The sequence below is a fragment of the Hypanus sabinus genome, unplaced genomic scaffold (assembly GCF_030144855.1).
Source record: "Hypanus sabinus isolate sHypSab1 unplaced genomic scaffold, sHypSab1.hap1 scaffold_117, whole genome shotgun sequence".
In the NCBI taxonomy this organism is placed as follows: domain Eukaryota; kingdom Metazoa; phylum Chordata; class Chondrichthyes; order Myliobatiformes; family Dasyatidae; genus Hypanus; species Hypanus sabinus.
The window spans coordinates 946,769-1,054,565 of NW_026779229.1; the positions used below are offsets into that span (position 1 = coordinate 946,769).

The 107,797-nt window shown below is 45.9% G+C and overlaps 1 protein-coding gene across 1 annotated transcript; it reads left to right on the forward strand.

Annotated features, from left to right (window-relative positions):
- The first annotated feature begins 10,999 nt into the window (after window positions 1–10,999).
- LOC132386457 (NACHT, LRR and PYD domains-containing protein 3-like) lies at window positions 11,000–105,552 on the forward strand. Its single transcript, XM_059958748.1, has 14 exons — window positions 11,000–11,182; window positions 18,086–18,182; window positions 21,107–21,194; window positions 23,481–23,543; window positions 41,581–41,720; window positions 43,604–43,755; window positions 78,648–78,755; window positions 84,441–84,612; window positions 84,711–84,776; window positions 89,011–89,226; window positions 89,314–90,760; window positions 96,082–96,168; window positions 99,705–99,872; window positions 100,037–105,552. Exons 1-14 carry the CDS (start codon window positions 11,000–11,002, stop codon window positions 100,122–100,124), a joined length of 3,075 nt encoding a protein of 1,024 aa, XP_059814731.1. The 3' UTR covers window positions 100,125–105,552.
- Window positions 105,553–107,797: the final 2,245 nt, after the last annotated feature.

A 107,797-nucleotide genomic window follows, 5' to 3' on the forward strand; every position in this document is an offset into this window, starting at 1 on the left:
CTATCCCTCTCCCTCAGTCTTCCCAACTAGCACCTCACTATTCGCTACCCGTCAACCTCACACTCCTTTCTCATCATCACCCCAGTCCTCACCCTCCTACCCCACACCTTCATTCCTTCTGCCTGAATCCTATTTCTCTCACTGCTCTGCCACTGATGTCATTCTCACTCGCCCATCATTCTTCACCACCCAACTCAGTCTCTCTTCCTCCTCACTGTACATCACACCCCTCCCTCCTCACCACCCATCTCTTATCCTGCTCTCCTTGCTAATCTACTTGCCCCTCTTGCTCACCCATTTTTCGCCGCATCCTGCACACCCCTCCTTCGACATCCCACTCAATCAACCCCTCCTCGACACTATTTATTCCACCTTCCACTCCTAGTCTCCCTTACCCTATCTCCTACTCCCTGTCACTCCCTCACTCTCCCCACCATTTATCCTTCGGCACTTTTGCTCCCCTCTTTCTCTGCCTCTTTCCTTCACCCTCTCTCCTATTCCCACTCCTCACTCTCTCTGCCTCCCATTAGCCTCTCACAATCCATCCATCCCTCTCACTCCCTTTCTCTGAGCCTCTCAGTCACTCTCCCCACACTTTCCCCTCTTTATTCCTCCCGCTCTGTGACTTCTTTCTCTATCTGACCCTCTCCCCATCTGTCCCCCTCTCCTCTTTCTAAACCTCTCTCACCCTGCTTTACCTGTCCCCACCTTATTCCCCTTCTTTGTCCCTTTCCCTTGTCTTTCCCTCCCCACGTAACACTCTCTTACTCCCCTCTCTCTGACCCTCCCTCTCCCTCCCCTCACTCTTGCCCTCTCCCCTCATTCCCCATCTCTCACTTCCACACTCTCCACACTCTCCCCACTCTCTCTACTTCCGCTACTTCCCCCTCTGCACCTTCCACACGCTCACCCTGCCCTTCCCCTGACCCTGCTCACCCCATCACTCCCCTCCTTACCCTCAAAGTCACTCACCCTGATATCAACAGCAGTTAAAAGTTTAGTGGGTTCCATACCGTAGGATAATATTCCGTAATTTATATATCGTCACAGTTGGAAATGGCATTAACTGGTTTATTTGAAGGATTCTTAAAAAAAATCTGTAGATGATGAGGGTTGAAGGAAAAATAACAAATTGTAAACTCACAGCAAACAGGGCAGCAGATGAAACTGGTAACGATATGGGTTCGAGACCCTAAGTCATGTTCTTTCTGTCATGTTAAATGCTCTATCACTACACTGCAGCAGAAATGGTTAAATAAAACACCCGAATTAGAGTGATTTGTCGAACCGGTTCCAATTGATTTCAGCAGGAGTGAGGAAAGTTGCTGTGGCAATTTACACTGACATCAAAACGCTGTGGGACTATTCTTGCGGAATTACTGTGTGAATCATTCAACTTTTGATATTTACCAGAAGTTCCTTAAAAGAAAGGACGGATGAAAAGACACGAGGATGTTGGATGGCCAGGGAGGAGATAAATTTGATCAAGAAGGAAATGGAAACGTATGTAAAGCTTCAGAAGGTAGAAACAAACAAAACTCATGAGGAGGACAAAGAGACCAGAAAATAACTAAAAAAGGGAATTACAAAAGGCAAGAGGGTCATGAAAAATTCTTGGCAAGTCGGATTAAGGTGAATCCTAAGGCATTCAATGCATTCATCAAGAGCAGGAGGATAACTAAGAAGAGGACTCTAATGCGTTCTCTTCAGTAATCAGCTAGAACCACATCAGGCTGGCACCATCCCCAGCACTCACAAAACTGCATGTTATATTATATCAAAGAACAGCTCACAAATATCTTCTTTGGAAAGGATCTCTCGTTTAGTAAATGAACTGAAACACCACTGTGTCTATTTTAAAACACAAAAAGTAAAGCAACTTTGTCTCACAAAATGGAGGCTGTAAAACAGTTCCACAAAATGGCAGTTTCCATCTCCAAGCACGTGGCAGGAGCAAAGACATTTGATCTGGGTGACTCCACTGTCCTTGACCCATTCGACTTTGACATTTTCTTCCAGACTTTAAATCCACCTTCATTAACAAATTAACAACAATGAGTTAAACTGTCCACAATTATCACCGTCATTCTGCATTGATATAAAACTACAGTGCAGCAGCGTGTCCAAGCATGTCTAGAGATCCAGAGTCAACTGCTGAGATATTTATCAAATGAACATTCTACAAGCAGGCTGCAACAGAGGCAGGAGTAAACAGTCCAGCTGCACCGACCTCATAACACAGCCAAATGGGTTTTCCCCCATATAACCTAACCTCTGAGATAATGAATCTGATTACTGGGGTCCCATTCTGCGCCCTATCCTTGGATACTGATGGCATTACTGGTGTCTGAGACCGAGCCCCACTTGGGTCTTTGTATAGCATGATGGTGTACCATTCTGCACCCCATTTTGGGACGCTGATGGCATTAATAGAGATCCTTACTGAGACTAATCCTGGGGCATTGTGGGAAAATGATTGTGTTTGCATCGATTTCAGGAGAGTGAGGAAGTGGTGGGTGCTGTCGTCACACAGATTTGCAAGGGATTTCAGCCACCCCAGAAAAACAGTATTTGTATTCAGTGAATGCTTCAGAGATGGGGTCATTTTTGCTGCAGTTGGAAGTTTCCACATCCCTTAAAAGGCTAAAAATTATACCAGTGCCCAATAAGAGTAGTGTGAGTTGCATTAATGACTATCACCCATAGCAACTACAGTTACTGTGATGAAATGCTCTGAGAGGTTTGCGATGGCTAGAATGAGCTCTTCTCTCAGCAAGGACCTGGGCCCACTGTAATTTTCCTGTATCCACAATAGGTCACAATGCAATCTCATCGGCTCCTCACGCGGCTTTGGATTACCTTGACAATAAGAATACTTACATCAGATTGCAGTTTCTCAACCGGAGCTCAGCGTGTAATGCAATTATTCCTACAGTTCTGATCAAAAGGCTCGAACCGCTGGCCTTTCTACCCCCATCTGCAACTGGATCCTTGATTTCCTCACCGGAAAACCGCAATTGGTGCTGATTGGATATAACGCCTGAACATCACCAGTGACATGGCTATTGTTGGCAGATTATCAGATGGTGAGGAGAAGGCAAACAGGAGCGAGATATTCTCCAATAACAAACTGTGCAGACTGATGGACAAATAACAGATCCCCATCCCTGGGACTCAATCACAGCTGCTGTGGGGCAGAAATGTCACTACTTCACTCGTCAGTATGGAAGCCTTCTTTTGTTTCACTTTCCAGAGAGCCAGACTGTGGGCGTTGCTGTATTCACAGGGCTATCCGAGGCTTTTTGAAGCAGACTAACTCCACTGCCCTGAGAGGACATTTGCAGTGTGGACGGTCCTGCAGCAGCCCCGGGGTCATCAGCTCCTGGACTCAGACACTGGGCATTGGGCAACAGCAGAGCTCTGCAGAGTCTCCCCCATAACTTTCATGGTTAGTTTCTCCCCAGTGCAGTGAATGTACGATGTACAAGAATGTTGTTGGACAGTTATCAGACTGGAACAAAGTGACACTTACTGCTCTGGGAGAGAGAACAGTAAATTTACTGAATTAAAAATATATAGTGCAGTACAATGTCGCAGAGTCCCATGTGGGAGATTAGTCAAGAAGGTTCAAGGGTTTGGCATTCAGAATGAGGTGGTAAACTGGCTTCGACATTGGTTTTGTGGCAGAAGCCAGTAAGTGGTGGCAGATGGTTTGACTCTCTGACTGGAGACCAGTGACTTGTGGGGTGCAGTGGGGGTCGGTGCTGGGTTCATTGTTGCTTATCATCTCGCTCAACGTTCTGGATGATTTAATTACTGCAATAGTTGTTTTTTTTTTGTTCAACAATAGGTTATTTGGCGTGGTCCGTACTCATTAACTTAGTTTGCAGCAACTCTGTAGTCAGAGCTTTCCTAGCCAGGCAGAGATTGGCCACTCAGCCCATCGAGCCTCCTGCCCCACAGAGTGAAATCATGGTGTTCGCTCCGCAATGCCACCTGTCGCTTTCTGTAACTGGTCCCCACCCCACCCCCTACTGTTGCTAAGTATCGTGACCTTGAACAGCATCAACGCCTTTGCCTCTAAAGGACGTCGAGGAAATCAGCTCGAAACACCAACAATAAACACAGTCACGATGAGAAAAACGACATGCATTTATCTGAAATGGCAAGGTTTGGGAACAGAAGCCATGTTGGCTAAACAGCTTTTCTCACGCTTGCTTTGGAATCGTAACCCCCGATTCGGGAACTGTTTTTAACCTTGACATGTACTGTGGGGAATCTGAACCGTGCAGACAGGATAATGCACGAAGACAAATACCACGACCGCCAGAAGAGACAAAGTAGGGCAAATAACTTCTTCCAATACACACAAAATACCGGAGTAGCTCAGCAGGCTAGGCAGCATCGGGGAAAGGAGTCCTGCTGAAGGTTTTCGGCCCGAAACGTCGACTGTTCACTCTTTTCCTAGATGCTGTCCGGCCTGCTGAGTTTCTCCAACATTTTGTATGTGTTGCTCCAGCATCTGCAAATTTTCTGGTTTGCAAGTAACTTCTTGATCACTGATCCAAAACACAGGTAGCGTGTCGATTGGAAATAAAGGTCAGAAATAAACATCAGAAGCTGAATTATTCTCACCTTAATTCAGTAAGAATGTTAAGACTCCCTGTGGGTATATTTTCAAGTCGTTTTCTTCCAACTTTACACCAGACCCTCAGACGAGGGTCATTTAGTACCTATGGGGGAGGGGCCGAAGTTGCAGTTCTGTGAGACTCACAGCGCGAATTTTCTGTGTGCAAGCTGCTGCCGGTTTGCAAGGCAAATTCCAACACGCATTCTTCAGAGCAGGGAACGGCTGCAACCAAACAAACCAGTTCGACTTTCCGCGCTCACCCTCAACTGTGAACAAAGCTAATTTAACACTGCATTTAAATATTTCTGCTACAGGAAGAACAATGAAACACCGATGATTTGGAAAAGAAAGTTCACCAGTGTCTGCAATCTGAATGTCTACTTATTACAATTGCTATCAGACTTTGAGAGTCTCCAGTAGTTTATTTTACTTCAAATACTCAACATCTGTAGTTTCAATACATAGATATTAAATAAATAAATATATATATTTAAAAAAAATTCCTGCGATTTAATTAAATAAATCGACCTCTGGCATTGTCCACTGCGACGTTCCGAACGGCAAAATCTTACAGTAGCTCTGTATTCCGAATAGTTTTTCCTGTGTACGTGAGTGAGAGTGTTATGGAGGGAGTAGAGGGAGAGACTCTTTCGCTGCCTCGTGGGGATATCTCGCATATCACTGCAAAAAGGTTGCAGCGTCTCAGTAGAAACCAACTGGAGAATGTTTGTAGTTGAAAGTAATCGTTTCTTTTAATCCATTTGGTCAATAACAATTTGTTAATTTGAAGATTTCAGAGTTCCCTTCTCCCACTGAATTCCCGATCCCGACAGAAGCCGAACCCCGTTGTGAACATTCCCTGATTCTGTAGAATCGGAGACAACACTTACTCTGATGTTGAAACGGGACGAAGTTCAGCGCGGTCCCGGGTGAACGGTGCTCACTGTGCACGGAGATTCCAGTCTGAGCCGCACCACCCGAGATCATTTGGTTATATAGTGTCTGTCGCTCATTACAAAAACACTTGTTCTCCTCCCACCCGCCCCGTTCCCGCTGCGCTCTTCTCCCACCCCCCGGCCACTTTTCCTCCCACCTTCTCCTTCGCCACCTACCCCCAGCTCTCCCCTTCCCCTCCCGCGCTCGCCTCATGCCATGCGCGACTCTCCTTCCCCTTTCTTTATTCTCTCCCCTTCCTTCTTTCCCCAAACCCTTCCGCATGCTCTCGTGCCTACATCCCTCTCCATCTCTCTCCTTCTCTTTCCTGCCCAGCTACCACCTGTCTGATAATGTAGACTGTCATCTAAATGGGAGAATGTTCAAACATCAGAGTTTCAGAGGGAATCAGGTACTCGGGGCTGACTCCCAGAAGGATAATTTACAGGTTGAGTTCGTGTTATAGCAGGCAAATGTAATGTTGTCATTTAATTCAAGGGGAATAGAATATGAGAGCAACGAGAAAATTCTGAGTCTTTATGAGACGTTAATCAGGGCATATTTCGTGTCATCAGCAGTTTTGGGCCCAATATCTCAGAAAGCATGTACTGTCATTGTTGACTGACCGCAGGAGGTTCATGAGGATGATTCCAGGAATGAAAGGGTTCACACCTGAACAGCATTTGGCAGCTTTGGGTCTGTACTCACTGGAATTTAGAAAATGCTGAGGAATCTCATTGAAGTTTACTGAATGTTGACAGGACCGGCTAGGGTGGATGTAGAGAGGATAGGTCCTGTGGTGTATGTCTGTTCTTTGGTCTTGTAACCCGTGTTAGTGTGGGGAGTGAGATTTTACACCACATTCCAGGTGCAATCTCAACAAAGCCCAAATAATTGTCACTTTGCCTGGACCATTGGCCCCGCTTGCAGGGCAACAGTCTGCCGGTGTTTGCCCCCAATGTGGTGAATCCCTCTGCTCGGCACCACCGTGGGCTCACACATTTCCCCAGATGAGCCCCTCCTGTCCCCACCGATATAAACATCCTGTCCGCCCCCTCTCACACCATCTTCATCCTTTCAATAAAATCACCCCTCTCCCTCCCCTGTTATGTGTCCGGCTGTGCTGTGTTGTTGGTGGAGTGGCAGCATGGTGTTTGTCTCGATTCGGGTCACAACACCAGAATTGCCAGCGGGGTCCACACACAGTGCATTAGTCAACAGAAAACCTCTTGTCCCTGCAGTCTTTGTCTCCTGGTAAACTCAACACCCTGACAGTGTGGACCATAGATGCCCCTTCCTCTCAGAGTCAGGGGATCATTCAGACAGCTGATCGCTGAGAGGAATTATATTTATTGGTCATTTAAGTTCACCCAGATTCATTTGGACGGATTTGATGTGGAGTTCGGGGTGTCACAGTGAAAGGGCCGGAGGGCCGAACTCTCTCCATTGTCCAAACATCCTTCCAGGTGAGGCGACACTTCACCTGTGAATCTTCCGGGGTCGCCTGTTGTGTCCGCTGCTCCCGATGCGGCCGCCTCCACACTGGTGACACCGGCTCCTCCGCAGTTGTGCGGGGTAGGGTTGTTTCTTTTATATATCGTGGGTCAATATTATTGTTCCCTTTTGTGCGGACGGCTGGCTTTTGTGGGTTGATGATCGGGAAGCCGTTCTTTTTTATGCGGGGGGTGGGCTGGGGTTTGATTTTTTTCTCTCTGAACGACTTTCATGCTCTTTCTTTGTTTCTTGGTTCTCTGGAGAAGAAAAAAAACATCATTATTTATGGATACCTGCTTTGATAATAAATCAACTTCTGAACTACCTGCTCCGAGCGGGACTTCCCCGTGTCCAAACATTTTCATTCTGATTCCCATTCCCGTTCCGACATGTCAGCCCATCTTGTACCAAGAGGAGGCCATCCTCAGGGCCCAGCATCAGCACTTGATATTCTGTCTGGGTACCCCACCCCCAAGCTGATGGCATAAATATCTATTTCTCCTTCCGCTAAACAAATTTCCCTCCCACACCCTCTCTCCCTCTCTGACTTTTCACGTCCTCTCACCTGCTTATCACTTCTCTCTGGGTCCATTGCTCCATCCCTTTCTCCGATTCTCCACTCTCCTCTCCTATTAGACTCTATTTTCTTCTGCTCTTGAGCTTTCCCACCGACCTGGCTTCACCTGTCACCTTCCAGCGGGACATTTCCTCGCCCGCCCCGATTTTATTCAGATATTTCCCCCATTCCATCTCAGTCCTGAAGGAGGGTCAACTGGAAACGTCGACTGTTGAATCTTTACGATAGATGCTGCCCGGCCTACCGAGTTCCGCCAGCATTTTCTTTGTGTTGCTCTGAATTTGCAGCATCTGCAGACTTGTCGCGTTTGTGATTTACCTCTCCGTTTTCCCTTTGGTCTCCGACCACTGGTGGCGCTGCGTGGACCTCCGGCACCCGCGGCGATGTGCTGACCTCCGGCCGCGGGTGTTGCTGCCGCGAACCTCCTGCGAATCACAGGCGCTGTACCGACCACGGCGATCGCCGGCGGTTCTCCCATTCGGGCGGCGGTACGGGGAGGCTGATCCTGGGGTTGTGTAAATCGGTGGCTTGCTACAGTGGGAAAGGGCCGGGGCCGAGATCTGCCGGACGTCTGGAGGGTCAGGGCACACCGGTCCCGCAGCCCTTGTTTTACATTTGCGCTCGAGCCCGGGCTGTGGAATCAGTTAATTGTGGTTCCCAAGCTGTGGGGGGGGGGGGGGGGGTGGGTGGCGGGTGAAGGGGATCTGTACTGCTTGCATACTCTCCATCTCCCACTGGTACTCCTCTCCCCCTTTCATTCTTCCAAGGCCTTCCGTCCTATGATACTCCCGCTTCTCCAGCCTTGTATCCCTTTTGCCAATCAACTTCCCAGCTCTTCGTTTCATCCCTCCCCCTCCTGTCTTCTCCTATCATTTCGGGACTCCACATCCCCCTCCCACATTCAAATCTCTTACTATCTCTTTTTTCAGTCCTGACGAAGGTGCTTCTCCCCATAGAGGCTGCCTGGCCTGCTGCGTTCCACCAGCGTTGTGAGTGTGTGAGTGTGTGCTGTTGCTTGAATTTCCAGCATCTGCAGATTTCCTCGTGTTTGCGAATAGTGAACTATTATCTGATTGGGGAGAAGGTTCAAACAGGAGTACAGAAGGAAATATGAGTCCTCGGGCAAGACACCCAGAAAGTTAATTTACAGGCTGAGTCTGTGGTAAAGAAGGCAAATGCAATGCTGGCATTTATTTAAAGTGAAGTAGAATCTATAAGCAGGGAGATAGATAATGCCGGTACTTTATAAGACACTACTCAAGTTGCACTGAGAGTATTTGGGACCCATATCTCAGAAAACGTGTGTTGTCATTAGAGAGAGTCCAGAGGGTGTTCAAGAAGATGATTCCGGGAACGAAGGGGTTAAGGTATGAGGTGTATTTTCCAGCCTTGGGCCTGTACTCCTGCACTGACATATGTTTAATAAATGATGATGGGTGGGGGTGTTAAATCTCACTGAAACCGACCGAATGTGGATAGGGTGGATGAGGAGAAGACTTTTAGCACGGTAGCGGTTGCCATAACAGTGGGCACAGCCTCAAAACCGAGGAGCGACCTTTTAGAATAGTTATGGAGGATTTTATTTAGTTCGAGAGCAGTGAATCTGTGGAATTCTCTGACACAGATGGCGGTGGTGGCCAAGTCTCTGGGTACATTTAAGGCAGAAGCTAATAGTTTGCTGATCAGTCAGGGCATTACAGGATATGCCAAGCAGGAAGGTGCATGGGGTTGAGTGAGAACCGGGATCAGTCATGATAGAATGGCGGAGCAGGCTTGATGGGCTGAATGGCCTAATTCTATTCCTATGTCTTATGGTCTTATAATGCAGGTGTCTTACACAGTGAAGATTGACACAAAATACTACATTCGGCCACTATTTCTTTGCTCTATTACTAACTCGCCAACATCATCTTCCAATGGTACAATATTAACTCTTGCCTCTCTTTTACTCTTTATGTATCTGAACAACTTTTGATACTTGATATTATTGGCACCTTTACCTTAATTTTTCATCTTGTCTCCCCTGTGTTTTATTTTTGGTTGTCTCCTGTTGGTTATGAAAAAGCTTTCCAATCATCTAACTTCCCACTGTTTTCTTGCTATATAGTATGAATGACCTATAGTTATTTATATGTATATATAAAAAATGAGTGATGCAGCTGCATCACTGCCTGGTTCAGAAATTGCACCGTCTCAAATCGCAAGACCCTGCAGCGTATAGTGAGGTCAGCTGAGAAGATCATTGTGGTTTCTCTTCCCGCCATCACGGACATTTACACCATAGACTGCATCCGAAAAGGAAACAGAATTATGAAGTACCCTGCTTGTCTGAAGGAACGATTATGAACAATCTTAACAGATTATGAAGGAACCTTCTAACCAGGAAGGTTAAAGACAACAGGAGGTTGCCGAAGGAGACAATCTGAACTAGAATCCAAAGAGGATTCTACAGAAAAGGAAAGAGCAGAAGAATTGTGAGGGACAGAATTGGAATCCAGAATGGTCATCAGTGCATGATGCCGATGGTTATAGGGGCTGTGGGTGTTATCAGTCTTATTCGGAGGCAGAATCTTCACAGAATATATAGAAGTGAGGCGAAGCAGCTCATTGACCATATACTTATTACAGAGGCGGACATGTTGCTGCCTGGAGGCAAATTCGGTTGACAAACTCTCAGGTCCTGCCAAGGTGTTCCTTCCGAACTTGTGGAGACAAATGCAGAAACTGCTCGGGCTCCAGGAGAAATGTTTGAATCACCATTAGCGATCGGTGAGACAACGGGAAATTTGAGAACAGTGAATCAGGTGGTACGATATAGGGGCAGATTTGGGGAATTTGGCCCATCGAGTCAGCACTGCCATTTCATCCTGGCCGATTTAATTACCCTCTCTGACTCAAAAACACGACGATACTATAAATGATCAGAATTCGGTCACTTGCTGCATCGTGTCGATGGGTAATGTGTAATGTTGCCCCACTGTTCATGAAAGACTCTCTCCTGATGTGAGCTCGACATTAGTAGTGGGAAAGATGTTGGACGGTATTCTAAGGGGTCGGGTATATGAGTATTTGGATGGACAAGGGTTGATTACGGAGAGTTTGCACAGTTTTATAACCTTTATGTCTTGTCTAATACATATGATAGCTTTTTAAGGGTAATTTAAGGTGGATAAAGGCGGGGATGTGAATGTTGCATGCATGGACTTTATCAAGATATTTGACAAGGTCCCGCATAGGATGCTGGTCAATAAAGCTCAGTGTCTTGGCATTCAATGAGAGGTAGTAAATTGTATTCAGTATTAGCTTTGCAGGAGAAGCGAGAGAGTGACTGCCTCTCTGACTGAAGGCCTGTGACTAGCGGATCGATGCCGGGCCCGCTGTTGTTTGACATCTATGTCACTGATCTAGATGATAATGTGGCGAACCGGATCCGCACATTTATGGATAATTCCAGTAGTAGGGATGCAGTGGACAACAAGGAAGACTGTTGGAATCCAGCGGGATCTGGACCAGCTGTACAACTGGTGGATGGATTTTACTGCAGACAAGTGCGAGGTGCTGTATCCACACAGAACGCATCACTAGTCCTGTTTGCAGTCTGTCCTGACGGAGCACTGCCGTGACATTTTCTCTGACTGTTGCTTCCACTCCTCCTACGTTAATCCTCCCGCTCCGACACATCTTAAAGAATGCAACCCCGAAATAGCTGTGAAGGGTGTGGAGTGTTTCACCTGAAACCGGACAGTCCCGTTCACACACAGGGTGGAGCCTCAACCCGGCCGGATCAAATTGGCAGCCTGGGACTGGCTGAATAAAACGGAGAATCTCCGCCCCGCTGGTTACGTCAGAGGAATAAGGAGGAAAAGTGAGGTCTGCACGGAAATCCAGACAGAAACTACTTGCAGGTTCACAAAGCCTCTGTAGTTCTGTCTGTGTTTGCTGCATTTGTCCTGGTCCCCTCTCCTCCCGCTGATCGACCTGTACCAGACCGGCGAGGAGGTGAGGGATCAGAACGGCGCCCTGCCGCATTAACCCCGGCTCATCCAGATCTGTAATCAGCGACTGTCACTGTATAACCGAACAGCATCGGCAGCAGCAGTACAGACTGAATCCTCGGTGCATGGTCGGCATGTTTGTCATCTGGGATCGCCCGTCCGTCCGGTATCGACATCAGAGGTAAATCTTGTCTCCGATTCTGCAAATCAGTGAGCGTTTACAGCGGGGCTCGGCTGTTATCGGGGTCGGGAGGGAATACAAGAGGAGAAGGGACACGGTCAATGTCAGAAACACACTGAGTCTCAGCAATTTGCAGAACGGTAAACTTTATTTTTCGAGTCTGCAGAGTCGGACCCAACCAGCTCCTGCTAGATTGAGTGCCGAATTACACTTCGCACAGTTTTTTATACCCTACATTCTTCTTTAATCTCATTACAAAATTACAAATGTGATTACCCCTTTGGCCCACTTATCAGCCTCAGCGCATTAACACCGTTATTGTTCAACCGTTAAGCATGTCTTCCCGTTACCCGTATCGCTTCTTTAATCAGCAAGCTATTGTTTCATCCTGATTTTGCAAATTGGTTTATACGTTGCCCTGCAAGTTGCTTTGCACGTTCTTTCTGTGTCAGCACATTCTAAATGGACTCCTTAAGAATCATTTCTCTCAATCCACCCTTTTTCTTTTTAGAATGTGCTATCAGTTGGGCTTTTGCCACGGGTTTACATAGGCTTCTTCCTCTAGCTCTATTTCCCTTTGTAGGAGTACCTGAACAGGATCAGCTGGGGCCCCTGGTTGCATGACTTGTCTTGCCACCCTAGCTACTAGCTCCCGCAAGCAGGGGATCAGACATGGTAGTAGAAGGAGGACCATCAATCCCCCTCCTATAACCCCTAAAGCGGTTCGCCACCAGCCTCCTTTCAACCATCCGTCCAGCCAGTCCCAATACCCCAGCGGCTTCCAGGTCTGTACCGGCACGTGGGCCAGTTTCCTTATTTTATCTGATATTTTTTTTGAACCACCTTTCCGATGTCATCTATCTTTAAGCAGCAGTTGGTTAGATTAAACTTTCCACATACTCCTCCTTTTTGTTGTAGTCATAACATTTCTCGTTTACATGCGAGTGTGATACAAAGGACCCTGGAAAAACCGTCATGCCCACCCTTACCGTCGTCCTGCGCTTATCACATCCCCCTTCAGCGCTTCTCAACAATAGCAGTATATACATTACAGTCCCAAAGTTCATGCTGTCCGTCTTTTGAGCTTTAGCACCATCGGGTCTTCTCCCTGGACGCAAGTCCATTCTGCACCTTCTTCGGGCTTTACGGGTCCCTTGATTCTCGCGGCGTGGGTCCACCCTTTTTCTTTTGTCCTTACTGCGGCTTCGGTGGTCAGTAGCACCTGGAATGGGCCTTCCCACTGCGGCTGTAACTTCTCTGGCTTCCAAGTCTTAATCAGGACCCAGTCACCGGGCTGAGTTCGGTGGAGTGCGAAGTCCAGAGGTGGGGTTTGTGCGAGTAACCCCTTCCTGCGCAATTCTGCAAAAGAACGAGACAGTGCCTGTAAATAGTCCCTTACAAAGACATCTCCCCCTTGCAGGGAAGGATAGCCCTCCACCTTGTTCCAATATGGAAGGCCAAACAACATTTCATAAGGGGATACTCCTATATCTTTTCGAGGAGCCGTGCGGATTCTTAGTAGGGCCAGGGGTAGACACTTGGTCCAGGGTAGCTTGGTTTCCATCATTAGTTTTGTCAATTGCGTCTTCAAAGTACTGTTCATCCTCTCAACTCTTCCTGAGCTCTGAGGGTGCCAGGGGGTGTGCAGCTTCCACTGGATTCCCAAGGCGTCACAGATTAGCTGGTGTGTTTTTGAGGCAAAGTGTGTTTCCCTATCTGAATCAATAGACCCCATTATTCCATATCTCGGGACTATATTTTCTAATAGGATCCGTGCCACTGTAGGGGCGTCCGCTTTAGTGGTTGGGAATGCTTCCACCCACCTAGTGAAGTGATCCACAATTACTAACAGGTACTTCCATCTCTGAACTTGTGGTAGTTCCGTAAAGTCTATTTGGATCCGATGGAATGGTCGGACGGCTAGTGTTTGTCCCCCTTTATGGGTGGCACGCATCATTTTCTTGTTTACCTTTTGGCAGGTGTAACAGCCCCACACCTCCTGTTGAGCTAGTGTGAATATCCCTTTACAAACATAGTCCCTTAGGATAGTGTCGCACATAGCTTGCACTCCCCAATGGCTTTGTTGGTGTAGTTGTTGCAGTATATGACGAGTTACTTCCTTATTCAGTACTTGCCGTCCGTCGGGGGTCTTCCACTCGCCTTCTGATGTTTGTCGGGCTCCCCTGTTGATTCCCCGTATAAGAACTGTGCCGGGTTACAACTATTGTTCCTTTCAAAGCTTACATCATCCCCGACCATCAGAATGGTTTCGTATTTCAGTATGCGAGAGTCCGTCAACCACCGCTGAGCTTTTTGGGCTAAGAGGGTGCTAACCGTCATTCTTCCCCCAAAGGTTAATTTCCGTGCTTCTTCTACTAGTACGGCTGCTGCCGCTACGGCTTGTATGCACGTCGGCCATCCCCGGGATACCGGGTCTAACATTTTTGATAAAAAGGCCACAGGTTGCCGCTTTCCTCCTTTTTCTTGGGTTAGTACTCCTAACGCAGTTCCTTCATTGTTTGTTGCATACAGCTGAAAGGGCTTTTCCAGTGCTGGCAGTGTTAATACTGGGGCCCGAATTAGTTGCCCTTTTATTTTCCTGAACTTCTGTTCTTCTTCTTCGGTCCAGCTGATTATTCCCCGGTCTTCCTTTGCCAATTTGTCGTACATAAACTTCACCAGGGGGGTATAATTCTCTATCCAAATCCGGCAATAGCCCACTAAGCCCAGAAATTGTCTTATTTCCTTCTTTGTCCTGGGAAGCGGTATTTTTAGTTATTCCCGCTATTCTTTCTGGGGTTATTTGGCGGTGCCCTTTACTGACTCTGTGTCCGAGATATGTTATTTCCTTCTCGACAAATTGCAGTTTCTTCTTGGACACCCGCAATCCTTTTTCTCCTCGGTAATTCAGGAGTCTTATAGTATCGTCTCGCACTACCTCCTCTGCTGGTCCCGATAGTAGTAGGTCATCGACATACTGTAATAGTTGGTTCTTTTCGGTACAATGGAATCCAGCCAATACTTGCTCCAGTACCTGTTCGAATAGGTTTGGGGACTCCGTGAACCCTTGGGGCAAGACGGTCCACCGGAGTTGCTTCTTCCGCCCAGTGAAGGGATTTTCCCATTCAAATGCGAACATATCTCGGCTACCTTCCTCCAACGGGCAACTCCAAAAGGCATCTTTTAGATCTATCACACTGAACCATTCATGTTCAGGAGGTATTTTGCTCATTAATGTATAGGAGTTAGGCACTACCGGGTATCGTGTTTGGACTACCGCATTTAAGCCTCTCAGATCTTGAACCATTCGATACGTGCCGTCGGGCTTTCGGACCGGTAGGATGGGGGTATTAAAGGGTGACATACATTCTTCCAGGAGTCCATCTGATACTAATGTCTCAATTACAGGTTGTAATCCCCTCCTCCCTTCCATGGCAATGGGATATTGCCGTCTTCTCTCTTCTGCTTGTTTGTCCCACTGTGGGTCGTTTACTGGAAATTTCCGGTCCCCCGGTAACTCATTCGGCTGTTCCCTTCCCCAAATTGATATTGCAGCTTGTCGTATCATTTGCCTCTCTTGTGCAGAAAATAGCGTTCCCATAATCGCATGCATTTCTTCCCAAGTGTAAACATTAGGTCCTAAGAATTGATCCAACTGTTCTGCCAGTCCCATTGGATCTTCTAATAAAGTTTTCATATCTTTCTTAAATCCTCGTACTTCGGTACTTGTCAGAGGGACGTTTACAAATCCTGTTCCTCCCCGTTCTCCTCCCATTGGAACCTCTCGAAGGGGACACAGCTGTACCTCTTCCTTTTTTAATTCGTCTTTCTTTTTCTTATCTGCTCCTGTCACACTCCTTGTTTCGATCCTTGCTTTTGCTTTTTCCCTAACATCCCTCTCTTCCCTCTTCGGGTCTATTTCTTCTGTTTTTTCACTTTCTTCACGTTCTCCCTCTGCTCCCGCAAGGGGCGCAGAAGGCTGGACATAGGGAGGGGGTAAATGATCGAGTGGGTCCCACTTCCGCTCCCCTTTAATGCCCAATTTAAAACTCTTTGTTGTTACTCCTGGCCAGGGAGCCCAACAAAAAGCATAAGCAATTTCTTCCGGTTTTACATTTGGTTTTGAATTAACGTAAATGTTTAAGGCTTGTCGTACCCAATCCTCCTCAGACCCAAGCCGCGGCCACCAGACCGCAGGTTTTTCTATCGGCTGTTTCGACCAAATTAAACAGTACTGTATCATTTTTTTCTTTTGTTTCCCTTTTAGTCTTCCACATCCCCAATTCTCAAACATTCTACCGAGGGGGCTATCAGGAGGAACCCCCGGGTATGGTCCCGGTCTTCTCCGTCTCCTCTTTCTTTTTAGAGCCACCCCCTCCCATCTTATTCCGCTCTTACTTAATCAGGAGGACCCCCGGGTAGCGATCCCGGTCTTCTCCGTCCTTACTTATTCCCGCACCGTTCTACTATAATAGTAGGCACTTACCCGGTGCGTCCTGGGGACTTCCAGTACCAGGTACTGTCCCCTTCTCCCCGTTTACCGCTCTGCGCTGTCCGGATATCACTCGCTCAAGCCGCGCTGGAGCGACGAGCAAGGAGTCAGGGACCGCCAAACTCGGCGGGGTGCACCGTCTCCGATGTCCTTCCTCGTGTCCACCGCGGCCGGAGTGTGGATCCCGGACGAGCCCCCACGTTGTCAGAAACACACTGAGTCTCAGCAATTTGCAGAACGGTAAACTTTATTTTTCGAGTCTGCAGAGTCGGACCCAACCAGCTCCTGCTAGATTGAGTGCCGAATTACACTTTGCACAGTTTTTTATACCCTACATTCTTCTTTAATCTCATTACAAAATTACAAATGTGATTACCCCTTTGGCCCACTTATCAGCCTCAGCGCATTAACACCGTTATTGTTCAACCGTTAAGCATGTCTTCCCGTTACCCGTATCGCTTCTTTAATCAGCAAGCTATTGTTTCATCCTGATTTTGCAAATTGGTTTATACGTTGCCCTGCAAGTTGCTTTGCACGTTCTTTCTGTGTCAGCACATTCTAAATGGACTCCTTAAGAATCATTTCTCTCAGTCAAGTTAGCAAATTAATTGTTGACCAAATACGTTACAAGAAACGACGACGTTCCCTTCTGTCATACACATTTTCTACTGTGGTTTGTACTGAGTCAGTGCTGATGAATCTCTCTCTCTCTCTCCACCTCCCCCTCTCTCTCTCTCTCCCCCCCTCCCCCTCTCTCCTCCCCTCTCACCCCCTCTCTCACTCTCTCTCACACTCTCCCCCTCTCTCCCTCCCCCTCTCTCTCTCCCTCTCCCTCTCCCTGTCACCCTCTTTCTCTCTCAGTCACGCACAGAGACACAAACGCACTCACACAAAATACAAACTAACTACTCAGAATAGCAGAGTGACCGTGAGATTTTGCTGTTTTACTACTCGGACAGTCGCAGTGGAGAAGGCCAAAGATCAATTTATTTAAATGGAAAAAAAATGATATTAAAACTATAAATGTTGAGAGCTTGGAGTAAAATTAAATATTGGAATCTCACAAAGTCTGGTAGCAACTATAACCAGTAGTCATTCAGATTGCAGACACTGGGGAACTTCCTTTTATATATCAACGGGTGTTTATTGTTTTATTTTCCTGTAACAGAAATACTTAAATACAACATTAATCCACCTTTGTGCACAGTTGAAGTGGAGTGTCGAACTGGTCTGTGTGGTTTCAGCAGAGAATCCGCCCTGCGGACAGGCAGCAGCTTGGACACCGAAAATCGCGCTGTGAGTCTCCCAGAACAACAACCCGGCCCCTCCCCCGCTGCTTCTAAATATCTGTCGCTGGTCTGGTTGGAATGAAATTAGCAGCAAACGACTTGAAAATATACCGACACGGAGACAGAACATTCTTGGTGAATTGAGGTGAGACTAACTCAGCTTCTGCTTTTTTTTTCCGGATCTTTATTCCCAATCAGCCCGTTGTCTGTGTTTCGGATCGCTGATCAAGAAGTCACCATTTCTATTGTAACCCTCCTCTGGCGGTGGTGGTGTCAGTGATCCCGCAGTTTACCGTCTGCACGGGTGAGATTTTACATAGTTTATGCCCAGGTTAAAAACACTTCTCGAACCAGAGGTTACGATTTCAAAACCAGCGTGTGAAAAGCTTTTTTGCCAACTCGGGTTCCGTTTCCAAACTTGTCATTTCAGATGAATGCGTGTTCTTTCCTGTTTGTGACTGTTTATTCTGGGTGTTTTGAGCTGATCTCCTCAGCGTCATGCAGAAGCAAAGACTTTGATTTTGCTTAAGGCCTCGATACATCGAGAACGGTTCGGGGTGGGGGTGGTGAAACAGTTACAGAAAGCGGCAGGTAAGTATTACAAAACGAAAACCATCATTTCACTGTGTGCGCAGAATGACCGATGGGCTGAGTGGTCAATTTCTGCGTGGTATGTTCACAACAAAAGCTCTGACTACAGTCATTGTAAATCAATTTAATGCAAACGTAAATGCACATGTAAATTACCTGTCGCCGAACCAAAGCCAAACATTGCCGGAATTAAATCATCCAGGCGTTGACATAGATGATAAGCAACAATAGATCCAGCACCGGTCCCTGGGGCATCCCGCTATCCACTGGTCTCCAGTCAGAGGGTTAAACCATCTTTCAGTATTTGCTGGCTTCTCCCGCGAAGCAGATGGCCAAACCAATTTATCAACACATCCAGCATTTCCAAGCCCCTCAACCTCAGACCATAAGACAGAGGAGCTGGATCAGGCCATTCAGCCCATCGAGTCCGCTCCGCTAGTCCATCATGGCTGATCCCGGATTCCATTTAACCCCATACACCTGCCTTCTCGCCATATCCTTAAAAGCCCAGACGGAACAGCAAAACGATCAACTTATTCCTTAAACATACGCACGGACTTGGCCTCCTCTGCAGTCCGTGGCAGAGTTTTCCACAGACTTACTACTCTCTGGCTATTAAAAAAAACTCTTCCTTACTTCTGTTCTAAAGTGTTGCCCCTCAATATTGAGGCTGTGCCCTCTAGTTCAGGATATCGTCACCATCGGAAACATCCCCTCAGCAGCCATCCTATCTAATCCTTCCAGTAGATTTCAATCGGATCCCCACGCATTCTTCTAAATTACAGTGAGTACAGGCCCAAAGTTGCCAAATGATCCTCGTATGTTAACCCCTTCATTCCCGAAATGATGCTCGTGAACTTCCTCTGGACTCTCCAAAAACAACACATCTATACTGAAAACTGTTTCCAAAACTGTTGGAAATGCGCCAAGTGTGGCTGACTAGTCTCTTATAAAGGCTCAGCATTACCTCCTTGCTTTTATATTCTATTCCTATTTAAATAAATGCCAACATTGCATTTGCTTTTTCCCTGAGATACAACCTGTAAATTAACCTACTGGGAGCCTTGCACGAGGACTCCTAAGTCCCTCTATACCTCTGATGTTTGAAACTTCTCCCCATTTATATAATATTCTACGCTATTGTTCTTTTACCAAAAATGCATTATCATACATTCCCCAACATTTTGTTCCATCTGCCACTTTTTTGCCCATCCTTCCAATTGATGGCTTTGAGGCAATGTTTGTAGATGGAATAAAGAGTAGCGATTAACGGGTCCCTTTCAGAATGGCATGCTGTGACCAGTGTGGTACCGCAAGGTTTGGTGCTGGGACCACAGCTGTTTACAATATACATTAATGATTTAAATGAAGGGATTAAATGTAACATTAGCAAATTTGCTGATAACACAAAGCTGGGTGGCAGTGTGAAATGTCAGGAAGATGTTATGAGAATGCAGGGTGACTTGGACAGGTTGGGTGAGTGGGCAAATGTATGGCAGATTCAGTTTAATGTGGATAAATGTGAGGTTATCCACTTTGGTGGCAAGTACAGGATGGCAGATTACTATCTAAATGGAGTCAAGTTAGGAAAAGAGGAAGTACAATGAGATCTAGGTGTTCTTGTACATCAGTCAATGAAAGCAAGCATGCAGGTACAGCAGGCAGTGAAGAAAGCTAATGGCATGCTGGTCTTTATAACAAGAGGAATTGAGTATAGGAGTAAAGAGGTCCTTCTGCAGCTTTATAGGGCCCTGGTGAAACCCCACCTGGAGTATTGTGTGCAGTTTTGGTCTCCAAATTTGAGGAAGGACATTCTTGCTATTGAGGGAGTGCAACGTTGGTTCACAAGGTTAATTCCTGGAATGGCAGAACTGTCATATGTTGAAAGATTGGAGCAACTGGGCTTGTATACACTGGAATTTAGAAGGATGAGAGGGGATCTGATTGGGACACATAAGATTATTAAGGGATAGGACACGCTGGAGGCAGGAAGCATGTTCCCGCTGATGGGTGAGTCCAGAACTAGAGGCCACAGAATAAGGGGTAGGCCATTTAGAACTGAGATGCTGAAAAACATTTTCACCCAGAGTGTAGTGGATATGTGGAAATGCCCCAGAAGGCAGTGGAGGCCAAGTCTCTGGATGCATTCAAGAGAGAGTTAGATATAGATAGTGGGGTCATGGGATATGGGGAGAGGGCAAGAACGGGGTACTGATTGTGTATGATCAGCCATGATCACAGTGAATGGCGGTGCTGGCTAGAAGGGCCGAATGGCTTACTCCTGCACCTATTGTCTATTGTCTTTTATTGTGAGTGGATCAATGCCATTGGACGGGGGATCAGGCTCCGCCGAATGGGGCTGAGTCACGGGGCCTCCGGTTATCTCCAGCCCGATCATGTCATTAGGTAGCACTGGAAACACAGCACGTTTGTCAGGATTTACGGTGATGCTATGGCCCGACTACTGCCGTGCTGCTTATTAAGTCCCCCGGTTTGATCCTAGTCTTGTCACAGGAAAATTTACAATGGCCAAATAACCTGACGGAGGCATCCGGATCACCCGGAGGAAACCCATGCGATCACAGTGAGAACCTGCAAATTCTTACTGGCAGTGGTGGGAATTGCAACCGGGTCGTTCGAACTGTAAAGGCTTGGGCCATTGTATAAGTCATTGGTGAGACTGTGTTTGGAGTACAAACTATGGTTCTGGCCGCTATATGTTTGAAAAGGCTTGGTTAAAGTGGAAAGAGTGCAGGGATTTGCGAGTCTGTTGTCAGGGCCAGAGATCTCCGTTCTGGGGAGAGAATGTCCGCTCTATGTCTTTACTCCCAGGAATGTCAGAGTCTGAGCAGCAATCTTACAGAAGTGTTTTAAATTATGAAGGGCAGGGTAACTGACACGCTCTGTTTTATTGTGTAATTCAGGTCATCGCCAGCAGATGGTGCTTTCTTCTACCCGGACGGCAGACAAGCAGATGACAATCAACCAAGGACAGAGTCATAATGGACACAGGTATGTTCACTGGGCTCTTTCTCACTAAAACTCTGTCATCACAGTACACGTGTACATAGAACAGCACATTACAGGCCCTTTGACCCACAATGTTGAGCTGACCCTCAAACCCAGCTTCCTATATAACCAACCACCTTAAATTCCTCCATATACCTGTCTAGTAGTCTCTTAAACTTCACCAGTGTATCTGCCTCCACCACTGACTCAGGTGGTACATTCCACGCAAAAACCACTCTCTTGAGTTAAAAACCTTCCTCTAATATCCCCCTTGATCTTCCCTCCCCTTACCTTAAAGCCATGTCCTCTTGTACTGAGCAGTGGTGCCCTGGGGAAGAGGCGCTGGCTGTCCACTCTGCCTATTCCTCTTAATATCTTGTACACCTCTATCATGTCTCCTCTCATCCTCCTTCTCTCCAAAGAGTAAAGCCCTAGCTCCCTTAATCTCTGATCATAACCCATACTATCTAAATCAGGCAGCATCCTGGTAAATCTCCTCTGTACCCTTTCCAATGCTTCCACATCCTTCGTATAGTGAGGCGACCAGAACTGGACACAGTACTCCAAGTGTGGCCTAACTAGAGATTTATAGAGCTGCATCATTATATCGCGACTCTTAAAATCTATCCCTCAATTTATGAAACCTAACACCCCATAAGCTGTCTTAACTACCTTATCTGCCTGTGAGGCAACTTTCAGGGATCCGTGGACATGTACCCCCAGATCCCTCTGCTCCCCCACACTACCATGTATCCTGCCATTTACTATGAACTCTGCCTTGGAGTTTGTCCTTCCAAAGTGTACCACCTCACACTTCTCCGGGTTGAACTCCATCTGCCGGTTCTCAGCCCAGTTCTGCAATCATTCAATGTCTCTCTGCAATCTTCAACATTCCTCTGCACCACCAACCTTTGCGTCGTCTGCAAGTTTGCCAGCCAACCCTTCTACCCCCACATCCAGGTTATTAATAAAAATCATGAAAAGTAGAGGTCCCAGAACCAATCCTTGTTGGACACCACTCGTCACAACCCTCCAATCCAAATGTACTCCATCCACCTTGACCCTCTGCTTTCTGCGGGCAAGCCAATTCTGAATCAGTTAATGTAATCAACTAATTTCCCAATATGGGCTGCACACTTAATAATCGTCAAAACTCGAGGTAGCTGTCGAGTGGTGAGTAAGCTGTTTACAAAGGTGGCATTACTAATGGGGTGGCCAGAGGAAGTCAGGAATCCCCATGTTCCCAGAGAGCCCTGTAGTCATGTACAATCCCAAATGCATAACGGGAGTGTGTGTAAACATTTGCACTTTAGTCTGTTGCTGGGATACAGGCACGAGTCAGAGCAAACAGCTCAGCCTTCTGGGCAGAGACAGCTGCTTCAAAAGAGGCCTGTTCAATTACTTCACTGTCCGTCACTATCGCATCGTTTCCCTGCTGGATCCACAAAAGAGCTTCCATCCTCATAAAAAGTTTCCTCAGGCTAGAGGGGGTATTGCAGAATGGATGGGAGAGTCTGTCCTTTCCCAGTGCTCCGGATGGGCTAGAGGGGGTATTGCAGAATGGATCGGAGAGTCTGTCCTTCTTTCACAGTGATCCGGACGGGCTAGAGGGGGTATTGCAGAATGGATGGGAGAGTCTGTCCTTCCTTCACAGTGATCCGGACGGGCTAGAGGGGATATTGCAGAATGGATGGGAGAGTCTGTCTTTCTTTCACAGTGATCCAGACGGGCTAGAGGGGGTATTGCAGAATGGATGGGAGAGTCTGTCTTTCTTTCACTGTGATCCAGACGGGCTAGAGGTGGTATTGCAGAATGGATGGGAGAGTCTGTCCTTCTTTCATTGTGATCCGGACGGTTCTCATGAGGTAATCTCCCATGTTACCACCCCACCCCTCCGCCACCAGTGGCCACAGTTTGTTCCCCAATTTCCTATTCAGCGCTGCACTCAACATTCACAAATCTTTTTCCTTGTCTGAAAAACTCTTAGACATTGTGCAGGGCTGCTCCAGGCCCACTTGTATCAATTGACTGCAATTGACCCATGTTCTCTAAGTAATTTACCTGGGATGAAGCTTCCTGCTCAATTAAAAATTGTCCCGGCTGGCATCTCCTGCCCATTTGATAAATTTACCAGGCACGTCTGCCTCCTGCCCATTTGGTAAATTTACCAGGCTCGTCTGCCTCCTGCCCACTTAGTAAAATTTACTGGGAGCCGCCTCCTGCCCACTTAGTAAAATTTTGACTACCTTAAACGAGTCTCCCAACAGATTCTTTCTGGTTCCCCTCAAGGTATGCAATCAGCCTTGGGAGAGGGACCCCACCTCCGAAGGAACTAACGGAGAGCGACAAAAGGTAAAATAACTATTGGGCATAGAGTCGGTCTCCGCAGTCCCCAGAGTGGTCCAGCCGCTTACTCAGCCCATCTGCTTGGCACTCCCTGTATTGGGATCGTGTTCGTGACTCCAAATGTTAAAGTTGAATAAAACTCGGGAGACCAGCTTCTTATCGTCACCACAGTTTATCGCACATTTTCCTGCAGGAGTTTGAGACCCTATTGTCAAAGGGAGGGCACATAAGCACTGCCACCATCTGACAAGTGGACTGACTTACTCAGGTTACAGTTGTATATTTATACATAGTAAGAGCCATACATTACTATTGCAAAATGTCCTTTGAACTGGTACGCCCACCAAGTCTGTTGTCTCCAAACTTAATTAGATAAGAGAGTTTGCTAAATGAAGGTTTTAATTACAGATGGATGTACTGTCCAGTCCTTATCAGTTATTCCCTTTGCAAGGCCCTGACTTAATTACAGACAGATGCTTACTCCTGTCCTTATCAGGAAGTGTCGGGGTCCGGTCCGGTCCGTAATTCGCATTCCGAGACTCGATCCGGTCCGAGGGCTCCGGACTCCGGGTCCTGCAGTAGTCCCTCTCGTCACCTGTCAACTAGTTAGGACCCTTTTGGCGCAAGGAGTCACACCTGTAACTCATTGAGCTGCAGGTGCTTATAAGGGGTCTTGGGTCTGGGATCAGGTGGGTGGTTGTTTTGTTCTGTTTCCTGTTCTCTGCTGGTTCTGAACTCTTCTCTGCATTCTGTTACCCTGCCCGGGCTCAGATCTTCTCTTCATCATGCTTCTCTGCCCGTACCAGTACGGCCAGGTTGGTCCTCTCCCCCACCTTTCTTCCCATGCGCTGGTCCCCCTTCTCTGCTCGTTTGTTTTGTTCGTGCGGTCGCGCTGTCTGCTGGTCGTTCCCGATTTTCCTGCTATCATGGCTGTTGTGTTGGTCACCCTGGACCTATGCCCGTTCCTACCCCTTGCCTCCGTCGCGCAGGTCCAGCCGACCTGCTGCTGCCCGGCAGTAGTTCTGCCCGTTACTATCCCTTGCCTCCGTCGGGCAGGCCTGGCCGGTGTTCCGCTGCCTGGCGGGGGTTCTGCCCCGTCCTCCTCTTCCGCCCGAAACCTGGGATTGTGCCCCACACCTGCCTAGTGGTCTGCATTGTGCCCAGGCCTCTGGTGTTTCTGCCTGGGAGGTGGCCCTACCCGGGATATATGTGGCCCGCCCAGAGAGGGCTCCCCGCCAGCCTATCTAGCTACCTGGACCTGCCTGCCTGCCTGAGCACCAGGGACGTGCCTGCCTGCCGGCCTGAACCCTGGGGACCCGCCTGCCTGCCTGCCTGAATCCCGGAAGCCCACTCCGCTCTGCCTCCCTGCCTGAACCCCGGGACCCTGCTTCACTCTGCCTGCCTGCCTGCCTGCCTGAACTCCGGGAGCCCGCTCCGCTCTGCCTGCCTGACACTCTATATACCTGAACCCCAGCTCTACCCTTAAATGCCATGGTATCCCCATCCTGTCCTCCCCCCTAGTCTACTTCCTGTGTTTGGGTCCATCTAGCCGCATTCCTGACAGTGAGTCCTCCTCCCTTTACTCAAAAGAGGGGACAATGTATAATGTTATCAACTAACGAGGGTGCAGTGTATAATGTTATCATCTCTCAGTGTGTCACTCTGCAAGCCACAGAGAACTGGTAATGAGCATGCCTTAGATAACCACTGAAGACAGTGTTTACTTCGGTTCAAATATTCCTATTCAGTCCCAATTATTCTTTTAGCCAGAAGTTACATAGGTTCAAAATGATTTTTTTAATATATATCCTTAATTCCTCAAGAGGGTTCGGGGGAAATGTTTATACCCAATATAGAAACTGGTGATACCTGTGTGTATTGTGGCGATGCAAAAGTTGCTGTAGAACTTACAAGTGGGAAGAAGTGGAGTGATATTTGGAAATCTGACTTTTTAAAGCATAGTTTAGCAAGCAAACCACATATAGACAATGTGCAAAAGCTCTGGTAAGAAAATCCTTCATTACCCGTTACACTCCCGCTACATAGTTTGTGTGAGAGTGCAGATGAACCTGAACAAACCCAGAGGACATCAAAGTTCTTATCGACAGTGATTTGCTAGCTGTTAAAATGAATAGCTCACTATATAAAAATCACTGTGTACATGTTGTCACTGGGTAAAAATATGCACAGTACATGATTTATGTGCACACTGGTCATTAGAAATTAGAGGGGGTATTGGAGGGAAGGTGCAGAGACCTTTAGTGTCCTTGATGCCCTCACCTACAAGATGTGCATCCAGCTGCAGCTTGTAGCCCTGAACTTGAAGGAGCTGGGACTTGAAATTGATGAATTCTGGATCAGCTGGGAATCAGAGGGGGTGATGCATGTGACATGAAGAGAGGTGAGTTACACCCAAGGTGCAGGACACAGGAAACTGGGTGAGAGTCAGGCAGGTGAATGAAGTTAAACAGCCATGGAAGAGTACTCTTGCGGACATCCCACACAACAGCAGGTGGACCACTTTAGAAACTGTTGGGGGGATTACCTGGCAGAGGAAAGTCAAATAAGTGATAGGGGATTCATTAGTTACGGGAATGGAACAAGAAGGGGACTAATATCCTGGTATTAAGGCTTGCTGGAGCTAGTGTGGTGGGAGGGTGATATGCTTAAAATAAGTTGTAGGGGAAATGGGTGCCAGAGTGACAGAACAGATAGTGGAGAGGGAGTATTGAGTCGAATTGAATTGACTTTATTACATACATCCTTCATATACATGAGGAGTAGAAATCTTTATGTTACTCTCCGTCTAAATGAGCAATGCGTAATTTATAGTAATTTATAATATATTGTTTATACATAGAACGGTCAAAATAACATCGAAATTCAATTGTATCGGCATGAATTAATCATTCTGATGGCCTGGTAGAAAATGACGTCCCAAAGCCTATTAGTCCTTTTGTTGTGGTATTGTTTCCTGGATGGTGGCAGTAGGAACAGTTAGTGGTTGTGGTGAATTGTGACCCCAATATCCTTTGGGCACTCTTTACACACCTGTCTCTGTAAATCTCTTGAATTGTGGAAAGTTCACATCTACAGATGCACTGGGCTGTCTGCACCACTCTCTGCAGGGTCTTGCGATTGAGGGAAGTATAGTTCCCATACCAGGCAGTGCTGCATCCACTCAGGATGCTCTCTATTGTCTCTCTGTAGAAAGTTCTTAGGATTTGGGGCCCATACCAAGCAACGTCAACCATCTGAGGAGAAAGCGGTGCTACTGTGCTCTTTTTGCAACACAGCCAGTACTTACAGAGCATTTGAGATCCTTGGTGATGTTTATGCTGAGGATCACCCTCTCAGCCCCAGATCCATTGATGTCAATAGGGGTTAGCCTGTCTCCATTCCTTCTGTAGTCCACAACCAGTTCCCTTATTTTTGTGACAATGAGGGCGAGTTTGTTTTCTTGACACCAGTCAGATGTTGTTCAGACCTCACATATCGATCACTCAGCTTCTGAATTGCTCCCAGAAGCACCAGGCATTGCTGCTCCATTGTGGCTCCTACCTTTTCGTTCCAAACAAGTTTGGCCAGCTTCTCTGTCACAGAAACATGGAAGAGTTCAGTACAGAAACAGGCTATGTCGCCCATCCAGTCAATGCTAAAAAAAACATTTACGGTATCTTATGCAACTACCTCTACCGGGACCATCGCCCGCCATACCCCTACCATCCAGGCTCCCATCCAAACTTTTTTTCAAATGGTGAAACTGAGCACACATGCTCCCCTTGTGCTGACATCTCATGCCACGCTCTCACGACCATTTCAGTGAAGAGCTTTTCCACATGTTCCCATTAAATTTTCACATTCCCTGCATACCCATGCACTCTAGTTGTCATCCCACCCAAACTCAGTGGAAAAAGCTGCTTGCATTTACCCTATCTGTACCCTCATAATTCTGTATACTTCCAACAAGTCCTCAAAGCAATGTTTAATTACCTTGTCTATGTTTAGAGCATTTTTTAGGTGTATAAGATGATGAGAGGCATTGATCGTGTGGATAGCCAGAGGTTTTATTCCCAGGACTGAAATGGCTAACACGAGGGGTCATAGTTTTAAGGTGCTTGGAAATAGATACCGAGCAGATGCCAGTGGTAAGTTTTTTACACAGAGAGTGGTGGGTGCGTGGAATACACTGCCGTCTATTTGCATGAGAGTGTTTCAGTTACTGTGGGGCCAGCTACCCATGCAGCTCAGTAGAAACAGAATAATACCCATGTAGAGAGTCAAACTGAGCCAAGTCACAGATTGGAGATGGCAGAAATGCCCCATTCTTATAGAGTCAGGAGGAGCTTCAGTGAGTTTGATGGTCATTCCAGATACCACCACAGTGCCCAGTTAGAAGATGATTTCTATCTCCAACTTGGGTTGAACTTCACTGTAACTGTGTGATTCCAGATCACACCTTGACAACTCAAGTGATCTCTTCTGAAATGCTGTTCTACACCCATTTATGGATTTTGTGAATCTTTTTACAGGTTAAAAATGACAAGGAATTTGTCTACAGGAATCTCAAACAGAACACACCAGCTTTGCTGTCTCTATCAAGATATTTAATAATTGGAGCAAGGGACTCACTCGATCAGCCTTCTTGCTCAGACTGTGGGATTCACTTGGTCATTTCGACTAAAGATACATCAGCAAGTTCATACTAGGACAATCCATTCACCTGTTCTGTGCGTGAGAATGGATTTAGTCAGTCTTCCCACCTGTGGACACACCAGTCAGTTCACATTGGGCAAAAGTTGCTCAACTGCTGAATTTGTGGGGAAAGATTCACTCGGTCATCTGACCTAATGGCTCACCAGCGAGTTCACATTGGGGAACGGCCATTCACCTGCTCGGACTGTGGGAAAGGATTCACTCGGTCATCTTATCTGAAGGTACACCAGCGAGTTCACACTGGGGAGAGGCTGTTCACCTGCTCAGACTGTGGAAAGGGATTCACTCGGTCATTCGAGCTGACGATACATCAGCGAGTTCACACTGGGGAGAGGCCATTCACCTGCTCAGAATGTGGGAAGGGATTCACATGCTCATCTAAACTGAAGGTACATTGGCGAGTTCACACTGAAGAGAGGCCGATCACCTGTTCAGAATGTGGGAAGGGTTTCACTCAATCATCCACCCTAATGGCACACCAGTCAGTTCACACTAGGGAGTGGCCATTCACCTGCTCGGACTGTGGGAAAGGATTCACTCGGTTATCTAAACCACAGAGACACCAGCGAGTTCACACTGGGTAGAGGCCGTACACCTGTTCAGAATGCGTGAAGGGATTCACTCAATCATCCACCCTAATGGCACACCAATCAGTTCACACTAGGGAGTGGCCATTCACCTGCTCGGACTGTGGGAAAGGATTCACTCGGTTATCTAAACCACAGAGACACCAACGAGTTCACACTGGGTAGAGGCCGTACACCTGTTCAGAATGCGTGAAGGGATTCACTCAATCATCCACCCTAATGGCACACCAATCAGTTCACACTAGGGAGTGGCCGTTCACGTGCTCAGACTGTGGGAAGGGATTCACTCGATAATCTAAACTACAGAGACACCAATGAGTTCACACTGGGTAGAGGCCGAACTCCTGCTCAGACATTGGGAAGAGATTCTCTCAGCCAAATCAACCAAATGTGCATCATTGAGTTCACACTGGGGAGAGGCTGTTCACCTGCTGTGAATGTGGGAAGCGATTCACTCAGCCAGCTAACCTTATGTATCTCTCACTTTGGCTGGCAGCTTAATTTCGGAGTTGTTAGCCCCCTAGCCTGGCCAAACTTAAGAAATCTCGTTTGGGTGGATGCTCTGTGATGTGTCCCCTGATACAAATCAGTACCCCGAAATAACAAACAGTACACAATATGTGATTAAACGATTGAGCTTTATAATTCTTACTTTGACTAGTCGGTAGGTAAAGATAACAAAAAACAAAAGAAAAAGGGCCCACTCTCTCCATTCACATCTCATCTCTCCCCAGCAAAAGACCATGAAAATCTATCTTCCTGACTCACAAGAAAGAAGATGTCACTCATCGGATAGCTCTGCACTCCAAAACCCTGTTTTCTCTGGTCTTAACCTAAACATTGTTGCTTACAGAGAAACCATTGCCTCAGCAGTGTAACATTACAGAATGTCATTACATCAGCAGCGAAACCTTACAGCATGTTATACTTATGACCCACTGCCATGGTCACACTGGAGAGGAAGTTTCAATGAGCTGCATGCTGATATTTGTCCATCACCGTTACTGAATGCTATTTCGAGAGTGATTGTCGGAGCTGATCTTTGCAATTATTATTGCTGCTGATATTGGAGTATAAAAATATTATGGAGTATAAAAGTTGTATTATTTGCTGATTAACCAAAACTATGTAGTCAGCTTGCTATTCATGTATCCAAAATGAAATCCTAGGAATGTAAAAGACAATGGTGCGTTAATGAGAGGTAGCTAAGAGATGTAGATTAGAACATGATTAAGTCAATGGGACGTGTGAAACTGGACCAGGAGATTGATATAAAAAATGCTGTGTCCAGGGATCGGTGGGCAATCAGCGACTAGCTCAATGACTGTCTGAGCTTTGATTTGCAAATTAAAGTTTAACCCTTCTTGAAGAATCTTCTGCGTCTCCTGGTCATTTGTGAGGCATGAAAAACCACGACAAAATTGGCGACCGCGACAGGACCGGAAAGAGATCCGCGGAAAGGAAACGGCAGATTGCGGACACTTCCCAGTCCTCTAGGGACTCCCACAAGGCTAACAGAATAAAGGGTGCACCCAAACAAAAGGTAAGTGCTTTTTGCGAAAATTTGGATGAAGAATTCTGTTGGCTTTGGGGAGGTCTTAGGGTGTCTGAAGTGTGGAACCACTGCCGAAGGGTCTCTCCGGTCCAAAGGATCTGGCAGAGTTGGGGGTTAACAGAGGAGGCTCAGAGGATTGATCAAGAACACTGCAGTGAGGGTAAGTACAAATAAGTTAATAAGAAGTTAAGTTAAGAAAAAGTCCACGTGGTGTTGGTAAATCCCTGTGGGTACCACTTCGTATGAAACGAAGGGCTGAACGGGCAGGGAAAGGAAAATAGAATAGAATTAGAGGAGAAAATCCTCGTGGATACCGCCTTAAGAGATAAGGGTCTGAATAGACGAGGTGCAAAGAGCAAATTCTGTGGGTACCACTCTGAATAGAGGTCTGCACGGGCAGAACAGAATAGGAAACAAGAACAGTCCAATATACAGTTTAAAGCGCTGGTAGATAGACAATAGACTAGGCTTAGAATTAGAGTAAATAATATTATCCAGTAAACGAACTGTGAATCTCTGAAATTCCTTAAAAAGAGAGAATAATATGACAGGTAAAGGAACGGCAGTAGAGATTCTGAGCAAAAAATTCCCGTTAATTAAATATGAGATCACAAAAACTTCAGAAAAATGGGAAAAGATAACCAATAACCTGGTCACAAAGTGGCTAAGAGAAGGAATGCTTGATGTAAGTTTGTGCGAAGAAATGGAGGGACTAATTAAAAATTACAAACCAAAGGATAAATCTAAGAAAAGAGGGCAAAAAAGAGAACAAGAAATGGAAGTGTTAAAACTTCGGAACGGAAGGATAAAGGCTGAGGAGGACAGGTAGAATATTGGTTACATACGAGGAACCCATTGTTCAGGTTATGTTAGAAGGGCAACTGACACCAATGATGATAGATACAGGAGCCACGTACACTTGTGTACAGCCACAGTCTGCCCTTCACCTTCCCATGTCAGGAAAGTTTATTAAGACGGTAGGGTTCTCGGGGAAAACACAGTTGACACAGTGCACAGCTCCAGTGCGGTTGAGAATGGGAAATAAAGGAATTGTTTTGCTGGTGCTAGTATTTAAAGGAACTCCGATTACTTTCTATTCTGCACCCTGGTCACTGGGCATGGGAGGAGTTTCTTTTGCTGCACATTCACCTTTAACGGGACTGGAGTTTAATATTCTGGATCTGAGACAAATAAATCAGTTTAGTTTAAACTCTGTCTTTGGTACTTAAGTGAATTTGTAACACACCTAGTGTACAGTAGAGAGTCGACCCTGGCCAGCTGGACCCTGCCAGTGATTCTGTTCCATTAGATTATGAGGACACTCAGTCCTCGTTTATTGTCATTTAGAAATGCATGCGGGCATTATGAAATAATACAATGTTCCTCCAGAGTGATATCACACAAAAAACAGGACAAACCAAAGAGTCACATTGACAAAAAAAAGCACATAATCATAGCATATAGTTACAGCAGTGCAAAGCAATACCATCATTTGATAAAAGTAGAGCATGGGCAAGGTTTAAGAGAAAGTCTCAAGTCCCGATCGACTCCAATAGTCCCGATATCAGGCAGAAGAAGTGAGAAACTCTCCCTGCCATAAACTCTCAGGCACCGACAAACTGATGCCTTGGAAGCACCCGAACACAGCAGACTCTGAGTCCGTCCGAAAACCTCGAGCCTGCTATACAGTCTGCCGAGCGCCTTCGTCCTCGTCCCGGCCACCGAAACAAGCAAAGCCGAGGTCTCGGAGGCCTTCTCCTCCGGAGATTCCGGACCGCACCGCACAGTAGCAGCGGCAGCGAAGCGGGCAGTTCAGAAGTTTCTCCCGAAGTTCCTCCGCGCACTCACGTCTATCTCCATCAAATCAGGATACTTATTATACAATAATATCATACTTAATATACAGATACAAATCTGTACTTAACAAGTAACAGATAACATTCTCCAGAGAGGCCGTGTGCGCTGCGTTGTGCCGCCATGTTATTCTCCTCCTCAATAACAGTTCTTTTGAATCTTCCCCTGTACGGCCAAAGTCGGCATGGTTTTCCTCAGTAGAAATCTTCCCAGACAAATCTGTTGGAATCCTTTGGTGAAATAAGAAAGGCGGTGGGTGTTGTTTGTTTGGGTTTTCAGATGGTCTTGAACCAGGTGCTGCAGCTGAAGCTGCTTAACAAGACCACAGCTCATGGTATTTGATGTCTCTGTGCCTGTTCCCGCTGGAGTTTAGAATTATGGGGGGGGGGGGGGGGATGTGTTGGTGTTGCGGGGTGAGGTTCCTGAATACTGAAAAGCGGAGGTATGGAGGTTATGGAGAGGATGTTTCCCATAATGCGGAGCTCAGGACCGGTGATATACCCTCAAGACTACAGGGAAATCAATTCAGGAGAGAGATGAGGAGGCTTATGATATTATGTTTATTCAACACGGCCGTATCTGATCTATGCTTTTGTTCCCATCCCCGTCTATCTCCTCCTCAAATGTGCCCACCCACCCGCCTACACTCAGATAGATAGATGGACACTTCACTGATCCTGAAGGAATTTACATGGAAGATTTAGAATTTTAGAGACTTCTATATGTCTCCATTTAAAATGAGTGGCCCTTTTTGATCCTTGTCCGTTTCTCTCTCACTGATCAACAGAGATATCAAAGAGCCCGTCACTTTCCCTCGTATATCTCCCCCGTCTCGATCCCTGGTTTCTATCCCAGTTTAACTCCCCATCTCTCTTCCCTCCCCATTCGATCCAATCTCTCTCCTCCGTTATTCTCTCCCACGCCTCTTTCTGCCCCCTCACTCGCTCCCCGTTTATTTCTCACCCACGTCCATCCCACTTTCCGCCATCCCTTACTGATTGTCGCATCCTGTCTCTCCCCTCTGTTTCTTACCTCCGCCACTTCCCTCCTATCCCTCCTCAGTCTGTCTCACTATCACTCCAGCAGCCTCTTGTTGCTCTCTCTAACTCAGTTTGTCTCTCTCAATACCACTACAAAGCCTGTTCTCTCTCAGTCTCTCTCTCTCTCCCACCCCCTCTGTCTCCCACTTCCCTTCTCTCCTTCTCCCTCTTCCTCTATGTTTCTGTTTCTTTCCCTCCTCTGCTTCCTCCAACTCTAAATGCCAGCAAGTTCCGATGTGCAAACTAAACTCCAAGGCTACTTGTTGATGTCACCGTCGCACATTGAAAGGGACGGGATGCTATCCTGGAGTGAACACGGGCTGAGATTCAGTGTCGGGGTGGGGGTGTGGTTTGTAGACAGAAAGGGGAGAAGATTGGTGAGAGTGAGAGAAAGTTGGGTTGAGCAGAGTAAGAGAGGGAGGCGAGGAAGTGGGAGAGGGTGTATTAGGATAAGAGGGGAGAGGAGGAAAGGGAGAGTGAGAAGATGGAGGAAAGAGAAGCAGTGTTTTGAGGAGTGAGGAGGGTGAAGGGTGGGGAGAAAGAGAGTGACAGATCATGTGAGCGCACTGTGGAGAGAGGAGGGTGCAGGATTTTGAGGGAGCTGCACACACTCAGTGTTGAGGGACTTCCATTCCCTGTGTCCCACTCACAGAAACTCTTCTAAGGATTTACTTTATACTTTATTTTACTTTTTTTTAAATTTACTTTTGACGTTGATGTATTTGCATCAACGAAAACCGGATTCAACACGCTGCGAGCATGTGCTATTCTGAACTGAAATGAAAGCCTAACCCAGAAAGATGAAGAAAATATCGCAATGGAACAGAGATGCCCTCTGGGGGCAGTGACGTGTCCTCAGATGGCTTTAGAAACAACAACACTCGCCGGGGGTGGGGGGGGGGGCGTTCAGTATTCTTGGTGGGGCGGTAAGCTGCCTCTAACTTGGGGCACCAGACCTGACCGACCGTTAGTAGAGCAGGTACTTCCAAAGAAGGACGTGGCACTGGGGCGCGGAAAGAAGCCAAGCACTGCAGCCTTGGACATTCGTCATCACAACGCGTCTGACACTCGGCAATCTTACTAACCTAACAGACGTTGTTGGGGATGCATAAATTAGCAACCAGGGTGTTCGACATTTCCACTTGTTTCTCAGCCCAAAAAGGGCTAGAATAGGTTGGGTAACACTGCTGTAGAAGAAAGAGTTAACCGGGATGAGCATAATTGTCCAGTGATGAGATCCCCACCACCTGAGCAGACCAAATGTCAACTAGAAGCGTCTGACGCCAGGCTAAAAGTTGGAGATCTCTTGTCGGAAACTGAGTTGTTCCTTGTGGCAATACAGGACCAGGTGGCTGAAAAGAAAAGGTAACAGAAATGCTCATAAAAAAAAAAGCCTAACAAATTCAAGACAAAGTGTATTTTCCTGTGTTGTGCCTCTCTCGGTCTGTAAAGCAGAATACAGTATGTTGTTTCAAACTATCCAACGCATTACATGATGCAAGAACGATTTACTTCAATCTGTTTCCTTACACACTGGGAAGCATCATTCACCAGAATCTTGTTTGAAGATGCAGATTTTGGCAAGATTCTATAGATTACTATAAATATGCGCCTAATCCCGTTTTAAGGCCGAGTCTGACGATTATATTATGATCGATCCACTATTGGGCAACGCAGTACATGATGCCCCGTCCGGATGTAATATCACAGGACAAACATGCAAAGACAACTTACTTGATTGGGATAGTCATTCCGACACGTACAACACACAAACATCAGTAAGTGAATAACAACTGAAATATGCCGAATTGAAAAGGAAAATGAAAGTCTGCGATATTGTCCCAATTGTAATATATACGACAGGTATAATCCCAAAGTCAGTACACTGAAACATTAAACAATTAGAGCTGCAGGACAATAATAAACACCGCTAGAACAGGCCGAAAATCCGTCGCAATTGTGAAATGAGATTTTTGTCTATGTCCAGACCACACGTTTTACCAGTTTTAACTGAGGAGAAAAAATAAAAATATCGTTAAACATGCGATTGTCCTGCGGTGAATACAGAGGAGATTCCACACGGAGCTCGGACAGATGGAAATTTATGAAAAAGTCAGGAAGCGAGGTGACAATGTTCCTTGAGGCAAAGTAGGCGTTTGGTTACTCCATGGAAATTCGCACAATTATGGACCAAATCCAGGAGCTCTGCAGTGTTAATCATTTCTCCATGACAGGTTTATCTAATATGAAGGACAAGTGCGAGGTTTACTGTGAGTTCATGCAGACTGTTGACTCGCTTTCTCATTTCATTCTGATGCAAAAGGCTAACGTAACAAATGAGATGCAATTTTGCCGATTAGGACTTGAATGCCCCCGGATCCTCCCCCGCTTTATCATTACCGAAAGGGTTGTGGCGGTGACAGGAGCCGGAATATGGTGGGGAAATAAACATAAAAGATAGGGTGAGTTCAGTAATTGACAGGAGGTGGACGTCGCGGGCTGAAGCTGTGAATGTGTATTTTCCCGTGTTGTGCCTCTCTCGGCTCGAGACCAGTTTTATTCTCCCCGCTGCCGTGTTCTCCGATGTTAGTTCTGCAGTGTTAACCACAACCCCCTCTGAGAAGAGCTCACATATTTTGTTTATTGATTAGTTGAATAACTGACGTGAGCGGGTATTTCGCTGCGCTGATGAACTGCTCTCTGAACTTGGACTGAGTTACCCCATAAATAAGTGCGCTTGTGCAGCAACTTAATATCATCAGCATGTATCCGGTTTGTTGAAATATGTATTCCGACTCATTGTAATTATTTCTATCAAATCCGGAAAGGAATTCAGAAACTTTTACCGACCACAGGATGATGAAGCTTCCGGAGATGGAGAGAAGTAAGATCACAGACCTCCTCCTGCTCTCCATCTCCGGGTCACTGCGGTTCTCCGCCTTGCTCTGACCCCTCAGCCCCTTACGGACGCGACTGGTCACGACAATGTGTCTGACTGTCAGAGCGTTGAGCAAAAGTATTAACACGAACGGGAGTAATGGCGATAGAGCAGTAGTAAAACAGTCATATCCCAACCACCCGGCATCCGTATAGTAGCTCGGCTTTGGAATGCAGTCCCAGGGTATATTGTCAATCACTTTCACAGGTTGCAATATGAAGAAGTAGGGGACATTATTCAAACACAACACAACACCGGTTGTTGTCAGAACCACAGCCGCAGTTTTCCCGGTGCAATACTTTGCTCTCCATTTCTGACAACAGATGGCGACAAACCGATCAAACGTAAAGCTGACGGTGAACCAGACAGAACAGTCTGTGGCTGCCTCTCCAAGGACAGCGATCACACTGCATACGGGGGTGATGTCCAGGAAAGTCCCGGGGAAGTAATAATAACTGACCCGCCACAATATCACCGCAAACACAGTGGTCAGTAGATCCGCCGTTGCCATGGCCACCAGGTAGCGAGTGGTGCAGGTGGATAGGCCGCACTTTCTCCGGGACAGAATCGCTATCGCCACTAAATTCACTGGGGGGAGGGAGGTGGGGGAGAAGGAAAGCAGAAAGATTGAATGAATTACTCTCTCTGGGTCTTTGTGCCGAGATAAGGTGAAAAGAGAGAAAAATCAAACTTTGCGGGCGCTCATTATTGGGGTTTAAAAAGGTGTAAATCGGATTTTGCAGTCGCCTCAAGCAGGGAGAAAGGTCACGGCACTCGGTACCGAAAGAGAAGCAGGATTTGGGAAGGAGGCATTGCCAATTAATCGCAAACGGCTCTTTTCGGCCGATATGTAAAGTTTGAATACCTTGGCAACTTTCACGGCCATTGTGATTCCCGCGATCCCATCATCTATCTTTTGTCTGGCTTGGCATATCACCCAGCCCCACTGTCTGACTTTGTCCATTTACAATGTTAAAAGTTCGAAGCAGATTTACTTCCTCTGTTCGCAGGCATTCATCTCCTCCTCGACTTTCAGTTTGCCACCCGTCCGTAGGGGCCCAGCCTGGCTCGCTGTTGTTAAATTCCGCAACTACCATTGGCCGCAGTTACTTTACACTATCTGATAGGATCGGATCTGGAAGTTCCCATTTTCTTTTTTTGTTTTGCATATTCTTCCTGACCTGCTCCAAATTACAGAAGCATTATTCCAAATGGATCGATGTCCATTGTTCCAGAGCGGAGTATCCCATGTATCCCACCGTCAGCCATCTAACAGACACCCCTGGGTTGGCTAACCCCCACTTCACTGATAATATGGCTTGGAGACAAACCCTTGTAAACAGAAACGCACACTGACACTATTTGAATTTTCGAAACTCACGATGTTCCGAGATCGAACACACAAGTGAATCTCACCTGGGTTTCGCTTACCGCGTTCCCTTCAAACTCGCAGTATTTTTTTCAAACAAATCCCTTAAATTTTAAATTAAAGCATCTTGAACTATTAATGCTGAAAAAAAAACAAGTAGTCCTTAAAGGTGCCGAGCGCGCTGGACTTTCGGAGTTTACTTCGACAGCGTGTTTCTAATGATAAATCAAAACAGCTTGCCATGGACCCACGATATATATCCATCGCCCCGATCTTACACTCTACATCTGTTTCAATCTTTTTTTTTGTTTTTTTTTCCCGCGCGCAATGAACAGCAAATGTTCGTTCGCGTCTGTTCTTACCAGGGGCACCAATAACGGCAACAATCAAGTAATATATCTTCCTCACGCGGTAAATAATTTCAAGCATGTTGAGTGAGACTCAGCCTGTATTCCAGCTGCCCGCGATCACGCTTCAGATACTCTGAGCTAATGAATCTCCACTGCCATTCATTTATACCCGCTCCAGAACGCTAAATATACTAGGCTGACGTGTTTTCCAACAGCTGGTGTAGAAAAAAGCAAGATTTTATTCAAATAAAATCCCAAATGTGATGAGGTATGGAGAGCTTCACAGGAAATTGCAAAATCTTACAGATGAAGAAATGACGATTGCAGAGGTGAGTGAATGTTGTTGTGAGACACTCTCAGGCTCGCCTCTCTGCTTCATGATTCTCATTGTTGATCTTGTCCATTCCCAGACTCCATAGACTTTGTCATCATAGACCAATTCGATACTGACACTGGGTTGCTCTGTTCCACTCTGGAAGTTGTCTCCGTTATAGATGTTACAATGAAAATATACAAAAGAATATGTTGTCTGTCCGTTCCTGTCATATAGTGAACAGCTATAAGCTGATATCGCATCCAGGCTTACGAGGCAGGGAACGCACGCAAACTGTTAATCACAATAATCATAACACGTACAAAAACTGGAAGAACTCAACAGATAAGGCAGCATCTATGGAGATGAATAAAAGGTCGAAGTTTCATGCAGTGACGCCTTCTTGAAATTAATTAACTCTTCGTCGAGCACCTCAGCTCCAACAACAAAAAGCCAAATTTCCCATTGGCCAACCATTTCAATTCTAATACCCATTCCCAGTCCGAAATGTCGGCCCATGCCACACGAGCCCACCCTCAGGTTATAGGAGTAACCTGCAAATATATTCTCTCTGTGGAACCTCCAATCTTATGACATGAACGCAGATATTTGAAACTTCCTGTGTTTACCCTCTCCCCCGTCCCTTTTCATTTCACCACTCTGGCCTCCTGCTCTTCTCCTCACCTGCCAGTCACCTCTCTCCGGTCCCCCGCTACTTCCCTTTCTCCCGTGATCCTCTCTGTCCTATCAGATTCCTTCTTCACCAGCTCTTTGCTTTTTCCCATTATCAGCCCCAGCCACATTTCGCTCCCTATCCAACGCAACTGGCTTCCCCTATCAGCTTCTGGCTTGTTTTCTTTCCAGCTACTCTCAACGTTCTTATTTTGACATCTTCCCCCTTTTTACTCCATCCCGAAACTGGGTCGCAGCCCGAAAAGTCAACTGTTTATTCATTTTGATGCATGCTGCCTGACCTGGTGAATTCCTCCAATATTTTGTGTCAGCATAACATTGATTGCCGACCATCACGTGGTAAAACAGGTACACGCAATGTTTGTACCGATATGAAGCAAATAATTCAATCGCCCTCAAATTGGTGTGACTGCTTAAACTGACAGATTATCTGCATTCATGACATTTGTATCAACAATGACAATTGTTTTGTAGATGCACTGAATTGGCAGCGCTGTTAACAGTGAGGTAGAAAGTCGTAAGAGCTTCCATTGTGAAGACTGATACAAAATTCGCATTCAGTTCCTTTGCCATCTCTCCGTCTCTCGTCACAATACCTCGAGTGTCATGTTCTATTAGTCCTCCCTCTACCCTCAATTCACTTTTCCTCTTTATATAGTTAAAAACGTTTTCTTCTTTTCTTTGATATTAGTCACCAGCTTCTTTTCATAATTCATCTTTTCCTTCCTAACGACATTTTTGGTTTCCTTCTACAAGTTTTAAAGGTTCCCAATTGACTATCTTCCACTGGATTTGGCTTCCTTGTATGCCCTCTCTTTTGCTTTTGTTTTATCTCTGAATTTACTTGTCAGCCACGATAGTGTCCTTCTTCCATTCGAAAATGTCTTATTTCGAATATATCTGACTTACACTTTCCTCATTTTTCGCGGAATCTCCACTGCTGTCCTTCCTGCTAGTGTCCCTTTCCAGTCCATCTCGGCCAGTTCCCCTCTCATGCCACTGAAATTTCATTTATTCCTCTGAAGTACCGACACATCGGCATTTAGTTTCTGCTTCTCAAATTTCACAGTGAACTCGATCTTACTGTGCTCACTGTGCCCTAATGGTTCCTTAACCTTAAGCTCTTTTATCACCTCCCCATCATTGCACAACACCCAATCCAGCACAGCCGAGCCTGTTTTGGGTCCAACAACAAGCTGTTCTAAAGAGCCATCTCTTAGACATTCTTTAGTTTCTCTCCCCTGAGGTCCAGTGATGGCCTGGTTTTTCCAAATCACTTTCATGTTAAAATCCCCAACGATTATCATGACATTGCCCTTCTGACTCGCCTTTTCTATCTCCTGCTGTAAGTTATATTCCACATCCCGGCTGCTGTTTGGAGGCTTGTATGGAACTGCCATTAGGGTACTTTTATCTTTGCCATTTCTTAACTCAACCCATTAAGATTCTAAACCTTCTGATCATGTGTCATTCCTTTCGTATACACAGAGCCACACCAAACATTCTGCCTACTAAACTATCTTGCCGATATCGTATATCCTGGGACTTTCATCTCCCAATGGCAGCCATCTTTTTTACAAGTTTCAGAGATGGCCACAACGACGTACTTGCCAATATGTAGTTGAATTTAAATATCATCCGTTTTATTTCTTATTCTGCGTGTATTCAACTGCAACACTTTCGGTCTATTATTTGTTGCTTTCTGTTTCAACTGCACCACGACTCCATCGCCCTATAACTCAACGCACTGGCTGTGATTATGCCTCATCTGCTGTCTTTCCTTTCTATCATTTCTGTTGCACGCTATCTGTGATTTATTTCTGTTTTCCCCTTCCTAATGCAGATCACTCCTGTTACCATCTACCTGCCAATTAACTTAAACCCTCCCTTACGTCTCTACTAATTGTGACCGCTAGGCTATTGGACCCCTTTGGGTTCTTTTCGTACAGGTTGTACCTCCCCTTGAAGATGTCCTAATGATCCAGGAACTCGAAGACCTGCCCCCTACACCAGTCTCAGCTACTCATTAATATGCCCGATCGTGCTATTCTTGCGCTCGTTAGCACGAGGACCAGGCAGCAGACTCGAGGTTTTCCACTTCCTACCCAATTCCTTGAATTCTTTCGTCAGGACCTCCTCCCTATTTCTACCTAGAGTATGTCATTAGTACCAGCGTGTACCAAGAATTCTGGCTGTTCACTCTCTCCCTTTAGAATACTCTGCAACCGATCCGAGACATCCCGTACCCTGGCACCTGGGAGGCAGCACACTATGCGGGTCTCTCTAATCAGGCTGACAGAACCTCCTGTCTGTTCCCCTCACTACAGATCCGCTATGAATGCCGCATTCCTCATTTTCCTCTTTTCCTTCTGCTCCACGGAACCAGACTCAGTGCCAGAGACCGGATCGCCGTCCTTTGTTAGGTCATCCCCCTCAACTGCATCCAAAACGAGATAACGGAGGGGGATGATCACAAGGGAGCTCTCGACTATGTGAGCTGTTTCCCTCTGTCCCCTAACCATCACCCACTTATCTAACTCCTGCGGCCTCGGGGTGACTAATTCCCTGTAGCTATTCTCCATCTCCTGTTTCCTCTTTTAAGTAAACTGTAGTCATCATCCCCAACAGGGTCTCTCAGGAGCTGCATCTCGGTGCACCTGGCGCTGATGTAGCCATAGGGGCCACTGGAAGATTCCCAGGATTCCCACCTGGAGCAAAAGTACTACCCTACCAGCATGCTCGCTATCCCTCAAAACGATCATGTCTGGGTATGTCTGTACCCTCTTCACGCTACGACTCTGATACTCCTTCTATGACGTCTGTTCCACGCACATCCTGCGGTTCTCCACACTAAGCATTCCCAGAGTCCTTTGCTGTCGCCAGTTTCAAAGGATCACTATTACAGACACGTCTGCCACCCTGCCGTCGGATCCGAGATGGAAATTAAACCCAATGAAACTATCTCATTTTAAAAATATACATTATTTCTATTTTTGCACTTTTTTATCTATTCAATACCCATATACTGTAAGTGATTTATTTATTGAATTTTATTTCACTTTTTCTTCTATATTATCTATTGCATTGAACTGCTGCTTCTAAGTTATCAAATTTCATGACACATGCCGGTGTTAATAAACCGGATTCTGATTCTGATATTTAATGGAATTTATGTTCGGCGGTGTTTGTATTTGACGTACCACAGACCACTTTTCCCTCACCACTTACGAAATTGCCTAATCATCAGTGATTTTAATCAGAGTTATTCACTGCTAGCTAATTCGCAGATGAAAACCGGACGCGAACTGTTGTCCCGGGTATCGTTGTGACTATATTAAGGATTCCAGAAGCAGCTAGAAATCTCAGTATGAACGGGTTGCAAATTCGATGTTCGTGCTGTGGATATGAGAATGCCAATCCAGAATATAAGTTGCAGTTGCTTTTGGATTTTTTTTTTGCCTCAACTTGGCCTGAAGGGAACTCCAAGGGCAGGATGTCTCGGGATTTGCATGTGACGGAGTGTCTCACACGGCACGGCTATTTCAAGGCCCTGCAGATGGTTAAGGGAAGAGGAGTTTTCACAGCTGTTTCACCTTTATTTGTCTTTTCCAGCTATAGTTCCCCCGGCCTCAACCTCGTGCCTTGTATATGCTGAATTTCAAGCGTGGACGTTATCAGGTTTTATCCAATGCGTAGTCAGTTAATAACAGCCGAATCTTGTCCGTTATTGGTTAAAACAAGATAAATAAATAACAATAATAAAGTGTAACATTAACAGAGCAGGTAATTAGCATGTAAACAAATAGGTGCAAGTCCATAAGGAGGGAGATTGTGTGGCGAAGATTTAATCTGATTGGACTATGGAACAACTTAGTTCTCTTAACAGAAGTGACAGAATTTACTGAACCTGGTGCCGGGGCTTTCATGGTTCTGTGGACTGTGACAGTGGTCAGCTGGTTAAGAAACGGTTACTGGTATTTTCTTTTCTGAAAGTATTGTACAATGATATTTACTCCATTTCTTTGTTTGCCTTCTGTATATTATTTGTCCTTATCTTTCGCGATTCCAATGAACTTATTTAATTGCATCTTCACCCCTGTAATCCCATTCCTGTTGGTTCTCCTGACGAATGGATTAACCGCCGGACACGTTTTAGTCACCAGCAGAGGGCGGAGGAGACTCCGGTGTGCTGACAAGGGACAGGGTGTCAGGGGCTCGGAGATGGAGAATCCCTCGTGCAACGAGATGCATAATCAACGTAAGAAATGCAAGATTACTCTTACGACAGAAAGCTGAAGAGTCAAAAGAAGGCACGATGATGCCGTAGCAGACAATCTGAAGAAGATTCCTCGGGGTGCTGCTGATATGTTAAGAGCTACGGGATTGCAAGAGACTGACTTGGTCCTCTGGGAGGACAGAATGGTAAACCGTGTGTGCGGCCAGAGAGATGCATTCAACGTGCATCTGTATTTACTTGGGAGACGGAGAGAGAGTCTACAGAGGTAAGGCAAAACGGCATCGTCCATGGACTATGAAAATTACAGAGGAGTGTTTGCTGCCTTGATTACGGGGATAAACTAGAGACCGTCCTCTGCTGTTTTCATCGATATTAGCGATCTGAATGATAATGTGGTTAAACGCATCTGGACAGTTTCGGATGACGCCAGACGTAGAAGTGCGTTCGGCGGCGGGAATACGACAGCGGCTTGCAGCGGAACGTGGGCCAGCTGGCAAAATGACGTCACAGATCAGAAGCAAGCTGCCGGTACACAGGCCAAAGTTCCGAGTACACGGGACGGGATGGTAAGCTGATTCATAACAGAGACAACGGGTTAACTAACCAGAGATCAGAAATAATTATCAGAACTTTACTTTTTCACAGCTTAATTCCCCAAGGATATTCTAACAAGGAGGATATGTTCTGAAGACTTTTCAAGCTGCCTCTTCTCTCTGACCCACGCGCTGATCTTTCGTAACCATGGTAACACACAAAATGCTGGAGGAACCCAGCAGGACCGGTAACTTCTTTGGAATGGAGAAATAAGTCGAGCTTTCGGGCCAAGACCCTTCAGTGGAACTGGAAAGGAAGGGTAAAGAGCGCAGACCATGGATGCGGGTGGTTGTTCTGTGAAACTCGGAGCTCAGGGTCTCTGTGAAAGCATCGGCTGGACCCCACATTCCTCGGAACAGGGAACGGCCTTTCTGCTGGAATCAAATCCGACCGGTTCGACAATTCACTGTCATTCAGGTGTGAAATCATTCACTTTTATAATGTATTTGACCATTTCTGCTGCGGGGAAGACTGATAGAACCATTAATGTGTATTTAAGAAATTTACCTAGGGTCTCGAACCCGCAACAATACCCGTTACAGGGCTGCGAGTTTCCAGCATTTTATATTCCCCTCGGACTCGCATCAGCTGCAATTACTGTACAAGTATTTTCAGGATTCCTTCAAAGAATCAGTCCGTGGCATTCCGAACCGCAACATTAACTTGGCTATGTTCCCCAGTTACGGCTGCCAGTAATTTTTAAATGTTTCCTGTAACCGCGAGGGTGAGGGGGAGGGAGAGGCTGATGGAAAGGAGGAGAGTGCGGGTTGAAAGGGTGAACAGGCGGAGGAGGGGCAGGATAAGTGTGTGAAAGTTGGAGAGGGGGAAGATGAAATTGCGTCAGGAGCAGGAAGAGTGGGAGAGAGTTAAAGAGATAGGAGACATGGAGAGGGCGAGAGAGAGGGGGACGACAGAGAAAGGGGACTGGAACCGCTGGAGGAAAAGGGGAGAGAACGGAAGGGATAGATAGAGGGCGGAGATAGTTTGAGAGAAAGGGTGTGAGGCAACGGGAGAGGGTAAGTGAGAGGGGTAGCAAACGCGGCTGGGGGAGAAGAGAGTTTGAGAGAGGGTGAGTTACATGTAAGGAAGGGGGAATAGGATAGGAGAGAAAGGTGGGGAAAAGGGGAGAAGGGGAGAGTGGTGAGGGTTCAGCAGAATGGGAGAGACGATGATGGAGAGGGGTGCGCGGAGGGTTGATTGAGAGAGAGGAAGTGGTGTGCACGAGGAGGCGAGTGGGAGGGGTGAGAGAAAAGTATAGTGATTAAGATGGACGAGAGACCGGGAAGCACAGGAGAGAGGAATGAGTGAGGTGGGCGGAAAGGACAGCGGGGTGTGGAGGGTTACTCTTTGCATCTCATGATCACAATACCACCAGACTCAAAGGAAATATGAAAAGAGGTATCTGCATGGGTTGAGATTAAAATTTGGAAAGGACAATTTTGATAGTATCAGAAATGAACTGGCCACTATGGAATGGGACTGGCTGTTTTCTGGCAAAGGCGTTCTAATAATCGGGAGACCTTCAAAGGTGAAATTTTGAGAGTATGAAGTCAGTATGTGCCTGTCAGAATAAAAGGCAAGGATAACTGGTTTAGTGATCCTTGTTTTGTTGAGAAATGTTGAGGCTCTGGTTACGAGATAAAAGGAGTTCCATTGTAGGTAAAGGCAAGTCGGTAATCATTGAATATACGAAGTGCAAGGTAACACTTAGAAATAAATCAAGTGTGCTAAATTAATGCTTTGGGTGAAGGCCGGTACTAACGGGTTATACAGATTAGAACAAAAGCATTGCAAGGAATAACATTGGTCCTCTGAAAGATCAGAACAGCAAACCATATATGGAGCCAAAGGAGATGGGGAGATGACGAGATGGAGGAGATGGATATTCTGCTCCTGAACTTACTGAGGAGATGGATACAGAGTCTCTATAAGTACTGAGGTCCTGGATCCTCTGTGGATTAGAGAGGATACTCTGTTTCAGAAAGGGTCAACAAGTCTGTGAGAATGTTTTAGGCAGGTGAGTCTGATATCAACAGTGGGAAAGATATTGGGAGCTATTCTAAGGGATACAATATATAAATTATCTGACAGACATTGACTGATTATGGATAATCAACATGGAGTCGAACGTGGTTGGTCTTGTCTCAGCAACCTTATAGATATTTTTGCTGGTGTTACCACGAAAGTTGATGAAGACAAGGCAGTGGATATAGTCTTCATGGTCTTCAGAAGGGAATTGCCAAGGTCTGGCATAGGAGGATAGTCAGGAAGGTTCAGACACTCGGCTTTCAATAAACTGGATAAGACATTGTCCTAGTGGGTGAAACCAGAAACCAGAAAGGAGATAGATACCTCTCTGACTGGAGGCCTGTGACTAGTGAAATGCTGCAGAGATCAGTGCTGGCTCCGTTGTTCTTTGTCATCTAAAACAACAATCTACATGATAATGTGGTCAACTGGATCAGAAAATTTGCAGAGAACGCTAAGATTAGGGGTATGGTTGATAGCGAGGAAGGCTATCATGACTTGCAGAGGGAATTGGACTAGCTGCAAAAATGGGCTTAAAAACGTCAAAGGCAATTTAACGCTGACAAGTGCGAGGTGTTACACTTCGGTAGGAACAGCCAGGGTAGGACTGAAACAGTGAACGATAGGGTACTGAGGAGAGTGGAAGAACGAAGGGATCTGGGGTGACAGGTCCGTAATTCATTGAAAGTAACGTGACAGTTAGATAGGGTCGTAAAGAAAACATTATCAAACATTCGTCTTCATAAATCTATGTATTGAGTACAGGAGATGGGATGTTATGTTGAACTTGTATAAGACTTTGGAATACAGTGTGAAGGATTGGTCACCGACCTGCAGTAAAGATGTCATTAAGGTTGTAGGATACTGAAAAATTGTAGATTTTGAGACAGATAGGGTAAGTGTAAGCAATATTTTTCCACTGATGGTGAGTGGGACTACAACCAAAGGTCATGGGTGAAGAGTGAAAGATGAAAAGTTTAAGAGGAGCATGAGTGGAAACTTCTTCACTCAGAGGGTCGTGGAATGAGCGGCCAGCAAGAGTAGTGCATGAAAGCAGTATGTCACTGTTTAACTGATCGTTTGGATGGCTGGGGTATGGTGGGTTATGGCCCCGGCGCGGGTCGATGAGATTAATCATTTGGATGGTAGGGGTATGGTGGGTTATGGCCCCGGCGCAGGTCGATGTAATTAATCATTTGGATGGTAGGGGTATGGTGGACTATGGCCCCGGCGCAGGTCGATGGGATTAATCATTTGGATGGCTGGGGTATGGTGGGCTATGGCCCCGGCGCAGGTCGATGGGATTAATCATTTGGATGGTAGGGGTATGGTGGTTTATGGCCCCTGAGCGGGTCGATAAGGTAAATATTTCGGATGGTAGGGGTATGAAGGACTATTGCCCCAACGCAGGCCAATGAGATTAGGCAGTTTAAATTCCTCACCGAAGGACCTGTTCCTGTGCTGTAATTAACTATGTCTCCATTACTCCTCGATCTCCGATCCATAATACAGACAACGGGCTGATTAAATGATGGTCCAAAATAAATATCAGAAGTTGAATTATTCACAGATAATCCTCCCCCCAAATAAAATCCAACAGCATGGATGTGTTTTGAAGTAGATTCTCACTGCCTCGCTCACTGTAATAAAAAGATTACAAGGGACAATACAGTTCCTCTGAAAAATCAGATCTCTAATCCATAAATGGAGCCAAAGGAGATGGGGGAGATGACGAGATGGAAGAGATGGATTTTCTGCATCTGAATTTACTCGGGAGATGGATAGAGAGTCTGTATAAGTACTGACGTGCTGGATCCTCTGTGGATTAGACAGTAGGTGTTTGCTGTCTTCAAGCAAATTGGGGAGGATAAATCCCCCGGGACTGACAAGGCCCCTCCTCGGGATGTGGGAGACAAGGACAGAAATTACAAGGGGCCTGGAATAGATAATTAAATCATCCTAAACAACGGGTGGGGTGGTTCAGGGCTATTCCTAGCCAATGCTATTCCTCTGTTTCAGAAAGGGTCTAAAACTCTGTGAGAATGTAATAGGCAGGTAAGTCTGATATCAGTAGTGTGAAAGATATAGGAAGCTATTCTAAGGGATAACACATGTATGAATTATTTGATAGACATTGACTGATTATGGATAGTCAGCATGGCGTCGTACGTAATTGGTCTTGTCTCAGCAATCTTATAGATATTTTTGAGGATGTTACCACGAAAGTTGATGAAGACAAGTCAGTGGATATAGTCTTCATGGACATTAGAAGGGAATCACCAAGGTCTCGCATGGGAGGATAGTCAAGAAGGTTCAGACACTCGACATTCAATAAACTGGATAAGTCATTGTCCTCGTGGGTAAAACCAGAAACCAGAAAGTAGATTGTTATCTCTCTGACTGGAAACCTATGACTACTGAAATGCTGCAGAGATCAGCGCTGGCTCGGTTGTTCTTTGTCATCGAAAACAACAATCAACATGATAATGTTAACTGGATCAGCAAATTTGTAGAGAACGCCAAGATTATGGGTGTAGTGGATAGTGAGGAATGTTATCATGACTCTCAGCGGGAAATGGACCAGTTGCAAAAGTGGGCTAACAAACGTCAAAGGTAATATAAGGCGGACAAGTGCGAGGTGTTACACTTCGGTAGGAACAGCCAGGGTACGACTTTAGCAGTGAAGGGTAGGCTACTGAGGAATGTGGAAGAACGAAGGGATCTGGGTTGACAGGTCCGTAATTCATTGAAAGTAACGTGACAGTTAGATAGGGTCATAAAGAAAACATTATCAAACATCCGTCTTCATAAATCTATGTATTGAGTACAGGAGATGGGATGTTATGTTGAACTTGTATCAGACTTTGGAGTACAGTGTGAAGGATTGGTCACCGACCTGCAGTAAAGATGTGAATAGGGTTGTAGGAGACTGAAAAATTGTAGAAGGGTGTTGCCGGGTCTGGATGACTTGAGTTATAAGGACAGGTTTATGAGGTTGGAAGATTGAGAGGAGATTTGATCGAGGTATACAAGATTATGAGGCATATATGTAGGGTAAGTGCAAGCAAGCTTTTTTCACTCAGGGTGAGTGGGACTGCAACCAGAGGACATGGGGGAAGGGTGAAAGATGAAAAGTTTAAGAGGAAGATGAGCGGAAACTTCTTCACTCAGGGAGTCGTGGAATGAGTGGCCAGAAAAATCAGTGCATGCGCACATGGCCTCACTGTTTAACTGATCGCTTATGGTAGGGGTATGGTGGACTATGTCCCCGGCGCGGGTCGATGAGATTAATCATTTGGATGGTAGGGGTATGGTGGACTATGTCCCCGGGGTGGGTCGATGGGATTAATCATTTGGATGGTAGGGGTATGGTGGACTATGTCCCCGGGGTGGGTCGATGGGATTAATCATTTGGATGGTAGGGGTATGGTGGACTATGTCCCCAGCGCGGGTCCATGAGATTACTAATTTGGATGGTCGAGGTATGGTGGGCTATGCCCCGGCGCGTGTCGATGGGATTAATCATTTGGATGGTTGGGGTATGGTGGACTATGGACCCGGCGGGGGTCGATGGGATTAATCATTTGGATGGTAGGGGTATGGTGGGTTATGGCCCCGGCGCGGGTCGATGGGATTAATCATTTGGATGGTAGGGGTATGGTGGGGGTCTGTCCCCGGCGGAGGCCGATGAGATTAAGCAGTTTAAATTCCTCTGCCTAAGGGTCTATTTCTGTGCTGTAATTATCTATGACTCTATTACTTCTTGATCTCCGATCCACAATCCAGACAACGGGCTGATTAAAAGATGGTCCAAAATAAATATCAGATGTTGAATTATTCACACCTAATCTCGCCCCCCAAATAAAATCCAAAAGCATGGATGTGTTTTGAAGCAGTTTCACACTGCCTTGTCCACTGTCCCACACGTTCCCACTCGCCAATCTTTCGTACCCATGGTAACAGTGAAGATGCTGCAGGAACTCGGCAGGTCTGGCAGCATCTGTGGAACTTAATCATTAATCTATGTTTCGCACCAACTCAGTGGAATTGGAAAGGAATGAGGAAGAGGACAGATCATTGATTTGGAAGATGCGGGTTGTTGTTCTGTTTGACTTTGAGCTCAGGGTCTGTGTAAAAGCAGCTTCCTGCCCGGGCGCATTCTTCAGAACAGGGAGCGTCCTTTCTGCTGAAAGGAAATCGGACCAGTTTGACAATTCGCCCTCATGCGGGTGTGAAAAAAAGTCGCTTCAATATTGTATTTAACAATTTCTGCTGCAGAATAATACGATTAAAAACTGCAACGTGATTTATAGTAAATTGCCTAAGGTCGTGAACCCGCCACGTTACCAGTTATAGTTGCTGCCCCGTTTTCTGCGGGTTTACAGCATTTTATGTTCACCTGAAACTCACATAATCTGCTGCTGTTTTAAAAACTATTTTTCAAGTTGCCTTTAAATAAATCAACCCTTGGCATTCCCAACCTCGTCATTCCACAATATAAAGAACATTATCAAGTATCTGGAACCTGGTTCTGTCCCAGTCAGAGTTACCAGCAAACTTTTAAATGGATTTGGTGCACAGCTGAGAGAGAGGAGAAGGGACACGCTGATGTGGATGGTCAGGGGGTGAACAGGGCAGGGGAATGGCAGGGTGTGGGTCTGGAAGTTGGAGAGGGGAATGCTGAAAATGTGCTTCACTGTTTGGGGCAGGTAGAGGAAGAGAGAAGGAGGAGCGAGAGAGAGAGCTATGGAAAGAGAAGGACAGAGGAGAGAGGAATAGGTGAGGAGAGAGAGCGGAGGACAGGGAGGGGAGTGAGGGTGTTAGAGGAGGAGATTGTCAGAGAAAGGGTCTAAAGGATGGTGAGAGGGTGAGTGAGAGAGGTAGAGAGCGTGTGTGTGGGATAAGAGAGAGAGAGGCGGAATAATAGGGGGAGAGGGGAGGGAGTAGGGAGTGGGGAAAGAGTAAGGAATCAAAAGTTTAAGTACGATATGATAATGTCCCGATGGTGATAAGACTAATAATTCAGTGTAATAATTATTGAAGGACAGGCAGATCAGCTGCTGTAGCCATTAGCCTTGTTTACAGGACGGCAGGCCTGGCAGCTCAGAATTTCAGGGTTCAGGTGTTTTAGATGCAAGAATCTGGGCGGGATGAAAGGGGGGTAGCAGCGTTACTCGTCAGGGAAAAGATCACGTCATTGCTCAGACAGGACAGACTGGAGAACTCTTCCACAGAGAACACAGAACAGCTCAGCACAGGAACAGACCACGTGACCCACAATATTGTGCCAAAGCACCTCAGAGGAAAATCAAAGCACACAGACACTAATCCCTCCTACCTGCACCATGTCCATATCCCCAGTCTTCGTTACATCAATGTGCCTATCCAAACGTCTCTTAAAAACCTCTAACGTCTCTGCCTCTCCCTCCACACCAGGCAGCACATTCTCTGAACACGACTCTGAATAAAGAAGCTTACCCCTCACATCCCCCTTGAAGCCACCCCCTCCTGCCTTCAATGCATGTCCTCTGGTATCAGACATTGCAACCCCGGGAAACAGATAACCCCTGTCCACTCCATCTAATCCTCTCATAATATTTTCAATCTCTATCAGATCTCTGCTCAGCTTTGTTGCTCCAGTGAGCAACAAATTTATTCAGCTTCTCATGATAATGCATACCCTTTGTACAGGGTAGCATCCTTGTAAGCCTCCACTGCATCCTCTCCAAAGCCTCGACATCCTTTCTCCAGTGGAGTGACCAGAAATGTACCAGTTCTCCAGATGTGGCCTTATTAGAGTTTTATAAATTTGCAATATAATCTCAAACTTTTGATCTCAATGCCTCGACTGATATTGGCAAGCGTTCCATAAGCCTTCTTAACCACCTTAGAACAATAGAACATAGGACATTACAGCACAGTACAGGCCCTTCGGCCACAATGTTGAACCGACCCTCAAACCCTGCCTCCCATATAACACTCTACCTTAAATTCCTCCATATACCTGTCTCTTGAACTTCACTAGTATATCTGCCTCCACCACTGACTCAGGCAGTGCCTTCCACGCACCAACCACTCTCTGAGTGAAAAACCTTTCTCTAATATCCCCCTTGAACTTCCCTCCCCTTACCTTAAAGCCATGTCCTCTTGTACTAAGCAGTGGTGCCCTGGGGAAGAGGTGCTGGCTGTCCATTCTGTCTATTCCTCTTAATATCTTGTACACCTCTATCATGTCTCCTCTCATCCACCTTCTCTCCAAAGAGTAAAGCCCTAGCTCCCTTAATCTCTGATCATAATCCATACTCTCTAAACCAGTCAGCATCGTGCTAAATCTCCTCTGTACCCTTTCCAATGCTTTCACATCCTTCCTATACTGAGGCAACCAGAACTGGACACAGTACTCCAAGTGTGGCCTAACTCGAGTTTTATAGAGCTGCAACATTACTTCGCGTCTCTTAAACTCTATCCCTCGATTTATGAAAGCTAACACGCCATAAGCTTTCTTAACTACCCTAGCTACCTGTGAGGCAACTTTCAGGGATCTGTGGACATGTACCCCCAGATCCCTGTGCTCCTCCACACTACCAAGTATTCTGCCATTTACTTTAATGTCTTGGAGTTTGTCCTTCCAAAGTGTACCACTTCACACTTCTCCAGGTTGAACTCCATCTGCTACTTCTCAGCCCACTTCTCCATCCGATCAATGTCTCTCTGCAATCTTCGACAATCCTGTACACTATCTTTCTGAATACGCCTACCGTGTGGAACCTTGTCAAATGCCTTACTAAAATCCATGTAGATCACATCCACTGCACTACCCTCATCTAAATGCCTGGTCACCTCCTCAAAGAACTCTATCAGGCTTGTTAGGCACGATCTGCCTTTCACAAAACCATGCTGACTGTCCCTGATCAGACCATTATTCTCTAAATACCCATAGATCCTATCTCTAAGAATCTTTTCAAACAGCTTTCCCACTACATACGTAAGGCTCACTGCTCTATAATTACCTGGACTATCCCTACTACCTTTTTTGAACCTTATCGACCTGTGTAGCCACTTCCATTGAGTTATGACTTTGGATCACGGATCTCTCTGCTCAGCAAAACTGCTAAGGATCTTGTTCCTGACAGTGTACTGTCTCCTTGCATTTTGCCCTATCGAAGAGCTGCACCTCAGATTTATCTGGGTTAAACTCCATCTGCTATTTCTCAGCCACATCTGTGACTGTTCTACATCACGCTGTATTTATTGGCAGTCGACAATTCCACCGGTCTTGGTATGATACTTAGATGTACTAACCGACTCTTCTGCATTTTCTGCGGATCATTTATACACAGCACAGACAGCAGAGGTCCCGATGCAGATGCCTGCGGAGTTCCACTAATTCCAGACCACCACCTCGAGTTAGTCTCTTCAGCCGCTACAACCTGTCATCCATGCACAAACCAGTTCTGAATTCAAACAGCGAATTCGCTGCGGATCCCGTGCATCCTCCTCTTCTGGATTAGCCTCCCATAAGGGACGGTCAAATGGTTTACTAAAATCCATGTAGACAACATCCAGTGCCCCACCGCCATCAATCTCTCTCATCATCTTGTCGAAACGCTCAATCAATTTGGTACGACACGACCTAACAAACACATAGCCAAGCTGGCTCTCCCAAATTAGGCCATGTTTCCTAATGCTCAAAAGCCCTAACCGAATAATTTCCTTCCGCAACTTCATTCCACCTGACGTGAGACCCACCGGTCTACAGTTCCCAGGATTTTCTCCTTAATCCTTTCATAAAGAGAGTTGCAAAATTATCGGCTTGCCTGTTCTCCGGGGCCTCGCCGGTGGCTTGAGAGGACAGAAAGATACTGGGCAAGGACCCAGCAATCTCATCTCTTGCCTCGTAAAATAAAATGGAGTACATCACAAAAAGCTCTGGGGACCCATCCACCTATCAAATGTTATGGGTAGTACACCAGGGAGTGGGGTTGAGGAGGGGTAAAAAAGGATCAGACATGAGTAAATGGCAGAGCAGACTTGAAGGGCCGAAAGGCCTAATTCTACTCCTATGTCTTACGGTCTTTAGCCTTAATACTCATTAGGAGGCCCAACACCCACTCGTGTGTTTCTCTTTGATCAAAACCTCTGGAGTTTAACTTTTCCTTCCTGACTATTTTTGATCAGATTTATTCCAGTTGAGTGTGAATACATTTAGCCGAACGAGTTTGATTTAATTTCAGAAGAAAGTCAGTTCCCTGTACCTCAACAGGTGAGGGACGTTTGAGCTGAAATGGTACCTACGCCGGTCAGTCCTGTTTACACTCGGGGCGGAGCTCAGATCCTCCCAGAACCGGGACTCGATCAAATCCGCATCCTGGGACTCGCTGAGTTAAACAGAGAAACTCCGCCCCACTGGTTGCGATGAAAGAAAAAGGAGAGATCCACACGGAAATCCGGACAGAAAGGTTAACGCAGCCTGTTTGTTTTCCTCTTCGGGGTTGCTACATTGATCCCACTTCCGCCTCCTCCCGCTGTCAGACCCGTCCTGAGCCGGTGAGAGTCAGTGTGACCCGGACTGCGGCAGTCCCGCCCTACCCCGGCTCACCCGGCCCTGTCCATCTGTAATGAGCGACGGACACATCACAGCCGAGTGGCCTCGGGAGCAGCAGCTCAGACTCAATTCTCCGTACACGGTGAGCACATCGGTGCAGGAGCATTGTCGGTCACCCGGGTAGTCAGACTGTGATTTCCCGGGACCATATTGAACGCTGTCCGGTTACAACATCAGAGGTAAGTGTTGTCTATGATTCTGTACAATTATTCAGCGTTTACAGCGAGGCTCAGCTTTGGTCGGGATCGGGAGTGAATTTCGTGGGAGAAGGGAATTCATGATAACGAGTCAATTACTGACCAAATGGATTCAGAGAAACGAGGGTGGTTTCTACCGATTGGGAGCAGAGGGCGTCTTTCACCCCGGTAGTGAGTTGTGAAATATCCCACGGGCCAGTGACCCGTCACCAATTTCTCTCAAACAAGAGGAAAAAGCAAATGCTAGAAATCCGAACAACAGACACAAAATGCCGGAGGAACTCTGCAGGCCAGGCAGCGTCTATGGAAAATAGTACAGTCGACATTCGAGAGCCCAGTAATGTTATTTACATTGTGCCTTTGGTTCTACTGCTCTTCCCTGTAGAAGAAGGGGTTAAATGCAATATTAAACTTTCTTCATATTTGAATAACAGTGTTTTGTTGAACCGGTTTGGATTTGATTTCAGAGGAACGGCCGCTCCCTGTTCTAAGGAATGTGACAGACAGGCAGCTGCTTGCACGCAGACCTGAGCACCGAGTCTCACAGAACAACAAGCCGCACCTTCCAAATCAGTCAATCATCTGCCCTCTTCCCCATTCCAGTCCAGTCCGGATGGCGGGACTCGGTCCGCAACGTCGACTGCTTACCCCCATCCTTAAATGCTGGCTAACCTGCTGAGTTCTCCCAGCACTCTGTGTGTTGCCATGGTTACGTGTGATATGTGTGGGGTTGTGGGCGGGATTATTTGTAAGAAACGGTACACAGTATTTACACTGTCAGAAAGCTCTCACACTCTTGGGGAATTGGCTTAAGAATAATTCAGCTTCGGATATTTATTTCGGATCTTTATTTCCAAACAAGTTGTCCCTGTATTGAATCAGCGATCAAGGAGATATTTGTTTATTTTGAGCCATTTCTGGCGGCCTTGCTTTTTCTGTTCCCAGTGTTAGAATTTTCTGAGCTTGTGACTCAACACATTTCTGAAGTAAGAAATGCAGATGTAGTATATGCTCATTTCAGCAAGGCATTTGATAAGGTAACCCATACAAGGCTTATTGAGAAAGCAAGGAGGCATGGGATCCAAGGGGACATTGCTTTATGGATCCAGAACTGTCTTGCCCACAGAATGCAAAGAGTGGCTGTAGCCGGGTCATATTCTGCATGGTGACCAGTGGGATGTTTCAGGGATCTGTTCTGGGACCCTTACTCTTCGTAGTTTTTATAATTGACCTGGATGAGGAAGTGGAGGAATGGATTAGTAAGTTTGCTGATGACACAAATGTTGGTGGTGTTGTGAATAGTGTGGAGGTCTGTCAGAGGTTACAGCGGGACATTGATAAGATGCAGAACTGGGCTGAGGATTGGCAGATGTTCAATCCAGATAAGCGTGAAATAGTTCATTTTGGTAGGTCTAATATGATAGCAGAATATAGTATTAATGGTATGATTTTTGGCCCCGTGGAGGATCAGACGGATCTTGGGGTCTGAGTCCATAGGACGCTCAACGCTGCTGCGCAGGTTCACTCTGTGATTAAGAAGGCATTTGGTGTGTATTGGCTTTCATCAATCGTGGAAATGAATTTAGGAGCCAAAAAGTAATGTTGCAGCTATATAGGACCCTGTGCTCAGTTCTGGTCTCCCCACTACAGGAAGGATGTGAAAACCATAGAAAGGGTGAAGAGGAGATTTTCAAGGATGTTGCTTGGATTGGGCAGCATACCTTATCAAAACAGGTTGAGTGAACTCTGCCTTTTCTCCTTGGAGCGACGGAGGATGAGAGTTGACCTGATAGAGTTATATTCGATGGTGAGATGCTGTGGTCGTGCGGATAGTCAGAGGCTTTTTCTCAGGGCTGAAATGGCTGCCACAGGAGGGCACATGTTTAAGGTGCTTAGGTGTAGGTAAGAAGAGATGTTAGGGGTAAGTTCTGTTTGATGCAGAGAGTGGTGAGTGGTGTAATGGGCTGCCGGCAACGGGGGTGGAGGTGGATATGATAGGCTCTTTTAAGAGACTTTTGCATAGGTACATGGAGCTTAGAAAAATCGAGGGTTATGGGTAACCCTAGTAATTTCTAAGGTAGGGTAAATGTAGGGATGTCTCAGATTGGGTCCATGGCATTCTATAGTGGGTGGGTGAGCAGCCAGATGTCTTGGTGCATATTGGCACCAATGACATGGGGAGGAAAAATTAAGGGTTTCCTGGGAGCTAATATAGGAAGCTAAATAGAAAGTAGAGAAACGGGATCTACTGGGTAGTAATCTCAGAATTGCCTGCTGTGCCACTTACCAGCCAGGACAAGAATGGAATGATTTGGCAGTGGCTGAGGAACTGGTGCAGGAGGTAGAGGTTCAGGTATATGGATGACTGGGATCTCGGCTGGGCAAAGTATGACCTGTATAAAAGGGATGAGTTACACCAGAATTCCAGGGGAACAAATATCCTTGCGGGCAGGTTTTATATTTATATTGCGGGCAGTCAATATTTGGGAAATTAAAATCTCCCACGTGAACAACCCTGTTATTTTCACTCCTTTCCAGAATCCGTCTCCCTATCTGCTTCTCGATGTCCCTGTTACTATTTGGTGGTCTATAAAAACCCCCAGTAGGGTAATTGACCCCATCCTCTTCCTAGCTTCCACCCACGGAGACTCCGTAGACAACCGCTCCATGATTTCCTCTTTTGCTTCAGTCGTGACACTCTCTCTGATCAACAGTGCCACATCCCCACCTCTTTTGCCTCCCTTCCTGCCCCTTCAGAAACATCTAAAGCCTTGCACTTGCAGTAGCCATTCCTACCTCTGCACCACCACGTCTTTTTACTGGCCACAACATCATAGCTCCAAGTGCTGATCCACGCTCTAAGCTCATCCGCTTTATTCATGATACTCCTCGCATTATCCTCTCTTTCGCACTGTCTCCAAACTTTCTCTATTTGTGAACCAAGCCTCCTTTCCTCCGTCACTTCAGTTCGGTTCCTACTCCCAGCAATTCTAGTTTAAACCCTCCCCAAAAGCCTTAGCAAACCTTCAGATGTGAAATGTTGCACTTTGCGAGGTCAAATGTAAAGACTCCATATTCGTTCATGGACGAGGCACAGACAGATCTTGATGTCTAGGTTCTTAGCTGCTTGTAATGTGTTCTACAATTTAATGAGCTGGAAATTCGTTCCGATGGCACGTTTGCATTCGTCATTTGAGGAATTGAAAACACCAGTCAGGGTGTTCTTTTTCCCATTTTCCAAAGCGTGAAATGGGCTGCATATGGGAAGAAGTGCGGCATTCCTTCCATGGAGCAGAAGGAATTTTCGGAACGCTGTCTCCATTAGAAGGTACGATTCAGAAAGAGGGTGGTCGAACGATAGACAGAACAATGGGGACTGAGTGGAGAACTTATAGAGATGAGTACGATTATGAGAGGCTTGAGGTAGATGTAGAATCGGTCTCATTTTACAAGGGTCAAAATGTTTAATGTATGTGCAAGTTGCTGAGAGGGGGCAATTATTTTACATAGAAAGTACCGGGTGCCTGGAAAGTACTAGCGCAGAACAGCGCAAGTTTTCCAGAACAACTCAGGAGGGCAAATTTTGCAGGGGGATGGGAATTGGAGTTATAATGCTGAGAATGGGGTAGTTAATTAACGAACAGAGGCAGTGTACAGTGATACTGCTAGAATGGTGAGGCTGATGATAGGGCAAAATTGCAGTCAATGGGATGAGTTGCAAAGTAAAAGCAAACAAAATAGAAACGGGAGAGGACAAGACTGACAGTGTTACAGTTAAATGCGAGCAGCATCCGGAATAAGGTAGGCGAACGCAGCAAAGTTACAGATTGGAATGTATGACATTGTGGGCTTCACTGAATCGTGGCTGAAAAAATATTTTAGCTAGGAGTTTAACATCCAATGATACACACAGTATCGAAAGGACAGGCAGGTTGGCAGAAAGGGTGGCGTGACTCTCGGTGGAAATGAAATCAAATCATTAGAAAGCGGTGACATAGGGTAGGAAGGTTTTGAATCATTGTGGGTGGAGCTAGGAAACTGAAAGGTTACAAAGACCCTGATGGGGATTATATACAGACCCCCACACAGTAGTAATGACATGGTCTGAAAATTACAACGGGAGATAGAAAATGTGTGTCAGAAGGGCAATGGTACGATAGTCCTGGGATATTTTAACATGGTAAAATCGGATTGTTATGGTTTTTATTATCCCACTTGTCACGATAGTATTTCTAGAGTTTCCACCAGTTCAATATTGTCCAGAAGATTGCCTGGATTTACGGATGCGTGTTTTTTTTTTTAATTCTGTGTTATTTTATGAGCAAAGACAATGTATATCCGGCTGTGATATTTAATATAAAAAATCCTGTAGTAAATCCCACTGGCAGTTTTTAAAATTATGGACTTCTACACTTAGTGGGCAATTCATATCTACTTCCTAAACCTAATGATATGGCTCTGAGTGTATGTTTGGAGTGTTGTAAAAACAAGCCTGAAGGCTTTGTGTGTCAATGCGAGGAGGGAACATTCGTAACAAGGTGGATAAATTGAATGTGCAGATAGTTATTAATGAATATGATATAGTTGGGATCACAGAGACATGGCTCCAGGGTGACCAAGGACTCAACATCCAGGGATTTTCAATATTCAGGAGAGATAGACAAGAAAGAAAAGGAGGTGAGGTAGCATTGCTGGTTAGAGAATAGATTAACGCAATAGAAAGGAAGCACTTTAGCTTGGAGGATGTGAAATTGATATGGGTAGAGCTGCAGAACACTAAATGGCAGAAAACGCTGGTGGGAGTTGTGTACCGGCCACCTAACAGTAGTAGTGAGGTTGTGGATGCCATTAAACAGGAAATTAGAAATGCGTGCAATGAAGGAACTGTAGTTATAATGGGTGAACCAAATTGATAACGGTGCTGAGGAAGAGGATTTCTTGGAATGTATACGGGATGGTTTTCTGAACCAACATGTCGAGCAACCAACTAGAGAGCAGGCCATTCTAGATTGGATATTGAGCAATGAGGAAGGGTTAGTTAGCAATCTTGTCGTGCGAGGCCCCTTGGTTAAGAGTGACCATAATATGGTGGAATTCTTCATTAAGATGGAGAGTGACATAGTTAATTCAGAAACAAAGGTTCTTAACTTAAAGAAGGGTAACTTTGAAGGTATGAGACGTGAATGAGCTGAGATAGACTGGCAAATAATACTTAAAGAGTTGACGGTGGATATGCAAAGGCAAGTATTTAAAGACCGCATGGATGAACTACAACAATTCTTCATCCCAGTTTGGCAAAAGAATAAACCAGGGATGGTAGTGCACCCGTGGCTGACAAGGGAAATTAGGGATAGTATCAAGTCCAAAGAAGAAACATAAATTAGCAAAAAAAAAGCGGCGCACCTGAGGACTGGGAGAAATTCAAAGACCAGCAGAGGAAGACAAAGGGCTTAATTAGGAAAGGGAAAAAAGATTATGAGAGAAAGCTGGCAGGGAATATAAAAACTGACTGTAACAGCTTTTATAGATATGTGAAAAGAAAAAGATTGGTCAAGACAAATGTAGGTCGTTTACAGTCAGAAACAGGTGAATTGATCATAGGGAACAAAGACATGGCAGACGAACTGAATAACTAGTTTGGTTCTATCTTCACTAAGGAGGACATAAATATTCTTCCCGAAATAGTAAGGGACCGAGGATCTAGTGAGATGGAGGAACTGAGGGAAATACATGTTAGTAGGGAAGTGGTGTTAGGTAAATTGAAGGGATTAAAGGCAGATAAATCCCCAGGGCCAGATAGTATGCATCCCAGCGTGCTTAAGGAAGTAGCCCAAGAAATAGTGGATGCATTAGTGATAATTTTTCAAAACTCCTGAGATTCTGTATTAGTTCCTGAGGATTCAAGCGTGGCTAATGTGACCCCGCTTTTTAAAATGGAGGGAGAGAGAAACCGGGAAATTATAAACCGGTTAGTCTGACATCGATGGTGGGGAAAATGCGAGAGTCAGTTATCAAAGATGTGATAAAAGCACATTTGGAAAGAGGTGAAATCATCGGACAAAGTCAGCATGGATTTGTGAAAGGAAAATCATGTCTGGCGAATCTTATAGAACTTTTTGAAGATGTAACTAGTAGAGTGGATAGGGGAGAGCCAGTGGATGTGGTATATTTAGATTATCAAAAGGCTTTTAACAAAGTCCCACACAGGAGATTAGTGTGAAAACTTAAAGCACACGGTATTGGGGGTATGGTATTGATGTGGATAGAGAATTGGTTGACAGACAGGAAGCAAAGAGTGAGAGTAAACGGGACCTTTTCAGAATGGCAGGCAGTGTCTAGTGGGACACCGCAAGGCTCAGTGCTGGGACCCCAGTTGTTTACAATACATATTAATGATTTACACGAGGGAATTAAATGCAGCATCTCCAAGTTTGCGGATGGCACGAAGCTGGGCGGCGGTGTTAGGTGTGAGGAGGATGCTAAGAGGATGCAATTGGATGTGACTTGGATAGGTTAGGTGAGTGGGTAAATTCATGGCAGATGCAATTTAATGTGTATAAATGTGAGGTTATCCACTTTGGTTGCACGAACAGGAAAACAGATTATTATTTGAACGGTGGCCGATTAGGAAAAGGGGAGGTGCAACGAGACCTGGGTGTCATTGTACACCAGTCATTGAAGGTGGGCATGCAGGTACAGCAGGCGGTGAAAAAGGCAAATGATATGTTGCCATTCATAGCAAAAGGATTTGAGTACAGGAGCAGGGAGGTTCTACTGCAGTTGTGCAAGGCCTTGTTGAGACCACACCTAGAATATTGTGTGCAGTTTTCGTCCACTAATCTGAGGAATGACATTCTTGCCATAGAGGGTGTACAGAGTAGGTTCACCAGATTGATTCCTGGGTTGGCAGGACTTTCATATGAAGAAAGACTGGATCGACTAGGCTTATACTCACTGGAATTTAGAAGATTGAGGGGGCATCTTATTGAAACGTATAAAAGTCTAAAGGGATTGGACAGGCTAGATGCAGGAAGATTGTTGCCGATGTTGGGGAAGTCCAGAACGAGGGATCACAGTTTACGGATAAAGGGGAAGCCTTTTAGGACCGAAATGAGGAGAAACTTCTTCACACAGACTGTGGAGAATCTGTGGAATTCTCTGCCACAGGAAACAGTTGAGGCCGGTTCATTGGCTATACTTAAGAGGGAGTTAGATACGGCCCTTGTGGCTAAAGGGATCAGGGAGTATGGAGAGAAAGCAGGTACAGGGTTCTGAGTTGGATGATCAGCCATGATCAAACTGAATGGCGGTGCAGGATCGACGGGCCGAAAGGCCTACTCCTGCACCTATCTTCTATGTTTCTCTGTTTCTATCGCGGCTGTACCCCATCCAAATCCAGTGTTCGTCATTCAGTGACGCTCGTCTGCACCCCGGCTTTTGGAGCGAATGGCTATTTCAGTTACCGTCGTCTTCCTATCGGATTTAATCAGTCTGGTCAATCTCCTTGATCTCTCCCATTAACAAGGCGTTTCCACCCTCAGAACTGCTGCTCACTGGATTTTCTTTCGTTTTGTTTTCGCGCCATTCGCTGTAAACCGAGCGACTTGTGCGTGAAAATCCAAGGAGATTATTAGTTTCTGTAATGCTTATGCTAACCTGTCTTGCACCAGCGATCATTCCACAGTCAAGGTCACTTAGACCACACTTATTCCAGATTTGGATGTTTCGCCAGAACAACAACTGAACCCCTTGACCATATCTGCATGTTTTATCCTTTGAGTTGCTGCCACGCATTTAACAAATTCCCATTAATGAGCGGATGTACAGTTGTACCTAATAAAACGGCCATTTAGTGCATTTACCATTTAGACGGCCCATCACCTATCTCGAATTTGAATATGGGTGAGATTTGGTGCTGATTATTGCAATTTTCCTGTTTCCAACAACAGGTTGTCGCTGAAAAGACAGTTTGGTGTAACCTGGAGAGAGAGACTGCCACTGTTCCTTCTGAGCTGCGCCGGTGTGCGGCTACGCTGTAATTAAAATGCTCATGTCACAGAGCCTTTGTTGCAGTGCAGATGGATTAAAATTAAGCTGGAAAAAAGTTAATGAAATCTGAGAGTTTTTCTTTGTTGCACTATAATTTATTATATCCTTCCATTAATAGATGAAGACAAAATTATATACTTTTTGTCAGTCCATTCTAAATATTCATAGCTGTGCGTTACAAAAACACACAATCTAAGATGTTGTGCTTTTTTCAGGCGTGTCAAAATTTTCGGCTCAGAGCAATGGCTGATCCACGCAGCGGCAAAAATACTAATTACTGGGAACTCTGGAGACTGGACCATGTTAGAGTCAATGCATATTAATCTCGATTGAATATGATACTTTACTGTGCTTCATTATGATACTTTATTTTGGTATTTTATATTATTAGCTACCTTGACTTCATATTTCACCTTTTCTCTGCTTATTCATTTTTAATTGCCTTCTTTTTATTATTAAAAGCTACCCGATTCACTAGCTTCAACTATTTTTTTCTATCTAGGATGTCATCTTAAATCAGGATGTAGATAGCCCGACAACAGCAGGAGCTGCACTGAAACTGATGTTGGGTAATTATGCTAGCTAGATACCCGACCATTTGGTGGGTGAATGGTTAGAGCAGAACTCCTTAAGAGAGCAATAGAGAAGGAAAGTGTAGACTTTGCGGGAGAGTAAAGAATTGGATTAGGGTAAAATACGAATTCACTGAGCAAGAACTGCTGAGAGTTACTGGGAGACAACTGCTTCTGGCAAGTCCACATCTGACATGTGGAGGGTGTTTAAAGTGCATCTGCATGGAGTATAGGACGGGAATATTCCAGTATGAAGAAATGATGAGATTGGCAGCGTCAGAGACCCTTAAATATCATGAGAAGAGATGAATTTAGTCAAGCAGGAAAAGGAAAAGTATTTAAAGCTCAGGAAGGTCGAATCAAACAGAGCCCTCGAGAATGTGTGTGCGGTCCTTAATAAGTAACTTACATCAGTATTTACCAAGGAGAAAGACACAGAGGATAGGGAGATCAGTGTGGAGAGCACAAGTATGCTCGGGCATTCTGAAATAAAGGAGGAGACAGTGTTGGGTCTCTTAAAGTACATTAAGGCGTATAAGTCTCCAGGCCCTGATGGGATATACCCCAAGATACAGAGAGAGGCAAGTGAAGTGATTACTGGGGCCCTGACCAATATACTTGTGACCTGCCTAACCACATGCAAACTCCGGGAGAACTGGCGAGAACCTCATGTTGATCCATCATTCAGGACGTGGTCCAGGATATAATCCTGACACCTGGCGAGATACAGTCGGCTCTGAACCAAGTGCTGATAAATGGGACCAGTGTAGACAGTGAGTGGATGGTCAGAACTGGGAAGGCCTGCGTGCTGTGTGATCCACACCTCCGGACATGCCAGATTAACGATGGTGGAACCGCAAGGCATTGATTTCAAAACTCCACACCCCTCTCCAACCTGAATAAACCAGACTGAACCCCTTTGTCACCACTGGGAATATCTGTTTCTGTCAAGGTAATATACAGATTGGACACTTCGGCTAAACAACTGGCAATTGATAAAGTTCCTTTGTCTTCTTCCATTAATGTTGCTTCCTTACAGCAAAACTAACCCTCTCACTGTGTCAGAAACACTGATTAAATCCGGCCCCAAACACCGTGTTTTCATCCCTGCACATTGTAACTGGAACCATCTCACTGTGGATCTGATGGAGACACAACCCCTGCCCTCTACACATGTGATCACATCTCCCCTGCTTCTGACATTTTAAATACCCTCAGAACGGTTTTCTGATTCAGTCTGAAGGTTATGGTACATTCAACTCGTTTTCAGACCTGACAAACCATGACTTCTCATTGCCTTTTCCACCTCTTTCCTCCACCTCCAGGGAAGCTGCATCTCCATAAGACCATAAGGCCTCCTTCCAATCAGGCACCGATTTATCAATGCTGGAATCTTTCCTGTAACACCGCGGGCTCGTAGCCTGCTAAACAGCCTCAAGTGTGGCTCCTTGTCACAGGCCTTTCGAAAATCCAAGTACCCAACATCAACGAATTCATATCTCTCTATCCTGCTTGTTATTTCTTCAAACAGAAATAGTCGAATGTCCTGCTACTAATTCAATATGCCAGCAACAACCTTCGCCAAATAAGAGACCCCGTGAATTTAATGTTTCGAGTGTTTCCATCCGTCACTGATGAAAAACGGTTGATGTATGTGTAAGCTAAATGCGATGTCAGGCAAAATCACCCGCAGGAAATGGTCTAAACTTCATATGATGGCGCTGTGATCCTGCAATTTGTTTCCAGTAAGTGAACAATAAACTGAAGGAGAAGGGCATCCATATCTTGCTGTCGGCTTTGAACGGTAGTTATCTCTGGGAGATGGTAATCTCGGCACAGCCGCTCCCCACTTGTCCATTGCCCTAATGTTACAACTGCGGACAACTGTTAAAGATGGCTGGTAAAAGTGCCAACTTAAAATCAGTGCAAGTCCAGGCTGAGGGGGCACAGTAAAATCCGGATAAAGGGAATGTCCATTGTTCAAAAAGAACATTATTCCAAATGCATAATATTCCATCAGAGTGGAGAGCGCCCTTCCTTCTGCTGTCTCTGTGCAGTAAACCCAGAGCGATATTTGCCCTGAGCTGTCGCTGGAGTTTATAATCTGACAATAAACTGGTCCCAAGGTGAATAATAAATCCCAGTGATGGCACCAACCGAACGGAACAAGGATGCGGGTTGTGATTCCTTTCCGGAGGTGGTAAAATTTTGCGCACTTAGGTATTAATTCTGGTTCGGACCGCAAGTTAGAAAGACGCATTGAAGCAAGGTGAGTCTCTGTGTGATTTAACACAAGCGTTGTGAAACAAGGTGTGGCGTTACATGCTGAATAGGGTGACGTTCAGGTTTATGAGCGTGTTATCAACTGAACATTGCTCAGGGTATGTTCACTTACTGTTAGGGACATTAAATTCAGATGCTCGGATTCACTTAAACCAGACCCAGGAATTCTGCATCAGGTAGGAACATGGACTGTATTTGGCAGTGTAATGGTGTTTTAATAAGTCCACTTGTAACGGCAGTATTTCTAATATTTCTACCAGATCAATAAAATGGAGGGTTAAGGGGTAGTGTGGGTTTAGTACTTTTTTAAGGATAACATGAGCTGGCACAACATAGAGGGATGAAGGGCCTGTACTTTGCTGTGGTGGTGGTGTTCTTTCGTTCTATCAATATTATCATTGAAATCGCATGGCTTTACGGATCTGGGTGCTCGATTATTCTGTATATGTTGTATTTTATAGGGATGACGAGGTACTTCCGGCAGTGATATTTATATTAACAGATATTGTGGTAATTCTCACTGGCGGTAGATAAAATTAGCAAATTTTACACTCATTGGGCACTTTACTATGAACGCCCTGTACCTAATAATGTGGCCACTGAGTGCATGTCTGGGGCCTTCCGCTGCGATTCCCCATCCATTTCAATGCCGACCACTGCACTGTATTCGCTGGCATTCGACTAAGACGGGGAGTTGGTTGCATTCGCTGTTATTTAGGAGGTGAGGAGATTTTTTCCACTGGTGGTTAGATCCTTTGAGTTGAGCCCTTGCTGGGGACATTGAATATCATGCGGAGTCTAGACAGGAATGTGGAGAACACGTTTGCTACTGTAGGGGGAGCTGAAACAGATGAAGATAGATGAAGCTATTTTTCTGAGCTGGAACTAGTGTCTCTTTGAAATTCTCTTCCACAAAGGAAAAGAGAAGCAGAGCTTTCTTTCAATGTGTTTAATTCCGCCGAACACAGATTCTGGACAGACAAGGGAGTGAAGTGTTGCAGACGGTCGCAGGGATGTGTCACTGAGATCACAGTCCTGCTAAGTCCTGCTGAGAATGGCGGAACAGGACTGACGGGCAGAATGTCCTGTTACTAATTCAACATACCAGCAGTACACTCTGAGAGATCAGAGACAAAGTGAATTTAGTTTTTGGTGTTTCTCCATCGATCTCAGACGTGGAACAGTAGATGTATTTGTAAAATAAGGACAATGCCTGCCAAATTGGCCAGAGGGATATGGTCATAATTTCATCTGATTCTATGTTGACATGGTATCTTGTTTCCAGTAAGTGAGCGATAAACTGAAGGGGAAGGGCGTTCTTATCTCGCTGTCGAATTTGACTGGTTGTTATCTCTGGGAGATGGTTATCTCGGCACAGTAGCTCTCCAGTCGGCCCATGACTGTAATGGGCCAACTGCAGACAACTGGTAAAAATGGCTCTTTATAAACAGGCTGACCTTCAAGTCAGCACCAGGCAGCCGGGACACACTTCGGCAATGCCAGAGTTCAAAAGGAAAAAAATATAAATGACTCCAAATGCATAATGTTTTAGAAGAGTTGACAGCGCCCTTCCTTCTGCTGTCTCTGTGCAATAAACCCACAGCGATCGTAAACTGGCCCCAAGGAGAACAGTGAATCAAAGGGACGACACCAACAGAACCGAACCAGGATGCGGGCTGTGCTCCCTCCCTGGAGCAGATCAAATTTACCAGAGAAAAGTCGCGCACTGAGGTCGTACTTTTGGCTCGAACTACATGTTAGAAACGAGTTTTTGCGTTTTTCACTTCAAGAGTTGTGGAACACGGTGTGGCGTTACTTGCTGAATAGACAGAGGTTCAAGTTTATGAGCGTGTTATCAACTGAACATTGCTTAGGGTGTGTTCACTTCCTGTTAGGGACATAAAATTCAGATGCTCGGAGTCGCTGAAACCAGATCCAGGTGTCCAGCACCAGGTAGGAACAGGGACTGTACTGGGCTGCGTTACGGTGTTTCAATAAGCCCACTTGTCACGGCAAGTATTTCTAGTATTTTTACCATATCAATTTGTCTTTCGAAGAGTGCGGTTTTACAGATCTGTGTAAATTATTATTCTCTTTGGAAAGATGAGGTAGATCAGGCAGTGATATTTATATTAACAATATTGTAGTAATTCCCACTGGCCGTAGATAAAAATAACAAATTCTACCCTCAGTGGGCACTTTCCTATCAACGTCCTGTATCTAATAATGTGGCCACTGCGTGCATGTCCTTTCTTTCTTTCCTTTTTAAATCTTTTTATTAGTTTTGAACAAACATAAATGAAACATGAATACAACGTGTTTGAGAGTGCATAATTAATAGTTTAAATTGACATTCAGATATAAAATAATAAAAATATATAACCTCTCAAACTCAGAACATTGATGAACAAAGAAGTAAAAAGAAAAAAAAGAAAGACCCCAAAAAAAAGAGAGAGAAAAAAAAAACAAAAAAAAAACACTAACCAACATGGGCCATTGAATAATATTAAGTACATATACAGTAGTGCCAATAACTCCGAACCTCCATCCAAATAATTAAGGATAATATAAGTAAGGTTTAGGAAAAGACAATTCAACTCATATGAAAATGTTGAATAAATGGTCTCCAAGTTTCTTCAAATTTAACTGAAGGATCAAAAACCACACTTCTAATTTTTTCTAAACTCAAACAAGAAATAGTTTGATAAAACCACTGAAATACAGTTGGAGGATTAATTTCTTCCCAATTCAATAAAATAGATGTTCTAGCCATTAATGTAACAAATGCAATCATTCGTTGAGATGAAGCGGATAAACGATTATTATCCATTATTGGTAAACCGAAAATTGCAGTAAGAGGATGCGATTGGAAATTAATATTTAAAACTCTTGAAATAATACTGAAAATATCTTTCCAATAATTTTGTCAACAAGGACAAGACCAGAACATATGAGTCAATGAAGCAACATCAGAATGACATCTATCGCAGGTTGAATTAAGATGAGAATAAAATCGAGCCAGTTTATCCTTTGACATATGAGCTCTATGTACAACCTTAAATTGTAGTAGGGCATGTTTAGCAAAAATAGAGGACGAATTTACTAATAATAAAATTTTATCCCATTGCTCAGTAGATATAGGACAATGCAACTCTTCTTGCCATTCCTTCTTATTTTTTTCTGATACATCTGACTGTAAATTCATGATCATCTTATAAATGATGGCTACTAAACCCTTTTGATAATGATTAAGGGCTAAAATTCTTTCTGTAATGTCCAATGGACATTCTTTCGAAAAAGACTGTAACTCATTATACAAAATTTTCTAACTTGCAAATATCTAAAAAAAGGGTTTTAGTTAAATTATATTAGATAGCTGTTCAAAGGACATAATGTTATCATCCAGAAACAGATCACGAAAACATGTTATACCTTTTGTCTTCCATAAAAGAAAACAAAGGCCTCCATAGATGAAGGCCGAAAAAAATAATTAGATACATGATTAGGACATGATAAAATAATTAGGACATGATAAAATAAATTTATTCAAACCAAAAAATTTACGAAATTGAAACCAAGTTCGTAATGTATATCTGACTGTAGGATTAGTTATCTGTTTATTCAATTTGAATAAAGAAAAAGGAAGTGAAGATCCTAAGATTGAAATCAGTGAAAAATCTTGCACAGATTTACATTCTAAATTTACACATTGTGGGCAAGTAGCTATAGTCAATTCTTGTTTCCAGAATATTAAATACCGTATATTAACTGCCCAATAGTAAAATCTTAAGTTTGGTAAAGCCAAGCCGCCCTCCTTCTTAGGCTTCTGTAAAAATTTTTTGCCCAATCTAGGATTTTTGTTCTGCCACAAGTAAGAAGACATTTTGTAGTATCAAAGAAAGCTTTAGGAATAAAAATTGGTAATGCTTGAAATAAATATAAGAATTTAGGTAGTATCATCATCTTAATAGCATCAACTCTACCAACCAATGACAAAGATAGGGGAGACCACCTAATAGCAAGTTGCTTAATTTGATCAATTAAAGGTAAAAAGTTAACCTTCAATAAATCTTTATGCTTTTTAGTAATTTTAATACCTAAGTAAGTGAAATAATCTGTAACAATTTTATATGGTAAATGTTTATAAATTGGAACTTGCATATTTAGGAAATAGTTCACTCTTGTTAAAATTCAATTTATAACCAGAAAAATTACTAAATTGAGCAAGCAAAGACGAAATAGCAGGAATAGATCTTTCAGGGTCAGATATATATAATAACAAATCATCAGCATATAATGATACTTTATACGTCCTCTCCCCACGGGTATTACCCAGAATATTAGGTGATTCACGAATAGCTATAGCCAAAGGTTCTAAAGCGATTTCAAATAGTAAAGGACTTAAAGGGCAACCTTGCCTTGTACCACGAAATAGCTGAAAAAAAGGGGATCTTTGATTATTGGTAAAAACCGAAGCTAAAGGCTTATGGTATATTAATTTAATCCATGATATAAATTTTGAACTAAAATTAAATTGTTGCATTGACTAAATAAATTTGGCCATTCAACTCTATCAAAGGCTTTTTCAGTATCTAAAGAATTAACACATTCTGGTATTTTAGTTGAAGAAGTATAAATAATATTAATTAATTTTCTAATGTTAAAAGATGAATAGCGATTTTTAATAAATCCAGTCTGATCTTCAGAAATAATTCGAGGTATTATATTTTCTAATCTAATAGCCAAAATTTTACTGAAAATCTTAAAATCCGTATTTAACAAGGATATAGGCCGATAGGATGCACATTCAGTAGGGTCTTTATCTTTTTTAAGAATTAAAGAAATAGAAGCTTCATAAAAAGATTGTGGTAATTTACCTATACTTAATGCATCTTTAAAAATTTTACAAAACCATGGAGAAAGTATAGAAGAAAAAGATTTTAAAAATTCTACGGGAAATCTATCTGGATCAGAAGCTTTACCAGAATTCATTGAAAAAATAGCCTTTTTTATTTCAGACTCCGTAATAGGTGTATCTAAAATTACTTTATCCTCAACAGTTACTTTTGGAATATTCAATTTCCTTAAAAATTCATTTATTATAGAAAAGTCCTTAGTGAATTCTGATTGATATAAGGAGTTATAAAAATCTTGAAAGGCTTTATTTATCTCTTTGTGGTCGATCGTCAGAGTACCATCGTGTTTACGAATCCTAGTAATCTGTCGTTTATCCAAAACAATTTCTAATTGGTTAGCCAGTAATTTACCAGACTTATCTCCATACATATAGAATTGGGTTTTTGATTTAATTAACTGACTTTCAATCGAAGAGGATAATAATAAACTATGTTCCATTTGAAGTTCCACTCTTTCTTTATAAATTCTTTGCTAGGGGTCATTGAATAAATCTTATCAATTGCTTTGATTTTATCAATTAATGTTTATATTTTAGAATTAGTTCGTTTCCTAACTCCAACAGAGTATGAAATAATCTGTCCACGAATATGTTCTTTAAAAGTATCCCACAAAATTCCACTAGAGATCTCTGCTGTAGAATTTGTTGAGAAAAACAAATCAATTTGTTGTTTAATAAAGTTAACAAAGTCTAAATCCTGCAATAAAATAGGATTAAAGATCCAAAATTTAGCATTGATATATGAATCCGTTATTTTATTAGGTAACTCCAGAGGTGCATGATAAGATATGGTAATACAGTCATATTTACAATCAGTAACATCTGTAATTAAATGGTGATCAACGAAAAAGTAATCAATTCTTGAGTAATTATGATAAACATGGGAAAAGTATGAAAATTATTTGTCATTAGGGTGTAGAAAATGCCAAATTTGACAAATAGCTGAATCAATCATAAGAGAAGCCGATTTATTTGGAAGAATTTGGGTGGGCTTGGATCTGTCCATCAAAGGGTTTAAACAACAGTTAATATCCCCACCCTTTATTAATCTATATTGATTCAGATTAGGAAAGGATGTAAATAAGCATTTACAAAATTCAGGACAATCAGTATTTGGAGCATAAACATTAACTAAAATAACTTTTTGATTAAAAAGTAGACCAGTAATAAGCAAAAATCTACCTTGTGGATCTGAAATTGTTTCATGATGTATAAAAGAAGTTGATGAGTCTATAAAAATAGAAACACCTCTTACTTTGGCTTGCGAATTTGAGTGATACTGTTGGCCCTACCAAAACCTAAAAAAAAACGTTGACTAACCACCTTCCTGACATGAGTCTCCTGCACAAAAATAACATTGGCATTTATTCTATGAAATACTTTGAATATTTTTGTCCGTTTGTTCGGATGATTTAAACCATTAGTATTCCAAGAAACAAAATTAATAATCCTATCCATATTGACAATATTTATTACAGTTAACACATAAGTTTAAAAAAAAGTGAACTCATGAACCCGGAAGAAGGAAGTGAGTTCAAGGAGAAACGGGAAGTCACGGCACTGCAACCATTTTTGTAGTTTCATATAGGCCCATGAAATAAAACTACGCAAAAAGCAAGCAAAAAGAAAAAAAAAGAAACAGAAAAATCCCCCTCCCTCCACCCTCGACACCCCAGGAAAAAAGCCAAAAAGAGGCAAGCAGGCAATCTGATACTAAAATTACCCACGTGTCTCAGGACGGCAACTCAGGCAAAAAAAAATTAAAATACAAACAACCCATATAAGAAAGGGTTAATATAACAAAAGTTAAAATATAAAATTAGTATTTTATATATATATAGAACAAAAGGGGTAAAAAATTAAATTGATAAAACCCATAAATAAATAATACTAAATTAGTATTTTAAATGAGAGTTTAAAACTTTCAAACTCATCAAAACGGATATGACGTTCCAAGCACTAGAGTCTGTCGGGAAGAAGAAACGCCATTTTATTATTATTTTTTTAAAATCTTAATATTTAAATGTTAAAAATATAAAAAAGCGTATACAAACTTAAAAACAGGAACCCTAATAAGTTATTTTCAAGGCTAATAGATTAATAATATATTAAAAAAATAATAAAGTCAGAATAAACCAAAAAAAGAACTTTTACCATATATAATAAATACATGTAAGACATACCCCAAAAAAACATCATTCTGTAAAAGATTGAAATTTATAGACTAATTATTACATTAGTCAACCCGATAGAGTGTCATTGTTCCAAAAAGCTTTGAGCATCTGCTGGAGATTTGAACAGCCAAGAAATTCCGTCTTCAGAAGTAACTCTCAGGTGTGCTGGAAATAGCAGCGCTTGCTTGTAGCCTTTCTGGTGAATCTTCGTCATAACCGGTCTAAAAGCCATTCTTGCCCTTAAAACTTCAGGGCTATAATCTTCCAAAATACGAAATTTAATTTCTTGAAAGTTAATCATACCCTTTTTCCGAGCCGCCCGAATCAGACGCTCTTTTGTATGTGGTAATGGATCCGGAGAATTACATGTCGTGGTTTATTAGAATCAGAACGATAGCGAGAGACATGGTGAGCACGATCGATTATTGGAGGAGAGTCCAGAACTTCTGAACCAAAGACATCCATTAGAAGTTTAGAAAAGAAAGTGGTAAGATCACCGTACTCAAATTTTTCCGGAATCCCAATTAGCCAAAGATTTTGTCTTCGAGAGCGATTTTCAAGATCAGTAATTTTAGATTTATAACGGTCCATCTGTTGAGAATTCGAAGCTTGCTCTTGTTGCAAAGCTCTTCCTTGCGAGCGGCTTCTTCAAGTACCAAAATACTTGCTTGTTGTTTTTGTAATTCCAGTGTAAGTGTTTGAAGTTTTCCTTCAAATGATTTTAAACGCTCATCAAACGCAAAGAGCTGTGAGGTTATTTTTCTCTCCAGTCCTTCAAATTTATCTTCTATAAGCTTCACAATTGTTTCTAAAGTTATCGGTTCTTTCGTCTGTTTCGATTCTTTTGCTTTAGACATTTCAGCGAGTTGAAAATAGATCGAAAAGTTAAAAAGAAAAATTCTGTATGTTTAAACCCCTTTAGAATAAGTATAAAAAGATCATTTAAGGGGTGTTTGTAGGTTAAAAAGACGTATAAGTTTTGGAGCAAAGCCAATAGCGGTTTACTCCATAAGCGCCATCTTGAGACCTCCATGGCCTGTACCTTCAGCTGCTGTTACCCATTGACCACGTTTGTTGCCTTAGTAGACTTAGCGGTAACATGTTTTTATCCTCTGGTACTGGGTAAATGGGTGAATTTGCCTGTATTCACTGGTAATACATAAATACAGGAGGTTGATTTGTATTCGCCGCTACTTAGATGAAGAAGAGGAGATTTATATATATATATATATATATATCCGCCGGTCTTGAGATAAATGAATTGAGACTTTGCTGGGGACACTGAACATTTCGCGGAGTCTAGACAGGAATGTGGGGAACATGTTTGCTGCTGTTAATGAATCAGATGAAGATAGATGAGGTTATTGTTATGAGGTGGTAATAGTGTGTCTTTGGAATTCTCCTCCTTAAAGGAAAAAAGAGCAGCTTTTTTTTCCCGATGTTGTTATTTCAGCAGAACACAGATTATTGACAGGCAAGTGTGACGCTTTCTAGGCGTTCGCAGGGATGTGCCATTGAGATTACAGTCCCCTGTGATCATAGAGAATGGGAGGACAGGATTGAGAGGGTGAATGTCCTGTTATTAATTCAACATACCAACAGTACACTCTGATAAAAAAGATTGGGGGACCGCTTCGTATAGCACCTACGCTCCGTCCGCCACAACAGACAGGACCTCCCGGTTGCCACCCACTTCAACTCTGCCTCTCATTCCCATCTAGATATGTCCATACATGGCCTCCTCTACTGCCATGATGAGGCCAAACTCAGGTTGGAGGAGCAACACCTCATCTACCGTCTGGGTAGCCTCCAGCCTGGTGAACATTGAATTCTCCAATTTCCGGTAATTCCCTCTCCCTCCCACTCCCCCTCCCCCTATCCCAGGTCTCTCTCTCTGCCTCTCTCCCCTTTCAACTTTCTGCTTCTTTATCTCTACAGTTCTTTCATGCTTATCCCCTCTCCCCTTTATCTCTCCTCTGATCGGTTTTCCACCTGGCGCCTCTAGACACTACCCACTCCCCTATATCTATTACTGGGCTTCGGCCCTCTCTTCCCCCCCCCCCCCCCCCATTCCTGATGAAGATTCTTGGCCCGAAACTTTGGCTACTCTTTTCTCACGGATGCTCCCTGACCTGCTGAGTTTTTTCCAGCGCTGTGTACGTCTCTCTGACTCATTGTCTCCTTCTGTGTTATTCAGTGGTGGAGCTTTCCTGCACCGGGACCAAAATTTAAACAAGTCGACGTTCAACAATCATCAGTCATAATCAGAATGGACACAGGTATGATTATAATTAGTCATTATTATCGTTTTAATTAAACCGATCTACATGATGTACAGTCATTGAAATGAAGAAATTTATTCAGGCGCGCAGAAATTTTTCATCAAACCTGGTCATTGATACGAGTGTGTCACGAGTGGACATGAAATGGACCCAAATGCAGGACGCAGGCACTGAAGTACTAGGGGTAGGACAGAATGGGGATGCCATGGCATGCAAGGGGTAATGCGGGCGGGGCTGGATCCCGGAGATCAGGCAAGCAGGGGGATCCCAGACTTCAGGCGAGGCAGGAGGATCCCAGAGTTCAGGCGAGGCAGGAGGATCCCAGAGTTTGTGGCAGGAGAGCCCCCTGGGGCACGCGCATAACTCCTGGCCAGGGCCGCCTCACAGGCAGGAACACGGAGGCCCGGGCAAGACGCTGAAAACTTGGGCAGGTGCAGGCACAACCTGTAGGGGACAATGGGTGGAAAGGGTCGGAGTCCTCAGGACGGGCCGCGTCCTGGGCAGGACCTCCTCCCAGGTGGAGACACGGAGGCCCGGGCAAGGCGCGGACACCTGGGCAGGTGCGGGGCACAACTCATCTGGTGAGGGGTAGGAAGGGGACCGAGTCCCCCCGCTGGGCAATGGCAGACGGCCTGGCTCCCCCGACGGAGGAAAGGAACAGGAAGGGACAGAACCAGGCGAGGGGTAACGGTGACCGTCTGGCTTACCCGACGGAGGCAAGGGAACAGAAGGAAGCTGGGTCCAGGGTGAGTAGCAGGACAACCGGGATACACCGGTAAATAGGGAGAAGCAAGCAGACAGTGCGACAGTGCGGGCAAGGCGAAACGAGCGGAACAGCGGGACCAGCGCCTACGAGAGAAGCAGAGGAACAAGACAAACTGGACAGAGCAGGATTCAGTGCAAACGACCACCACAACGAGGCTCAGTCCCCTAGCTCCTTATAAAAACCTGCCCCCTAATAGGGAACAGGTGTACCCCCTTAAGCCAAGATGATCCAATGGCTCCGGGTGACAGGAGGGCTGGCTGCAAGGTCCGGAATCCAGAGTCCGCGGACCGGAGCAAGACCCGGAAGACCCCAACAGGTGTAAATACCGGCATGATATTTATTTATAGATTCAACTCCGTAAACAGATGTCTTCATCTCCTGCTTTAACATAAAATACCCGTGTATTTGGGAGTACCTCCGCAGTGCACTGGTAAAAATAAATGCAGGATCGCCAATTAAGGACACACATTAGGAAAATTCAATTTAGAAGACATTATCTCCACATTGTACAGCTGCAATATTACCTCTCGCTCTGAAACTCAATCTCACGATTGATGAAGGCCAGTACACCGTATGCCTTCTTAACCACAGAGACAGCCTGCGTAGCTGCTTTGAGTGTCATATGGACTCGGACTCCAAGATCCCTCTAATCCTCCAAACTGCCAAGCGTCTTACCGTTAATACCACATTCTGCTATCATATTTGACCTACCAAAATGCATCCTATCAGTGTCCAGCTGTAAACTCTGACAACCCACCGCACTATCCACAAAACCCAGAACCTTTGTGTCATTAGCAAATTTACGAACCGGATCCGAACACAGTGGCAAAACAGACTGGAGTTATAGATCAATCCAGCAGTTCCAGGGCATGGGCCTGACACCGGGACTGGTCGAATCTCTGTGCTCACCATGCAAAGCTTCACCTGAGTGAAAGGAACAGGTTCTCCTTAATCAGGTGGTAGTGAGTGACAGGAATGTGACAGCCATCTTGTGAGTGATGTGACAGTCCAGGGAATAGACAGGGTCTGTTTCACCACCATACAGACCCTGATGTAGAAGATGCTTCCAACTTATCATATGAAATCTGGCACCAGATGATTGGAGCAAGAGTTACAGGATTGAGCGATTATGAGTACAGTTCCACTTTTGGAAGGGCAATTGCCCGCAAACTTTTGGGGCTGTTGCGCAGTGGAGATGTGGGAAGCTTCCTATAGTCTATTTTCTATGGCCAAGTTAGAGAATACTTCCAACGGTTGGAGTGGTTCATTTTCGATACGTAAGTCATGGTTACAGATTTAAGCTTTGCTATAACGTTTTAATGCACTGATGAACACGAAGTTCTGCAGATGCAGGAAACCCAGAGAACCACAAACACAAAAATGATGGAGGAACTCAGTCGGTCAGGCAGCATCCATGGAAGTGAATAAACAGTCTACGTTTTGGGTTGATACCCTTCATCAGAACTGGTTGATGATGGTCAGTTCATCGACCACTTTGTAAGGTCCATTCACACGGCCGTACATTTACTCCCAGCAGACAGGCAGAGAAAAAAGAGCACAGCGCCAGTGGTAAGGACCAAGAAGGCATGGTCAAGGGAGTCGGAGGTTCACTTACAGGACTGACGAGTTGGACTGTAACCAATCACGAGAGGGCAGCATAAATAGGACCAGTTTTTCAGTCAGGCCCGGAATCAAGATTTAAAAAAACTGAGCTTTGTTGCTGTTTCTCGGAGCTGGGTTGTGAGCAATCATCGAGAGGGGTACATTAGAAAGGGCAAATAAAATCGCACAGGCGCAGTGGCCATTCTTTAGAAAGCGCGAGTGGCTTTGGCTCATCAGGCTTAGGCAAGATCAGACTTGGGCGAGGTAAAGTACCTGTTAAGTTCCTCTCTTTTTGTTCCTACTTGTTCATTCCTCGCCTATTAGTGTTCGGTGGTGTAGCCCGTATGGCTCCGGGGCAGTATGTGTGCAGTATGTGGGACACTGGAATTCTTGGAGAACTCCAGGTTCCCAGATAAATAAATCTGCACTCGCAGCAGCTCCTGCTTGAACGTATTAAGGACAATGACCTTCGACCCATACAGGATAACGAGGACGTGACAGGAGCTGCGGCGAGGTAGTCAGGCCTCGGTTGCAGGAGGCAGGTACTTTGCAGCACTCGGGGGAGTTGTGGAAGTTAGTAATGTTTGTCAAATGATGCAGTACAGTATTGACCGGTTATAGCAGAGAAACGGCAGGTGGACTTTAATGTGGCAAAGTGCGAGGAGTTGCACATTGAGAAGCCAAATATAAGAGGAAGGTTCAAGACCGTAAGGCACAAGACCCTGAGGAGAATTGATATTGAGGGATTTAGGGTACAAGGGCATATTTCCGTGAAAGAGGCAACACATGTAGATGGATCGTAAAATCGATCTTCGGTATTGGTCGAATGTTGAACATATATGTGGGAAAGCCATAGTGTCGCTGTAGGAAACTTTGATCAGGGCACAGTTGCGGTTTGTGTGCAGTTCTGGTTTACACATTACAGAATAATGTTGTGTCTCTGGATCTGGTGCAGAACCGTGTTGTATGGATTACAGAGAATCGTGTGTAAGGGGAAAGGCTTGGATTGGAAACGCTCAGTCACTTAATGTGAAAATTCCAAATCTAGAGGTCATGTACTCATGTGAGAGGGCGGATTGAACAAAGGAGGGTTACGATGTAGGCTTTCCAATGAGAGAGATCAGTGCCGGGAACGCGCTGCCAAGGAGGAGATTGTAACAGATACGATTGCAGCCTTTAAGAGACATTTAAATGTGCAAATGGACAGGCAGGAACTGGAGGTATATAGACCATGAGCATGTAGATAGGATTGTTTTAACTTGACATCATGGTTGACACAGGCATGGTAACACGAAGGGTCTGTTCCTGAGCTGTACTGTTCCATGTTCGCAGTTCTGAATTCCGCTATCTCCGCCTTCCTGTCAAATTGTGACGATCACCAACTGTTCCAGTTGACGATATTCTACATGGAGCGGCTGGAGCAGGCGATTGAGGAGGGTGTGGAGGGTCTCGGCTTCATGTTAACAAGCGAGAATCAATTCACTGGGCAGGAGTATCACGTAAGTGGAAGGGACACAGACTGATTGTAGATCTTTCTAAAGCTTTCACAGAGTTTTTTTAAAAAAGCAAATGTAAAGAAACAGGTATGTGTGGGTCAGCAAAACAGCTGTTCTCTCTCGCTAGGAGGTTATTCAGCAGATACAAGCTCCGGCAGGATTCTCTCCAACTGTGTGAACTCTCCTTAGTGTTACGATACAGTCAGAAATTGACTACCAACTTTAGTGATAGGACATTGTATCGGTAGTACCAATGGACAGTGAATAACTTTATTATTATTCTGTTCATCTTTCTACCTTGCTTCCAATGTTTGACCTCACTGGCAATTGAACAGAGGTGTCTTGAAGCTCCTGGGATCCCACAATTCATATAAACTGTTTTGTCTTTCTCTACGCATTTCTGTGGTCTCCCTTCACCCGTCATCTGCATCACGTGAGCAGACAACACTTGATTATTGTCTTTCCTTTGAACTACAGATGCTCTTTCATTTGATCGAGTATCTCATTATGCCTCATGCTTAAGGTACTGTCTGTTGCACGTGACTGTTCTATTTGGAGTTTCTAATAACTGCAGCAGATAATGTTAACACTGAGAGTTGCAACATTAGTGTCATTGAAAATATTCCAACTGGGAGACACTTTTCCAGTGGTCCTCGTGCTCCTGGGCACACTCACCTGTTGCCAACGAGACTGAATTGTAGCAAGGAAACACAAATACCCCATGAGGCAGCTGACAGTCTCACTCCAAATTTCCTTCTCAGCATTGCTACTAGTTGACTTTGGCCTCTCATCCATGGACAATAGTCGTGAAATTTCTGTCTGCTCCTCACCGCCAGTTCCCAGCTGTAGGCTGACACTGAACCCTCATGGAGCCTGGCAGTGAAGTGTAATCCTGCTGTGCTTCACCAGCAATTACCCCAGGGAAAATCAACAGTGATCCTGTCATAGTTTGACCTAGCCGTAGTCATCAAATTCTACAGTGAAGCAACAAGCACTTCTGCCCATCTAGTGTTCACCGACCTATTATCTGCTTAGTCCCATTGATCTGCACCCGGACTGGAGACGTCCATAACTCCCCCATTGAATGAACTCATCCAAATTGATCTTAAATGTTCAAATCGAATGTACATTGACTAATTCCAATAGCAGCACGTTCCACACTCTCAGAAACCTCTAAGTGAACAAATTCCCCTCATAGTAAACACAAAGTACACTGCAGATGCAGTCAGGACTCGGCCCGAAATGTTGACTGCTCATTTCAATGGATGCTGCCCGACCTGCTGAGTTCATCCAGCTTGTTTGTACGTGTTGATTCCTCCTCATATTGTCTTTCACAGTTTAAGAATAAGGGGTAGTCCATTTAGAAATGAGATGCGGAAAAACGTTTTCACCCAGAGAGTGGTGGATATGTGGAATGTTCTGTCCCAGAAGGCAGTGGAGGCCAAGTCTCTGGATGCATTCGAGAGAGAGTTAGATAGAGATCTTATACATAGTGAGGTCAAGGGATATGGGGAGAGGGCAGGAACGGGGTAATGATTGTGTAAGATCAGCCATGATATCAGTGAATGGTACTGCTGGCTAGAAGGGCCGAATGGCCTACTCCTGCACCTGCTGTCTATCGTTCACCAGTCATCATTACCCCATGACTTCTAATTCCAGTCGTACCCAACCTCAGTAGTAAATGCCTTTTCACACTAACTCCCTCTATACCTTTTATAAACTTGTATAGCTCTATCACATCTCTCTTGGTCCTCCTACACTCTATGGGATAATGTCCTAACCTATTTACACTTTGTCTATATCTCAGGTCAAGTCCTGGCAACAATTGGTATTTTTTCTCAACTCGTTCAATCTTATTGATATCCTTCCAAGAGGTAGGTGCACACATTGCTTCAAATTAGCCTCTGCAACATCAATTTCGACATAATATTCCAACTTCTGTATTCAATATTTTGACTTAAGAAGGCCTATGTCCTAAAAACTTTACAATGCCATCTACCTTCGATAACAATTTCAAGAAATTACAGATCTGTATTCCCTGATACCTTAAGCGCACTGATCAATGTCCTACCACTCAATTTCTTATTGGTATAGTGGTTTGTCCTCAAAAAGTGCAACACCTCACACGTGTTTTCATTAAATACTATCTCCGAATCTCCATTCTACCTTTTTCCAGCTGTTTGTTCCACGTCCCGCTGCAAACTCTGATAACCTTCCTCGCTGTCACTAACTTGGTGTCATCCACAGATTTGCTGACCCAGTTTACCACATTATCATCCGGACCGTTGATATATATGACAGACAACATCAGACCCAGTACAGATCCCTGCCGCTCACCACTAGTCATAGACTTCCAGTCAGAGAAGCAAACCTCTACTGCCACTCTTAGCTTCCCACGCGAATCCAATATCTAAACTAAATTACTACCATGTCATGACTGCCAAGCAAATTAATCTTATTCACCAAGCTTTCATGAGGGATCTTCTCAAAGGCCTTGCTGAAATCCATGTGGATATCATTCACTGACTTGTTTTCATTATTTGCTTGGTAACTTCCTCGAGAAGCTATAAGATTGGTTAGACGGGATCCACAGGGCACAAATAAGTGTTGACTAACCCTAATTAATCCTTGGCCATCCAAATACTCCTATTCGGTCCCTTAGAATACCTGCCAAATAACTTTACCACCACTGGTGCAGGCTCACCAGCCCATAATTCCCAGGCTTATTCTTACAGCCTTATTCAAAGAGCAGAACCCTCCAGTACGTCCGCATCTGACTTTTTAAATACCTTTAAAAACTTTTAATTACCTTTGCTGGAGCACCTGCAATCTCTGAACTAGCCTCAAACGAGGTACGAAGGAAAATCCTATGGATTTATCCACCCTAATCTGCTTCAGAACAGCAAATGCATCCTCTATAATCGGTATAGAGTCCATGATTTCATTGCTGCTTTGCTTCATTCTAAAGAATCTGTATATCTCCTGATTAAATATTAATTCAAAAAAAAAATCAATTTAAAACCCCCCCACCATTTTCAGCTTCATGCATAAAGTCCTACTCTGAACTTCAAGAGGACCAATATTGTCCATTGATATACTTTTGTTCTAAATATATTCGATGAAGTGTTAGGGGTTCTCTTTTCCCTTGACCGCCAGAGCAAACTCATGCCGTATTTCAGCCCTCCCGATTTCCTCCTTTACTAATTCTTGCAGTTCCTGTATTCATCGAGTACCTCATTTGATCCTTCGTGTCTGTACTTGCTATGTGCTGAGTGTCTGAATATCTCTCAAAACCTAAGGTTCCCTAAATATCTTACCCTTGCCTTTTATTCCGTCATGAACATTCAAACTCTGTGCTTGTGGTCATTTATGCATTCGAACTCTGTACTCTCAAATTCTCAGTTTTGGAGGCCTCACACTTAGCAAGCACATCTGTACCAGTAAACAACCTGTCCAATCCACTTTCTGATTGGTATCCTTTCTGATACCATTAAAATTGGCCTTTCTCCAATTTAGAATATTAACCTGAGGACAAGACCTATCCCTTTCCATAAAAGATCTGTAAACTAATGGCATTGTGATCACCAGATCTAACTGTAATTGGAAACAACTGGTCCCAATCCACTTTCGTCAGATCCTTTCTGATACCATTAAAATTGGCCTTTCTTCAATTTAGATTCTTAACCCGAAGACCAGTCCTAGCTTGTTCCATAATGATGTTTAAACTGATGGTAATAGATCCAAAGTGTTTACCTGCACACGTCTGTCACCTGCCCTGTCTTGTTCCCTAATAGAATTCCAGTATGCACTGTCTATAGTTATGACCTCAATATATTAATTACAAAAACTTCCTTGAACTTATTTGACCAGCACTGTCGCATCCAGCCCTTTACAATCTGGGTGTCCCAGTCGATAAATGGGAAGTTAAAATTATCTATCATCATAACCTTCTTTTTCTTGCAACTGTTTGTGATCTCTCTACAAATATGATCCTCTAAATCCATTGACTATTGGGTGCGCTATAATATAATCCCAACCATTTATTGATCAGTTTCACCCATGCAGTCTCAGTAGACGAGACCTCCAGCAATGCAGGGACATTTTTCCGGACCAGTTATGCCACCTCTCCTTCGTTAATTCCTCCCGCTCGATTGAATCAGTTCTAACACAACGGAACACTGGAATGCTGAACGGCCAGTCCTGCACCTCTTCCTACCAAATCACATCAATGGTTACTATGCTGTAATTCAATGTGCTGACCGATGCTCTAGGCTCATCGGCCTTTCCAACAATAATCTGTGCATTGAAATGATACGCAACTCAGAACATTAGCTTCAGAATGTTAAGTGTCCTGACTCTGTATGTCCGCTTAACAACGTATTTCCCACACAGTCACTCCATTATCGACTCTGGTTCTTCATCCTCCTGAAACTCTAGTTTAACACCTCCCCCATCCCTGTGCCGCGCTAACAGCCCTTTCCACAAGGGTATCAGTACCCCACTAGTTTGGGTACAAAACGATCACGAGTCTCCAGGTCCCATCTTCCTTGGAAGAGAGCTCAATCATCCCAACATCTGAGGCCCTCCGTAATGCACCATCTCATCAGCCACAAATTAGACTGTATTATCGTCCAATTTCAGGCCTCACTCGCACATAGTATGGGTAGCAATCCTGAGAACATAGCACTAGAGTACCCGTCCTTGTAACTTAGCCCGAACCCCATGAAATCACTTTGCAGGAACTCATCACAATTCCTACTCTTGTCATTGGTACCGACGTGAACCACGACCTCTGGCAGCTCAACCTGTCCCTAAGAAAGTTTCAGACTCGATGCAAGATATCCCTGACCTGGGAAACACCATCCAGACATCTTGTTCTCATAAATCAAATCACTTGTCTGTTCTCCTAACCATTGAATTCCCCCTGTCAGTACAGCTCACCTCTTCTCACCCTTTCTGAGCCACAAAGTCAGACTCAGAGCCCGAGGCATAATCGCCGTGGTTTTCCTCTGCTAGGCAATACCCCGAAACAGAAAGCTGTATATCTGTTACAGAGGAGTTCCCTGCAGTGGCTTCCTATCCCCTTTCCCCCTCCTGATGGTCACCCAATTAGCTGTGTCCTGCGCCTTTTGTATAGTTCCCTTCCTGTAAAGTCTGTCAGTCAACATCTCAGCCACCTGAATGATCCTGGTTTCACCCAGGTCCAGCTCCATTTCCTGAGCACAGTCTGTGAGAAGCTGTCGCTGTATGCAGTTCCTGAAGGTGCAGTTATCAGGGATACTGGAGGTCTCCCTATCATGACACACAGTATAGGAAGAGCATTCATCTACCCTGCCTGGCATTCCCACTGTTCTAACTGTGAAAAAGTGGAAAAAAATATCACCCAAAATCTACCTAATGCCTCCGCCTCTCCTAACTGAACCCTCTCTGACACAAAGCCTCAACTCCCCAGTCTATCTCTGGCTCACTCACACTATGTCTGCTCCACCTAAACCATGCCAAGTGGATAATTACCTTGCCATCCGTGGTGCAGAAAGTACCGACTGACCCAGTTCGCTTCTTTTAAAATCTTTCTCCCGCTATGAACTCTTCAATGGCTCTCAGTGATTTGTGCTGAGCTGGGTCAGTTCAGGGTAGATTTGAACCCATTCCTCTGCTCCTCAATATATTCGCCATTGTTCATTACAGAGCGTGACTGAGCTCGTGGAGAAGGGAAACCGATCGGGCGCTTCCAAACTCTTCCTGGATCTGGTGATGGAGAAGGGCTCCGGGGCCTGGAAGGTGATGTGGGAATCCTTTGTGAAACTACATCATCGTTTACCGAAGCTGAGCAGAATATTGAATGAAATATGGGAACGAGGTACGGTGAACGATACACTGTGTGTTACAGATGTAAATGCTGATGAATTTACCGTATTACACAGAACAGACTTCATGCAGGTTAATCTGTTTGAACAGGTGACGGCCAGTTCGCCTACATGGACACTGAACGGGGTTTATCTGAAGTGCCCAAGCATCTGAAAGGTAAGTGATGGACTGGAAAGCTCAAAGTCTTTATCTCACTCTGAGAGTCTGAATACGTCTCTTCAGAGGCCTGTTTAGAGATCGTCAGAGTCTGGGAGACAGGTTTTGGGTGCTGTGGTTGGAGGACAGGAAGCTATTTGCATTTGTCACAACTCCCTTTCCGTGGGACCGAATATCTGGAGATTTGACAAAACTGAAGCCAAGTCATTCCGAGTTGAACATCCAACTCCAGCAAGGGAAATCTCACACCTCCGATCCAAAGTGGAGCCGAGATTTGTTGTTATTCCTCCATAAGACCACAAGACATGGAAGCAGAATTAGGCCATTCAGTCCCATCAGTCAGCTTTGCCGTTCAATCATGGCTGAACCCAGATCCCACGCAACTCCATACACCTGCCTTTTTACATTATCCTTTGATGCCCTGACCTGTCAAGAGCTTCTGCCTTAAATATACCCATGGACTTGGCCTCCACTGCAGTCTGTGACAGAGCCTTCCCAAGATTCTTTACTCTCTGGCTCAAAAAATCCTCCTCTCCTGTTCTAAAGGATCGCCCCTCAATTTGGATGCCCTGGCCCCTAGTTCTGGATATACCCACCATGGGAAACATCTTTCCATATCCACCCTATCTGATCCTTTCAACATTCTGCAGGTTTAAAAGTGATTCCCTTGCATTCCTTAAAATTCCTGTGAGTATAGGCCCAAAGTTGCAAAAATGCACCTCATATGTGAACCCCTTCATTCCCAGAGTCATCCTCTTGAATCTCCTCGGGACTCTCTCTAATGACCACACATCTTTTTCAGAGGTACGGGGTGCAAAGCAGTTGACAATACTCCTGTAGTGCAGCTTGACTACAGTCTTGTAAAGGCTCAGCATTTATATTATATTCTCTTTTTTTCCGCCTTTACCACAGACCCGACCTTTAAATTAATCTTCTGGGAGTTTTGCTCGAGGCTCCGAAGTCCCTCTACACTTCTGATGCTTGTACCTTCTGCCCATTTAGATAATAGTCCGCTCCTTTCGGCAAAATGCATTATCATACATTTCCAACACTGTATTCCATCTGCCACCTTTTTGCCCATTATTCCAATTAGTCTCAGTCCTGTTGCAATCACATTACCCAACCCTACACCTATCTTTGTATCATCCGCAAAATGTGCCGCAAATACATACATTCCATCATCTAAATCATTGACAAACAATCTGAAAGTCAGCGGTCCCAATACTGATCCCTGCGGAACACCACCGGTCACTGGCAGCCAACCAGAAAAGGCCCCTTTTATTCCCACTCGCTGCCTGCTGCCTGTCAGCAATTCCACTGCACATGCCAGTATCTTTCCTGTGACGCCATAGATTTTTACCTGTTTAAGCAGACTCATGTGCGGCAGCTTATCAAATGCCTTCTGAAAATCCAAGTAAATGGCATCCACTGACTCCTTTGTCCACCCTGCTTCTTACTTCCAGGATGAATTCCAACAGAAACCATGCTAACTTATATTGTCATTAGTCTCCAAGTACCTCGAAACCTCAACCTTAATAAGAGACTCCAACTCTTTCCCAGTCGCTGAGGATTGGCTAACTGGCCTATAATTTCCCTTCTTTTGCCTTCCTCCCTTCTTAAAGAGTAGAGTGACAATCGCAATCTTCCAGTCCTCCGGACCATGCCCGAATAAAGTCATTCTTCAAAGAGCAGGACCAATCCATCCGTCATCCCTTCAGCAACCTCTCTCAGATCTCTGGGATGCAGTCCATCTGGCCCAGGTGACTTTGCACCTTAAGAGCTTTCAGTATGCCGAGATGCTTTTCTTTTGTAATAGCAATGGCACTCACTCCTACTGCCTGTCACTCGCAGACTGCTAGCGTCTGGAACAGTGAAGATATATGTAGAGTGCACATTATCCAGTGTTCCAGCATGGACTCTCACCTCTCTTTTAATCTTTATGTAACTGAAAAAAAGTGTTTATTATCCTGCTTTATATTATTGGCTTTTCTGCCCTCATATTTCATCTTTTCCCTACTTATAGCTTTTTTAGTTGACTATTGTTATCTTGTATGGCCTTTCCTCAGCTTTATGCAATCCTTAACTTCCATTGTCACCCATGGTTGCCGACACGTGCCACTTTAGAACTTCCTCCGTGGGCCATATCCATCCTGCAACTTGAGACCTATTCCCAGATGCTTCAGCCATCTCCGCTAGTATCCTTCTCCAATCTACCTGGGAAAGCTTCTCTCTCGTGCCTCTGTAATTCGCTTTATTCCATTGCGATACTGATACTGTAAATTATGCTTCTCCTTCTCAAATGGTATTATGAATTCACTCATATTATGATCACTACCTCTTAATGGTTCTTTTACATTAAGCTCCCTCATAAGATCAGGGCTATTACACAACACCCAATCAAAGACAGCCTTTCACTGAGTCGTCTCAAGCACAAGCTGCTCTGAAATGCATTAAATAAATTCCCTCTCTTGCAATCTGATTCCTGACGTTTGTTTGATTTTCTTATTCCCCGTGCACACTGAAGTCCTTCATTACAACTGCGTCATTGGCTTTAACACATGCCTTTTCCAACTCCCTTTGCAATCTCAACCCCACACATTCGCTATTTTCAGGCCAATATAGGATCCCCATAAAGCTTTTTTTTAACTCTTACAGTTTCCTACCTCCACCCACAAAGCTTCAACATTCTCTAACCCTATGTCACCTCTTTCTGCAGCTGTGATTCCACCTCGAACCAGCACAGCCACATCACCAACGCCTATGCCTTCCTGCCTGTCCTTTCGATAAGATGTAAATCTTCTAACGTTAAGCTCCCAGCTGTGGTCTTCTTTCAGCCACGACTCAGTGATGCCCACGACATCATACCGACCAATCTCTAATTGCACCAAAAGTTCGTCCACCTTATTCTGAATGATGCGTGCATTTAAATATAATGCGTTTAGTCCTGCATCTCCACCCTTTTGAATGTTGTCGATGTGGTACAAATTAACAGTTTGCTCCGTCTGTATTTGAACCCATTCATTGGCTTGTCCACCCTAACATTCATGTTAAAACCATCATCTACTTGTAAAACTGCTGGTTCATCCACAGCTTTATCATCCTAGTTCCGGTCCCCCGGCCATTTCAGGTTAAAACACCTAACAGCCCCAGTAAATCTGCCCGTAAGAATATTGATCCTTATCGGATTAACGTGCAACCCGTGCCTTTTGTACTGGTCCTACCTGCCCCGGAAGTGGTAACAATTATCCAGAAATCTGAATTCCTGCCCCCTGCTCCAAATGCTCTGCCACACATTTCTCTGCCACCTCACTCTATTCCTATTGCCACTGTCAGGTGGCACAGGCAGCAATCCTGAGATCACTACTTTTGAGTTCCTGCTCCTCAGCTTTTTTCCTAACCCCCTGTGTTCTGTTTTCCAGACCTCCTCCCTTTTCTCTTCCTATGTCGTTGTTACCAATGTTTGTCACAACTTCTGACTGCTCAACCTCCCTTCTCAGGATATTGTGGACGCGTCCAGAAACATTTCGGACAATGGCACCTGAGAGGCAAAGTGCCATCGGTGTCCACAGAATCGCCTGCCTGTCCTCCTGACTTCAGAGTTCCCCATTACCACTGCCATCCTCTTCAGCTTCCTGCTCTTCCGCACATCATCGGGGAATTGCCTGGGTTCATGTACCAGCTCCTCGGAGAATTAGAGACTGTAGACCAGTGCGGGGTGTGTTACATCGTGACTGGCTCAGCCTGGAAAAGGAATCTGAAATTATGTTTCTTTTCTGTGGCTCAGTACTGACAGCTTAATCCTAAAGGAGTGTCAAGAACATGGGTTCCATTGTGAGAGAAGTGAAAGTCAGTAGAGCAATTAAATGCCCCCTCACCCACTGTTACCCTCTGTAGGGTTGCACAGTTCAGCAGAAGCTGAGCAGTGAAAGCAGTGAAACCACCCTCTCCACACAACACTCTCCTCTCCAGAATCACGTGTGCACTTGCTGCTCGCTGGAACACCGGGGAATCTGCAAACTACCAACAGAGGGGAGAGTGGAGCCTTTAACAGCGGATCTGAATCAGATCAGAAATGTTCCTGGGCCGTCGTTCACTTTCAAACACTCTAATCTCTGATATCCGAATTTCACCCAAACAATGTCTTTCACAAGAATTTTTTTTATTTAAAGAAAATATCTTGTATGCTCCATGTACATCAGATCAGCATTGACAACCTATTTCTGTCCGTTCTAAGATGTTCGAAGGAAACACATGGAGACTCTGCGGGCACAAACTGAAAAACTGAGAGTGAACACGATCCTGATGAGGGAGAAGGTGAAGGTTTTCCAGCTGGTTGATCGATACGCTGAGCTCACGGTCATTTCTACTGTTCGAGATCGGACACTGGTGGAACATGAGCTGCTGGCAAGAGGCAGAGACCACGAGGAGTGGAGAGAAAAAGATCTCCGTGGTAAGCTGGAAAAAATCCGTACTGATCAGTTATTCAAGAAGAGCTTTGTTCAAAAATTGAAAAGATATTTCTTTGGAAACAAATCAGGGATGTCCGCTGCAGTGGCCGGAGTCCCAGGGATCGGGAAAACAACAATGGTACAAAAGATTGTTTACGACTGGGCCACGGGGAAGATATACCAACAATTCCAGTTTGTCTTCAGTTTCAAATTCCGGGATTTAAACACCATTAACTGCAGAATAAACCTGAAGGAACTGATTCTGCATCATTATCCCTACTTTGGGAATATCCTGGGAGAGATCTGGAAACAGACAGAGGGACTGCTGTTCATATTCGACGGATTGGATGAATTCAAGGACAAAATCAACTTTGTTGATGGTCGGAGAGACACAGAATCACAGTACACAGATCCTGAATTCAAGTGCAATGTGTCTGATATTGTGTATAGTTTAATCCAGGGCAAGCTGCTCCCAGGGTGTTCAGTGCTGGTGACCACCCGCCCCACTGCGTTACATTTATTGGAAAAGGCGGATATCAGTGTCTGGGCTGAAATCCTGGGATTTGTTGGTGAGGAACGGAAGGAATATTTCATCAGGTATTTTGAAGATCAGACGGAGGCAGAAGCAGTTTTCAAACACGTGAAGGAGAACGAGATCCTGTACACTATGAGCTACAACCCCTCCTACTGCTGGATCCTTGCTCTGGTACTGGGCCCCTTCTTCACACAAAGAGTCAGGGACCCGCAGCGAGTTCCCAAGACCATCACCCAACTGTACTCCTACTATATTTACAACATCCTGAAAAACCATGGCCGTGAGATTGAGAACCCCCGTGATGTGTTACTCAGAGTTGGTCAGATGGCCTTCAGAGGAGTGTCGGAGAAGAAGATTGTGTTTACAGGTGGAGATTTGATCAACTACAATCTGCAGCCTTCCCAGTTTCTGTCCGGGTTCCTGATGGAGCTTTTGGAGAGAGAGGATTCTGCCCAGAGCGTGGTGTACACATTCCCACACCTCACCATCCAAGAGTTTGTAGCTGCAGTCGCACAATTCCTGATCCCAGATGGCAGAGATATCATGAAACTCCTCACTGAAGCCCACTGCGTGAGGGATGGGCGATTTGAGGTATTTCTCCGTTTTGTTGCTGGTCTCTCCAACCCAATGACAGCTCGGGGCCTGGAAGAGTTTCTGGGTCCATTTCCTCATCAAACAACCTGCCGGGTGATTGACTGGGTGATGGAGGAGGTTAAACGTCAGAGTGGACAGACGGGGAGTGAAGCTGGTAAAAGGAGCCTCCTGAACACATTGCACTACCTGTTTGAGTCTCAGAATCGTGGACTGGCTCAGGCCGCACTGGGATCTGTGGAAAGGTTTTCACTCAGTGGAATGACACTGACCCCGATTGACTGCGCGGTCCTGTCTCATGTCATCGGACTCTGTGATACAATAAAACAGCTCGACCTGGAGAACTGCCACATTCAGTGTGAAGGAATCCAGCGGCTGGGACCCGGGCTGCTCAAGTGCCAGGAGTTGAGGTAACTTGGTTTGTCTCTCACTCCGAACTGTGAAACTGTTCCATTGTGTTGTTTCAATGTAAAGGAATTTTGGTAAATTTGTAGTAAATCAGATTGTGAAGAATTGTGACAAATGCCCAGGGGATCAGTCAGTAATTCCCCAAGGACGGGAGGGTTCTGTGGTTCCTTGTGAAGGGATTTTGGAGACTTCATCAGATCAGTGAACAACGGCCATTGGTTTAATGGTAGTAAATCACAGGAATGGCCGTGTTTCTCGCTGCCTGTGACACGTCCATTGACAATGTTCCTTCTCACTGTTACTGACACCCAGACCGACACTGACTGTAGCAGGTGGGTCAGAGATGCACAACCCCTTCCCGGTGAGGGACAAGAGACCGTCAGCAGACTGTCCCAGTGAGAAGGAAAGAAATACCATTGTGAGATTGTCCTCCCACTGCCCTTCCCTGTGTGTGACTTTGCTCACTTCCAGATACACAAAGAGCGAGGGCGCATCTCCTCTGGGTCTCTGTTCAGACCCAACACACACGTACAAAAAATGTCTGCGTCCTCTCGTCTTGTAGGATTATCGTTTACCCTTGGAATCCTCCTGTGGGACTTCTCATCCCAATCTCCCTTCCATTCTTTGGAATCTCGCCCCCATCCCCATTCCTCCCGTGGACTCTCTATTACTCTTTCCTCATCCTCCTGTGGGATGTCTTGTTCACACACCCCACCACCCTTCCTGTGAGATCTCTCTTCCCTATCCCCCTTCCTTTTGTGGGATCTCTCCTCCCCATCCCTCTTCCTCCTGTGGGATCTCTCTTCCCCATCCCCCTTCCTTCTATGGATTTCTCTTCCCTATCCCTTCCTGCTGTTGGAATTCTCTTCCCCATACCCTTTCCTCCTGTGGGATCTCTCTCCCCCATCGAATTCTTCCTGTCGGATCTCTCTTTGGCATGCCCCATTGTCCTGTGGAATTTCTCTTCCCCGACCCCCTTCCTCCTGTGAGATTTCTCTTCCCAATCCCACATCCTCCTGTGGGAACTCTGTTCCACATCCCTCTTCCTCCTGGCCGATCTCTTAACCCCTTCCCCCTTCATCCTGTTTATTTTCTGTCTATATCCCCCTTCCTCCTGTGGGATCTCTCTTCCCCATGCCTCATCCTCCCGTGGGATCTCTCTTCCACACTCCCATGCCGGCTGTGGGATCTCCCTTCCCCATCCCCCGACCTCCTGTGGGATCTCTTCCCCATCCCCATTCCCCTTTTGCTTGTGGGAACTCTCCTCCCCATAGAATCATTAAATCATAGAACACTACAGCACAGAAAACAAGCCATTCGGTCCTTCTAGTCTGTACCGAAACCTTATTCCGCTAGTTCCATTGACCTGCTCCCAGTCCATAACCCTCCAGTCCTCTCCCATCCATGTATCTATCCAATTTATTCTTAAAGCTTAAGAGTGAGTCCATATTTTCCACATCAGATGGCAGCTCGTTCCACACTCTCGCCACCCTCTGAGTGAAGAATTTCCTCCTAATGCTCCCCCTAAACCTTTCCCCTTTCACGCTGAAGCCATGTCTGCTCATATTTATCTCTCCTCATCTATGTGGAAAGAGCCTATTCGCATTTACCCTGTCTATACCCTCATAATTTTGTAAACCTCTATCAAATCTCCCCTCATTCTTCTGCACTTCAAGGAATAAAGTCGTAACCTGTTCAATCTTTCCCTGTAACTCAACTCCTGAAGACCCGGCAACATCCTAGTAAATCTTCTCTGCACTTTTTCAAACTTACTGATATCCCTCCTATAGTTAGGTGATCAGAACTGCACACAATACTCCAAATTTTGCCTCACCAATGTCTTATACAACCTCACCATAATATTCCAACTCCTATACTCAGTACTTTGATTTATGAATGACAGGATGCCAAAAGCCTTCTTTACAACCCTGTCTACCTGTGATGCCACTTTCAGGGAATTATGTATCGGAACCCCCAGCTCCCTTTGTTCCTCCGCTCTCTTCAGTGCCCTACCATTTATCGTGTATGTCGTACCTTGATTTGTCCTTCCAAAATGGAACACCTTACACTTGTCTGCATTAAATTCCATCTGCCATTTTCTGGCCCATTCTTCCAGTTGGTTCAGATCCCTCTGCAAGCTTTGAAAGCCTTCCTCGCTGTCCACAATGCCTACATCTTAGCGTCATCCGCAAACCTGTTGATACAATTTATCTCATTATCATCTAGATAATTGATACAGACAACAAACAACAATGTTCCCAGCACAGATCCCTGAGACACACCACTAGTCACAGGCCTCCAGTCTGAGAAGCAATCATCCACTACCACTCTCTGTCTTCTCCCACACAGCCAATTTGAATCCAGTTTACAACCTCTCCATGGATACCTAGTGTCTGGACCTTTAGAACTAACCTTTTATGTGGAACTTTGTCAACGGCCTTACAAAAGTCAATGTAGACATCATCCACAGCCTTTCCTTCATATGTATTCTTGGTAACATCCTCGAAAAACACTACAGGATTCATTAAACATGGTCTACCACACACAAAGCCATGCTGACTATCTTTTATCAGCCCTTGGCTGTCCAAATCCTTGTATATCAGATCTCTCAGAACACCTTCCAATAATTTACCTACTACTGATGTCAGGCTCACTGGCCTGTAATGACCTGGTGTACTTTTGGAGCCTTTTTCAAACAACGGAACAACATGAGCTACCCTCCAATCCTCCGGCACCGCACCCCTGGCTGAGGACATTTTAAATATTTCTGCCAGGGCCCCTGCAATTTCTACACAAGTCTCTCTCAAGGTCCGAGGGAATATCATGTCAGGCCCGGGGGATTAATCTACCTTTATTCACTGTAAGGCAGCAAGCAGCTCCTCCTCTTTAAACTCTATATGTTCCATGACACTACTGTTTGTTTCCCTTAATTCCATATCCGCTATGCCAGTTTCCTGAGTAAACACTGACGCAAAAAAACTGTTTAAGATCTCCCCCATCTCATGAGGCTCCACACAGAGACGACCACTCTGAACTTCTAGGGGACCAATTTTGTCCTTTACTATCCTTTTACTCTTAATATACTTGTAGAAACCCTTCGGGTTTACCTTCACATTATCCGCCAAAGCAACCTCATGTCTTCTTTTTGCCTTCCTGATTTCCTTCTTCAGTATTTGCTTACATTTTCTATACTCTTCAAGTACCTCATTTGTTCCTTGTTTCCTATACCTGCTAAACACCTACTTAAGCAGATCGCCAATATCCCTTGAAAACCAAGGTTCCCTCTGCCTGTTAACTTTGCCTTTAATCCTGGCAGGAACATGCAAACTCTGCACTCTCAAAATTTCACCCTTGAAGGCGTTCCACTTACTGAACACATCCTTGCCAGAAAACAACTTATCCCAATCCACTCTTCCCAGATCCTCTCTCATTTCCACAAAATTGGCCCTTCTCCAATTCAGAACCTTAACTGGCAGACCAGTCCTACCCTTATCCATAATTATCTTGAAACTAATGACATTATGGTCACTAGACCCAAAATGTTCACCTACACATACTTCTGTCACCTGACCTGTCTGGTTACTTAATAGGAGATCAGGTACTGCACCCTCTCTCGTTGATACCTCAATATATTGATTTAGAAAACTTTCCTGACACATTTGACAAACTCCACGCCATCTAACCCTTTCTCAGAATGGGAGTCCCCGTCAATATGTGGAAAGTTAAAATCCCCTACAATTACGACTTTCTGTTTCTTACATCGGTGTGCTACCTCTCTACAGATTTGCTCCTCGAATTCTCTCTGACTACTGGGCGGTCTATAATACAACCCTATTAGTGTGCTCACACCTTTCCCGTTCCTCAGCTCCACCCATATGGCCTCTGTAGATGAACCCTCCGGGCTGTCCCGTCTACACACAGCTGTGATATTCTCCCTGACTGGTAATGCCACTCCGCCCCCTTTCATCCCTACCCCATCACATCTGAAACAATGGAAACACGGAACATGAAGCTGCCAGTCCTGACCCTCCTGCAAACCAAGTCTTACTAATAGCAATAATGTCGATATCATCGTGCCAATCCACGATCTAAACTCATCTGCCTTACCTGCAATACTCCTTGCATTGAAATAGATGCACCTGAGAACATTTCTATCACATACAAACCATTGATATCTGTCTATACAAGCAGTCCTCGCATGACCCTTATCCTCCACCACCTCACTATCTGCTCTAACACTCTGGTTCCCCTCCCCCTGCAACCTTGTTTAAAATCCCGGGAGCAGAGCTTGCTAACCTACCGACAAGGATGTTAGTCCCCTCCAGTTCAGGTGCAAACTGTCCAATTCGAACTGGTCCCACCTCCCCTGGAAGAAAGCCCAATTGTCCAGAAACATGAACCGGTCCCTCATGCATCATCCCCTCAGCCACGTATTTAGCTGCATTATCTTCCTATTTCTAGCCTCACCAGCACGTGGCACAGGTAGCAATCCGCCTGTGAGATCTCGCTTTCCCATCCCCCTTTCATCCTCTGGGCTCTCTGTTCCCACTCCCCCATCCTTCCAACTGTTGGATCTCTCCTCAGCATCCCCTTTCCTCCTGTGGGATCTCCCCTACTCATCCCCCAACCTCCTGTTTGATCTCACTTCCCCACCCACTTCCTCCTGTCTCATCTCTCTTCCCCATGCCCCATCATTCTATGTGATCTCACTTCCCCATTCCCGTTCCTTCTGTGGGATTTCTCTCCCCCATCTCCCTTCCTCCTGTGGGATCTCTCTTCCCTATCCCCCTTCCTCCTGTGGGATCTCTCTCTCCCATCCCGCTTCTTCCGTTGGGATCTCTCTTCCCTATCCCCCTTCCTCTGGTGATATCTCTCTCTCCCATCCCCCTTCCTGCTGTGGGATCTCTCTTCCCCATCCCCCTTCCTCCTGTGGGATCTCTCTTCCCCATCCCCCTTCCTCCTTTGGGATCTCTTCCCCAACCCCCTACCTCCTGTGGGATCTCTCTTCCCCATCCCTTTAGCTTGGGTGGGTCTATTTCGCTGTGTCCCATTGACATTTCTGCATTTCGGTCAGAAACACTTTTCTCTCCATCAGGGAATGGGACAGTATATGTGGGGTTTAGAGGGTCACACCGACAGACGAAATTACCGACATTCGGTAAGTACCCTGGAGCTGGGCAGTGAGGGACATTGACAGTGATGGGAACTCCGATCAGTGATTTACTGGACAGTTTAATGTTTCCTGAAATATCCGAGTGAGAGAAATTCCCCCAGACCCACGGTTTGAATCACTTTGTTTATCAAACTGTCTGTTTGCGTTTAGACTTGGGCGGAATGACCTGGGAGATTCAGGAGTGAAACTGGTGTCTGCGGCTCTGAGGAACCCGGAGTGTAAAATACAGGAACTGTGGTGAGTACCAGACTGTGGGAGATTGTGTTTACAGTCACTGGGTGTCTGACACTGAACATTAATGTGATCAGCAGAAACATAGAAAACATACAGGACAATACAGGCCCTTCGGCCCACAAAGCTGTGCTGAACATGTTTCTACCTTAGAATTACCTCGGTTTTACCCATAGTGCTCTATATTTCTAAGCTCCATGTAACCATCCTGGAGTTTAAAGTTTTCGCCTCCAGCAGCCCATTCTTAAAACTATGCCCTCTCGTGCTAGCCATTTCAACCCTGGGGAGAAGACCGACTATCTACACGATCAATGCCTCTCATTATCTTGTACACCTCTATCAAATCACCTCTCATCCTCCGTCACTCCAAGAGAAAAGGCCGAGTTCACTCAACCTGTTCTCATAAGGCATGCTCCCCAATCCAGGCAACATCCTTGTAAATCTCCTCTGCACCCTGTCTATGGTTTCCACATCCTTCCTGTAGTGATTGCTACCCCATTCCTCTTCTACCTGTGGGATCTTTCTTCCACATCCCCCTTCCTCCTGTGGGATCTCTCTTCCACATCCCCCTTCCTCCTGTGGGATCTCTCCTCCCCATCCCCCTTCCTCCTGTGGGATCTCTCTTCCCAATCCCCTTCCTCCTGTGGGATCTCTCTTCCCCATCCCCCTTCCTCCTGTGCGATCTCTCCTCCCCATCCCCCTTTCTCCTGTGGGATCTCTCTTCCCCATCACCCTTCCACCTGAGGGATCTCTCCTCCCCATCCCCCTTCCAAAAGTAGGATCTCTCGTCCCCGTCCCCCTTCCTCCTGTGGGATCTCTCTTCCACATCCCCCTTCCTCCTGTGGGATCTCTCTTCCACATCCCCCTTCCTCCTGTGGGATCTCTCTTCCACATCCCCCTTCCAAAAGTAGGATCTCTCGTCCCCGTCCCCCTTCCTCCTGTGGGATCTCTCTTCCCAATCCCCTTCCTCCTGTGGGATCTCTCTTCCCCATCCCCCTTCCTCCTGTGGGATCTCTCTTCCCCATCACCCTTCCACCTGAGGGATCTCTCCTCCCCATCCCCCTTCCAAAAGTAGGATCTCCCCTCCCCGTCTCCCTTCCTCCTGTGGGATCTCCTCCCCGTCCCCCTTCCTCCTGTGGGGTCTCTCCTCCCCGTCCCCCTTCCTCCTGTGGGATCTCTCCTCCCCGTCCCCCTTCCTCCTGTGGGATCTCTCCTCCCCGTCCCCCTTCCTCCTGTGGGGTCTCCTCCCCCCGTCCCCCTTCCTGCTGTGGGATCTCTCTTCCCCATCCCCCTTCCTCCAAGATGCTATGGTAAAAGAGATAGAATTGCGATCACTATCTCCAAAATGCTGTCCCACTGAGAGATCTGACACCTGACCAGGTACGTTTCCCAAAACCAGATCAAGTACAGCCTCTCCTCTTGTAGGCTTATGTACATATTGCTTCAAGAAACCTTCCTGAACACACTTCACAAACTCCACCCCATCGACACCCCTCACTCTAGGGAGATGCTAATCAATAGTTGGGAAATTAAAATCTTCCACTTCAACAACCCTGTTATTGTTACTCCTTTCCAGAATCGGTCTCCCTATCTGCTCCTCGATGTTCCTGTTACTGTTGGGTGGTCTATTTAATACACCCAGTAGAGTTATTGACTCCTTCCTGTTCCTAACTTCCACCCACAGAGACTCACTCAGACACAGACAATCATTTATTTTATTCATCATACTCCTTGCATTAAAATAGACACATCTCAAACCATCGGACCGAGTGCCTCCATTCTCTATCACCTGCGTATCCTCCCTTTCGCACTGTCTCCAAATTCTCTCTATTTGTGAGCCGACCTTCCTCTCCTCCGTCACATCAATTTGGTTCCCTCCCCCCAGCAATTCTAGTTTAAACTCTCCCCAGTAGCCTTAGCAAACCTTGCTGTCAGGATATTATTCAAGTGCAACCCGTCCTTTCTGTGCAGGTCACACCTGCTCCAAAAGAGGTCCCAATGATCCAGAAATCTGAATCCCTGCCTCCTGCTCCAATCCCTCGGCCATGCGTTTATCCTCCACCTCATCCCAATCTTATTCTCACTGTCACGTGGGACAGACAGTAATTCCAAGATCACTACCTTTGAGGTCCTGCTTCTCAAATTACTTCCTAACTCCCTGTAGTCTGTTTTCAGGACCTCTTCCCTTTTCCTACCGATGTCACTGGTACCAATATGTACCACGACCTCTAGTTGTTCTCCCTCCCACTGCAGGATATCTTGGACGTGATCAGGAACATCCTGGCCCTGGGAACTGGGAGGCAAACTACCATCCGAGTTTCTTTACTGCGTCCACAGAATCGTCTGTCTGACCCCCCTAACTATAGTCCCCGATCTCTGCTGCCATCCTCTTCCTTTCCCCACCCTCCTGAGCCACAGGGCCAGACTGTGCCAGAGGTGCAGCTGTTGTTGCTCCCTCTCCAGCAGTACTCAAACCGGAGTACTTATTGTCAAGGGGAACAGCCACTGGGGTATTCACTAGTACCTGCTTCTTGCCCTTCCCTCTCCTGACTGTGACCCAGTTCCTCGGTCTCCCGTGGCCCCGGTGTGACCACCTGCCTGTAACTCCTCTCTATCACCTCCTCGCTCTCCCTGACCAGACGAAGGTCATCGAGCTGCATCTCCAGTTCCCTAACTCGGTCCCTAAGGAGCTGCAGCTCGACACACCGGGTGCAGATGTTGCCGTCCGGGAGGCTGGGAGTCTCCAGGATCTCCCACATCTGACACCGAGCACAGAAACCCAGCCTCACACACATACTCTCTGTCTGTATTGTAAACAGATAACCTACCTCGCCTCGACCCTTTATCGCCGAAGCCCCGTTGAGCCAAAGCCTTCCTACTCTATCTCCCGCTCCTCTGACGCTCACTCTGTAAATCTGTCTTCCTTTTAAACTCTTCTCGCTGTTCTCACTGGCTGACCTGCCCAGTCGTGCTGAAGAAAATAATCAATAATTGTGTTACTGATAAACACTGGGGATTTGTACCGTCTCCTGTCTCTCTGTGTCCTTCACCCTCACTCTCTCTCATCTCCAGACTGTGGGAGATTGTGTTTACAGTCACTGGGTGTCTGACACTGAACATTAATGTGATCAGTAATTGTGTTACTGATAAACACTGGGGATTTGTACCGTCTCCTGTCTCTCTGTGTCCTTCACCCTCACTCTCTCTCATCTCCAGGCTGAGGGGTGTCGGTCTCACAGATTCTGGTGCCGAGGATCTCGTCTCCGCTCTCAGTACAAACCCATCACTGACGGGGCTGAACCTGAGTGTTAATAAACTGGGAGATTCAGGAGTGAAACTGGTGTCTGCGGCTCTGAGGAACCCGGAGTGTAAAATACAGATACTGGGGTAAGTACCAGACTGTGGGAGATTGTGTTTACAGTCACTGGGTGTCTGACACTGAACATTAATGTGATCAGTAATTGTGTTACTGATAAACACTGGGGATTTGTACCGTCTCCTGTCTCTCTGTGTCCTTCACCCTCACTCTCTCTCATCTCCAGGCTGTGGGATGTCGGTCTCACAGATTCTGGTGCCGAGGATCTCGTCTCCGCTCTCAGTACAAACCCATCACTGACGGATCTGAACCTGGGATCAAACTCTCTGACAGACGGATCTGTCCCCGGTCTCCGCCGCCTCATACTGACCCTCCCGAATCTGGAGCAGATCTGGTGAGTGTTTGTGTTAATGTTCAATGTGATAAAATATTAGCGGATCCGCAGGTTTTCTGGTGATATTTGTCTGTGAGTGTTGTTGAAAAATTAACCCCGGTCCCCTGTTACTGACACTGTTGTGTAATCTGTTTATTTCACCTTTATTCTCCCATCTGTTTCAGGCTGCGGGGGAATCGGTTCAGTGAGACCGGGAGGAAGGAACTGAGATCTCTACAGGAACCCAGACCCGGACTGATGGTGGATCTGTGAACATCTGAATGTGGGGAATCGGTTCAGTGAGACCGGGATGAAGGAACTGAGATCTCTACAGGAACCCAGACCCGGACTGAGAGTGGATCTGTGAACATCTGAATGTGGGGAATCGGTTCAGTGAGACCGGGATGAAAGAACTGAGATCTCTACAGGAACCAAGACCCGGAATGATGGTGGATCTGTGAACATCTGAATGTGGTGAATCGGTTCAGTGAGACCGGGATGAAGGAACTGAGATCTCTACAGGAACCCAGACCCGGACTGAGAGTGGATCTGTGAACATCTGAATGTGGGGAATCGGTTCAGTGAGACCGGGATGAAGGAACTGAGATCTCTACAGGAACCCAGACCCGGACTGATGGTGGATCTGTGAACATCTGAATGTGGGGAATCGGTTCAGTGAGACCGGGATGAAGAAACTGAGATCTCTACAGGAACCCAGACCCGGACTGATGGTGGATCTGTGAACATCTGAATGTGGGGAATCGGTTCAGTGAGACCGGGATGAAGGAACTGAGATCTCTACAGGAACCCAGACCCGGACTGATGGTGGATCTGTGAACATCTGAATGTGGAGAATCGGTTCAGTGAGACCGGGATGAAGGAACTGAGATCTCTACAGGAACCCAGACCCGGACTGAGAGTGGATCTGTGAACATCTGAATGTGGGGAATCGGTTCAGTGAGACCGGGATGAAGGAACTGAGATCTCTACAGGAACCCAGACCCGGACTGATGGTGGATCTGTGAACATCTGAATGTGGGGAATCGGTTCAGTGAGACCGGGAAGAAGGAACTGAGATCTCTACAGGAACCCAGACCCGGACTGATGGTGGATCTGTGAACATCTGAATGTGGGGAATCGGTTCAGTGAGACCGGGATGAAGGAACTGAGATCTCTACAGGAACCCAGACCCGGACTGAGAGTGGATCTGTGAACATCTGAATGTGGGGAATCGGTTCAGTGAGACCGGGATGAAGGAACTGAGATCTCTACAGGAACCGAGACCCGGACTGAGAGTGGATCTGTGAACATCTGAATGTGGTGAATCGGTTCAGTGAGACCGGGATGAAGGAACTGAGATCTCTACAGGAACCCAGACCCGGACTGATGGTGGATCTGTGAACATCTGAATGTGGTGAATCGGTTCAGTGAGACCGGGATGAAGGAACTGAGATCTCTACAGGAACCCAGACCCGGAATGAGAGTGGATCTGTGAACATCTGAATGTGGTGAATCGGTTCAGTGAGACCGGGATGAAGGAACTGAGATCTCTACAGGAACCCAGACCCGGACTGATGGTGGATCTGTGAACATCTGAATGTGGTGAATCGGTTAAGTGAGACCGGGATGAAGGAACTGAGATCTCTACAGGAACCCAGACCCGGACTGATGGTGGATCTGTGAACATCTGAATGTGGAGAATCGGTTCAGTGAGACCGGGATGAAGGAACTGTGATCTCTACAGGAACCCAGACCCGGACTGAGAGTGGATCTGTGAACATCTGAATGTGGGGAATCGGTTCAGTGAGACCGGGATGAAGGAACTGAGATCTCTACAGGAACCCAGACCCGGACTGAGAGTGGATCTGTGAACATCTGAATGTGGTGAATCGGTTCAGTGAGACCGGGATGAAGGAACTGAGATCTCTACAGGAACCCAGACCCGGACTGAGAGTGGATCTGTGAACATCTGAATGTGGTGAATCGGTTCAGTGAGACCGGGATGAAGGAACTGAGATCTCTACAGGAACCCAGACCCGGACTGAGAGTGGATCTGTGAACATCTGAATGTGGTGAATCGGTTCAGTGAGACCGGGATGAAGGAACTGAGATCTCTACAGGAACCCAGACCCGGAGTGAGAGTGGATCTGTGAACATCTGAATGTGGGGAATCGGTTCAGTGAGACCGGGATGAGGGAACTGAGATCTCTACAGGAACCCAGATCCGGACTGATGGTGGATCTGTGAACATCTGAATGTGGTGAATCGGTTCAGTGAGACCGGGATGAAGGAACTGAGATCTCTACAGGAACCCAGACCCGGACTGATGGTGGATCTGTGAACATCTGAATGTGGGGAATCGGTTCAGTGCGACCGGGGAGAAGGAACTGAGATCTCTACAGGAACCCAGACCCGGACTGAGAGTGGATCTGTGAACATCTGAATGTGGTGAATCGGTTCAGTGAGACCGGGATGAAGGAACTGAGATCTCTACAGGAACCCAGACCCGGACTGATGGTGGATCTGTGAACATCTGAATGTGGGGAATCGGTTCAGTGAGACCGGGATGAAGGAACTGAGATCTCCACAGGGACCCAGACCCGGACTGATGGTGGATCTGTGAACATCTGAATGTGGTGAATCGGTTCAGTGAGACCGGGATGAAGGAACTGAGATCTCTACAGGAACCCAGACCCGGACTGAGAGTGGATCTGTGAACATCTGAATGTGGGGAATCGTTTCAGTGAGACCGGGATGAAGGAACTGAGATCTCTACAGGAAACCAGACCCGGACTGATGGTGGATCTGTGAACATCTGAATGTGGTGAATCGGTTCAGTGAGACCGGGATGAAGGAACTGAGATCTCTACAGGAACCCAGACCCGGACTGAGAGTGGATCTGTGAACATCTGAATGTGGTGAATCGGTTCAGTGAGACCGGGATGAAGGAACTGAGATCTCTACAGGAACCCAGACCCGGACTGAGAGTGGATCTGTGAACATCTGAATGTGGTGAATCGGTTCAGTGAGACCGGGATGAAGGAACTGAGATCTCTACAGGAACCCAGACCAGGACTGAGAGTGGATCTGTGAACATCTGAATGTGGGGAATCGGTTCAGTGAGACCGGGATGAGGGAACTGAGATCTCTACAGGAACCCAGATCCGGACTGATGGTGGATCTGTGAACATCTGAATGTGGTGAATCGGTTCAGTGAGACCGGGATGAAGGAACTGAGATCTCTACAGGAACCCAGACCCGGACTGATGGTGGATCTGTGAACATCTGAATGAGGGGAATCGGTTCAGTGAGACCGGGATGAAGGAACTGAGATCTCTACAGGAACCCAGACCCGGACTGAGAGTGGATCTGTGAACATCTGAATGTGGTGAATCGGTTCAGTGAGACCGGGATGAAGGAACTGAGATCTCTACAGGAACCCAGACCCGGACTGAGAGTGGATCTGTGAACATCTGAATGTGGTGAATCGGTTCACTGAGACCGGGATGAAGGAACTGAGATCTCTGAGGGAACCCAGACCCGGACTGATGGTGGATCTGTGAACATCTGAATGTGGGGAATCGGTTCAGTGAGACCGGGATGAAGGAACTGAGATCTCTACAGGAACCCAGACCCGGACTGATGGTGGATCTGTGAACATCTGAATGAGGGGAATCGGTTCAGTGAGACCGGGATGAAGGAACTGAGATCTCTACAGGAACCCAGACCCGGACTGAGAGTGGATCTGTGAACATCTGAATGTGGTGAATCGGTTCAGTGAGACCGGGATGAAGGAACTGAGATCTCTACAGGAACCCAGACCCGGACTGATGGTGGATCTGTGAACATCTGAATGTGGTGAATCGGTTCAGTGAGACCGGGATGAAGGAGCTGAGATCTCTACAGGAACCCAGACCCGGACTGAGAGTGGATCTGTGAACATCTGAATGTGGTGAATCGGTTCAGTGAGACCGGGATGAAGGAACTGAGATCTCTCCGGGGAGTCAGACCCGGACTGATGGTGGATCTGTGATCCTGTGAACATCCCCGCCCGCGGGATGGGGACATTTGGCCGACTCCCCGCCCTCCCCTTTAACTCCCGCCCTTACCTTTAACGGCCGCGCGCCGGGGCTGATTCCCAACGGTTTTAACGGACCCGGCTCGGGCCTCGCGCTGTGTGCGTCGCTCGCAGCGGTCCCGCCGTGACGTGTTTCCGCCTGTTGTCCGGCGGGGCAGCTTCCGCCGGAAGTGCATGTACGAGACTCCCCACGTGACTCCCCGGGGAATTACCCGGACAGGAAGAGCCCGGGGTCCGGGGCTCAGTCTGGGACACCGGTGTCCCGGGGTTTGGGGGATGATCCCGGGAGAGAATTCTTTTGCCCCCTTTGCTGAGGACGGTGCATTCGGCAGCCTGGCCGATATAATTATGTTAAATGGACAAATCCCTCGGCAGTGACCCTGGATCTGCAGCGATCCCGGACACGGCCCTGAAGTGTGATTTATAATCATCGGTTCCCCGATGCAGAGTGACGGTGAGAAACGGGACTGATTATTCAACCGGTCACTCCTTGTCGCCGGTCAGTTAATTGTGTGTGACTGTGAGTGAGTCGGGAGCGGTTTATTTATTCCCGCACATCAGCAGCTCACACATCGTTTCATTTACATTTGTAAATTTACTCACACCCGGGACCAGCCACAGAGAGAATTGTCCTCCATACCGTCCCATCACACAATCCCGGGGTCAGACACAGAGTGAATCCCCCTCCACACCGTCCCATCACACACTCCTGGGGTCAGACACAGAGTGAATCTCCCTCCACACCGTCCCATCACACAGTCCCGGGGTCAGACACAGAGTGAATCTCCCTCCACACCGTCCCATCACACACTTGCAATGCCAAGCACACAGTGAAGCTCCGTCTGCACCATTCCATCACTCAATGAATTCCACCCTGCAAAATCTCATTTCAAGGAAGCAGACACCATCAATTTGCGGGAGACTCCTTAGCGGCCAGCCAGCTAGTTTAAATAACGTTAGCTATGTTAATGAACGAATGACACCCGTTAAACTCACCTCAACAGTGATTTAACCCCCCACGGGAAATAGAAAAGTCACTGTTGCAAACAGTGCAGCGAGCAATACTGTCATTATTCCTGACCCCTATTAGGCAGGGGAACACTTCAGTGTAGTCTGTGGTGAAGTACGTTTTGTATTTTCTTTTTTTTTTAAATACTCTGCCATGGAGCGCTCCCTCCCTCTCCCTCCCCCTCTCAAAAAAATCGATTTGCGGGAGATTGAATATAATTCGCGGGCGTCAGTGAGCCGCTAACAATATGCGGGAGACTCCCGGAACTTCCGGGAGAGGTGGGATGTCCGACGCTTGAAATGGCCGCTGGGGAGGGAGTGACGGCTTTGGTAGAAGTGAGCACAAGAGAGGGAGGGTCGCGCTGATTTTAAAGGGGCGAATCCTTGGTTAATGCGGCCGCCAGGGATGGAGTGAGACACTGACTTACAATGGCCACTGTCGCACACAGAATCTATGGCGAAGGAACATGCGGTGCCCATTGATACAATCCCGGGATCAAGTGTGTTATTGATTGTAATAACAGTATTTTAATTTGTGTTTTATATTGTCTTGGGCGTTGTACATATGTTTTAAGTCCAATAATTTTGTCATTGAATAAACTAATGTATATATCTCAGATATTCACACATACACATATACATGAGGGTTTTGGGGAGGAGGGGTGAGGGGTTTGGGAGGAAGAGGAGTGACGGGACGAGGAGTGGACTGATGAGACGGTGAGCGTGGCGAAGTCACTGACTCAATAGGGGACGGAGGCAAAGGGGCGAAAGTCCCTGACATAAACTGGTGGCCGACATGGAGAAGATAAAGACGGGTTGAGGAGGAGAGAAACAACAGGAAGGGAGCGGGAGTGATGGGACGGGGAGGGAGGGGATGTAATGGGACGGGAGGGAGTGGTCTGATTGGACAGGGTGGGGAGTGACGTTTTCAATAGTGGAGGATCAATGGGTGGTGAAGGGAGGGGGCGTGTTCGGAGACAAGGGGGAGCGGGGGAGTGGTCTGATTGGACAGTGTGGGGAGTGACGTTTTCAATAGTGGAGGATCAATGGGTGGTGAAGGGAGGGGGCGTGTTCGGAGACAAGGGGGAGCGGGGGGGAGTGGTCTGATTGGACAGGGTGGGCAGTGACGTTTTCAATAGTGGAGGATCAATGGGTGGTGACCATTGCCTTCACAAATAAGACGAACTGCAAGAAAGGGGGTGTGCTCGGAGACAAGGGGGATCGGGGGCGGGGGGGGGGGGGAGGTCGGGGACGCCGCCAGGGCTGACGACACGGAGAGTTGAGTGTCCCAACAGAGGGAGAGAGGAGCGACTCACTCAACGACGGAGGGAAGGGAGTGGATGAAGGAGCAGAATTTCCCATCAGAAAATGTTCACCACTCAGGATGTGGTGGATGACGGGAGAAAGGGCAAGGGGCCAGAGAGGGGAGGGTGTCAGGAGTGACGGGGTGAGTAGGGGAGTGTCTCACTGGGTAACAGAGAGAGAGAAAGAGGGCGATGAGGAGAGGTGAAGACTGGCATCGGAAAATGGCAGCCCCAACCAGCGTACGATGCAGAGCATCGAGATGGCGGGGGGGAGGAGAGCGAGGGGAGGGAGGGAAGGGGTTTGCGAGTGATGGGATGGGAAGGAGGGTGACAAGATGCTGAGTGTGAGGGAGTGGGAAGGAGGGTCTGACACTGTCACACAATGGCTGTCGGCAGAAGGTTAAATGGGGAGTCAGGAGATCGGGCACCGAGGGGAAGGAGAGGAGGGATGAGGAGATGAGATTGAATAAACGGGGAGGGAAGTGAGTGGAAGGTGAGGAAAAGGGTTTGCCCCATTCTATGATGCGGGAAGAGCGGTTGTCAATGGTAACCATCACAAAATGGCCGCCAGCCAGGGTGGGATGGGCGGTGATAGCGAGGGGACAGGGAGCGGAGTGTTTCAGGGGAGACGGGAGCCGAGGGTGGGACAGGGCAGCTCGTAACAGGGGAGCAAGAACTGGGGGGTTCCCACGGGGGAGGAATGTGACTCCGGGAAGAGGCCAGCACCGTTACCCTCCTCTCCCCTCCTCAGTCTTGAAAGTCCTGCTTTGACTTTTCTTTCGGGCTGAGCCTCAGATCGCTCGGCCCGAATCCTTCAGGCTGTCCCGTGGAGTAGGGGGACGTGTCGTCACTGGGGCCGCTCGAAGGCAGGAGTGGGCGCCGGCTTGCCGGAGAAGACAGAGGCGAGGTCTGGCGGTGCGGGCTGGTTGGCGTGGATCACCGCCATTTTCTGCAGGGTGGGGGAGAGGGATTGGTCAGATTGAGGAGGGGAGGGGAGAAAGAGAAGGTGAGGAGAGATGAGACTCACTCCCTCAGCCTCTCTCTCAGTCCCCTCTGTCCCCTCTTCTCTCTCCATCTCTTCCCCACCTCTCTCTCCCCGTCGTATTCTCTGTCCACACCTCTCCCCACCCTATCCTCATCTCTGCTCCCCTCTACCCACCCTATCCTCATCTCTGCTCCCCTCTACCCACCCTATCCTCCTCTCTCCACCCCCTCCCCATCCTATCCTCCTCTCTCCTACACTCTGCCCACCCTATCCTCTCTCCACCCCTCCACCTTATCCTCCTCTCTCTACCCTATCCTCCGCTCCCCACCCCATCCTCTCCACCCTATCCACCTCTCTCCTCCCCTCTCCCCACCCTATCCACTCTCCACCCGCTCCACCTTATCCTCCTCTCTCCACCCTATCTTCCTCCCCACCCCATCCTCTCTCCACCCTATCCTCCTCTCTCCACACCTCTCCCCACCCTATCTCCACCCCCTCCCACCCTACCCTCTCTCCACCCTATCCTCCTCTCTCCTCCCCTTTCCCCACCCTATCTCCACCCCCTCCCACC

Excerpts from the sequence above, each read along its gene's own strand:
- LOC132386457 (XM_059958748.1), top strand. The coding sequence starts at position 11,000 with ATGCCGGGCCCGCTGTTGTTTGACATCTATGTCACTGATCTAGATGAT. Across the intron at positions 18,183-21,106 it reads ACAGTTACAGAAAGCGGCAG|GTCATCGCCAGCAGATGGTG; the intron begins GTAAGTATTACA and ends TGTGTAATTCAG. Across the intron at positions 99,873-100,036 it reads CCGAATCTGGAGCAGATCTG|GCTGCGGGGGAATCGGTTCA; the intron begins GTGAGTGTTTGT and ends CATCTGTTTCAG.